At 34.3% G+C, this 109,234-nt stretch overlaps 3 protein-coding genes across 3 annotated transcripts; all 3 read right to left on the bottom strand.

The window, feature by feature from the left end:
• Positions 1 to 30,091: 30,091 nt before the first annotated feature.
• On the bottom strand, positions 30,092 to 32,383 carry LOC134718104 (uncharacterized). The gene has a single exon (XM_063580596.1). The coding sequence runs from the start codon at positions 32,381 to 32,383 to the stop codon at positions 30,092 to 30,094; it is 2,292 nt and encodes a 763-aa protein (XP_063436666.1).
• Positions 32,384 to 38,301: 5,918 nt separating this feature from the next.
• Positions 38,302 to 85,463, bottom strand: LOC134719735 (uncharacterized). Its single transcript, XM_063582695.1, has 2 exons — positions 85,359 to 85,463; positions 38,302 to 40,504 (listed from the first exon to the last, which is right to left on the bottom strand). Exon 2 carries the CDS (start codon positions 40,393 to 40,395, stop codon positions 38,686 to 38,688), a length of 1,710 nt encoding a protein of 569 aa, XP_063438765.1. The 5' UTR covers positions 40,396 to 40,504; positions 85,359 to 85,463; the 3' UTR covers positions 38,302 to 38,685.
• Positions 85,464 to 91,549: 6,086 nt separating this feature from the next.
• On the bottom strand, positions 91,550 to 102,961 carry LOC134719736 (uncharacterized). The gene is made up of 2 exons (XM_063582697.1): positions 102,865 to 102,961; positions 91,550 to 95,348 (listed from the first exon to the last, which is right to left on the bottom strand). The coding sequence occupies exon 2, from the start codon at positions 95,212 to 95,214 to the stop codon at positions 93,463 to 93,465; it is 1,752 nt and encodes a 583-aa protein (XP_063438767.1). The 5' UTR covers positions 95,215 to 95,348; positions 102,865 to 102,961; the 3' UTR covers positions 91,550 to 93,462.
• Between the last annotated feature and the right edge of the window lie 6,273 nt (positions 102,962 to 109,234).

A 109,234-nucleotide genomic window follows, 5' to 3' on the forward strand; every position in this document is an offset into this window, starting at 1 on the left:
AGTATTTGCTTATCCAGATTTAACCAAAGTGAAAATTTTGATCTTTTCATCTCTTGTACTCCCTTTCTGATATGCGGTTTGCAGTATACTGCTATACCACCTGATGCCCTTCCCTTTCTTTTGCGTTTAATAGGTTTTACAGTAAAAGGCATAGAAAAATCTGGGAGATTTCCAGGTGAGTCAGATACTAAAGTTTCAACAAAACCAACTATCTCAAAACTATTTACATAAGTAACAAAATCTACATCTTCAATTTTGTGACTATTTAAGCCATGAGTATTCCAAAAACCTATATTAAGCTTACTCATTTTTCAAAAAGATATATATATATGTATGTGAGAATAAAACGGTTATCATATAATCAAAATTTGGATTGAATCAATCCGATAGACATGGTTGAACATCTTTGTTTACATGTCGATGTTATGTATACATACATTGTACATGTATGTGTAGAACAAAATGTTTTGTTTTTTTGTGTTTTTTTTCTTTTCAGTTTTAAGAACTGAACTAATAATTTTAACTTAAATTGAAAATGAAATAACCCTTACATTAAAATTGAAAAAGAAATCAATCTAAATCCTGCAACTAGTCCAAACTGAGGGGGCTATATTTCTGTAAGAGAAAAGGGGGGGGGGGCAAATTGAATTACAGTAAAATAAATTTAATATCAATTTTTGGATTTTTTTTAAAAAAAATTTCATCAGGAAGAATTTTTTTGCTCACAAAATGAAAAGTGTGAAATCATTGAAAACAAATTAATATCATCGCTAGATCCATCACTGTTCTCAGATGATATTCACTTCAGTAATTCTGGAAAGAAAAGTCTAGTGCGAATAATCAAGGCCCATCTTAACCCACACATTGGTCTTAAGCCATATGAGGACTACTTCCGTCCACCGAAAAACAGATCTTTTCAACAATCAAAAGTGGCAAAATCAAACCCAGGAAAGGGAAAATTCACTGGTAATCATGGAAATAAGAACACAGAATTTGAAATCAACAAGCTAGTCCAACAGTTGTTACAACTTGCTAATTAAACTTATTTTCAAAATGTAAATGTACTGTAGCCTTATTATAAACATTCATTTTCATAAATTTATTTTATTATTTAGAATGATCATATTTTAAGTCTTTTTTGGAAAATAAAGACTTTTTATTACTGTTATGTAATTTAAACCCCCCCCCCTTTTTTTGTTGTTGAAAAAAAATAAAAGTTATGGACCACAAACTCAGTAAAAGATAACTAGCAACTTCAGCTTGTATTCATGTTTAAATGTTATTTTTGAAATACTAATGTACAAAATGTAGCTAACGGTTAACTACTGACCCCCTACGGATCCATAGAGGGTGAATAAAATTCATAGGGGACTCGGCCTCCGGCCTCACCCCCTATGGATTTTACTAACCCTCTATGGATCCGAAGGGGGTCAGTAGCCAACCATATAACTTATATTATCGGACCACAGATGAATTATCACGTTGTGATTGGTTAAACGCCGTCACGTGGTGACCCCCTTTGAGACCGTATGGGGTTAGTTAGTTTCATATGGAGTTCATGACGCGTTAATGGCGACGTCATCTATTAATGTTGTTGTGTTTCATTGTTTATTTTTCGACAAAACACCGCAGAAAAAGTCCAGCGTCCGATAAATTCGTTATACGGTTAACTATTGACCTCCTACGGATCCATAGAGGGTGAATAAAATGCATAGGGGATTCGGCCTCCAGCCTCACCCCCTATGGATTTTACTAACCCTCTTTGGATCCGTAGGGGGTCAGTAGCGAACCATATAACTTATATTATTAGTAAAAAAGGCGAGACATTTCAGTGTGTGCACTCTTGTTGTAATATTTAATAAGAAATATATAAATGAGATAGATGTGTAATTTAATGAAAATCAAGAGTTGTTTGGGAAAGTTTAATAAATTTAAAGTTAACTATCTGAATTTAGTTTGAGGTGCAAATTAGAGCTTTTTTGACGAAGATTATTTGCCCTTTTGAATTGACAGCAATACACTGAACTGGATAACAACTATAGTTAAATGAAAATCCAAGTTGGTTTGAAAAAGTTATAAATAAAATTAAAGTGTACTATATGAATTTAGTCCGAAATGCAAATTCAAGATTTTTTGACGAAAATTATTTTGATTTTTGAATTTGACAGCAATATTTTAAACTACCTTGTTACTTAGGATTCAGTTAGATAAATCTATAAATCTGTTAGCTGTATAATTTACTAAACATCAAAGATTATTTTAAAAAGTTGTGAAAAATGTCATAATGTACTTTCTAATTTGAGTCCGGACAGCAAATTCTATTATTTTTTATCAAGACTATTTTAATTTTTGAATTGAAAGCAATACACCAAAATGTATAACCACCTTGGGTTCAGTAAGGTCAATACATAAATTAGATAGATGTGTAATTTGATGAAAATCAAGCGTTGTTTGAAAAAATTATAAATAAATTTAAAGTTTACTATCTGAATTCAGTCCAAAACTGCAAATTCTACTTTTTTTATGGAGACTATTTTAATTTTGAATTAACAGCAATACACCAAAATGCATTTGTTTCATATAGTAATTGACATTTTTAAAATATTCAAATGGGTTAATTAAGGGAGTTCGCTTCTCAGTTTCAAAGTAATTAACTTTTCAAAACACTAGTTTATATTAATAAGGAATTAATAAAGAAATCCAAAAAGCAAAAAAAATATATAGGTCACCGTGCTTATTTTCGAGATATGAGCCATTGAGATTTTGGCGGGAAAATATTCTCTCTTGACTTTTCATAGCTTTATCATTGATAGGTTCAAGTTCTCAAAAACTGTTAAAAAGTAATTAAAATTTTATAAGACTTTTACAGATAGCTTATCTTTATACATGTTAAAGAATTTCAAAAAGAAAAATGGGGGTCACCGGGCAAATGTTTTCAAGGCATTTAAATGGATAAAACAAGAGGATTCCGAAAATCTGACAAAAAATCCAAAACATGACAAGCTAGCTTTCTTAATTTAACCGCATTAGGATGAGTGTGAATGTATTGACTCAAGAGGTCCCTTTATCTCTTAATTAGCAGTATACATTCACAAAAAGAATGAAAAATCAAGGTAGATAATTGTTTGGTTTTAAAACAAAACATACTTAATTAATGGGTAAAAAATTACAATCATTGCTAATGATTATTTTTTTTGATAGGTAATATGTGCATCTTTGTGATTGTAAATGGCTAATCAAGAGATACAAGGACAATTTGAGTTGAAGAAATCAGGAGTTACGAAATATTGTTAAAATAAACTAAGGAAATATCTATCAATACAAAATCAACCCTGAAAATTTCAATTTCTTGAAGTACCACCTATATCTTTAAATCTATCATATTTTTTAAAACAGTATACAAAAGATGTCAGTCTATTTAATTTGAAAACTCATTTTGGAAAAACATTGTACTTATTCAAAATGCTGATAATTTAAGTGTACAATGTTCCATTTATATACAGCTGTTGTATATTCTTATAAAAAAGTAGAATATTGCGATTTTTTTTTAAGAAAACATAATTTCTGCAATTTGAAACTAAAAATTCTTGATTGTAAGTGTTACCATCCAAACTGAAGAATACATAGTACTCAAATATCTAGTCAGTACAAAAAAATAAGGCTATCAACATTTCTATTAGTAACTTAAGACTATTAGAACTCTCCATTTTTGTAAAACCATTTATCCTTAGGGACACAAAGAACAAAATTTTAATGCCGTTTTATGATATTTAAAACAAAAAACATCAAAATATTTCTATTTTTTTTAATGAAACAACATGTTTTGATATTTGGAACTAAATATTTGTCATTTATCTGAGTAACTAATTGCATTTTAAAAATAAAAATTGCAATTTTAAAATTAAATTTATTTACCTTTTTGGAAGAAAAAATTAAATATGAAGCCAGTACAAGAATACTAATAAATGGTGAAGCAGTGACTCATTTTATTGATCAATATAAATATTACTCACCTGACTCTTTAAAAGCTATCAATTAAGTAAATTTATTTCTCCTTAGTAGCGAAAAGAACAGAATTCAAATGTTGTTGTATAATTTCCTAATTAAATAGAAAATATTAGCATCTGTATTTTAAGCGACATCATTTTTTAAATATCTTAACTTAAATTTAATCTCCTTATTGTCTAACAAAACAAACTAAAAAGTAATCAATTATCAGACCAGTTCACGAATATTTAGAAACAAAAGAAATTTTGTCACTTTTTAATGCTGTTAGCATAGATATAAGTAACTTTAGTCTTCTAGAACTTCCATTTTTTGTAAAAAAAAATCATCCTTAGTGCCAAAATTAACAGAATGATAACGCCATTGTTAATATTCTACTAAAATAGAAAATATAAGCATATATAAAAAAGAAGATATGGTATGATTGCCAATGAGACAACTTTTCTTTAATCTTTATTTTATGGGACATCAATTGTTTTAATTTCGGAACTTAAATTTCTTTTCATCAATATCTTACAAACCAATCTGAAGTTTAAAAAGTAATCAATTATCAGACCAGTTCAAGGGTATATAGAAACAAAAGAAATTGTATCACTATTTAATGATTTTAGCATAGATATAGGTAACTTAAGATTACTAGAACTTTCATTTTTTGTAAAACTGTTCATCCTTGATGCCAAAAATAACAGAATGATAATGCCTTTGTATAATATTCTAACCTAATTAAACATTACAATTTGAGACATAATTTTTGTATTAAGAAAATATATAAAATATGAAACCAGTACAAGAATATTAATAAAATAAAAGAAGCAGTGTCACTTTTTATTGAGATTGATATAAATATTACTCATCTGACTCGTCTAAAGCTATCAATTTAGTAACATTATTCTACTGTATTGGCAAAAATAACAGAATCTTAATGTCGTTGTACAATTTTCTAATAAAACAGAAAATAAAAGCATCTTCGTTTATGCAACATCATTTTGTTTTAATTTCTTAACTTAAATTTCTTCTAATTAATGTCTAATAAACCAATCTGAAGTTTAAAAGAGGGACGAAAGACACCAAAGGGACAGTCAAACTCGTAAATCTAAAACAAACTGACAACGCCATGGCTAAAAATGAAAAAGACAAACAGAAAAACAATAGTACAAATGACACAACATAGAAAACTAAAGAATAAACAACACGAACCCCACCAAAAACTAGGGGTGATCTCAGGTGCTCCGGAAGGGTAAGCAGATCCTGCTCCACATGCGGCACCCGTCGTGTTGCTTAAAAGTAATCAATTATCAGTCCAGTTCAAGAATATATAGAAACACATAATGTTATCACTCTTTAATGCTTTTAGCATTAATATATGTAACATAAGATTACTAGAACTTTCATTTTTTGTAACAAAATAAAAGAAATAGTTCACTTTTTATTTAGATTGATATAGATATTACTCACCTGACTCTTTTAAGGCTATCAATTTAGTACAACTACTCCTCCATATTGGCAAAAAGAACAGAATTTATTTGTTTTTATAGTGAAACAACATGTAAATATTCTTCACTTTTATGTGTAACTTTCCAACATGAAGTATAAAATGACTCAAATAACAGACAAGTACAAAAATATTAATGAAAAAAGGAAATATTGTCACTTTTAATCATTATCGACATGATGCTAATTCTAGACTTATACAGCTCTCTTTTTGGTGTTCATCCTTGAGAACAAAAAGAACATCATTTAAATGAAGATGTATAATTTACCAGCAAGATTAGAAAAAAATTTTGGCAAGTGACTTCAAATTATGCAATTGTAGACCTATTTTTTTTTTACCTATATTTTTAAAAATCATTTCTCTGAAAAAAAATAACCAAATATTCAGCAATTCCATGAATATTAAAAAAAAAAAAAAAAGTATTGTCACTTTTCATCGTGATTAATATAAATATTATATATACATAATTGTCCCCTAAAAATGTGATCATATATTTTAAATGCTTTGTTTTAATATTTCAGACTTATAATTGTGTTATTTGTGCAAAGGAATTTAAATCCAGATCAGGTCTTTCAAGACACAAGAGATTATTTCACACAGAAAACAAACGACGACATGAGAGAACAGTGCATCAGATAATTATATGGTACAAAATCTTTAAGCAGTATCAAACATGAGTCGATTTTATATAATTGAAATTTGTGGCATTCAAATGTAACAGTGAAATGGAATTACATCATATAATTTGTTTCATACAAATGCAGAATGAGATTTCTGGTTTTATTATCGACAATGTTAATGAGAGATATCGTTCTGATTGCATCTGGGATATCTTCACCTATCTTTATCAACTGTTTATTCAAGTTCAATAGTTATCAAAAGTACCAGGATTATAATTTATTCGCCAGATGCGCGTTTCCACCGCATAAGACTCATCAGTGACCAGTCAGGGATATAAGTCTATAGGGTTATTACAGGAAATAATATACATTAGTTATTGTGGACTAAAAAATCAAAGAACTCTGATAACATATGTATGTTACATGTTTCAAAGGGACAATATACATCATATGTTAAGTTAAATTGTATTCAAGTTCTGTTTTTACTATTGTCTTTATGTATACTTAACTATTGAAAGATGTAACAGTTCATAGAATAGTACACTTATATCTTATTAAGGATTTTACCTTATTGTACAGAAACGAAAATATGTGATATACTATAAGTCATAAGTTAATAAGTAGGGATCTGTAGACATCACCATTGGTTTTTTTTTATAGAAAGACAGTCAAAAGACATACCAAGGTGTATGCAAGTTTCCTTGTGCTACATGCAAATCAGTTTACCGCAGAAATGAAGACTTACAAATTCATCTTGCCAGGTACCATCAGGTAATAATATGTACACTCAATGACATACAGTTCAATATAGTAGCCAACAAAACTGGTTGCTTTAGGTAACACAGAATATGACACTACTTTTACAGAAAATGCCTGTACTAAGTCAGGAATATGACAGTTGTTATCCTTTCGTTTGATGTGTTTGAACTTTTGATTTTGCCATTTGATTTGGGACTTTCCTTTTTGAATTTTTCTCAGAGTTCAGTATTTTTGTGTTTTTACTTTTTAAACATTTCAAAATCGTATGTTCTGGCGTGTTGTTGAACATTTGTTTTTGTAAGATTCTAATAGATATGAGCCAGTCCATGCGAAAAGGTACATAGTTTTATCAATATTTTTAGTGAATTATTTCATAAATTGCAATCATTTTCAAAGTACAGTTGAAATTGCTTGATTTGCCAAATGATAATGTTAACCCCTGTAGCAGTGGGATAAGGCTCTCGCTTACGATGCGGATACCAATGCAATCAAACGGAGCAACAGTTTGAATCCCCGTGCAACTGAGGTTGATTTATATTTTATTAAATAACTTAACTTAACTTAAATTTCAAATTTCTAAAACACAAGATGTCATAGTTTTTGTAATTTCCCTCATGTTTTTATGTTGTCTTACTTTTTTTAAACCTGTAGAACTGACAGAAATTATTGACTTTTGTCTCTGTAGTGTCATAAATTTTTAAGTTTCTGGTCGGTATAGCATTAGTCCGGGGAACAAATGATTTTACACTTGCTCAAATACCAAAAATTCAGATATTTCTACGTCTTTTTCTGTTTTGGTTGACAAATTCGGGATAGAATTCACAATCTTATGAATGTTTACATTAATGTAAAATAATTTTCAAATAAAATCTTTTTTCAAAAAAACAATAACAAACTTTGATAACGTTTCCTGTAAAGTTTACCAAAAGGACTTTTTGAACCTTATATTTCATTTTCATATTTATACAGGCTGGACCACCTTCAACTCCAGCAGTGTCACCAGCAGTGTCACCAGCACTGTCCCACCAGCACTGCCACCAGTAGCACTGTCACCAGCACCAACTCCAGCTGTTTTTCAAGTTATAGACTTCAAGTTATAGACATGATGGTCATTGACAATAATCTCGATTTACTGCAAATGGAGCCATTTCGTTTTTTTGAATCTTAACCTTTATGTTTATACAGTTTTAACCGATAGTTGTGTATATAATTTGTTGCTAGCTTGTGCCAAAAATATTCCAATTTTAACTTGATTTGTAGTTCAAGTGGAAATCTTCAAAGTTCCCCATACACCTTAATATTTGGCGTAGACGATCACACCCCCAAAATGCCCTTACAAAACTGTAGATATATTTTTTTCAGTATTATTTTTATTTTCAAACCCCCATATTTCCGAGGAGTAGGTCAAAATAGTAACCACCAATGCATCAAATACAGTCTACCAACTTTTTTTCGAGCTTAAGAGAATTTTCCGTTATAATTACATAGCAAACAAAGATTAACATATGAACCTTTAATTTCTTTACATTTAAAAGTAACATTCTTATTAAACTTTCTCTTTGAAAATATTTCAATCTTTTGTTTTTGTTAGTGTATACTTGTTAGAATTTTTTATGTAAAAATGTAAATATACTTTAACTGCAGATATATATTTTTTTCAGTATTATTTTTATTTTCAAACCCCCATATTTCCAAAGAGTAGGTCAAAATAACCACCAATGCATCAAATACAGTCTACCATTTTTTTTTTCGAGCTTAAGAGAAGTTTCCGTTATAATTACATAGCAGACCAAGATAAACATATCAATTTTTAATTTTAATAATGTCATTACATTTAAAAGTAACTTCCTTATGAAACTTTCTCTTTGAAAAAATTACAATCTTTGTTTTTGTCAGTGTATAGTTGTTAGAATGTTTGATGTAAAAATGTAAATATTATTTTTTTAGTGCTTGTTTTTGGGGTCTACTTTTTGTGCTATGTGAGTGTGGAGTAGTTTGTATGTGTTATTTATAAGGCATGAGTGTTTGTTGTGAAATGAAATGCAAGGTCTTTAGTGCTAACTGTATGGGAGTGTACATTTTATTGTTTACTTTTGTTGTATTTGTTTACTGCATACATACATGTATATTTTGTTGTGAATATCACACCACAAATAAAAGATCCATTACTGTTTTGTTCTTATTTCTCCATGAACAATTCATCTGTTTCCAGAAAAATAGATCATGAAAAAAACACCTCAAAATCTAGTTCATGGTTTTCTTTGTCTCTCTGTGTTGTTTCTTGTGTATTAATAAGTTCTTTCCACTTTTCTATGGAAAGGTGTATTGTATTTCTTCTGATTATTATTATTATTATTAAGTCTTTCCACTTTTCTGTGGAAAGACTTGTTGTTTTTGTTCTGATTATTACTATTAAGTCTTTCCACTTCTGTGGAAAGACTTATTGTTTTTCTTCTGATTATTATTATTAATTTATTTTTTTCGCCATATTTTGTTCTTGCAATAAATGTTTGTTTCTCAATATGTCGCTTAGATATTTCTCATATTGTATCGTATAATTTATGCGCTTTTAATTTTCACCCTGCTTAGCCGAACCATTTTCTTTGTAAGAGTTATCTCCCTATTCACTGTTTATCATCTGTGTGCATCTCCTTCGTAACAAAAAAAGATAGCGAATTGTTCGTTACATCCTCATGAATTTTTGGCTAACTTAGAAAATGAGGTCAAGGTAAAAGGTCAAGGTCAAAATCTCAATAGTGACTTTTGCTTGTTTTTTGCATTTTGCGGAAAATAAAGGTAACAGTAGTATACCCCTGACATCAAAACCGGGTTACAAACTAAATCTGAGGGAAACATCAAATATAAGAGGAGGACTACGATACAACAGAAACACATCATTAAAATATAATACACATAGAAACGAACTATAATTTAACAATGGACATTGTCCTGACTTAGAAAAAAATGGGGGATTGAACCTGGCTTTGTTGCATGCCAAACCTCCTGCTTTTTTGGCAATACTAAATATAACATTAAAATGATAACACTACATGACAGGACTACAATACAAATAATTGGGAGATAATATACGACAGAGAAACAAACGATTAATAGCCAACAAAAGGAACCTAGGTAAAAAAAAATAATAGGCCAGACGTGCGCCACGCCACGTCCACACAAAACCAACCATCGACGACCAGATGATAAAGGTTTGAAATCTAAAACAAGTACAAAGCCAAACCAAGTAGTTAATGCACGAGTCAATAGAGATATTGTCAAACATATTTCTTTATTAATCATGATTTATTGTAATCAAATCATGAATTTGATTAAATCATCTTACAATTGGATAAATGTAGCTCTTGTATTGTAATAATTTATTTAAACTACACATGTATTTCCTTTGAAAAATCAACGAAAAATAAAAATGAGGCTATTGTATGAATAAACGATACACAAAATAACACTTTTTATCATCTATTCTACCGTCTTCAAGCATACATCTCAGTGTCTTCTTAATGATCTGCTGAAATAATGTCAACTTCATCGAAAACTTCTTGCCTAATTTCGGCTACGGATTCTGCTTTCTGGTCAGCGTAGTCGTAGAACATGTTGCGCATTCCTTCCACAACTGCTATACGTAGACGTAGAGAGTATTCGAAAGACTTGTTGTCAGTCATGGCTTTGTTGTATCTGTTTTCAATCAAGTGCGTTTAAAGAGTGGTTCAAATGGACAATCTGTGCGCATGCTCTCTTGAATCGACGTTCATTCTCAATCAGTTTAAACCTCTTGTTGAAGTTACTTATTTGTACGAAAGCTTTCATGATTGTAGTTGCTAGCACTAAAGAATTGAAACACGTTTTAATGATTCTTTGTAGAAATGATAGATCTTTTAGTGACAATCTGAAATTTAGAATTAATAGAGTTAAAAGATAAAACGCGTAAAGTCATCAATCTTTTTAACGGTGTATGAGAACATTTTTTACTGACTTACTGTTAACCCCAACATAAATAGGCGACATTTTGTTTACGAATAATCGTTCGAGACATCAATTGACTAATGCACAAACAAATTAGGAAGTACTTAATAAATAAGACGCAGAATGTAATCTTTCTTTCCCGCGTTGTATGAAAACATTTTACTGCCTTACTATAACACAGTTTTCTCTAACATAAAGGACGAATTAATATATTCAAGATGTCAATAAGAAACTATACAATAAAATAAGACGCGCAATGTTAACTCACTACAAACTGCTCAGAGTCTGAATTGACCAGTTTTTGTGCTCGACCAGTAAAATCGAGCACACATTTTACTCGACTAGTCTCGACATTGTCTCGACTGTACTTAACTGTACTCAAGTGTACTCGACTAGGTCTCGACTTTACTTAATTAGTCTGATTCAATACTTGATGATCTTTGTGTAGTCTGAAATTGCCTTGACCAAGGCTCGACCTGTCTTGATTAGTCTCGACCTGTCTCGACTAGTCTGGACTCAGTCTCAACCAGTCTCGACCAGTCTCGACCTGTCTCGACTAGTTTTGACCTTCACATTTAGTTTTGACTGGTGTAAATCAGCCCATCTAACTAAATTAAATATTGGTCTTACAAAATTCAAGCTATTTAGGTAGTTTGATTTATTGCTGTGAAATAAAAGAATTTAATTTTACAATAGGTAAAAATAAAAATTATTATATAAATTCAGATAGGCATCTTTAATTTATTTTAGAACTTTTTCAAATCAACTTGGATTTTCATCAAGCGTTGTAGCTATCTTAGATATATATTAAGCTTACTGAATCCCAGGTCATTTTATTTTTCATTGTATTGCTGTCAAATTCAAGAATTAATTTAATCTAGGTAAAAATAGCTAGAATTTGCTGTTCGGATGAAATCGAGACAGTACACTTTAATTTTTTTAAGAACTTTTTCAAATCAATTTGGATTTTCATCAAGCTATGTAGCTATCTTACATATTTATTAAGCTTACTGAATCCCAGTCAAGAGATTCTCTGCGACGACATGAGAGAACAGTGCATCAGGTAATTATATGGTACAAAATCTTTAAGCAGTATCAAACATGATTCGATTTTATATAATTATACGCCCGTCAAAATTTTGACGGGACGTATTATGGTATATAAATGTCCGGTGTCCGTCCGTCCGTCAGTCTGTCTATCCGGCGTTAACATGTCGCACCGTAACTTGAGAACGACTTATCCAAATTTCATGAAACTTAAGATAGTTGTTTCTTGTAATGGTCAAATGATCTGTATACTTTTTGGTGAAAATAAGATTAAAACTTTTTGAGTTACGGCACTTTGTAACTAAAACAGGGGGGTGTTTTTTTCACATGTCGCACCGTATCTCAAAAACGATTCTTGATTATGGCTTAAAACTTTAAACACTTCTTAGTTATACTAATCTTAATATCTGTATACTTTTTGGTGATGATTCAAATTTTTATATTTGAGTTATTGAGTATTTTGTAAAAAAGCGGGAGGGTTTTTTTACATGTCGCACCATATCTCAAAAACGATTTATGATTATTGCTTAAAACTTTACACATGTTTTGTTATATTAATCTAAAGATCAGTATACTTTTTGGTGATGATTCAAAATTTCATTTTTGAGTTATTGAGTATTTTGTAAAAAAGGGGGAGGGTTTTTTTTACGTGTTGTGCCGTATCTCAAAAACAATTTATGATTATTGCTTAAAACTTTACACACTTCTTTGTTATATTAATTTAAAGATCTGTATACTTTTTGGTGATGATTCAAAACTTTATTTTGGAGTTATTGAGTATTTTGTTAAACAGGGTTTTTTTTTTACATGTCGCACCGTATCTCAAAAACAATTTATGATTATTGCTTAAAACATTACACACTTTTTTGTTATATTAATCTAAAGATCTGTATACTTTTTGGTTTTGATTCAAAATTTTATTTTAGCGATATTTAGTTTTAAAAAAAAAACAGGGTTGGGGATTTCACATGTCCCGCCGTGTCTCAAAAACAGAATATGGTTATTGCTTAAAACTTTCTCAGAAACTATTTATGATTATTGCATAAAACTTCCACACAAGACGTCGGGCGTATCATGCGCTCATGGCGCAGCTGTTAATTGTAATTTGTGTCATACAAATGTAACAGTGAAATGGAATTACATCATATAATTGTTTCATACAAATGCAGAATGAGATTTCTGGTTTTATTATCGACAATGTTAATGAGAGATATCGTTCTGATTGCATCTGGGATATCTGCACCTATCTTTATCAACTGTTTATTCAAGTTCAATAGTTACCAAAAGTAACAGGATTATAATTTTATACGCCAGACGCGCATTTCAACTACATAAGACTCATCAGTGATGCTCAGAGCAAAATAGTTTAAAAGCCAAACAAATACAAAGTTGAAGAGCATTGAAGAAGGGTGTGAGCAATCATTTATGAAATTTCAATAATGGTTTAGATTTTATTCAGTTCCTCGACTATGGATTTACCTTATTGTACAGAAACGAAAATACGTGATATACTATAAGTCATAAGTTAAAAAAAGTAAAGATCTGTAGACAATTCCATTGTTTTTGTTATAGAAAGACAGTCAGATGACACCCCAGGGTGTAGGCAAGTTGACATGTGATCCCTGCAAAAAGTTTAACGCAGAAATGAAGACTTGCAAATTCATCTTTCCAGGTACCATCAGGTAATACTATGTACACTCGATGACATACAGTTCAATATAGTAGCCAACAAAAACCCTTTACTTTAGGTAACACAGAATATGGCACTACTTTTACAGAAAATGCCTGTACCAAGTCAGGAATATGACAGTTGTTATCCTTTCGTTTGATGTGTTTGAACTTTTGATTTTGCCATTAGATTTGGGACTTTCCTTTTTGAATTTTCATCAGAGATCAGTATTTTTGTGTTTTTACTTTTTTAACATTTCAAAATCGTATGTACTGGCGTGTTGTTGGACTTTTGTTTTTGTAAGATTCTATTAGATATATTAATTGAGTACCAATACAAATTTATTTTTTTGGTATTATTTTTATTTTCAAACCCCCATATTTCCGAGTAGTAGGTCAAAATAGTAACCACCAATGCATCAAATACAGTCTAACAACTTTTTTTCGAGCTTAAGAGAAGTTTCCGTTATAATTACATAGCAGACAAAGATAAACATCTGAATCTTTAATTTCAAAAATGTCATTACATTTAAAAGTAACATTCTTATTAAACTTTCTCTTTGAAAAAAATACAATTTTTGTTAGTGTATACTTGTTAGAATGTTTGATGTAAAAATGTAAATATACTTTAACTGTATATATTTTTATTTTCAGTATTGTTTTTATTTTCAAACCCCAATATTTTGGAGGAGTAGGTCAAAATAACCACCAATGCATCAAATACAGTCTTCCTTTTTTTTTCGAGCCTTAGAGAAGTTTCCCTTGTAATTTCAATAATTTCATTACATTTTAAAGTAACATCCTTATGAAACTTTCTCTTTGACAAAATTACAATCTTTGTTTTTGTCAGTGTATAGTTGTTAGAATGTTTGATGTAAAAATGTAAATATTATTTATTTAGTGCTTGTTTTTTGGGTCTACTTTTTGTGCTATGTGAGTGTGTAGTAGTTTGTTTGTGTTATTTATAAGGCATGAGTGTTTGTTGTGAAATGAAATGCAAGGTTTTTAGTGCAAACTGTATGAGAGTGTACGTTTTAGTGTTTACTTTTGTTTTATTTGTTAACAGCATACATACATGTATATTTTGTTGTAAATATCACACCACAAATAAAAGATCCATTACTGTTTTGTTCTTATTTCTTCATGAACAATTCATCTGTTTCCAGAAAAATACATCATGAAAAAACACCTCAAAATCTAGTTCATGGTATTCCTTGTCTCTCTGTGTTGTTTCTTGTGTAGTAATTTTATATATTTTTATAATGATTAAATGCCGTACATATCCCAGGGTATGTACAGGTTTTGCGATAACATTGACTTAAACTTATTGCTAACAGAAGAAATTAGTACATAATTATTTTCTTAATCAAAATACCTATCATTGGCATTAAAAGCATCCCTGATGAGTGAATTTATATATAATTATACATGAGGAAACTCCTGTACTAAGTCAGGTTCAGGGTAAGAGGAAGTGAACTTGAGCGAATATTTGTCAATTGAAGTGCCTTTGTCAATTCCACACATACGTGACATTTCCCCAAAAGTACAGTGTTTAAAAAGTAACTTCACTATTCAAACATGTGTTAAATTCATTTGCACAGATATTTTCTTAAAATTAACTGTTCTGATATCTATTTAGTCTTAATTCTGTAGGTCATATTCATGAAAGGGAAGGGGGATTGTAGTTACGACATAAGGAACATATCCGATATCATTTGTGAAACGGTTTTTCCATAACGGTCAACCAACTCTTGATGGCGTCCGTAAAATTTACGAAGGGATAATTTCAACTTCACCATTTGGAACTCTTAATTTAATAGCTTTCTTGTGAGCAGCAAACCTCTATCATGAAAATCATGATAGGAAATGCAAGCACGGGAATATCGTATCAATTGGGAGATATAAACCCCGTATGCAGGTGCTTTTGGAATGTTGCTACTTAGAAATGGAAAGTTCACAATTGGAAAGCTGAAATCATCTCTTTTTTCGTACAGTTTTTTTTCAACCGACCCTCATTGTCAATTTCTAGATGTAAGTCAAGATATCAAGGCGACTTAACTGTATATGTAGTATCCTTTATCTCTAGTTCGATGGGATAGATGCGTTCCACATAGTCACCAAATTTTGAATTGTTTAGTGAAAGAACAACATCTATATTGCGGAAAGTAGAGTACGTCAATCTTTAAAGATCCAAATGTTTCAAAATATCTATCCGACCTCCATGACAAATATGTTGTTGTCCCCGCAGATAAAACCCCAAATAACATCATTTTTATGTGTAAAAGTCATTACATTAACTACTTGATAAACGAATTAGGTATTGACAATTCACTTGGAAACTCAACATATAACCCCACGACACTTACCAAAGAGGAAATTCTGCATAATCATAGGTCTGTTCTATGCTCCTTTGGAATTTCAACCAAAGATGAAGAACTGGATCTTCCATCACTGTATTGGATACCAAAACTACATAAGTGTCCTTACAAATAACGGTATATTGCTGGGTCTTCCAAGTGCTCCACGAAACCTCTTTCTAAATTATTAACATCTATTTTATCAGCAATCCGAGACGGGCTTCAACGTTATTGTGAAACTGTCTATTCTAAAGGTGGCGCTAATCGGATAGGGATACTTAAAAATTCCAAAGATCTTTTAAAGTACATACAATCTAACTCTTTCTTGGGGAGACAAAATATAAGATGATTTCACCAAAGTAGTTGTAAAAACTAGTCCGTACTGATATTAGTGTGCTAGAAATTGATGGGTGCTAAACTGGAAACAAGGTTGAGAGACCATAAATAAATCTGGATCTTTAAGGGGTTCCTCAACTTTGTTTATATATCATCAACATGTTTAAGACTCACCAATTTCCTGCACACAGCACCCATCAGTCACTCTGACAACCACCTTGGTGTAGCTGTGGATATGATGTGCTCAATTGTTTTAGCCCTAGCTTTGAGGTGGTCTAGACGATAAGGTCTAATTCTTGGACTTCTCTTTCTGATTTTCAAGGTATTGAATTGCATCTGTACTTTTGCTTCTTGACTGGACAATTTTCTACTGGTTAGCAACCTTGAGATTAGGGTTAGGGTAAGGGTTTAAGCGTGTGTCAATTTTCTTCTCTTCTGTTGTCACTTTTTTTGTTTTGTTTTGTTTTTCTCATTTATCTTAATTCTGGTCAACGTCTTTTGAATTCTGTGTTACATTGTTTTGTTTTATTTTGGTCTTTCTTTGTGTATATTTGTCTAGTTTGTCCTCCGGATTTGGATTTTATTTCAGTGTTTTTCTCAATTTTCTACTCCTCAAAGTTGAAGTTGTTGTTGACTTTCATTATGTGTTTGTAAGCACTTAGCTTGTAAGATTTAATTCAAAATTTTAGTTTCACAACCATCTTGCCGTATTACATGAGACCATTATAAAGCTTTTTAATAAATATTACATGAGACCATTATAAAGCTTTTTAATTGAAACATGGTTTATCTCCTAATGAAATGTCAAAGTTTAAGACAATTAACTTCCATGATTTGAAAATAATTTGAATGAAAATTTAGCATTCAAATATGTTTGCTTGTGACAAACAATAATTCTAAGATCAAAGCCCTGCTTTGAAATTTATCTTTATGAATTCATTATAACTCATAAATGTAACCTAAAAAGTAAGAAAACATGTTTAGATGCAAATAAGTCACTATACCCTGAGATTATCTTAAAAAGTAGGTCCAAGAAAATGTCAATTTAAAACTGTTGCACTCCTGACATCAACGAAATGGTTCTAAAAGAAAAATTCCTTGTCTATCAAGTTTCCCTTTGGGTGTAATTTTGTATCTAGTATAGTATCTTTTAAAAATTAAAACCGAACCATATATTGGCTTTTGTTTCTTTTCAATGAGAGTCTTTAAACTTCAAGACACTTATATGGAGGCATTTTCACTGGACTCTCACACATTATTTTTTTTATCAATAATCATGTTTATGAACTATTTATTCTAGAAGGACATATTTGTGGTACATGATACCATTTTGTTTATTTTTAGGTGTGAGTTTCCATTCTCAATTTTATTTTAAACAAAACTCATTCTATTCCTCAGTAATACAAGATATATAGGTTGTAAAGTAAATAAGTATTCAAGGTATATTCCTCCATACAATTATTTGCTGTGTTTTGAAAAAAAAAGTATTTTTTCAAAATGTCACAAAAAATTGTTGCACTCCTGATAGTTTGGACATTTTTTTTAACAGCATTCTTTTTAATACTTGCGGTTTGCAAAGATAATTTGCGGAAATCTTCTACACATCAAGCCACATCATTCAAAATCAATTTATCAAATATATTGATCAGCAAGGTAGATAAACATTGATTTATATGCAAGGAACCATTTATTTTTACTTTGCCCACATGTACTATGATACGGCTTGAAAAGTGTTTTCACTGTGTTGACCAACTATCCTACACGTCTTGATTCTTCACATTATACATGTACATCACATAATGACTTTTAAAACTCATTCTATCGGTTCTAGTTCTCAAAATTTCCAGATAAAATGTGAATGTCGATGAATTTGGAGTCAAAACACTTGAGGTAGATAGTTTCAATTCTAAATCAACTATTACATCTTCATATTTTTTTGTAGATTCTTAGTTATCTTTCTAAACATAGTGTTGTCATGCATATTTCAGCAATTTATAGACTTTCTTATCCTGTTCAGACTCAATACCAACCATTAAGATTTTTCTTCAGTACTGGACAAGCAAGTACAGAAATGGATAAATTGTCTAAGAATGAAGTTGAAACTGGACTCATGAGCATCTCAACTGATGAAATTTTAGATAAGGTATTACCAAACAAACAAGAAAGGACAGAAACGGATGAAATTTCTGATAATATAAATAAATTTTACACTCTAATCTCCCTTGCCGAGGATACTGGTCACACATCACACATACAGATGAATTGTCAGTCTGGAGAAACTATTGATACTATTTGTACTCTCTGTGGTGTAGGGTGTAGTAGTAATAAAAATCTAACTTTTCGATGTGATGTACGCAACATAGAATTTAAAAAGGATAACGACTTACAAAACCTTAAAAGAACACATGAACTTCAACAATCCAAAGCATGCGGTGAAGAGTTTAATACCGAGAGACACAAAACTTATAGAGACGACAAAGTTGATGAGTAAAACTTACAGAATAAAAAGTGAGGAACACATACTATAGAAAAGCAGGTCACACATACTTTCGAAAAGCCAGAAACACCTAATTTGGAAAAGTTGGGAACACATACTTTGGAAAATCGGGAACACATACTTTCGAAAAGCCAGGAACATATAATTTATAATTAAATATTATCATTGATATAAATTTGGAAAATCCATTTGAATGTGTTGTATGTATGGATAGAAGCTTGTACAAGTTCAAATGGCACATTTTTTTACTTATGTATATCCTCATAAATGTGGTACATGTGATGCAAGATTTTCTAAGAGTTCTGACTTAGAAAGACACATGAACATACATGCTGATATCAAACCTTTTAAATGTGATGTATGTTTTAACAAATTTCGTTAGAATCAGCATAGGTACACATGAGAACACATACCGGTGAACAAACTTTTAAATTTGATAAATGTTCTAAAAGATTTCGTCTGACTCAGGCTCTTAAGGTACACATGAGTACACATGCTGATATCAAACCTTTTCAATGTGATGAATGTTCGACAAGGTTTAGTACAAGCATGTTCTTCAGAGTCACAAGAGAATACATACTGATGAAAAACCTTTTCGATGTGATCTATGATCTAAAAGGTATAATGTGAATCAGTCTCTTAAGCTACATATGAGAACACTAACTGGTGATAAACCTTTCCCATGTGATGTTTGTTCTAAAAGATTTTGTACGAGTCAGGATCTTCAGAGTCACAGAAGAATACATACTGGCGATAAACCTTTAACATGTGGTGTATTTTCTAAATGGATTCGACTGAAATACGATCTTAAATATACACATGAGAATACATATTGGTGATAAACCTTTTGGATGTGATGTATGTTCTAAAAGATTTCCTGTGCGTCAGGCTCTTAAGGTACACATGAGAATACATACTGGTGATAAACCTTTTAGGTGTGATTTATGTTCTAAAAGGTTTTGTCAGCAACAATCTCTTGATATACACATGAGAATACATCATGCACATAGTGGTGATAAACCTTTTTAGGTGTAATGTATGGTCTAAATGGTTCGAATGAACTGCAATCTGAAGTTGCACATGAGAACACAAACTGGCAATTAATCTTTGCGATGTTATGATTGTTCTGAAAGGATCTATGAGAATCAGGCTCTTATTGTACACATGATAATAAATACTGTTGATCAACGTTTTCAAAGTGATGTATGTTCTAAAAGGTTTGGTAATAAGCACGCACTTCAGAGACACGTGATGACACATACTAGTGATGAGACTGTCAACAAAGTGAAAGGTTTGGCGCTATAAAACCAGGTTTAATCCACCATCTTCTACATTTGAAAATTCCTGTACCAAGTCAGGAATATGCCAGTTCTTTACCATTTTTTTTTATGTTTTGTCATTTGATTGAGTATGTTTGTGATTTTACTTTTTTCATTATGATGTTATTTTTTAAAAGGTTTTGTCAGAAGCACGCTCTACAGAGTCACACAAGAATACATGCTGGTGATTAATCTTTTATGTGATGTTTGCAATAAAGATATTAAATTGAGTTCGTACCTACTTTACAGAGCCACAGAAGGAACCAAGCTTGTCATGATTGTGATATATATATACATATATGGTATATATCTGTCATATAGAAACACTTATACAATGTTTTTCTATGACAACTTTGACGAGTAGTTTAAAAAAAGAAAAAGAAATTTAGACTTGGAAGAAACTAATTAGATGGATGCAAAATTAGTTTACCGCTGTTCGAAATTCATTAATCGATAGAGAAAAAACAAACAAATCCGGGTTACAAACAAAATCCGAGGGAAACACATCAAATACAAGAAAACTCCGACACAACAGAAACACAACACCGAAATGTAACACACACAGAAACGAACTATAATGTAACAAAGGCGTTTCATGAAAAATGATGGTTTGAACTGGGTTTTGTGGCATACTAAACCTTCCACTTTAATGGCAATGTTAATTATAACATCAAAATGACAACATTACACGACAGGGCTACAATAAATAAATGGGAGAAAATATAGAACAGAGAAACACACGAATAATAGCCATAAAAAGGTAACCGGTTAAAAAAAGATAATATACGCCAGACGTGCGCCATGGCAACGTTCACTTAAAACTATGTTCAGAAGAAAAAAGTTTGAAAGCCATAACAACTACAAAGTTGAAGATCGCAGAGGACAAAAAGTTCAAAAAAGTTGTGAGGCCAGGCTTATCCGCCTGAGACAAAAACATCAATGTGCCTGGGACAAAAACATCATTATGAAAAATAATATATAGTTTTGAAAACAGTAAATTTTATAAAATGACTATATAATATATATACATGATTAAAATGAAGTGGTGTCAAGCTATAGAATAAAATGAATACATACATAATCACAGCAGTGTAAGCCAAAGTCATAGCAACACCCAAAGTGAAATTTAAATATTGTTTATGTATTAATAGAAGCTTCATGACACTGCTGGTGGAGATTTATTTCCCCGGGGTAAACGTATCACCAGCCAAGTACGTAGTCCGCACTTTTTGTGCTGACATGATTATCATTGATATGGTTATATTTATAAATTAAATGTTTACTAAATTTAGAATTTTTAAACTTAAACTTTTCTACCACAGGCATAGACTACCTTAGCTGTATTTGGCAAAAGTTTAAGCAACTTTGGTCCTTAATGCTTTTCAACTTCGTACTTTAGTTGACATTTCAACTGCTTTTGGATTAAAGCGTCACTGGTGAGTCTTTTGAAGACGAAACGCGCGTCTTGCGTAAATACAAAATTTAGTCCTGGTTTCTATGATGAGTTTATTCACTACAACAATGTATTTTATAAGCTTGAGTTTAGAATTAGTACATGTATCAAAGAAGTGTATGATAAAAAAACAGAATAAAAATGATTAAGCACCATCGATTGACAATGAAAAGCTTGACAACAGTTTTCAGGCTAAAGTTATCTTCCTTTGACCAAATATTGAAATTATTTTTTGTTTTCCTATAAACATTTGAAAAAGGCATACAAATTTGAGAGGAAACAATATAAAGACAATATATTAATAAACAAAATTAAAAGCATTTCTCTAAAAAAAAGTACAGAACTTTGGAATATTATTTCATTGTAACCACAATAAAGTTGTATGTGTAGTAAGGCAGATAACCTGTAAATTCCTTGTGATAACTTAGCAACATCCATTTTATCAGCAATCAAAGACGGACTTCAAAGTTATTGTGAAACTGCCTATTCTAGAGGTGGCGTGAATCAGATGTGGATACTTAAAAATTCCAAAGATCTTTAAGAGTAAAATTGAGAATGGAAATGGGGAATGTGTCAAAGAGACAAGAACCCGACCAAATAAAAAAACAACAGCAGAAGGTCACCAACAGGTCTTCAATGTAGAGAGAAATTCCCGCACCCAGAGGCGTCCTTCAGCTGGCCCCTAAACAAATATATACTAGTTCAGTGATAATGAGTACATACAATCTAACTCTCTTTCATCTTGTAACAGTATTAAAACATTTGACTTTTCTACTCTTTACACAAGTATTCCACATACCAAACTAAAAGACAAATTAAAAGAGTTGGTATTACTTTGCTTCATAAAAAAGAATGACCAACGTAGATACAAGTATCTTGTCTTAGGGAGGGATAAATCATACTTTATAAAGAATCATTCTGATTCAAACAAAACATTCTCTGAAACCGATATTATCAAGATGCTTGATTTCTTGATTGACAACATATTTGTTACGTTCGGAGGACGTGTTTTTCAACAGACTGTCGGCATCCCAATGGGAACAAACTGTGCCCCTCTACTTGCTGACTTGTTTCTTTATTATCATGAGGCTGACTTCATGCAGGAACTTCTTAGGAAGAAAGATAAGAAGTTAGCAATATCCTTTAACTCTACTTTCCGCTATATAGATGACGTTCTTTCACTAAACAATTCAAAATTTGGTGACTATGTGGATCGCATCTATCCCATCGAATTGGAGATAGAGGATACTACAGATACAGTTAAGTCGGCTTCATATCTTGACTTACATCTAGAAATTGACAATGAGGGTCGGTTGAAGACAAATCTTTACGACAAAAGAGATGATTTCAGCTTTCCAATTGTGAACTTTCCATTTCTAAGTATCAACATTCCAGCAGCACCTGCATACGGGGTATATATCTCCCAATTGATACGATATTCTCGTGCTTGCATTTCGTATCATGATTTTCTTGATAGAGGGTTACTGCTCACAAGGAAGCTATAAAACCAAGAGTTCCAAATGGTGAAGTTGAAATCATCCCTTCGTAAATTTTACGGACGCCATCACGAGTTGGTTGACCGTTATGGAATAACCGTTTCACAAATGATATCGGATATGTTCCTTTAATACGTCGTAACTACAATCTCCTTCCCTTTCATGAATTTGACCTACCGAATTAGACTATTTACCGGATTTGTAATCACATAAGCAACACGATGGGTGCCGCATGTGGAGCAGGATCTGCTTACCCTTCCGGAGCACCTGTGATCACCCCTAGTTTTTGGTGGGGTTCGCGTTGTTTATTCTTTAGTTTTCTATGTTTTGTCATGTGTACTATTGTTTTTCTGTTTATCTTTTTGATTTTAATCCATGGCGCTGTCAGTTTGTTTTAGATTTACGAGTTTGACTGTCCCTTTGGTATCTTTCGTCCCTCTTTTAGTCCGAGATTACTCTGTCTTCCAATTGCTGTTTTGCCACACAAGCTGGGGCCGTGGGACGTCAGAGCTCGTTACATATCAAAAAGTCGATATTTGCCCGTTCCAAATAGATGCGCTGCTTTGTCGCTTCTGGTGCTAACAGACGGTCTTAGAATTATATACATCGGGTATAAATGTGTTCATTTATCATTTATCTCTTCGTTTATGTAAGTTTCACCTACCTGCCACCATTTATTTTCTCATATGTAGACAGTTAGTGATAACTAAGATATATATTACATTTGCGGCTTAACTCAGCCATGGTATAAGTCATGATAATTGTTCACTGTATTGAATATGATAACATATGGGACTTAACTCAGTCAAGGTATAAGTACTGATAATTGTTCGCTGTATTGAATTGGAATAACTAAGATATATATAATTACATCTGCGGCTTAACTCAGCCATGGTATAAGTAATGATAATTGTTCACTATATAATATTGTTGTTTACAAAGTTTCGTTCTGTTTTGTAAATCCATAAATGTATAGGTTCATTTGTATTAGAGACACATTATAAATACTGGTTATAAACCTTTTCGATGTATGTATGTTTTAAACGATTTTGTCAGAATCGGGCTGTAAAGAGACACATGCGATTAAATACTGGTGATAAACCTTTTTAGTGCGATGTTTGTTCAAAAGGATTTGTCAGAATCAGGCTCTTTAAAGGCACATACGAGTCTACTGGTGATAAATCTTTTCGGTGTAATATGTATGTTTTAAAAGATTTTTTTTCAGCATAAGGATCTAAATAAAGGCATCCGTAGCATACCGCTGTTCGTTATTCATAAATCGATTGAGATTAAAAATCCGGGTTACAAACTAAAACTAAGGGAAACACTTCCAATATAAGAGGAGACAACAGAAATACAGCATTGAAATGTATCACACAGAGAAACGATGGGTTAGCAGATCCTGCTAAATAGACACATGAAAATACATCCTGGTGATAAACCTTTTTCATCTGATGTATGTTCTAAGGACTTTGTCAGAATCAGGACATTAAAAGACACGTAAGAGTACATAATTAAACAGACACAATAAATAAAATAGTCTAAATATGGATAAAGTTATGATTGACTTTTCTTCTTTTCCTTATATCGTCTAAATGCAACAGTTTATACCCTTCACAATGGAGATAAAGATATGGGAAAGTGTTGAGGTGTCACAAAACATGTTTAACCACGCCGCATTTTGCACCTGTCCAGGAGCCTCTGGTCCTTGTCATGATTGATTTTTTTTATATAAAGTTTAGTTCCATTATATGTTTAGGAGTTAAATGATTTTTACAGAACTAGTACACAATTGTATTAAAGGACCACCTTGCTTCGTTGGAGACCCATTAGTGGATTTCGGCTGTTATCTGCTCTTTGGTCGGGAACGTTGTTGAGTCTAAGACATATTCCCCATTTCCATTCTCAATTTTAAGGTGAAATGATAGTAACCCTTGGCTAGCAAAGATGAGAGGATACTGGGTCGTAATCCTTTGCTAGCAAAGATGAGAGAGTTAACACCCTTGGGGTATTCAAATTTATTGATATTAAATTAATAATAGTACGAATGTGATGAAATGAGCTTTTCAACATAAATAACTTTTTCTTTGTCTATAATATATTTTTGAGTATAGAAGACATCTAATTAACTATCCAGGTGATCTCCGAAGACTGCCGAGGATTATGTAACCCGATATAAAGATAAATGCAGATATGAATAGATAATGAAATTGTGCAGTATAATTTTTCTTGGTCTGTCTGATTTCATATAATAGGTTACAAATATACGTTAATCATCGTGTTTACCTGATGTCATCTCACCCGTGTCAAGGGGTTGCAGTTAAGTTCAGTCAAATACGAATTCAATAAGGTCGAATTATGCACCTGCATGTGAATAATTCATCAACATATTTTCTTAGCTTATTTTGACAAAATTGAACCAAACTGGCTGCTAAAAGCTAATTGATATTTCACTATTTCACTTTCATTAATGATGATTGAACAAAAAAAAACAACATATCTGTTTATATCTCGTACATAATGCAACACGATTATATCTGTTTATATCTCGTACATAATGCAACACGATTAGTAAATATTGACAATAAGAATCAGATCTAGGTTTTTACATGGGACAAAAGTCTTCTGAAATCATAAAGTTTAAACTCATATTATCAGAACAGACTGTTCATTTTGTTCTTCATCCTAAAGCTTCTGGGAGGTTTCAACAAATAAACCAAAAGATTATCATATAATGAGAAATACCAACTCTTAAATATTTGATATTAATTCAATAAATATAACAACAATACGTAGTAAATAAAAGATTCTGGTTTTAACTTCAATTTTTACAAACAAATTAAATTCAAGGTATTACGAACAGGAAATAAGCTAATATAATACCGAAACTTAAACCAAGAGATCATATAAGGAAAGAAAGAAGTCTATTGATATTGATGTCAATAGATATGTAAAATAAATAATTTCCATGTTTGTAAGTGAAGTTCTTTTGATTGTTTGATTGATATGAAACTTTTACAGATGGAAGATACAAAAGAGGAAAATTAAGCATATTTATTTTTGAATCAATAGGGCAAAAGCCACCGTATGTTTCAAGAAAATATCTGTTAACTTTGTTTTAAATGGTATCCCACTCTGAATAGTTACACGTGTATACATGCTAATATAGGTTGGGAAAATGACTAAAAACATATCTACGTTACATGCTTTCCGCAGAGCACCTTGATCACTACCACTTAGTGTTTTCCTATGTTGTGTTTATGTATTGTTATTTGTCTGTTTGTACTTTTTTGGACATGAAAATGAATTATTAAGTAATTTTTATAAATTTGACTGTTTACAAAACTTTCAATTTTTTTAAAACTAAGTATTTTCTTATCCCAGGAATATGTTAAGTTAGCCGTATTTCGTACAACTTTTTTGGATTTTTTTGGTCCTCTTTGCTCTTCAACTTTGTATTTGTTTGGCTTTGTTACTATTTTGATCTGAGCGTCACCGCGCGTCTGGCGTATCAAATTATTATTCTGGTACCTTTGATAACTATAAGCCATAGTGTTCTCAGTTTGTGCTCGTGTTTTAAAATTGAATGTTCCTTTGGCTTCTTTCGACTTTCTTCATTGAGATGAGGAACACTGCTGTATTTTAAGTCTGCGCCTTGTGCATGTAGGAATTTGTGTGATCAACAGATCATTTGCCAATTCTGTAATTAACACTATAGTTAGATGTTTTGTTTCCTTTTAGAGGTACATACATGTTCGTTGAAAATAAAGATAAAAAATAGCAAATGTTTGAAAAATAGTGACATATCCATTTGCTTTTAACATCCAGTTTGGTTCAATTTTGTAAAATAAACACTGAATCTGTAGTCATGTGACCGTCAGCTAGAGATAGTTTACGCATGCATTGGGCGTGTTCAGTTATTAAAAGAAAGAGAATGTCAAAACTGAAAGTGAAACAAGGGTGAACCATTTCGTTGACTGATTCGATCCACAAAAACTCATTATTATACATGCAGAAACTGTGACAGAAACTAACAGACATAGAAAAATTGCACAAGCTCGATATCAATGTATATCTATATTTGGAGATATGACCGTCGGCAGTCTTCTGAGGTCACATGGATGGTCATTAGATAGCGTTTAGACTAAAATACACATGCATTGCTGATATATATTATCGAGTTCATGCATTGTAAATTGTTTATTTAGTATAAAAAAAAGAAGATGTGGCATGATTGCCAATGAGACAACTCTCAACATAAGACGAAAATGACACAGAAACTAACAACTATAGGTCACCGTACTTTTTATTATTAAGATACAACTATATTATAAGTCAAGTATGAAAATTTGAGTCAAATCGGTGAACACTGAATCTTTTGTTAAAATAAAAACTATTGATAACAACAGGGGGATTCAAAATTTAAAACTGATAAAACAAAACTAAATTTGTTATTTTTTGCAGTTTTTTTGTCCTGTTGAGAACAAGTCTAAAAGTAACAAAAATAAAACTGTGTAATAAAAGAATTCAATCAGTGTAGCGATTTTAGGTTGACTGTATAATTTATTATTATTTTAGATGTCTTTCTTATTTATACGTTTGGGTTAAATTACATTTCTATAGGGCAATGCCCGGTATGCTTATTTATTTGAACGGTATCTTAAGAACCGCCCGGTACCCCATCTTTGGAACCGTCGGGGGACCGTCCGGAACCCATCTTTGAAACTGTCAGGGTACCGCCCGGTAGCCAATCTTTAGCTTTGAGGTACCACTCGGTATCTCTAGAATCGCCCGGTACCCCATCTCTGGAACCGTCAGGGTACCGCCTGTAATTATGTATATAAGGGGATGCGATCGAGATCATGTGTGATAGAGTGATAGTAAGCTAGAATCCTTGAGAGTGATATTGTGTTAGTGAATTAGGATTATTGTTCCACTGTTTTATTATCTCAAACTGATATACATTTAACAGATTACATAGTGATTTGATTGAAACTTTGTGTTGTAGTTTGTTTTCTTTGTGTTATTTGAATATGGATTTTACGTAATTTACTCTACTAAAATAACACATTTGCAAACACGAATCCATATAAAAACGACAACGCTACATCAGTGTATTATTAATAATCATATCATATCTGTCATTTGCATGAAAACTTTATAAGTAAGTAATTTTTAAGTAAGTAAGTAATTTTTATTGGTTTAAAATCCAAAATTACAGGATTGATACCAAGACAATACAAATTTGTTATACACAAACATACAAACATATATATATATCATACCAAATTTATAAACATTATATGAGGAGGTGGTATGACAAACGAATAATTTCAAATTGATTTTAACATGAATTATCAGCTCAGTTTCACTTGTAGTAGACAGATTATGACTATTTAAAGAAAAATAAGGAAAAAAACCAAAACAGAATGGACAATTATTATTTTTGATTTTATACTAGCTAAACTTTTATGGTCAACGATTAACCGCATCACGATGATGATTACACTAAATGTTATTACACAAAACTTCCCTGATACAATCAAACAAAAATGAAATATAATCTTCAAACTAGGTGTCAGATGTATTTCCTGTTTAATTAAATAGATCACATCAGAAAATGTACAAAATGAAACCACATTGTTATATTATAAAGTATAATTTTCATTAACATTTGACGAGGGTCTTTATGTATAAACATGATAAAGAAGAAAATAGAAAGTGCATCTGATATGCCATGACGTACGAAAAATAATAAAAATATCGAACTCCAAAGACACTCTAAATCATAAAGTCCGTTATCAAATGGCAAAATCAAAACTTAAAACGCAACAAACGAATTAAATGCAATTGTCATAATCTTGATTTGGTACCGGCATTTTCTTATTAAGATAATGATAACACCTGATTTTAAAGCTAGCTTAACCTCTCACTTGTATGACAGGCGCTTAAAATTTCATTAAATTGAAAACAAGGTGTAAGCAAAACAAGTGGACATAATAATATGTAAAAATGTCAAACATTGGAGTATCACGCTTGCATCAAACCATTGATGTGATATGCATTACAATAAAGCCGATGTTAAAATTTTCTTTGTATATCATAGCCTTGTCAGGATGGATCTGGCTTTTATTGTATGTCTCGTTTGGTTATATAGCTCTTTACCTTTTATTCAAAACGTTCACAAATTATTTCACGAGTCAAACCTGTGCTTCCTTTACTTGGCATGCCTGAATGTATTTCTATTTATTCATAGACACTAAACGTGAAATACAAAATAAATTAAGTATCAAAATAAATGCGAGAGACAAACATAGTTATTACTAAGCAAATTAAATTAAAAAATGATAAGTTTCTGTATATTTTTAAACACGAAAATGAAAAATCCGGATTTATTCTGAATGTATTATCTACTAGTCACTTCCCGTTTACATTTCATTTGAAAATCGAAAGCAAACGATATCAATCTCAATCAATTTAGAATTTATTAGAATCGTTCCAATAAGAATTGTAGAAATCCTTTGTTCTAACTTTATACCAATGAATTCCAAACATCGATTCAAAAAAGTAAAATCACAAAAATATTGAACTTAGAGGAAAATGAATTCGGAAAGTCCATAATCACATGGCGAAAGCAAACTTTTTTTGCAGTGTACTAGTCTTACAAAGTTCAAAAAGCTCATTTATGGATTCCTGGTTTTAAAAAAAGGTTGAACTTTTGTCGATCTGGAATATCCCCTTAAACTAATTGAAGTGACTCTTCAAACTAGATATTCAAACATTATAGCCTCATCTTCATATTCAAGTGCCACATCAGTTAAATCATACAATTACTGCCTGTTAAATTTATACCTTAGTCCTTCAAAGTCTGACAAAAATGTATAGCTAGTAAATACCCTTTGACTCTTGCTGTTAGCCTAAATTATGTTGATTTTCAGTTCCGCAAAGGTGACTAAAGCCCTCAAAACCAAAACTGTATCGGACATTGGACATACTTCAACTCTGCCTATATCGGACATTGTACATACTTCACCCCTGCCTATATCGGACATTGTACATACTTAACCCCTGCCTATATCGGACATTGTACATACTTTACCCCTGCCTATATCGGACATTGTACATACTTCACCCCTGCCTGTATCAGACATTGTACATACTTCACCTCTGCCTAGATCGGACATTGTACATACTTCTACCCTGCCTGTATCGGACATTGTACACACTTCACCCCTGCCTATATCGGACATTGTACATACTTCACCCCTGCCTGTATCGGATATTGTACATACTTCACCCCTGCCTATTTCGGACATTGTACATACTTCACCCCTGCCTATATCGGACATTGTACATACTTCACCCCTGCCTATATCGGACATTATACATACTTCACCCCTGCCTATATCGGACATTGTACATACTTCACCCCTGCCTATATCGGACATTGTACATACTTCATCCCTGCCTATATCAGACATTGTACATACTTCACCCCTGCCTTTATCGGACATTGTACATACTTCACCCCTGCCTATATCGGACATTGTACATACTTCACCCCTGCCTATATCGGACATTGTACATACTTCACCCCTGCCTATATCGGACATTATACATACTTCACCCCTGCCTATATCGGACATTGTACATATTTCACCCCTGCCTATATCGGACATTGTACATACTTCACCCCTGCCTATATCGGACATTGTACATACTTCACCCCTGCCTTTATCGGACATTGTACATACTTCACCCCTGCCTATTTCGGACATTGTACATACTTCACCCCTGCCTATATCGGACATTGTACATACTTCACCCCTGCCTATATCGGACATTGAACATACTTCACCCCTGCCTATATCGGACATTGTACATACTTCACCCCTGCCTATATCGGACATTGTACATACTTCACCCCTGCCTATATCGGACATTATACATACTTCACCCCTGCCTATATCGGACATTGTACATACTTCACCCCTGCCTATATCGGACATTGTACCCCTGCCTATATCGGACATTGTACATACTTCATCCCTGCCTTTATCGGACATTGTACATACTTCACCCCTGCCTTTATCGGACATTGTACATACTTCACCCCTGCCTTTATCGGACATTGTACATACTTCACCCCTGCCTATATCGGACATTGTACATACTTCACACCTGCCTATATCGGACATTGTACATACTTCACCCCTGCCTATATCGGACATTGTACATACTTCACCCCTGCCTATATCGGACATTGTACATACTTCACCCCTGCCTTTATCGGACATTGTACATACTTCACCCCTGCCTATATCGGACATTGTACATACTTCACCCCTGCCTATATCGGACATTGTACATACTTCACCCCTGCCTATATCGGACATTGTACATACTTCACCCCTACCTGTATCGGACATTGTACATACTTCACCCCTGCCTATATCGGACATTGTACATACTTCACCCCTGCCTGTATCGGACATTGTACATACTTCACCCCTACCTGTATCGGACATTGTACATACTTCACCCCTGCCTATATCGGACATTGTACATACTTCACCCCTGCCTGTATCGGACATTGTACATACTTCACCCCTACCTGTATCGGACATTGTACATACTTCACCCCTGCCTATATCGGACATTGTACATACTTCACCCCTGCCTATATCGGACATTGTACATACTTCACTCCTGCCCATATCGGACATTGTACATACTTCACTCCTGCCCATATCGGACATTGTACATACTTCACCCCTGCCTTTATCGGACATTGTACATACTTCACCCCTGCCTTTATCGGACATTGTACATACTTCACCCCTGCCTATATCGGACATTGTACATACTTCACCCCTGCCTATATCGGACATTGTACATACTTCACCCCTGCCTATATCGGACATTGTACATACTTCACCCCTGCCTATATCGGACATTGTACATACTTCACCCCTGCCTATATCGGACATTGTACATACTTCACCCCTGCCTATATCGGACATTGTACATACTTCACCCCTGCCTATATCGGACATTGTACATACTTCACCCCTGCCTATATCGGACATTGTACAAACTTCACCCCTGCCTATATCGGACATTGTACATACTTCACCCCTGCCTATATCGGACATTGTACATACTTCACCCCTGCCTATATCGGACATTGTACATACTTCACCCCTGCCTATATCGGACATTGTACATACTTCACCCCTGCCTATATCGGACATTGTACATACTTCACCCCTGCCTATATCGGACATTGTACATACTTCACCCCTGCCTATATCGGACATTGTACATACGTCACCCCTGCCTATATCGGACATTGTACTTCACTTTATAATATTAGAGTGTTCCTGGTGAAGGTAAATCCAGAAAAGAGATTCAAACGAATGCAGTTAACAAAGAGGTTTTTTTAATTGTGTTTTCCGATTCACAAAATAAAAAAAATCATAATAAACATATTTTTAATTTCTGAAAACAGTCTTTTTCTAGCCATAAAACCAGGTTCAACCAACCATTTTTTCGTAAAATGTCCTGTACCAAGTCAGAAATATGGCAGTTGTTTTCAAATATATTGTTTCTATGTGTAATGCATTGACGTTTGTTTTTGTTGCACTTCAGTCTTAACGTTGATTTTCTCTTTAATTTGATGTGTTTCCTCGGTTTTAGTTTGTAACCCGGATTTGTTTTCTCTCATTCGATTCATGACCTTTGAACAGCGGTATACATGGTATACTACTGTTGCCTTTATTTACAATAACTTGAAACATGTCAAACATGCACCTGTCTATTAACGACGATTACTTTGAAGAAATCATTGTTGAACATGTCGTTCGACTTTCATGGAGTTTCAAAATATGGATGACGATTGCCCAGCGGCAAATTGGGCAATTCAAAGAAACATCTTTGATATTTGCAAAATGAATAAAAAGCGCACAGCAATAATTCATCTGATGTATTTCTGACTGCAACATTTTGTGTTAAGCATATTTTTTTTCTTCCTTATAGCGTATTTTTATTAACGTGGTTTTTTAGCGGGAATAAATCTATGGATCATTAAAGCAAGGTTTAATCAAATAAGATAAAACAAATTATAATCATGATAATATTAAAAATAAGAATGGACATTGAAGAAATGGCAAAAGCTGACCCCTTTGACTTTTGCTGTTTACAATAGCGATAAACAGCGACTGGCATGGTGTATGACTGTGGTGCATAATACTGGTTGCAGAGCTAGTTTTAATATCGTTCGGATTATTTGATAAACATCGACTGGTATGGTGTATGACGGTGGTGCATAATACTGATCACAGAGCTAGTTCTAAGATTTTTATCATTATTCCTCAATAAGCAAACGATTCATTGTCTCAAGCTCATGTGTTCGTATTAAAATTTATAAGTACCAAGTGTTTATTTTTCATTAGCTTAACAATTTTAATTTACACCATCGTGCGAAATGACTGGAGTCATTTGAAAAATAAGCAAACATTTTCTCTCCTATTCGTTCCTTAGCTCGACAAACTACTTCATCCGGCTCATACGTTAGAAACTCACCACTCGTGTAATCAAATACTGATACTGATCCATTAAATGGAACTTTCAAAATATCACTTTGTATTATTTTCTTTGTGAACGGTCCCTTGAATGCATAGTGGGCAATCTCGCACTTAATATATTTTTCTTTACGTTTGATGACGTCAAGAACCACTGAACAGTGTTGAAGTTGCCAATATCTTCTTAGAATTATGTCTCCTTTTTGTATGTCGTCCTGGTTCAGAACTTTCTTTCTTGTAATCCCAAGCATTTTCTCATTTCTCTCAAAGCACATTTTACAAAGTATACCATGTTCATATTCGATCTGGTTTCTTAATAGTTCGTCACTTAGGCCACGGAATCCTTTGTGTAACTTAAAAAATATTTTACGAACAACTTTATATTTTCTTATTTGAATACTGAGTCTTCTTCCAGTTACGCACCAAGAAGCAAAGTGTTCGCAATTATTATCAAAAATGGCATACCGAAATTCCTCCTGGGCACCACGTAAAGCACCAATTGCCCGTTTAACTACTTCTCTTGGAGATCTCGGTGTGATACTTCCCCAATATTTACAAATCATTACTCTGTCCGTTTTTAAATTGACAGTTTCAGTTGTATCTTTTAATTTTGGTAATATGCCTCCTGTATGAAGTAAACTATCCCTTATTGAATGATGAATCAATTCTAAACTAATCTGCTGACTGTTATCATCCTTTGGTGGTATTACTTTAACTACTAGTGCATGATGGTCATAAAAACTCCTTGGAAGAATGATATGATCACCTTGGTTGATCTCCTGCCAGTTTTTAACTTGCACTTGTTTAATACAATCCATACAACTTCCAACATCCTCGCTCCCGTCATGTTTTAGCGATTGTAAAGCTGCCTGTAAATCGTTTGAATTGATATCAGTATCGGAATCATCATCGCCTAAATCAGCTACCAGTGTTGTCTGTGAGTTGTGTCTTGATATAACATCAACCTCTTCACTTATCGAGTCCAAATCCAATGGTATCACTTCTAATGATTTGGTTTTTGTCCATTTAGCAATAGTGATGTGTGACGGAGGTCTTTGCATTATCGGAGAATCTTCTAACATCGAACTTTCTGTTGTTGGATATCTGAAATTCAATTCATCTGGCGATTTGTCTGTTTTAATATTATGATCCATTTGATATCTTTTATATGTTTTGGTTCCTTGACAAACTTCGTTGTCATTTGACTGAGTTCCATTACTGGTGGCATTATATGATTCTTGTTTTCCTTCTGGATGATTTTCAATTTCCATAAATGTGTCAGGTTCAGACTCATCATCGATATTTAAAAAGATTTTGACACGTGACTGGTTTACGGAATCGTCGACTTTGACCCCTGACTGTTTTACAGAATCGTCGACTTTGACCCCTGACTGGTTTACAGAATCGTCGAGTTTTACACGTGACTGGTTTACAGAATCGTCGAGTTTGATCTCTGACTTGTTTACACCATCGTCGACTTTGACCCCTGACTGGTTTACAGATTCATCGACTTTGACCCCTGACTGGTTTACAAATTCGTCAACTTTGACCCCTGACTGGTTTACAGAATCGTCGACTTTGGCACGTGACTGGTTTACAGAATCGTCGACTTTTACACTTGACTGGTTTACAGAATCGTCGACTTTGACCACTGACTGGTTTACAGAATCGTCGACTTTGACATGTGACTGGTTTACAGAATCGTCGACATGTGTTTCTCCATTCCAACATTTAACCAAATAAATATGTTCATCTTCAGAGTCTATCGGGTTAATAAAAGTCTGTTGAGAGATATTTGTTGCCAAGTCGCTATTTTGATCTTCAATGACACATCCCGATTCTTTTTCTCTTTCCCATGTGTCTTCAATTGGATTAATTTCCAAAGAAGTGTCTTCCGATTTATTTCTATCCCCCATGGTATCTTCCCGTTGATTTCTTGGTCGTATTAATACCTTTCAGACGATCGACTTCTTTTATGACTATTCCTGCGTATTGGAATTTGTAAATTCATGTTAACAATTGATCTGAGATTAATTTCGAAGTGTCTATATACATGATATTTTTGTAATTATATACGTGTCACCTGTAAGTTTCCTAGTTGCTAAATTAAGTAATTCACAATAGTCCATCCTTATCTGAACATTTACTTCGTATCCTTCAGTGAAATATTTGGTATTTTCCCGTTCAAGTACGTATCTCTACTGAAAAAAACACGATTCATATATATGTTGCTTTAGTTATACATTTTTATGTAAATATTGTATATAATGTCAATGTCATCCACGAACAGCCTATTACAATATTTTGTAACAGTAATCTGTTACAATATGAATATAAATTTGGGTAAGTTGAAAATTGAACTGTCATGGTTTCGTATATACTTTACAGATTTCAAATGACATACTAAGCAAGGGTCCGGTCCCTTCTCAAAGGTCTCTCTATTAAAAAAGTCTTGTTTTAATAGGCTTTCTTACAGGAAATGTTTATTGCGTTTATATGCTATGTTAGGCATCTTTTAGAATTGTTACAATATTCATCTCTTTGCAAAATCTGTCACAATTCACGGATAAGTGTACGACAGACGTAGTTCATCTATATACCTAATAAGTAGATTTTTCGAGAGTTTGTCATGCAAAATGTCAACTGCATCTGAGTACACAAACTATATTCACTATAATTTTTGCAATTTTCACTTAAACACAACCAGTTGAAACATGGCATATTATATACAGACAGGTTTTCTTCTATATTTCACTAAAAGTTATTGATAGACCTGAATGAATTGTGTTGAAAATAGTTCTTACTACCTACCTAATTTTCAAGTTAAACTATGTGAATATACATCTGTATACATTTCCAATCTGAAGGTTCATACATCAAACAATCAGTAAGATCTACACACATATTTACTCCTTTAGTAGAAACATCCGGAAAAAGGCGACACTAACCTCATATACATATAGTATCCACTTGTCATAGCTGAATCTCACATGTATATAGTATGGGCTTGTAATACTTGTAATTCATACTCATTCCTGGTAAACGGGAGATGAAAAAATAGCTGATTTATAACCCACTTCTCTTTTTGTGGAAATACTCAATATCTTAATTAATTCAGTCCCAGATATGATCTCCGTGATTAATTCCATAGAGACCCAAATTTCTTAAGTATCTAACCGGAGAGCATGCTTTCTTTACAAAATAAATTATTATGTTACTGTTTTCACATCGGATGTGACCTTTGGATGTCATACTGGTGTTGTGTTGCCGCTGAAATTACAGATAGTATTTCCAATAATTACGCGGATATTATCCAGTGCAAAATAATATTCCTTTATATTGCTTGTTATATATTAATTTCATCAATAAGTATTCATGAAAATATTTTTTTTAAGAACCTTCACAAATGATATGAAAATGTTTCGTCGTGAGAAATTTATATATATCAACTAAAAACCACCGCAATAATAAGAATGAAATTTAAACACGATGTTGGAAAATGTCACTACTGGTTGATGTAATTTATATTAAAAAAAAAATTTCATAGGATTCGTCTGAAATAGGCTACTTCCGGTTACAATACGAGCATTTCCGGCTGACCAGATAAATGATGAAATATCTACATCCAAATGCAGAAGACTTAATTGTTTTATAAAGAACCAGTATGAATGTTTAGCAGAGGTCAAAATCTCGAACGGCTAATTGACCTTTGACCTTGACCACAATACAAGGTGGTCAGTGATCTCGAATCGAAACAAATCAGGTCAATAATTTGTATGGTTGTGATGTAATACTGATTTCAAATACATAAGGGGAGAAAACTCCCATACGGGTTGACCAAAACACTTCAACTTACACGTTGAAGATGCGCCCGATCATTATCAGTGATTTGGCAAACACATCAAACATGTAACGTTTTTTTTAATAAATATAACAAGCAAAATTCAAAATTTAGAACATGACCTTGACCTTTCACCTTGACTTTAATTTCCTTTTAATGGACAAAGAATTTATCACTATGTTAAATTTTCAAAGTGAAATAACACACATAAGATGTCATCTGATCACATCAGGTTGTTCTTAGGAGTAAATGAATAAATTTGGCAAATACATTTTTTCAAAATATTTTACGGTTTTAGGGAAATAAAGATAACAAGAAAAGGGGACTCGGGAAGATAACTCCTACAAGAATAAGTGTTCGGTTAAACAGGGTGAGTTTTGAAATCCCCGTCATTGTACGACATCATTGGTCGAAATCCTTTGTTGTAAAACAAAAAAAGCATCTCAGACGGCAGAAGAAAACAAATATTCAGAAGAAAGGCAAAAGGTCTTTCCACGATAAGTTGAAAGACCTAATAACAAATCATAAATACTGAAAATTTGTGTTAACGTATGCGGAAGAATGTCTCAAGAACGTTTTGCAACAAAAGCGGGAAAAAATGAAAGCCTATTAAAAAACGAATTATTACAGAAGAGTAACCACCATGCACTTGCACTGCAAAATTATTAGAATAGTAGAATAGAATGACATATAAATAGATGAAAAAATGCCTGTAGAGATATTAAGATGATCTGCTATAAATATATATATTTATAACTGCTTTACACATATTAATAATATATAAAATCAAAACAGAGTATACTGATAACAAATGAATATATCAATACAATATAAATTATTACGGTGCGGTTGAATTCCCGGTCATTTATTCATCATCAGAACTATTCAAACACAATAAAGGGGGTTCCATTGGGTGGAAAAGGGGTGTTCTGATCCCGGATCCCGCTGAACGTTTTGTCAGATTCCCGTATCACGCTTATACTATTTAGGTAAGCAATTCTCATTTTTTTGTAATTTCCCGAGTCCCGCTAGAATGGATTAATTGTACTATATGATAAGCATACATCAATCAATTACATATACAAGTGCTGTGACGTCATAGGAAAAACATTCTTTGTTTTCGATTTTACAATATCTCCACATTAATACAGGCATAGCTTAAAAGCATAATTTTAGTGAAAAGTTATTTCAAAAAGGCCATGTTTATAGGTGTATGTATTAACTTTAAAGATTATCCAAGTTTGTATTTGTCACTATTTGACAATTTCAATTTACACCAGCGCGCAAAATGGCTCGAGTCATTAGAAAAATAAGCAAACAATTGTTCTCCTATTCTTTTCTTTGCTCGACAAACTACTTCCTCCGGCTCATACGTTAGAAACTCACCACTCGTGTAATCAAATACTGATACTGATCCATTATACGGTACTTTCAAAATACCACTTTGTATAATGTTCTTTGTGAACGGTCCCTTAAATGCATAGTGGGCAATCTCGCACTTAATATATTTTTCTTTACGTTTGATGACATCAAGAACCACTGAACAGTGTAGAAGTTTGTAATATCTATACAAAATTATGTCCCCTTTTTGTATGCCGTCTTTTTCTCTAACTTTCTTTCTTGTTACACTTAGCAGTTTGTCATTTCTCTCAAAGCACGTCTTGCACAGCATACCATGTTCATATTCGACCTGATTTCTTAACCGTTCGTCACTTAGACCACGGAATCCTTTTCGGCAGAATATTTTGAGAACAATTCCAGCCTTCCTTATTTGAATACTGAGACTTCTTCCAGTCACGCACCAAGAAGCAAAATGTTCACAATTATTGTTAAAAACGTTATACCCAAATTCTTCTTGATCACCACCTAAAGCATCAGATGCCCTTTTAACTATTTCTTCTGGACTTTTCGGTTTTATTTCGCCCCAATATTTACAAATCATTATCGTTTTTAAATCGACTGTTTCAGTTTTACGCTCTAATTTGACAATGGGTCGTCTACGACGAACACTATTCCTGATGCCCCTCTGGTTAACTGTTTGATGAATCAATTCCAAACTTATCTGAAGACTGTTATCATTCTCTGGTGGAATTATTCTAATTACAATTGCATGATGGTCATAAAAACTCCTTGAAAGAATAATATGGTCCCCTTGTTTGACTTCCTTCCAGGTGTTAACTTGCACTGGTTTAATACAATCCATACAACTACCATCCTCACTCTCATCATGTAATGCTTTCGAATCCGTTTTATCATCAGGAACTCCTTTTATCCCGTCAATATTGTTTTTTTCGTTTTCCACGGGTTTTGATTCTGAAGTGGCTTCAATATTTATGTTAGATAGAGAGCTTTTTTCAGTAATATCAGCAATGGCTGAATCGTTCGTTTGTTTCTTTTTTGAATCGTTTAGTTTTGATATATCGATCGCCTTTTCAGTTATTGAGTCTAAAACAAAAGGTTTCGCTTTTTTCGTAGATGGTTTTTCCTTTGCCCAATTAGCAACAGTAATGTGTGATGGGGGTCTTTGCATCATTTTAGAATCTTCTAAAGTTGAAATTGTTGGATCTAAAACATTTGAATCGCCCGGAGATTTGTCCGCTTTAATATTCTTAGCATCACATATGTCTCCAGTTCTTTGTTGTTGATTTTTGTTTTCCTCAGATTCATCGTTTATACTATAGAAAAACACTTTGTTTTCTGACTGATTTACAGTGTCAGTCACGTTTTGACCCAAAGTCTCTAAATGTGTTTCGTCATTTACAGTTTCTAAATGTTCATCATTAAAGTCTTTCGGATGTAAAGCCGCTTGACGATTGCTGTAAGTGTCTTTTTCTTTGTTGACATCATCGATAGCGTCTTTCAAAAGACTTTCACTTTTACCAGTTCCTTTCTTTTGATTAATTTTTCCAGAGGCATCTTCAAGTAAAATGTCATCGTCCATGATGTCCTGAACTTAATTTCAGGTCGTATTTTATTTTGGTGCCTCCTCTGTAGCGTTAATTCCGTTCAGTTTCATTGGTTGTAAAACAGTTCAATAATTCATATTTCCACTGAAAAAGAAAAAAGAGCATGTTCTATTTTTTATGTAAGTATCTTATTAAGGATGTCTCATATTAAGCTTTTTAAAAAAATGTTGAAACAATTGTGTTTTGTTTTGTTTTTGAAATGTAAGCCATTGAAAAGTTGGATAGAAATGATTCGATCTAGATGTCCAGTCATGCTTTTAACATTGACAGCTTTTTTTTTTTCAAAAACTCTGAAAACATAAAAGCGATTAGTAACATTTTCAAAAATGACTCTTTACACTCTATGTCAGTTTAAATCGAAGGAAAGAAACGTAAGCGTTAGCGGGCATTCTCGTTTAAGCCACCTCATTGGTAAAACTAGAGAATTCCGAATATCTAACAAAAAGTCAAAACCTAGATAAAGCAAACATCCTTTAATAGTAATCTTGGTACACAACAGCGAGAAGCTTTATTTTGTCTAGCCAAAGGAAGAGGATAAAACTAGTTTAGAAGATGAATGTGCCACCGCTTATCAATTGTGTCGACGATGAAAATGTTCCACATAATGTTAAACTTATCAATTGTGGTAGCTGATAAAAAATGTGCCACAAGGTATAAAACTTATCAATAGTGGTCGCTAAGGAAAATGTGCCACAAGCTTTAACTTATCAATTGTGGTCTTGGAAAATGTGCTTCATGATCCAACGTATCAATAGTGGTCTTGGAAAATTTACCACATGGTATAACTTATCAATTGTGTCCCCTGCTCACTTATATAGTGTATACCCTCTCCTGCTCACTTATATAATGTATACCCCTTTCCTGCTTACTTATATAATGTATACCCCACTCCTACGCACTTATATAATGTATACCCTGCTCCTGCTTACCCAAAAATGCATACCCCTCTCCTGCTCACTTATATAATGTATACCCCGCTCCTGTTCACTTCTATAAGGTATACCCAGCTCCTGCTCACTTATATAATGTATCCCCCGCTCCCGCTTACTTATATGATGTATACACCACTCCTGCTTACTTTAATTATTTTAACCCCGCTCCTACTTTCTTATATAATATATACCCCACTCCGGCTAATCTACATAATGTATACCCCGCTCCTGCTTACTTATATAGTGTACATCCCTCTCCTGCTTACTTATATAATGTATACCCATCTCTTGCTCACTTATATAATGTATAACCCTCTGTTGCTCATTTATATAATGTATACCCTCTCCTGCTCACTTATATAATATATACCTCTCCCCTCTGATCACTTTTATAAAGTATATCCCGCTCCTGCTCACATATATAATATATACCCTACACCTGCTCACTTATATAATGTATACCCCTCTCCTGCGTGCTTATATAATGAATACCCCTCTCCTGCTCACTTCTATAATATATACCCCACTCCTGCTCACTTTTATAATGTATACCCCGCTCCTGTTCACTTCTATAATGTATACCCCGCTCCTGCTCACTTATATAATGTAAACCTCTTAGTGTTCACTTGTATAATGTATACCCCACTCCTGCTTTCTTATAAAATGTAAACCCCGATCCTGTCCACTTCTATAATATATACCCCACTCCTGCTCACTTATATAATGTATCCCCCACTCCTGCTTACTAATATAATGTATACCCCGCTCCTGCTTACTTATATAATGTATACCCCGCTCCTGCTCTTTTATATAACGTATACCACGGCTCCTGTTCACTTATATAATGTATACCCCTCTCCTGCTTACTTATATAATGTATACCCCGCTCCTGCTCCATTCTATAATATATACCCCGCTCCTGCTTACTTATATAATGTATATCCCTCTCCTGCTCACTTATATAATGTATACCCCTCTGCTGCTCATTTATATATGGTATACCCTCTCCTGCTCACTTATATAATATATACCCCTCCCCTGTTCACTTTTATAAAGTATATCCCGCTCCTGCTCACTTATATAATATATACCCCACTCCTGCTCACTTATATAATGTATACCCCTCTCCTGCGTACTTATATAATGTATACACCTCTCCTGCACACTTCTATAATATATACCCCACTCCTGCTCACTTATATAATGTATACCCCGCTCCTGTTCACTTCTATAATGTATACCCAGCTCCTGTTCACTTCTATAATGTATACCCTGCTCCTGCTCACTTATATAATGTAAACCTATTAGTGCTCACTTGTATAATGTATACCCCACTCCTGTCCACTTCTATAATAAATAAGCCAATCCTGCTCACTTATATAATGTATCCCCCACTCCTGCTTACTAATATAATGTATACCCGCTCCTGCTCACTTATATAATGTAAACCTCTTAGTGCTCACTTATATAATGTAAACCCAGCTCCTGTCCACTTCTTTAATATATAAACCACTCCTGCTCACTTATATAATGTATACCCCACTCCTGCTTACTAATATAATGTATACCCCGCTCCAGCTTACTTATATAATGTATACCACGGCTCCTGTTCAATTACATAATGTTTACCCTTCTCCTGCTTACTTGTATAATGTATACCCCGCTCCTGCTCACTTCGATAATATATACCCCGTTTCTGCTTACTTATATAATATATACCCCTCTCCTGCTTACTAATAAAATGTATACCCCGCTCCTGCTCACTTATATAACGTATACCCCGCTCCTGCTTACTTATATAATGTATACCCCTCTCCTGCTCATTTATATATTGTATATCTCTCTCCTGTTCTCTTATATAATATATACTGCGCTCCTGCTCACTTAAAAAATGTATACCCCGCTCCAGCTTACTTATATAATGTATACCCCTCTCCTGCTCTGTTATATAATGTAAACCCTGCTCCTGCTCACTTATATAATGCATACCCCGCTCCTGCTCACTTCTATAATATATACCCCGCTTCTGCTTACTTATATAATATATACCCCGCTCCTGCTTACTTATAAAATGTATATACCGCTCCTGCTCACTTATATAACGTATACCACGCTCCTGCTTACTTATATAATGTATACCCCTCTCCTGCTCATTTATATATTGCATACCTCTCTCCTGTTCTCTTATATAATATATACCCCGCTCCTGCTCACTTATAAAATGCATACCCCGCTCCTGCTTACTTATATAATGTATGCCCCTTTCCTGCTCACTTATATAATGTATACCCCTCTCCTGCTCTCTTTTATAATGTATCCCCCCTGCTGCTCATTTATATCATGTATACCCCTCTCCTTCCCACTTATATAATGTATACCCCTCTCCTGCTCTGTTATATAATGTAAACCCTGCTCCTGCTCACTTATATAATGCATACCCCGCTCCTGCTCTCTTATATAATGTATACCCCGCTCCTCCTCACTTATATAATGTATACCCCACTCCTGCTTACTAATATAATGTATACCCCTCTCCTGCTTACTAATATAATGTATACCCCGCTCTTGCTTACTAATATAATGTATAACCCTCTCCTGCTCACTAATATGATGTATACCCCGCTCCTGCTTACTTATATAATGTATACTCCCACTCCTGCTCACTTATATAATGTATACCCCACTCCTGCTTACTAATATAATGTATACCCCTCTCCTGCTTACTAATATAATGTATACCCCGCTTCTGCTTACTAACGTAATGTATACCATCTCCTGCTCCTTATATAATGTATATCCCTCTCCTGCTTACTTATATAATGTATACCCCTCTCCTGCTCACTTCTATAATGTATACCCCATTCCTGCTTACTAATATAATGTATGCCCCTCTCCTGCTCACTAACATAATGTATACCCCACTGCTGCTTACTGATATAATGTATACCACGCTCCTGCTCTCTTATATCATGTATACCCCTCTCCTGCTTATGAATATAATGTATACCCCGATCCTGCTCACTTATATAATGTATACCCCTCTCCTTCTCACTTATATAATGTATACCCTGCTCCTGCTTAATACTAATATAATGTATAACCCACTCCTGCTCATTAAAATGATGTATACCCCGCTCCTGCTCACTTATATAATGTATACACCTTTTCTGCTCACTTATATAATGTATATCCTGCTCCTGCTGACTTATATAATGTATACCCCACTCCTTCTTATCAATATAATGTATACCCCGCTCCTCCTCACTTATATAATGTATACCCCTCTCCTGCTCACTTATATAATGTATACCCCACTCCTGCTCTCTTATATAATGTATATCCCGCTCCTGCTCACTCAAATAATGCATACCACGTTCCTGCTTACTTAGATAATGTATACCCCATTCCTGCTTACTAATATAATGTATGCCCCTCTCCTGCTCACTAACATAATGTATACCCCACTGCTGCTTACTGATATAATGTATACCACGCTCCTGCTCTCTTATATCATGTATACCCCTCTCCTAGTTAGTTTAAACATATTTATTTATAGTGGATTGGGAAACAAGTTTTGCAACTTATATTAATCCCTCTCCACTTTGCGGGTGCGAGTGCTGCCTTGTAGCGGCATATTAGCCTACTCTTTTTCGAAATCTACAAGGGTGTCTTTAACGTGCAAGAGATGTGGCTCTCTCTTAACACGGGTCAGCCATTTATCGTCCCCGTCCGACGGACTATCATCGTTTCCTCAAGACCATAATCGCAAATGGTGTCAAGGGAGAGCCGAAAATTGAGTTCCTGAAATTTTCATCCCAAACGGGAATCGAACCAGGAACCTTTGTGTTAGTAGTCCGATGCACTAACCACTACACCACGGCTCTCGATCCCGCTCCTGCTCACTTATATAATGTATATCCCCTCTCCTGCTTATGAATATAATGTATACCCCGATCCTGCTCACTTATATAATGTATACCCCTCTCCTTCTCACTTATATAATGTATACCCTGCTCCTGCTTAATACTAATATAATGTATAACCCACTCCTGCTCATTAATATGATGTATACCCCGCTCCTGCTCACTTATATAATGTATACACCTTTTCTGCTCACTTATATAATGTATATCCTGCTCCTGCTGACTTATATAATGTATACCCCACTCCTGCTTATCAATATAATGTATACCCCGCTCCTCCTCACTTATATAATGTATACCCCTCTCCTGCTCACTTATATAATGTATACCCCACTCCTGCTCTCTTATATAATGTATATCCCGCTCCTGCTCACTCAAATAATGCATACCACGTTCCTGCTTACTTAGATAATGTATACCTCTCTCCTTCTCACTTATATAATATACACTCCTCTTTTGCTCAGTTATATAATGTATACCCCTCTTCTGCTCACTTATATCATGTATACCCCTTTCCTGTACACTTATATAATGTATATCCCTCTTCTGCTCACTTATATAATGTATATCCCACTCCTGCTCACTTAAATAATATATACCCCGCTCCTGCTTACTTATACAATATATACCCCGCTCCTGCTTACTTATATAATGTAAACGTCGCTCATGCTCACTAATATAATGTACAACGCTCTCCTGCTACCATTTATTATGTAAACCCCTCTCCTGCTCACTTATATAATGTAAACACCACTCCTGCTTACTAATATTATGTATACCCCGTTCTTGCTTACTAATATAATGTATACCACGCTCATGCTCACTTATACAATGTATACCCCTCTCCTGCTAACTTCTATAATGTATACCCCGCTCCTGCTTACTTATATAATGTATACCCCACTCCTGCTTACTTATATAATGTATACCCCTCTCCTGCTTACTAATATAATGTATACCCCGCTCCTGCTTACAAATATAATGTATAACCCTCTCCTGCTCACTAATATAATGTATACCCTGCTCCTGCTTACTTATATAATGTATACCCCCACTCCTGCTCACTTATATAATGTATACCCCACTCCTGCTTACTAATATAATGTATACCCCTCTCCTGCTTACTAATATAATGTATACCCCGCTTCTGCTTACTAATATAATGTATACCATCTCCTGCTCACTTATATAATGTATACCCCTCTTCTGCTTACTTATATAATGTATACCCCTATCCTGCTCATTTATATAATGTATACCCCACTCCTGCTTATTAATATAATGTATACCCGTCTCCTGCTCACTTACATAATGTATACCCCACTGCTGCTTACTGATATAATGTATACCACGCTCCTGCTCACTTATATCATGTATACCCCTCTCCTGCTTACTAATATAATGTATACCCCGCTCCTGCTCAAGTATATAATGTATACCCCACTCCTTCTCACTTATATAATGTAAACCCTGCTCCTGCTTACTTATATAATGTATAACCCACTCCTGCTCACTAATATGATGTATACCCCATTCCTGCTCAATTATATAATGTATATCCCTCTTCTGCTCACTTATATAATGTATATCCCGCTCCTGCTTACTTACATAAAATATACCCCACTCCTGCTTACCAATATAATGTATACCCCGCTCCTGCTCACTTATATAAGGTATACCCTACTCCTGCTTATTTATATAATGTATATCCAGCTCCTGCTCACTCAAATAATGTATACCTAGCTCCTGCTTACTTCCTTAATGTATACCTCTCTCCCTCTCACTTATATAATATACACTCCTCTTCTGCTCAGTTATATAATGTATACCCCTCTTCTGCTCACTTATATAATGTATATCCCGCTCCTGCTCACTTCTATAATATATACGCCGCTTCTGCTTACTTATATAATATATACCCCTTTCCTGCTTACTTATAAAATGTATACCCCGCCATTGCTCACTTATATAACGTATACCTCGCTCCTTTTCACTTATATAATGTATACCCCATTCCTGCTTACTAATATAATGTATGCCCCTCTCCTGCTCACTAACATAATGTATACCCCACTGCTGCTTACTGATATAATGTATACCACGCTCCTGCTCTCTTATATCATGTATACCCCTCTCCTGCTTATGAATATAATGTATACCCCGATCCTGATCACTTATATAATGTATACCCCTCTCCTTCTCACTTATATAATGTATACCCTGCTCCTGCTTAATACTAATATAATGTATAACCCACTCCTGCTCATTAATATGATGTATACCCCGCTCCTGCTCACTTATATAATGTATACACCTTTTCTGCTCACTTATATAATGTATATCCTGCTCCTGCTGACTTATATAATGTATACCCCACTCCTGCTTATCAATATAATGTATACCCCGCTCCTCCTCACTTATATAATGTATACCCCTCTCCTGCTCACTTATATAATGTATACCCCACTCCTGCTCTCTTATATAAAGTATATCCCGCTCCTGCTCACTCAAATAATGCATACCACGTTCCTGCTTACTTAGATAATGTATACCTCTCTCCTTCTCACTTATATAATATACACTCCTCTTTTGCTCAGTTATATAATGTATACCCCTCTTCTGCTCACTTATATCATGTATACCCCTTTCCTGTACACTTATATAATGTATATCCCGCTCCTGCTCACTTATATAATGTATATCCCACTCCTGCTCACTTAAATAATATATACCCCGCTCCTGCTTACTTATACAATATATACCCCGCTCCTGCTTACTTATATAATGTAAACGTCGCTCATGCTCACTAATATAATGTACAACGCTCTCCTGCTACCATTTATTATGTAAACCCCTCTCCTGCTCACTTATATAATGTAAACACCACTCCTGCTTACTAATATTATGTATACCCCGTTCTTGCTTACTAATATAATGTATACCCCGCTCATGCTCACTTATACAATGTATACCCCTCTCCTGCTAACTTCTATAATGTATACCCCGCTCCTGCTCACTTATATAATGTATACCCCACTCCTGCTTACTTATATAATGTATACCCCTCTCCTGCTTACTAATATAATGTATACCCCGCTCCTGCTTACAAATATAATGTATAACCCTCTCCTGCTCACTAATATAATGTATACCCCGCTCCTGCTTACTTTTATAATGTATATCCCCACTCCTGCTCACTTATATAATGTATACCCCACTCCTGCTTACTAATATAATGTATACCCCTCTCCTGCTTACTAATATAATGTATACCCCGCTTCTGCTTACTAATATTATGTATACCATCTCCTGCTCACTTATATAATGTATACCCCTCTTCTGCTTACTTATATAATGTATACCCCTATCCTGCTCATTTATATAATGTATACCCCACTCCTGCTTATTAATATAATGTATACCCGTCTCCTGCTCACTTACATAATGTATACCCCACTGCTGCTTACTGATATAATGTATACCACGCTCCTGCTCACTTATATCATGTATACCCCTCTCCTGCTTACTAATATAATGTATACCCCGCTCCTGCTCAAGTATATAATGTATACCCCACTCCTTCTCACTTATATAATGTAAACCCTGCTCCTGCTTACTTATATAATGTATAACCCACTCCTGCTCACTAATATGATGTATACCCCATTCCTGCTCAATTATATAATGTATATCCCTCTTCTGCTCACTTATATAATGTATATCCTACTCCTGCTTACTTACATAAAATATACCCCACTCCTGCTTACCAATATAATGTATACCCCGCTCCTGCTCACTTATATAATGTAGACCCCTCTCCTGCTCACTTATATAAGGTATACCCCACTCCTGCTTATTTATATAAGGTATACCCCACTCCTGCTTATTTATATAATGTATATCCAGCTCCTGCTCACTCAAATAATGTATACCTAGCTCCTGCTTACTTCCTTAATGTATACCTCTCTCCCTCTCACTTATATAATATACACTCCTCTTCTGCTCAGTTATATAATGTATACCCCTCTTCTGCTCACTTATATAATGTATATCCCGCTCCTGCTCACTTATAAAATGTATACCCCGCCATTGCTCACTTATATAACGTATACCTCGCTCCTTTTCACTTATATAATGTATACCCTCTCCTGCTCTGTTATATATTGTATACCCCGCTCCTGCTCACTTATATAATGTATACCCCGCTCCTGCTTACTTATATAATGTATACCCCTCTCTTGCTCACTTATATAAGGTATACCTCTCTCCTGCTCTCTTATATAATGTACACCCCGCTCCTGCTCACTTATATAATGTATACCCCACTCCTGCTTACTAATATAATGTATACCCCGTTCCTGCTTACTTATATAATGTATAACCTTACTCCTGCTCACTTATATAATGTATACCCCACTCCTGCTTACTAATTTAATATATGCCCCTCTCCTGCTTACTAATATAATGTATACCCCGCTTCTGCTTACTAATATAATGTATACAATCTCCTGCTCACTTATATAATGTATACCTCTCTCCTGCTTACTTATATTATGTATACCCCTCTCCTGCTCACTAATATAATGTATACCCCACTCCTGCTTACTAATATAATGTATACCCCTCTCCTGCTCACTTACATAATGTATACCCAACTGGTGCTTACTAATATAATGTATACCACGCTCCTGCTCACTTATATCATGTATACCCCTCTCCTGCTTACTAATATAATGTATACCCCGCTCCTGCTCACTTATATAATGTATAATCCTATCCTTCTCACTTATATAATGTATACCCCGCTCCTGCTTATTTATATAATGTATAACCCACTCCTGCTCACTAATATCATGTATACCCTGCTCCTGCTCACTTATATAATGTATACCCTTCTTCTGCTCACTTATATAATGTATATCCCGCTCCTGCTTACTTATATAATGCATACCCCACTCCTGCTTACCAATATAATGTATACCCCGCTCCTGCTCACTTATATAATGAATACCCCACTCCTGCTCTCTTATATAATGTATAACCCGCTCCTGCTCACTCAAATAATGCATACAACGCTCCTGCTTACTTAGATAATGTATACCCCTCTCCTTCTCACTTATATATTATACACTCCTCTCCTGCTCAGTTATATCATGTATACCCCTCTCCTGCTTACTAATATAATGTATACCCCGCTCCTGCTCACTTATATAATGTATAATCCTATCCTTCTCACTTATATAATGTATACCCCGCTCCTGCTTATTTATATAATGTATAACCCACTCCTGCTCACTAATATCATGTATACCCTGCTCCTGCTCACTTATATAATGTATACCCTTCTTCTGCTCACTTATATAATGTATATCCCGCTCCTGCTTACTTATATAATGCATACCCCACTCCTGCTTACCAATATAATGTATACCCCGCTCCTGCTCACTTATATAATGAATACCCCACTCCTGCTCTCTTATATAATGTATAACCCGCTCCTGCTCACTCAAATAATGCATACAACGCTCCTGCTTACTTAGATAATGTATACCCCTCTCCTTCTCACTTATATATTATACACTCCTCTCCTGCTCAGTTATATAATGTATACCCCTCTTCTGCTCATTTATAATGTAAACCCCTCTCCTGTACACTTATATAATGTATTTCCCGCTCTTGCTTACTAATATTATGTATACCCCGCTCCTGCTTACTTATATAATTTATACCCCTGTTCTGCTCACTTATATAATGTATATCCCGCTCCTGCTTACTTACATAATGTATACCCCACTCCTGCTTACCAATATAATGTATTCCCCGCTCCTGATCACTTATATAATGTATACCCCTCTCCTGCTCACTTATATCATGTATACCCCACTCCTGCTCTCTTATATAATGTATATCCAGCTCCTGCTCACTCAAATAATGTATACCACGCTCCTGCTAACTTAGATAATGTATACCTCTCTCCTTCTCACTTATATAATATACACTCCTCTTTTGCTCAGTTATATAATGTATATCCCTCTTCTGCTCACTTATATAATATACACTCCTCTTTTGCTCAGTTATATAATGTATATCCCTCTTCTGCTCACTTATATCATGTATACCCCTTTCCTGTACACTTATATAATGTATATCCCGCTCCTGCTTACTTATATAATGTATATCCCACTTCTGCTCACTTAAATAATATATACCCCGCTCCTGCTTACTTATATAATATATACCCCGCTCCTGCTTACTTATATTATGTATACCCCTCTCCTGCTTACTTATATAATATATACCCCGCTCCTGCTTACTTATATAATGTATACCCCGCTCCTGCTTACTTATATAATGTAAACGCCGTTCATGCTCACTTTTATAATGTACACCCCTCTCCTGCTACCATTTATAATGTAAACCCCTCTCCTGCTCACTTATATAATGTAAAGACCACTCCTGCTTACTAATATTATGTATACCCCGCTCTTGCTTACTAATATAATGTATACCCCGCTCATGCTCACTTATATAATGTATACCCCTCTACTGCTAACTTCTGTAATGTATACCCTTCTCCTGTTCACTTATATAATGTAAACCACACTCTTGCTTACTAATATACTGTATCCCCCACTCCTGCTTACTAATATAATGTATACTCCGCTCCTGCTCTTTTATATAATGTATACCACGGCTCCTGTTCAATTATATAATGTATACCCCTCTCCTGTTTACTAATATCATGTATACCCCGCTCCTGCTCACTTCTATAATATATACCCCGCTTCTGCTTACCTATATAATATATACCCCTCTCCTGCTTACTTATATAACGTATACCTCGCTCCTGCTTACTTATATAATGTATACCCCTCTCCTGCTCATTTATATATTATAAACCCCTTTCCTGTTCTCTTATATAATGTATACCCCGCTCCTGCTCACTTATAAAATGTATACCCTCTTCTGCTTACTTATATAATGTAAGCCCCTTTCCTGCTCACTTCTATAATGTATACCCCGCTCCTGCTCACTTATATAATGTATACCCCACTCCTGCTTACTTATATAATGTATACACCTCTCCTGCTTACTAATATAATGTATACCCCGCTCCTGTCTACTAATATAATGTATAACCCTCTCCTGCTCACTAATATAATGTATACCCCGCTCCTGCTTACTTATATAATGTATACCCCCACTCCTGCTCACTTATATAATGTATACCCCACTCCTGCTTACTAATATAATGTATACCCCGCTTCTGCTTACTAATATAATGTATACCATCTCCTACTCACTTATATAATGTATACCCCTCATCTGCTTACTTATATAATGTATACCCCTATCCTGCTCATTTATATAATGTATACCCCACTTCTGCTTACCAATATAATGTATACCCGTCTCCTGCTCACTTACATAATGTATAACCCACTGCTGCTTACTGATATAATGTATATCCCGCTCCTGCTTACTTACATAATGTATACCCCACTCCTGCTTACAAATATAATATATACCCCTCTCCTGCTTACTAATATAATGTATACCCCGCTTCTGCTTACTTATATAATGTATATCATCTCCTGCTCACTTATATAATGTATACCCCTCTCCTGCTTACTTATATAATGTATACCCCTCTCCTGCTCACTTATATAATGTATAACCCTATCTTTCTCACTTATATAATGTATACCCCGCTCCTGCTTACTTATATAATGTATAACCCACTCCTGCTCACTTATATCATGTATACCCTGCTCCTGCTCACTTATATAATGTATACCCCTCTTCTGCTCACTTATATAATGTATATCCCGCTCCTGCTTACTTATATAATGTAAACCCCAGTCCTGCTTACCAATATAATGTATACCCCGCTCCTGCTCACTTATATAATGAATATCCCACTCCTGCTCTCTTTTATAATTAATATCCCGCTCCTGCTGACTCAAATAATGTATACCACGCTCCTGCTTACTTAGATAATGTATACCTCTCTCCTTCTCACTTATATAATATACACTACTTTTCTGCTCACTTATATAATGTATATCCTGCTCCTGCTTACTTACATAATGTATACCCCACTCCTGCTTACCAATATAATGTATACCCCGCTCCTGCTCACTTAAATAATGTATACCCTCTTCTGCTCACTTATATAATGTATACCCCACTCCTGCTCTCTTATATAATGTATATCCAGCCCCTGCTCACTCAAATAATGTAAACCACGCTCCTGCTAACTTAGATAATGTATACCTCTCTCCTTCTCACTTATATAATATACACTCCTCTTCTGCTCACTTATATCATGTATACCCCTTTCCTGTACACTTATATAATGTACATCCCGCTCCTTCTCACTTATATAATGTATATCCCACTTCTGCTCACTTAAATAATATATACTCCGCTCCTGCTTACTTATATAATATATACCCAGCTCCTGCTTACTTATATAATGTATACCCCGCTCCTGCTTACTTATATAATGTAAACCCCGCTCATGCTCACTTATATAATGTACACCGCTCTCTTGCTACCATTTATAATGTAAACCCCTCTCCTGCTCACTTATATAATGTAAACACCACTCCTGCTTACTAATATTATGTATACCCCGCTCTTGCTTACTAATATAATGTATAACCCGCTCATGCTCACTTATATAATGTATATCCCTCTCCTGCTAACTTCTATAATGTATACCCCTCTCCTGCTCACTTATATAATGTAAACCACACTCTTGCTTACTAATATACTGTATCCCCCACTCCTGCTTACTAATATGATGCATACCCCGCTCCTGCTTACTTATATAATGTAAACTCCGCTCCTGCTCTTTTATATCATGTATACCACGGCTCCTGTTCAATTATATAATATATACCCCTCTCCTGTTTACTTATATAATGTATACCCCGCTCCTGCTCACTTCTATAATATATACCCCTTGTTTGCTTACTTATATAATATATACCCCTCTCCTGCTTACTTATATAACGTATACCTCGCTCCTGCTTACTTATATAATGTATACCCCTCTCCTGCTCATTTATATATTGTAAACCTCTCTCCTGTTCTCTTATATAATATATACCCCGCTCCTGCTCACTTAAATAATGTATACCCCTCTCCTGCTTACTTATATAATGTATGCCCCTTTCCTGCTCACTTATATAATGTATACCCCTCTCCTGCTCTCTTTTATAATGTATACCCCGCTGCTGCTCACTTATATCATGTATACCCCTCTCCTTCTCACTTATATAATGTATACCCCTCTCCTGCTCTGTTATATAATGTATACCCCGCTCCTGCTCACTTATATAATGTATACCCCGCTCCTGCTTACTTAAATAATGTATACCCCTCTGTTGCTCACTTATATAAGGATACCTCTCTCCTGCTCTCTTATATAATGTATACCCCGCTCCTGCTCACTTATATAATGTATACTCCACTCCTGCATACTAATATAATGTATACCCCGTTCCTGCTTACTTATATAATGTATACCCTTACTCCTGCTCACTTATATAATGTATAACCCACTCCTGCTTACTAATATAATCTTGCCCCTCTCCTGCTTACTAATATAATGTATACCCTGCTTCTGCTTACTAGTATAATGTATACCATCTCCTGCTCACTTATATAATGTATACCCCTCTCCTGCTTACTTATATAATGTATACCCCTCTCCTGCTCACTTATATAATGTATACCCCACTCCTGCTTACATATATAATGTATACCCCTCTCCTGCTCACTTACATAATGTATACCCAACTGCTGCATACTTATATAATGTATACCCCGGTCCTGCTTACTTATATAATGTATACCCCCACTCCTGCTCACTTATATAATGTATACCCCACTCCTGCTTACTAATATTATGTATACCCCTCTCCTGCTTACTTATATAATGTATACCCCGCTTCTGCTAACTAATATAATGTATACTATCTCCTGCTCACTTATATAATGTATACCCCTCTTCTGCTTACTTATATAATGTATACCCCTATCCTGCTCATTTATATAATGTATACCCCACTCCTGCTTACTAATATAATGTATACCCGTCTCCTGCTCACTTACATAATAAATACCCCACTGCTGTTTACTGATATAATGTATACCACGCTCCTGCGCACTTATATCATGTATACCCCTCATCTGCTTACTAATATAATGTATACCCCTCTCCTGCTCTCTTTTATAATGTATACCCCGCTGCTGCTCACTTATATCATGTATACCCCTCTCCTTCTCACTTATATAATGTATACCCCTCTCCTGCTCTGTTATATAATGTATACCCCGCTCCTGCTCACTTATATATTGTATACCCCGCTCCTGCTTACTTATATAATGTATACCCCTCTCTTGCTCACATATATAAGGTATACCTCTCTCCTGTTCTCTTATATAAAGTATACCACGCTCCGGCTCACTTATATAATGTATACCCCACTCCTGCTTACTAATATAATGTATACCCCGTTCCTGCTTACTTATATAATGTATACCCTTACTCCTGCTCACTTATACAATGTATACCCCACTCCTGCTTACTAATATAATCTATACCCCTTTCCTGCTTACTAATATAATGTATACCCCGCTTCTGCTTACTAATATAATGTATACCATCTCCTGCTCACTTATATAATGTATACTCCTCTCCTGCTTACTTATATAATGTATACCCCTCTCCTGCTCACTTATATAATGTATAACCCTATCCTTCTCACTTATATAATGTATACCCCGCTCCTGCTTACTTATATAATGTATAACCCACTCCTGCTCACTAATATCATGTATACCCTGCTCCTGCTCACTTATATAATGTATACCTCTCTTCTGCTCACTTATATAATGTATATCCCGCTCCTGCTTACTTATATAATGTATACCCCACTCCTGCTTACCAATATAATGTATACCCAGCTCCTGCTCACTTATATAATGAATACCCCACTCCTGCTCTCTTATATAATGTATATCACGCTCCTTCTCACTCAAATAATGTATACCACGCTCCTGCTTACTTAGATAATGTATACCTCTCTCCTTCTCACTTATATAATATACACTACTTTTCTGCTCACTTATATAATGTATATCCCGCTCCTGCTAACTTACATAATGTATACCCAACTCCTGCTTACCAATATAATGTATACCCCGCTCCTGCTCACTTCAATAATGTATACCCCTCTTCTGCTCACTTATATAATGTATACCCCACTCCTGCTCTCTTATATAATGTATATCCAGCTCCTGCTCACTCAAATAATGTAAACCACGCTCCTTCTAACTTAGATAATGTATACCTCTCTCCTTCTCACTTATATAATATACACTCCTCTTCTGCTCACTTATATAATGTATACCCCTCTCCTGCTCTCTTTTATAATGTATACCCTGCTGCTGCTCACTTATATCATGTATACCCCTCTCCTTCTCACTTATATAATGTATACTCCGCTCCTGCTCACTTATATAATGTATACCCCGCTCCTGCTCACTTATATAATGTATACCCCTCTCTTGCTCACTTATATAAGGTATACCTCTCTCCTGCTCTCTTATATAATGTATACCCCGCTCCTGCTCACTTATATAATGTATACCCAACTCCTGCATACTAATATAATGTATACCCCGTTCCTGCTTACTTATATAATGTATACCCTTACTCCTGCTTACTTATATAATGTATAACCCACTCCTGCTTACTAATATAATCTTGCCCCTCTCCTGCTTACTAATATAATGTATACCCCGCTTCTGCTTACTAGTATAATGTATACCATCTCCTGCTCACTTATATAATGTATACCCCTCTCCTGCTTACTTATATAATGTATACCCCTCTCCTGCTCACTTATATAATGTATACCCCACTCCTGCTTACATATATAATGTATACCCCGGTCCTCCTTACTTATATAATGTATACCCCCACTCCTGCTCACTTATATAATGTATACCCCACTCCTGCTTACTAATATTATGTATACCCCTCTCCTGCTTACTTATATAATGTATACCCCGCTTCTGCTTACTAATATAATGTATACCATCTCCTGCTCACTTATATAATGTATACCCCTCTTCTGTTTACTTATATAATGTATACCCCTATCCTGCTCATTTATATAATGTATACCCCACTCCTGCTTACTAATATAATGTATACCCGTCTCCTGCTCACTTACATAATGTATACCCCACTGCTGTTTACTGATATAATGTATACCACGCTCCTGCGCACTTATATCATGTATACCCCTCTCCTGCTTACTAATATAATGTATACCCCTCTCCTGCTTACTTATATAATGTATACCCCTCTCCTGCTCACTTATATAATGTATACCCCACTCCTGCTTACATATATAATGTATACCCCTCTCCTGCTCATTTACATAATGTATACCCAACTGCTGCATACTAATATAATGTATACCACGCTCCTGCTCACTTATATCATGTATACCCATCTCCTGCTTACTAATATAATGTATACCCCTCTCCTGCTCATTTATATAATGTATACCCCTCTCCTTCTCACTTATATATTGTATACCCCGCTCCTGCTTACTTATATAATGAATACCCCACTCCTGCTCACTAATATCATGTATACCCTGCTCCTGCTCACTTATATAATGTATACCCCTCTTCTGCTCACTTATATAATGTATATCCCGCTCCTGCTTACTTATATAATGTATACCCCACTCCTGCTTACCAATATTATGTATACCCCGCTCCTGCTCACTTATATAATGTATACCCCACTTCTGCTTTCTTATATAATGTATACCCCTCTCCTGCTTACTAATATAATGTATACCCCGCTCCTGCCTACTAATATAATGTATAACCCTCTCCTGCTCACTAATATAATGTATACACCGGTCCTGCTTACTAATATAATGTATACCCCCACTCCTGCTCACTTATATAATGTATACCCCACTCCTGCTTACTAATATTATGTATACCCCTCTCCTGCTTACTTATATAATGTATACCCCGCTTCTGCTTACTAATATAATGTATACCATCTCCTGCTCACTTATATAATGTATACCCCTCTTCTGCTTACTTATATAATGTATACCCCTAACCTGCTCATTTATATAATTTATACCCCATTCCTGCTTACTAATATAATGTATACCCGTCTCCTGCTCACTTACATAATGTATACCCCACTGCTGTTTACTGATATAATGTATACCACGCTCCTGCGCACTTATATCATGTATACCCCTCTCCTGCTTACTAATATAATGTATACCCCGCTCCAACTCACTTATATAATGTATACCCCTCTCCTTCTCACTTATATAATGTATATCCCGCTCCTGCTTACTTACATTATGTATACCCCACTCCTGCTTACCAATATAATGTAAACCCCGCTCCTGCTCACTTATATAATGTATACCCCTCTCCTGCTCACTTATATAATGTATACCCCACTCCTGCTCCCTTATATAATGTATATCCAGCTCCTGCTCACTCAAATAATGTATACCACGCTCCTGCTAACTTAGAAAATGTATACCTCTCTATTTCTCACTAATATAATATACACTCCTCTTCTGCTCAGTTATATAAGGTTTACCCCTCTTCTGCTCACTTATATCATGTATACCCCTTTCCTGTACACTTATATAATGTATATCCCGCTCCTGCTCACTTATATAATGTATGTCCCACTTCTGCTCACTTAAATAATATATAGCCCGCTCCTGCTTACTTATATAATATATACACCACTCCTGCTTACTAATATTATGTATACCCCGCTCTTGCTTACTAATATAATGTATACCCCGCTCATGCTCACTTAAATAATGTATACCTCTCTCCTGCTAACTTCTATAATGTATATCCCGCTCCTGCTCACTTATATAAAGTATATCCCACTTCTGCTCACTTAAATAATATATAGCCCGCTCCTGCTTACTTATATAATATATACACCACTCCTGCTTACTAATATTATGTATACCCCGGTCTTGCTTACTAATATAATGTATACCCCGCTCATGCTTATTAATATACTGTATCCCCCACTCCTGCTTACTAATATGATGTATACCCTGCTCCTGCTTACTTATATAATGTATACTCCGCTCCTGCTCTTTTATATAATGTATACCACGGCTTCTGTTCAATTATATAATGTATACCCCTCTCCTGTTTACTTATATAATGTATACACCGCTCCTGCTCACTTCTATAATATATACCCCGCTTCTGCTTACTTATATAATATATATCCCTCTCCTGCTTACTTATATAACGTATAACTCGCTCCTGCTTACTTATATAATGTATACCCCTCTCCTGCTCATTTATATATTGTAAACCTCTCTCCTGTTCTCTTATATAATGTATACCCCGCTCCTGCTCACTTATATAATGTATACCCCTCTCCTGCTCTCTTTTATAATGTATACCCCGCTGCTGCTCACTTATATCATGTATACCCCTCTCCTTCTCACTTATATAATGTATACCCCTCTCCTGCTCTGTTATATAATGTATACCCCGCTCCTGCTCACTTATATTATGTATACCCCGCTCCTGCTTACTTATATAATGTATACCCCTCTCTTACTCACTTATATAAGGTATACCTCTCTCCTGTTCTCTTATATAATGTATACCACGCTCCTGCTCACTTATATAATGTATACCCCTTTCCTGCTTACTAATATAATCTATACCCCTCTCCTGCTTACTAATATAATGTATACCCCGCTTCTGCTTACTAATATAATGTATACCATCTCCTGCTCACTTATATAATGTATACCCCTCTCCTGCTTACTTATATAATGTATACCCCTCTCCTGCTCACTTATATAATGTATAACCCTATCCTTCTCACTTATATAATGTATACCCCGCTCCTGCATACTAATATAATCTATACCCCTCTCCTGCTCACTAATATCATGTATACCCTGCTCCTACTCACTTATATAATGTATATCCCGCTCCTGCTTACTTATATAATGTATACCCCACTCCTGCTTACCAATATAATGTATACCCCGCTCCTGCTCACTTATATAATGAATACCCCACTCCTGCTCTCTTATATAATGTATATCCCGCTCCTGCTCACTCAAATAATGTATACCACGCTCCTGCTTACTTAGATAATCTATACCTCTCTCCTTCTCACTTATATAATATACACTACTTTTCTGCTCACTTATATAATGTATATCCCGCTCCTGCTAACTTACATAATGATTACCCCACTCCTGCTTACCAATATAATGTATACCCCGCTCCTGCTCACTTAAATAATGTATACCCCTCTTCTGCTCACTTATATAATGTATACCCCACTCCTGCTCTCTTATATAATGTATATCCAGCTCCTGCTCACTCAAATAATGTAAACCACGCTCCTGCTAACTTAGATAATGTATACCTCTCTCCTTCTCACTTATATAATATACACTCCTCTTCTGCTCACTTATATAATGTATACCCCTCTCCTGCTCTCTTTTATAATGTATACCCCGCTGCTGCTCACTTATATCATGTATACCCCTCTCCTTCTCACTTATATAATGTATACCCCTCTCCTGCTCTGTTATATAATGTATACCCCGCTCCTGCTCACTTATATAATGTATACTCCGCTCCTGCTTACTTATATAATGTATACCCCTCTCTTGCTCACTTATATAAGGTATACCTCTCTCCTGTTCTCTTATATAATGTATACCACGCTCCTGCTCACTTATATAATGTATACCCCACTCCTGCTTACTAATATAATGTATACCCCGTTCCTGCTTACTTATATAATGTATACCCTTACTCCTGCTCACTTATACAATGTATACCCCACTCCAGCTTACTAATATAATCTATACCCCTCTCCTGCTTACTAATATAATGTATATCCCGCTTCTGCTTACTAATATAATGTATACCATCTCCTGGTCACTTATATAATGTATACCCCTCTCCTGCTTAATTATATAATGTATACCCCTCTCCTGCTCACTTATATAATGTATAACCCTATCTTTCTCACTTATATAATGTATACCCCGCTCCTGCTTACTTATATAATGTTTAACCCACTCCTGCTCACTAATATCATGTATACCCTGCTCCTGCTCACTTATATAATGTATACCTCTCTTCTGCTCACTTATATAATGTATATCCCGCTCCTGCTTACTTATATAATGTATACCCCACTTATGCTTACCAATATAATGTATACCCCGCTCCTGCTCACTTATATAATGAATACCCCACTCCTGCTCTCTTATATAATGTATATCCCGCTCCTGCTCACTCAAATAATGTATACCACGCTCCTGCTTACTTAGATAATGTAAACCTCTCTCCCTCTCACTTATATAATATACACTACTTTTCTGCTCACTTATATAATGTATATCCCGCTCCTGCTAACTTACATAATGTATACCCCACTCCTGCTTACCAATATAATGTATACCCCGCTCCTGCTCACTTAAATAATGTATACCCCTCTTCTGCTCACTTATATAATGTATACCCCACTCCTGCTCTCTTATATAATGTATATCCAGCTCCTGCTCACTCAAATAATGTAAACCGCGCTCCTGCTAACTTAGATAATGTATACCTCTCTCCTTCTCACTTATATAATATACACTCCTCTTCTGCTCAGTTATATAATGTATACCCCTCTTCTGCTCACTTATATCATGTATACCCCTTTCCTGTACACTTATATAATGTATATCCCGCTCCTTCTCACTTATATAATGTATATCCCACTTCTGCTCACTTAAATAATATATACCCCACTCCTGCTTACTTATATAATATATACCCAGCTCCTGCTTACTTATATAATGTATACCCCGCTTCTGCTTACTATTATAATGTAAACGCCGCTCATGCTCACTTATATAATGTACACAGCTCTCTTGCTACTATTTATAATGTAAACCCCTCTCCTGCTCACTTATATAATGTAAACACCACTCCTGCTTACTAATATTATGTATACCCCGCTCTTGCTTACTAATATAATGTATACCCCGTTCATGCTCACTTATATAATGTATACCCCTCTCCTGCTAACTTCTATAATGTATACCCCTCTCCTGCTCACTTATATAATGTAAACCACACTCTTGCTTACTAATATACTGTATCCCCCACTCGTGCTTACTAATATGATGTATACCCCGCTCCTGCTTACTTATATAATTTAAACTCCGCTCCTGCTCTTTTATATAATGTATACCACGGCTCCTGTTCAATTATATAATGTATACCCCTCTCCTGTTTACTTATATAATGTATACCCCGCTCCTGCTCACTTCTATAATATATACCCCTTGTTTGCTTACTTATATAATATATACCCCTCTCCTGCTTACTTATATAACGCATACCTCGCTCCTGCTTACTTATATAATGTATACCCCTCTCCTGCTCATTTATATATTGTAAACCTCTCTCCTGTTCTCTTATATAATGTACACCCCGCTCCTGCTCACTTAAATAATGTATACCCCTCTCCTGCTTACTTATATAATGTATGCCCCTTTCCTGCTCACTTATATAATGTATACCCCTCTCCTGCTCTCTTTTATAATGTATACCCCGCTGCTGCTCACTTATATCATGTATACCCCTCTCCTTCTCACTTATATAATGTATACCCCTCTCCTCCTCTGTTATATAATGTATACCCCGCTCCTGCTCACTTATATAATGTATACCCCGCTTCTGCTTACTAGTATAATGTATACCATCTCCTGCTCACTTATATAATGTATACCCCTCACCTGCTTACTTATATAATGTATACCCCTCTCCTGCTCACTTATATAATGTAAACCCCACTCCTGCTTACATATATAATGTATACCCCTCTCCTGCTCACTTACATAATGTATACCCAACTGCTGCTTACTAATATAATGTATACCACGCTCCTGCTCACTTATATCACGTATACCCCTCTCCTGCTTACTAATATAATGTATACCCCTCTCCTGCTCATTTATATAATGTATACCCCTCTCCTTCTCACTTATATATTGTATACCCCGCTCCTGCTTACTTATATAATGTATACCCCACTCCTGCTCACTAATATCATGTATACCCTGCTCCTGCTCACTTATATAATGTATATCCCGCTCCTGCTTGATTATATAATGTATACCCCACTCCTGCTTACCAATATAATGTATACCCCGCTCCTTCTCACTTATATAATGAATACCCCACTCCTGCTCTCTTATATAATGTATATCCCGCTCCTGCTCACTCAAATAATGTATACCACGCTCCTGCTTACTTAGATAATGTATACCTCTCTCCTTCTCACTTATATAATATACACTACTTTTCTGCTCACTTATATAATGTATATCCCGCTCCTGCTAACTTACATAATGTATACCCCACTCCTGCTTACCAATATAATGTATACCCCGCTCCTGCTCACTTAAATAATGTATACCCCTCTTCTGCTCACTTATATAATGTATACCCCACTCCTGCTCTCTTATATTATGTATATCCAGCTCCTGCTCACTCACATAATGTAAACCACGCTCCTGCTAACTCAGATAATGTATACCTCTCTCCTTCTCACTTATATAATATACACTCCTCTTCTGCTCAGTTATATAATGTATACCCCTCTTCTGCTGACTTATATCATGTATACCCCTTTCCTGTACACTTATATAATGTATATCCCGCTCCTTCTCACTTATATAATGTATATCCCACTTCTGCTCACTTAAATAATATATACCCCGCTCCTGCTTACTTATATAATATATACCCAGCTCCTGCTTACTTATATAATGTATACCCCGCTCCTGCTTACTTATATAATGTAAACGCCGCTCATGCTCACTTATATAATGTACACCGCTCTCTTGCTACCATTTATAATGTAAACCCCTCTCCTGCTCACTTATATAATGTAAACACCACTCCTGCTTACTAATATTATGTATACCCCGCTCTTGCTAACTAATATAATGTATAACCCGCTCATGCTCACTTATATAATGTATACCCCTCTCCTGCTAACTTCTATAATGTATACCCCTCTCCTGCTCACTTATATAATGTAAACCACACTCTTGCTTACATATATACTGTATCCCCCACTCCTGCTTACTAATATGATGTATACCCTGCTCCTGCTTACTTATATAATGTAAACTCCGCTCCTGCTCTTTTATATAATGTATACCACGGCTCCTGCTTACTTATATAATGTATACCCCTCTCTTGCTCACTTATATAAGGTATACCTCTCTCCTGCTCTCTTATATAATGTATACCCCGCTCCTGCTCACTTATATAATGTATACCCCGCTGCTGCTCACTTATATCATGTATACCCCTCTCCTTCTCACTTATATAATGTATACCCCTCTCCTGCTCTGTTATATAATGTATACCCCGCTCCTGCTCACTTATATAATGTATACCCCGCTCCTGCTTACTTATATAATGTATACCCCTCTCTTGCTCACTTATATAAGGTATACCTCTCTCCTGCTCTCTTATATAATGTATACCCCGCTCCTGCTCACTTATATAATGTATACCCCACTCCTGCATACTAATATAATGTATACCCCGTTCCTGCTTACTTATATAATGTATACCCTTACTCCTGCTCACTTATATAATGTATACCCCACTCCTGCGTACTAATATAATCTTGCCCCTCTCCTGCTTACTAATATAATTTATACCCCGCTTCTGCTTACTAGTATAATGTATACCATCTCCTGCTCACTTATATAATGTATACCCCTCTCCTGCTTACTTATATGATGTATACCCCTCTCCTGCTCACTTATATAATGTATACCCCACTCCTGCTTACATATATAATGTATACCCCTCTCCTGCTCACTTACATAATGTATACCCAACTGCTGCTTACTAATTTAATGTATACTTCGCTCCTGCTCACTTATATCATGTATACACCTCTCCTGCTTACTAATATAATGTATACCCCTCTCCTGCTCATTTATATAATGTATACCCCTCTCCTTCTCACTTATATATTGTATACCCCGCTCCTGCTTACTTATATAATGTATACCCCACTCCTGCTCACTAATATCATGTATACCCTGCTCCTGCTCACTTATATAATGTATACCCCTCTTCTGCTCACTTATATTATGTATATCCCGCTCCTGCTTACTTATATAATGTAAACCCCACTCCTGCTTACCAATATAATGTATTCCCCGCTCCTGTTCACTTATATAATGTATACCCCTCTCCTGCTCACTTATATAATGTATACCCCTCTCCTGCTTACTAATATAATGTATACCCCGCTCCTGCTCACTTATATAATGTATAACCCTATCCTTCTCACTTATATAATGTATACCCCGCTCCTGCTTATTTATATAATGTATAACCCACTCCTGCTCACTAATATCATGTATACCCTGCTCCTGCTCACTTATATAATGTATACCCCTCTCCTTCTCACTTGTATAATGTATATCCCGCTCCTGCTTACTTATATAATGTATACCCCACTCCTGCTTACCAATATAATGTATACCCCACTCCTGCTCACTAATATCATGTATACCCCTCTCCTGCTCATTTATATAATGTATACCCCTCTCCTTCTCACTTATATATTGTATACCCCGCTCCTGCTTACTTATATAATGTATACCCCACTCCTGCTCACTAATATCATGTATACCCTGCTCCTGCTCACTTATATAATGTATACCCCTCTTCTGCTCACTTATATTATGTATATCCCGCTCCTGCTTACTTATATAATGTAAACCCCACTCCTGCTTACCAATATAATGTATTCCCCGCTCCTGTTCACTTATATAATGTATACCCCTCTCCTGCTCACTTATATAATGCATACCCCTCTCCTGCTTACTAATATAATGTATACCCCGCTCCTGCTCACTTATATAATGTATAACCCTATCCTTCTCACTTATATAATGTATACCCCGCTCCTGCTTATTTATATAATGTATAACCCTCTCCTGCTCACTAATATCATGTATACCCTGCTCCTGCTCACTTATATAATGTATACCCCTCTCCTTCTCACTTGTATAATGTATATCCCGCTCCTGCTTACTTATATAATGTATACCCCACTCCTGCTTACCAATATAATGTATACCCCACTCCTGCTCACTAATATCATGTATACCCTGCTCCTGCTCACTTATATAATGTATACCCCTCTTCTGCTCACTTATATAATGTATATCCCGCTCCTGCTTACTTATATAATGTAAACCCCACTCCTGCTTACCAATATAATGTATACCCCGCTCCTGTTCACTTATATAATGTATACCCCTCTCCTGCTCACTTATATAATGTATACCCCTCTCCTGTTCTCTGATATAATGTATATCCCGCTTCTGCTCACTTAAATAATGTATACCACGCTCCTGCTTACTTAGATAATGTATACCTCTCTCCTTCTCACTTATATAATATATACTCCTCTCTTGCTCACTTATATAATGTATACCCCTCTCCTGCTTACTTATATAATGTATACCCAACTTCTGCTTACTTATATAATGTACACCCCTCTCCTTCGCACTTGTATAATGTATATCCCGCTCCTGCTTACTTATATAATGTATACCCCACTCCTGCTTACCAATATAATGTATACCCCTCTCCTGCTCACTTATATAATGTATACCCCTCTCCAGCTCTCTTATATAATGTATATCCCGCTTCTGCTCACTTAAATAATGTATACCCCACTCCTGCTTACCAATATAATGTATACCCCGCTCCTGTTCACTTATATAATGTATACCCCTCTCCTGCTCACTTATATAATGTATACCCCTCTCCTGCTTACTAATATAATGTATACCCCGCTCCTGCTCACTTATATAATGTATAACCCTATCCTTCTCACTTATATAATGTATACCCCGCTCCTGCTTATTTATATAATGTATAACCCACTCCTGCTCACTAATATCATGTATACCCTGCTCCTGCTCACTTATATAATGTATACCCCTCTCCTTCTCACTTGTATAATGTATATCCCGCTCCTGCTTACTTATATAATGTATACCCCACTCCTGCTTACCAATATAATGTATACCCCACTCCTGCTCACTAATATCATGTATACCCTGCTCCTGCTCACTTATATAATGTATACCCCTCTTCTGCTCACTTATATTATGTATATCCCGCTCCTGCTTACTTATATAATGTAAACCCCACTCCTGCTTACCAATATAATGTATACCCCGCTCCTGTTCACTTATATAATGTATACCCCTCTCCTGCTCACTTATATAATGTATACCCCTCTCCTGTTCTCTGATATAATGTATATCCCGCTTCTGCTCACTTAAATAATGTATACCACGCTCGTGCTTACTTAGATAATGTATACCTCTCTCCTTCTCACTTATATAATATATACTCCTCTCTTGCTCACTTATATAATGTATACCCCTCTCCTGCTTACTTATATAATGTATACCCAACTTCTGCTTACTTATATAATGTACACCCCTCTCCTTCGCACTTGTATAATGTATATCCCGCTCCTGCTTACTTATATAATGTATACCCCACTCCTGCTTACCAATATAATGTATACCCCTCTCCTGCTCACTTATATAATGTATACCCCTCTCCAGCTCTCTTATATAATGTATATCCCGCTTCTGCTCACTTAAATAATGTATACCCCACTCCTGCTTACCAATATAATGTATACCCCGCTCCTGTTCACTTATATAATGTATACCCCTCTCCTGCTCACTTATATAATGTATACCCCTCTCCTGCTCTCTTATATAATGTATATCCCGCTTCTGCTTACTTATATAATGTATACCCAACTTCTGCTTACTTATATAATGTACACCCCTCTCCTGCTCACTCATATAATGTATACCCCTCTCCTGCTCACTTATATAATGTATACCCCGCTACTGCCCACTTATATAATGTATACCCCGCTACTGCCCACTTATATAATGTATACCCCTCTCCTGTTCTCTGATATAATGTATATCCCGCTTCTGCTCACTTAAATAATGTATACCACGCTCGTGCTTACTTAGATAATGTATACCTCTCTCCTTCTCACTTATATAATATATACTCCTCTCTTGCTCACTTATATAATGTATACCCCTCTCCTGCTTACTTATATAATGTATACCCAACTTCTGCTTACTTATATAATGTACACCCCTCTCCTTCGCACTTGTATAATGTATATCCCGCTCCTGCTTACTTATATAATGTATACCCCACTCCTGCTTACCAATATAATGTATACCCCTCTCCTGCTCACTTATATAATGTATACCCCTCTCCAGCTCTCTTATATAATGTATATCCCGCTTCTGCTCACTTAAATAATGTATACCCCGCTCCTGTTCACTTATATAATGTATACCCCTCTCCTGCTCACTTATATAATGTATACCCCTCTCCTGCTCTCTTATATAATGTATATCCCGCTTCTGCTTACTTATATAATGTATACCCAACTTCTGCTTACTTATATAATGTACACCCCTCTCCTGCTCACTCATATAATGTATACCCCTCTCCTGCTCACTTATATAATGTATACCCCTCTCCTGCTCACTCATATAATGTATACCCCTCTCCTGCTCACTTATATAATGTATACCCCGCTCTTGCTTACTTATATAATGTATACCCCGCTACTGCCCACTTATATAATGTATACCCCGCTACTGCCCACTTATATAATGTATACCCCGCTACTGCCCACTTATATCATGCATACCCCCTCCTGTTCACTTATATAATGTATACCCAGCTCCAGCTTTAAACTATAATGAACAAAAAGGAAATACATATACAACAGAAAGGACATGGTACATATTATGAAGAAGCTATGATGCATTGTTGCTGAGGAAAATTTAAGCGCATTATTACAAAGAAAATAATGTTTACTCTGCTTACAGAAGATTCGGTTCTGAAAAGAGGTCGGAACAAGATATAGTTCTTGAACTTATTTATCGAAGCTGTCCTAAGTCATTTTAGGACACAATTAAGATTATGTTATAGATCGACTAACAACATGTCTCAGCATGCATATCAAAGCTATCTGAGGACTTTCATAGCTAGTATGTCTTAACTGTTGTCCTACTAGTAAACGGAAGAAGGAAATTAAAAATGAAAATTTATAAAGAATCATAATAAACTTTTATACTGTTTTATAACATTGATCGATTAAAATATTCATATGATTTTGGGTGGGTTGAATTTGAAGTGTCACTGTTTCATACTACAAATTTCAACGGCAAATTTCATTTACATTTCATAAAAATACGAAGTACTTCAACTATTTTATTACGGGATGTGATTATCTATGCTTACGCATAGGGTGTGTTTGGATATACGCCTAATGCGTCCTATGGTTACCTATATGTAACTCTAGGTACCTATAGTTATTTATTTTGAGAAATAAATCTGACCATGGATGACCTTTTGCACCTAGGGTTCACCCACAGTTTTTGTTCATTTACTAACTATAGGTTGCCATTCCTACTCATATTTAAGAGCATGGTTAAATGAAAATACTACGTCACAAACATGGTAGAAACCTGCCGAATAGTCGTATTACCGGGTTTACACTAACATGAGCTACACGACGGGTGCCCGTGACATGTCAAACAGGATATGCTTTCCCTTTCTGAGCATCTGAGATTATCTCCAGCTTTCGGTGGGGGTTCGGGTTGCTTAATTAGTCTTCAATTTTCTATGTGTTGTTTGTATGATCGGATGAATAGCATGTTAATTATTTGGACTATGATATTTCTGACTCTAATTATTATATCTTTTAATTGTCAATATGATTTCAAATATTCCCACACAACTATCTTTTGGTTAAAAATGTATGTTTCTACTAATCCGATAATGGACTTCGTATCTACGTATTTTACACGATGGCAAGGGGGGGGGGGGGGGGGGGGGGGGGGGGCACGAAGGTTCATTAATGAAAGATCGTTATAGGGAATGAGAATGTTACTCCGAGAAACCAAAGGCAAACTTTTTTTCTTTGAACGTTCTGCAAACTTTTTATTTCTAAAATCAAACTCATTAGAAAATTTATCATTTTATCAAAGACGCTGGATTATGATATATAATATATAAAAAAAAAAATAGATTATTCACATAAATGATATACATAATCATTGATGAATTTATCAAACTTTTTTGGTTCTTGCAAAAGATATTCCAGGAGTTTGAAACACGCCAATACAGGTAACCAAAAAAATAAGTATTTGTTGATTATAAAGGGAATCATTCAAACACGACTGGAGCCTATGTCAGTCAGCGTCCCCCTCCCATTTATAAAAAGTTCTGGATCCGTCACTACAAGTAAAACAGTTTTTTTTTTATTTCAAATCATATGTCAGTATTGGCCACATTATGTATGTATATACCGGCCAGTCCCAAGTCATAAGCCTGTAATTCAGTGGTTGTCGTTTGTTTTATATGTGTTACATATTTGTTTTTCGTTCATTTTTTTTCCATATAAATAAGGCCGTTAGTTTTCTCGATTGAATCGTTTTACATTGTCATTTCGGGACCTTTTATAGCTGCCTATGCGGAATGGACTTTCCTCATTGTTGAAGGCCGTACGGTTACCTATAATTGTTAATTGCTGTGTTATTTTGGTCTCTCGTGGAGAGTTATCTCATTGGCAATCATACCACATCTTCTTTTTGATATTATCGAATTTCGAATCATATGTCAGTATGTTTGGTCGTAATAGCCTACTGCAAGGTATAGGTAGTTGTAAAGTCTTTACATGATGTACTTTGCTGTTTTGTATTAGACAAGTGCAGTCTGATGGACCCTTATACAGGCAGAATCAGAAGAAGAGTCACGTATATCAACATTTAACATGGAATAAACCATATTTGTTTCTATGGATACAAAACTATAATGAATTGAGCGAGACATCACGGAAAACTGTTTTAGCAACCTTTTATATCTTAAGGTGACATCTCTGAAATGAGATATGGGACAACAAAGCAACAGAGCAACACTCACAGTCCTCGACAATTAACAGTTATCTGTACTTGATTAAAAGCCCTAAATTTATTCTATGCTTGATCCTCCATAGAAACGTAAGATTTAGATGTATCTAAAATTCAGCGACGAGTATGGGTTCTTAAACATACGACGTTGTATGTATATAAAATCTTGCAAACCTAAATTCCATCACCAAGTACACAAGAGCACAGGAGATATGCTATATATTACATTGCATACATATACATTATTATATACAACCTTCACAATTAATTTCAACTTATTCAAGACCCTCTAGTTTACTTATTTAGATTTTTTCATGAATTTCATTTCTCTCGTATAAATAGTTTCCTCCCCTTTTGATCATTTGCATTTTTGTTGTTCACACAGCAACGTGAGCAATGACGATCGCTAATAAATTTCCCAAACTCTATTATTTTAGCTTGATTTTTGTAAAACTGAAACAGGAAATAGTAATTATATCTCCTGCATGTGCCTCGCCGGCTCTTTAATAGCTATTATACACTTGTTAAGGTCAATATGCAGAAACCATATCGGCAAAGGCGAATCAAGGGGGCGGGGGATTTGCGCCCCCTTTTCGATGCCGGAAAAATTATGTTGATTAAATAGGATATCACTGAATAATGACTGGAAGCTCCCTTTTATGTCAGTCAGTGCTACATCCACCCCCTTTATGAAAAGTTCTGGATCCGCCAATGACCTCACAAGATGTCTTGCTTAATCGAAAATGAATCTTAATTAAATTGGTATCGTTTCTGAAAAGTTATAGCTAACTTTTTTTTTTCTACTGTTTTTGTTGTCCAAGAAAAACAATATCTGCTGTATATTTTTCATATGAATGGTAGTGAGTAATGCCATGACATTGAGTTCCATCTGAGTCACATTCATCATTGAAATGAATTTGAATAGCCTTAATTTGTTGTCGTTGATTGTGTGCCATTTTAATAGCCACAGATGATAAAATATCGTTTGGAATTGCTTTGCAACCCATAGGTACCAACATGTTCTAAATCAAAACCTATAGGTAGCCCGTGGGTTGTCTACGTTTTAACCAAGGTTTACTTATTTTCTGTCTATATGTTACCTATAGGTAGATATCCAAACACACCCTAGATGTCAATATCATCCAGATAGTTCGGTATATTATTATAGTTGTTATGAATATGGTATACTCGGAACTAAATATAACTGGTCTTACTATTACCAATGTACATTCGGACAACTCCCACGTCATGTTAAGAAATTCCGGGATTCCCCATGGTATATTTGACAGTCATTACCCAAGTTGTTATCCAAATCGGACGCCCCCAGTTGACGAGCGGCCTAAAAGTCTAGCCTAGGATTGTGATATTATAGGTAATATATTGCATACACTATCCCTATAAAATCATTACAGTGGTGTCAGAAGTGGGCACGATTCCACTGATTTCCACTGCGGTTTATTGGTGACATTTATTCCCGCCGAATTTCATATTTTTTTCTTTATTTCGCGAGAGGAAAATCTTTGTTTCTTCTCTCCCGTGATTGTATAATTTTATAGCGCGCTCATTTATCAATACTATTGATATTTGCGCTAGTGATATATTCGTTTCATATTTATATTGTGATTATCAGACTTTCCGTGTGATAAAATTCCCATCCCCCTTTTTGTAACACATTTATAAAATACACAGATTTGCATACACCCTAATAAGAAGACAAAATAACCTTATAAACAAACTACTAGTGGATAGTTTTTGATTATATATTTGGTTTATTTCAGATTTTTTTAATTTATATTGATACAAATCAACACATTTTTTGATCATTCATTGATTTTCCGTTGAGCGTCAGATCTTCTGATGTCAGATATCATTTATATGTTTTAAATTTCTTTTGTTTTTCATAAATTATTGATACAACTGTGTGCGTCAGATCTTCTAATGTCATAGTTGTTATCAAATATTTTTTTTCTCATTTTGTTTAATTGTCTTGTCGGTTTTACCGTCTGAAAAGTGTTCACTCATTAAAGAATGTGTTGATAATAAATTTGTACTGTACTATTTGTTGTAAATTGTGTATACATACGTCATGTTTACAATTACATACCTACTTCTAAATAGGTTTTTTTTCTGAGTTTATGAATTTGTATATTTAAAATTAAAAAAGAAAGACCAATATAAACATATTTGATTGTGTCACTTATATGTTTATTTACATGTATGCATATGTGAAAGTTTTGAATATTTAGGTCCCTTGACTTATATGATGATATAATAAACAGGGTTATTAAAATTATTGGCATGGTGTTGTATAGTAGCAGCTTTGCTCGTCAGATAGGTGTTTTCAGATTGATTTTTTTTTGCTATACTTTTGTTTTCATTGGCAAATCAGAATAAAATCAGTTAACCATTTTTTTTTCTAAAATTAAGAGTGCATGTAAAGGTGTTAGTGATTTTATTTTTACATCTTATCTGTGGATGTAGTGTTTTTGTATTGTAGTTTGTATTGTATATATTTTGTGTGTAATTCCTTGTAATTTTCGTTTTTAAAGCTTTTATTGTTATCGTGTTAGTAAATCACAACTCAACTCAAAATATGAGTAACTCAATTAATTTTGACGGAACAGTGCCGCTCGGATGGTTCTTGCTGAAAGCCGATATAGAGTCTACAGCTTTTGTGAAAAGGTGGAATAGTGAACAAACATTACAAACCTTGGTATCAAGAATTACCGGAAAAGCACTGAAATTATATGAGAACAGGTCATATCCAGTACAAGCAGACTACGAAACCATATGCAAACTCTTTAACGATCGATTTGACTTGGTTGGCTACCCCTTACTCATTATGGAAATTCTAGAGAATGTCTGCCCATAAACAGATGAGTTATTGGACGAATTTACAGACAGGATCGAAGAATTGGTAGAAGGGGCATTTCAAAATGAATCAGAAAATGTCAAAGAACATCTGATTATAAAATACCTCACTAATCCTTGTTGTAATGACGAAGGGTAAGAACTAGTAAAAGCTGTAGCCGAAGGTTCAGTATACGAGGCAAAACGTTACCTCTGTACGTTAAGTAAAGTTACAAATGAGGGATATTTAAAGCTTAAAAGTTTATGGGAACCTTAAACGAGAAAAAGAATAGATATTAATTTCAAGATTGAAAAGACCGGAGACCGTGATCAAATTGTGAGAAGCAAAGAAACAGACGAAGATGTTGATACCGGTGAAACAACTAGAACAGATAACAACGATGATCCAGAATGGTATACCCCATCTAAACATTTGAGTGAAGTGGACTGGAATGAAGCAATGAAAAAGAAAGGAGCTGATACCAACTTTAAGATAATAGAGACGGAAGATCACAGGTCCGTTATATTAGAACAAAAACAAAACAAACGGCTCAAACAGGAGAGACAATCGAGAAAACATCAAACCCTGTAATAGAATACTATACAACACCATGCCATTCCATAGTTGTGAAGGAAGATGCAAGTTACACAATGGAAAGGCCCAGTCCCAAGTACGACCAGATTGGGTAGGTGAAGATGATAATATAAAACAGACAAAGGAAAGTATTAGTCCAAAGTACGAAACTGATTGTTTAGGTGAAGATGATGATATAAGACAAAGAGAGGAAAGTCCAAATCCCAACTACAAACCAGATACAATATGTGAAGACGACGAAAACGGGCAGAAAACACCTACCAATTCCTACTGTTTCAACGAACACAAACGTGATTGTGAAAAGAAAATAAATCCAAGTAAGGTCAATGCAGATAACCCAAAGGAAACATCAAGGTTAATAACTCGACACAAACTCCTTCTACTTGTTTAATCAATGGTATACCCAACTGCGGCCAAGCTTCGCGAAGGGTCGTGCGACATAATCAGACAAACAAACTTTATTAGATTAACTCTCTAAAGAACGATCGTTTTCATTGGTCAATTCAAACCTTCGACCTCACACCTGCAAAAATAGAACACACGTACTTTAACGTTGAATGGACTGATTAATATTCACGTAGCTGGTCAAGGTCGTCTAAAGCTTCTATCTTCGTATTCGCATACATGATTCTAATCACAATTCTAGCTTTATAAATGTGCAGTGCATGTGAAATTCATTTGTTTTATAATTTTCTGCAATTATTTGGAAGTAAAGTTTAAACTTTAAACTTTAAAATCTTAACAGTTAAAATATTAAATTTAAATATCTCCTCTTAATCAAGGGACGACATAAAAAGTTTGATGTAGGATAAAAAAAAAACTCACACCCAAGTTGCTTATACTGCCTTGTCTTTTACTCAATGGACTCGATGAATTAACGTTTTACTTGAAAAATGAAACTGTATACTTTACTACAAACACTTTTCATATTATTTGCCAAGTTTTAGGTATTCTTCATAGAATAGTGATTTTTTTTCTGATTCCATTAACTTAAAGAAAAAAAATTAAATCCCGAAATTGTAAGTAAATTCATAACATGTAACACGCTTTGTTAAGAAAAAATGGAGATGGCCAATCATGGCACAGCGGATAATTAAATGAAGTTTATACAAACGATATAATTCATGAGGTTTTACTATTCTCGGTTGAAAAACGAGAGTAAATTATATATTGTAGATATTAAACCGTTGGTTTTCCCGTTTGAATGGTTTTACACTAGTAATTTTGGGGCCCTTTATAGCTTGTTGTTCAGTGTGAGCCAAGACTCCGTATTGAAGGCCGTACATTGACCTATAATGGTTTACTTTTATAAATTGTTATTTGGATGGAAAGTTGTCTTATTGGCACTCACACCACATCTTCCTATATCTATGTAAATAGAAACAAACAATGTCTGTATTCATTAAATCATTTAAAGGTATTTATAAAAAGGTGAGTTTCATCTTGTACATACATTTAGTCATCCTTAATTTCTTGATATTTTTTTTATCAGTTTATCATACACGTTTCGTTTTGTATTTTATTTTAAATACGAATACATACTACATATACTTTACCGGATTGTTCAACAATGTTATGCAACTCTATTCTTACAGTATAAATTTAAAAAATAAATATTCACCGTTCATAATCGAAAAGAGTACATTTAATATATGTAAAAAAGAAGATGTGGTATGATTGCCAATGAGACAACTCTCCACAAGAGACCACAATGGGCGTATGACATTTGCGCCGATTTTGAAAATTTTCATTCTTTCATTTGCGCCGATTTCATTTTTTCATTTGCGCCGATTTTTTATTTGCTCCTAATTAGATTTACAGGTAAATTAATACTTGTACACGTACTATACCATTGGTGGAATTTGGTTCTAAATGTTTTTCATTTATGTTTAAGATAATTTTGATTCATATTTTTCTGCAACTTCATTGTAACATGATAGACATATTGCACACTGAAACGAGCCGAGGAGACAACTCTGTAATCATCAAGGGCCATACATATCGGAAGATAAGTGTCCTGAAATATAACAACATATCTTACTAATGTACTATAAAACTGTGTAAAGCCAGAGTCACCACGGATTTTATTGTCAAAACACAGATCGAGCATAAATATGTGGCAGATGTCCGAAAGACAGAGGCTAAAGAACTACGGTTACGGTCAGGGAAAATGTCTGGAGATGTATCTTGTAGGCCTTCTTTACGGGGCGCCGAATGGGACTCTTGTGGTTTTGTACAAAATTCAATTCTGTCATAACAAATTCATTTTTGTCTTACAAAACTATGTGCTACAGACTTGTTTTGTGAGAACTTCAATTTTGTGATGACAAAATTCATTTGTGTAGACAAAATTCATTTTTGTCATGACAAAATTCATTTTTGTAGACAAAATTCATATTTGTCATGACAAAAGTCAATTTTGTCTTAAAGGTATGCAAATATAAACATATTTGCATACAAAATTGACTTTTGTTACCTGATATGGAAATTAAATCACAAAAGTCAATTGTGTACGGTAAGATTCAATTTTGTGAGACAAAATTGACTTTTGTGAAACAAAATTGACTTTTGTGAGACAAAATTGACTTTTGTGAGACAAAATTGACTTTTGTGAGACAAAATTGACTTTTGTGAGACAAAATTCAATTTTGTCATTTTTGTTGAGACAAAATTCAATTTTGTCATTTTTGTTGAGACAAAAGTCAATTTTGTTAATTTTGTTGAGACAAAAGTCAATTTTGTTAATTTTGTTGAGACAAAAGTCAATTTTGTTAATTTTGTTGAGACAAAAGTCAATTTTGTCAATTTTGTTGAGACAAAAGTCAATTTTGTCAATTTTGTTGAGACAAAAGTCAATTTTGTGACGACAAAATTCATTTTTGTGATGACAAAATGATGACAAAATTCAATTTTGTAACAACAAAATTGACTTTTATGAGACAAAATTGACTTTCGTGAGACAAAATTGACTTTCGTGAGACAAAAATCAATTTTGTTGAGACAAAATTCAATTTTGTTGAGACAAAAGTCAATTTTGTTCAGACAAAATTCAATTTTGTTAATTTTGTTGAGACAAAATTCAATTTTGTCAATTTTGTTGAGACAAAATTCAATTTTGTCAATTTTGTTGAGACAAAATTCAATTTTGTTAATTTTGTTGAGACAAAATTCAATTTTGTCAATTTTGTTAAGACAAAATTCAATTTTGTCAATTTTGTTGAGACAAAAGTCAATTTTGTCAATTTTGTTGAGACAAAAGTCAATTTTGTGTAACAAAAGTCAATTTTGTGTAACAAAAGTAATTTTTGTGTAACAAAAGTCAATTTTGTGTAACAAAAGTCGATTTTGTATGCAAATTAGTTCACAGAAACCAAACTAAACTAATTAAAATACAAAATTGACTTTTGTCGCTCAATTTTCAAATTAGGTAACAAAAGTCAAGTCTGTGTAACAAAAATGAATTTTGTCATGACAAAAGTGAGTTTGTCCGCTGATAGATAATTTTGTATGACAAAATTTCAAATTTGTAGTATGATACAAATTTTGTTAAACTGAACTCATTTTTGTTGAACAAAAGTCACTTTTGTCCGTACAAAATTGAATTTTGAGTACAAAACCACAAGAGTCCCATTCGGCGCCCCGTATTCTTCCACCTCCCCACTGTGAGCAGGGGACAACAGTTATATACATGTTATGATTGACAATTCATAAAGTTGTACAAGTGGCTAATGGAAGAGGTCTATAATGTTAAATAAAAAATATCATGACTTGGATGGAGAGTTCTCTCATTGGCACTCATATCACATCTTCTTATATCTATTCACCTGTAATTTACCTGTAAAAAAATCGGCGCAAATGAAAGAAAATATCGGCGCAAATGAAAGAAAAAATCGGCGCAAATGCAAAACGCCGACCACAATGACACATAAATTAACAACTATAGGTCACCGTACGGCTTTCAATAATGAGCAAAGCCCATACCACATAGTCAGCTATAAAAGGCCCCGAAATAACAATGTAAAACAATTCAAACGGGAGTTGTTCCTTATAAACTACGACATTTTTCACAAGTATTAATATTTATTTAGTTCCAAACATGCGAAAGAAATAATCTTCACTGAATTCATTCAGGTGCACAAATGATACGATTAGAGTCATTTTGTTTTTATCTTTGGGGGACAACTTGCTCCTTTTATGGTAGCTACTGGGTGTGTTTTTAGCATGAAAATAATAAAAGAGGAATGTCAGTGCAACCCATCATTAATTATTGTAAAGCGGGATCAGTATTATGAAATACTTTATAAGTGACTACGACATTGTAAGGATAATAACCTATCGTAGGTATGAAAGAAATTAAAAGTGGTTCATTTATTCATCCGTATAAAAGTGGCACATGTATTTTATTTTATCCTTATATTTCTCATCATGCCGGGTACAAGACAATTGAGTTGCTGCATGCGTAAAGAACTTAGAATATCAGTATACTATTTCGACCCCACTATTTGAAGTTAACAAAACATTTATTTAAATCTTTTGGCCAAAAGGTTTGTAAACTATACAAATCATTGTTTTTACGTTCGTAGTAAAATATAGTAAATTCCATTGTCGGTCACCTGTGTCAATTCACGTGCAAACTGACTACATTGCTGTTGTATTTAAATCTTTCGGCCAATGAAATGAGACGTTACAAGTTGTTTGTTTATGATACGCCAGAATGTTATCAATGAACTATCAAATGCTAAACTTCACTGCATATCACTGTAAAAGAAAATAATAACTTAGATAAAAAGAGGTCAACAAGCAACAGGAATATATTTTAGAAGAAAACATAAACGTCAATGACGACTCACAGTGTATACTAACATACGATCAGGTCAGGAAAACTCAAACCAAACACGAGAAAGGAGAAAATAAAGACCTAAAACAGTTAATCAACAGAAATTCATACCAAAAACAATTTAGTCAGTCAGAACTAGAATTGCTTAGCAACATCATTGACCACCTTACTCCAAATTCTGATAACCTGCTGGCGCTTGAACTTAAGGCCAAGCAGTATCGTTACTGGATGACATCACATGGCAATACGGAGACCCATTATCATAATGACGGAGAAGATAAAGAACGAGATGATAATAAAGAAGGGAACAGTCTTCAATATATTTGGAATAACTGCGTCAAAAGACAAATTCTGAAAACAGAACAATGGACGCAAACTGATGAACTATCTTCAGGAAAAGAATCTAGTCTTTAAAAGAAAGAAGGTGAAAGATCAGAATTCACAAACAACAGATGTTATAGACAAACTCAAATACACTTGGATCAAGAACAGAAATTGAGCATGCATTTTAAACAGACAGGCATCAACCGTCGCAAAACAGTCAAAGCAGAAGATGAACATATTGATCCTGGTTTCCTTGAAGGAACTATTTTAACTGGAAAGACACGTTCAGAAAAAAATCAGGAAGCAAAGAGATGTACAAGAACAAACGGGAACAACATTCTAGTCAGAGATTGTTTGAAAGATACAGAATATAAAGCTTATGTAACGACTGAAACGTCGCAATACAAGAAACTAAAAATAGATCAGCAGAGAAAACTAATAAAGCACAACAAGCTGATCACCAAGAAAAAAGAAAGTGATACAAATAAAAGTAATATGATGAGAACAGTAAATAGAAAATAAGAACTCGTAGCAACGAGAGTATTACCAAAGACGAGGAGTTGGGGTAAAGACGGGAAACTTAGATGAAAGAGACCTAAGGCTAAAAGATTCCATAGTAAAACATTGCAGAGATCGGATTGAAACTTGAACCTTGACAGAAATGATGCCCAGACTGAAAGTTTGGTAACGGACAAACCATTTGATATTCCTGCAACCGAAGATGGCGATATTGTTGCCATGCAAAAACTAGTTTCTTGAGTTGTGTTTTTGATTGAAAACAAATGTATAAAGTTACTGTATTATTTATATCAGAATTACATTTATATTTAATGCTATAGTTACTGCCATGTATATAATTATGTACAAGTGTTGGTTCAGAATACTAGTGTATACGTTTTTTAGGAAATTCATGTCTTTAGATAATCGCCACTGGACATAAATGAGCAAAATACAATCCATCTTTTTATTCATTTTAAACTGATGTTTCTGCATAAAAACTACAATAATTTTAGCTTTACTTTGGTTTATGTCGGCATCATTTTATTTATATTTAACATTTATGTGGCTCTTTCTAATACCAGGAATGTCCTTTCTTCCAAGAGTTCTATTGGTAGGATCTTTACAGCAACGAAGTGAACTATTTTACCCCAAATAAATTGTAGTTGCATTCATATACAACTAATGCTTTTAGAATAAAATCATTACCAATTTAGAATAGAATCATTGTTTTTATGGAAGAGGAAAGGATATTCATTTCATATTTAGTATTGGCGTTTTAAGAGACATGCATATTGTATTCTTTAGATAATTCTACTTCTAAATATGCTATCCTCTAGAATAGACGAACTTGTTCAGCTTTAACAAGATGTTGTGTTGAAACACGAGTTATGTTATCAATATTAGTGTACAGAACGTTTTAAAGTAAGCCTTGACAATACAATATATCTCATTATCGTCTCAATCGTATAGAGAGATTGTTTTATATATTTGAGTACAGAAGGAAAAGGATAGCTGTTTTTCATATTATTAATGATTATAGCTTTATACTGTATAACAATGGAGAATCTATCTATATGTATCAACCATATGTGTATCAACTACAACTTTACGGACTATTGTATTTCAAGGATTTCAAATTAAGGATGTATTTTCTCGCATTGAAACATCAAACAGTTTATACAATTTAGTGTTGAGATATGAAAGAAGGTGCCTTGTCTTTATTCTAGAAGAGGTCTATTTCTATGAAAGAGGGGGGAATGTTATGAATATGGTATACTCGGAACTAAATATAACTGGTCTTACTATTACCAATGTACATTCGGACAACTACAACGTCATATTAAGGAATTCCGGGATTCCCCATGGTATATTTGGCAGTCATTACCCAAGTTGTTATCCAGATCAGACGTCCCCAGTTGACGAGCGGCCTAAAAGATAGCCATTGACCCAAGCCAAGGATTATGATTTTATAGGTAATATATTTCATACACTATCCCTATAAAATCATTACATAGTCACTAGCAGTCTAATTGTACAAAAATTATATAGCCTGTTCCTTATATAAACGATTGTTATCAGATTTACCATCATGAACTAACTGAAGTTAAGACATTCCAAATGCCATCTTAAAACAATAAATTGTGGTGCTAACATTTTAAGGCAATTTCAATGACATTTTCTATGAAATTTGACATGTTTGATAAACCCACATAGAACAAAGTTATATCTAAAGCCGATCTAGGACATGTCCTAGCAGTGGGCGAACTGGTGACAAAATATTACCTCCCCTGTAAACAGTGCGCTCTTCTGACTAGAGGTAATCGGTAAAGAAAAACGGATGATGCTGTAATTGTTTAGCTTGTTTAAAATGAGCTAGCACAAACGAACTAAGACGTGTCAACATAATGTGAATATGATAACGAATCAGGTAAAATATGTATTGTTAAGTTTATCAACTCATCGTATTATCATATGATAGGTAAATGCGTGAATTTTTTATTTTCAGTGTTGTCAGGGTTCAAACTTGTAATCATGCAATCCTTTCATTACTTTTTTTAAATACTTTCCAATGGTCCTTGATTTTTCTCCCAATTTTTAAAGTTGATTATGTTGCGTGATATTCATTTTTATCGGGGGGAAAAATGATATGCAGCAAAGACTGGCAGTTTTTAATTTGTGTTGCTATGTGAAATAAAGGGAAGTAAATTAAAGTAAAAGAAGGCGCGCTTTTTCAAATAGTTAACAATATAATTCAGATGCATAGGATTTTTTCAAATGCTAAAGAGTATCGTAGAAACTTACTAGAATTTCATCTAATTTATAAAAGATATACAACATGACATACTGAAATCTGAAAAGGGGTAAAACCACCATACCTTGAACAAATCCAGTTAAAGGGAGGGGTGCTACGACATTAAAATTATATGTATCTGGGGTCGACAAAAAAATAACTACTTTGTCAATTTCATTGTAAAGTAAAATGGCTGTTTTTGGTAGGTTTTTTTTTGCATCTCTGTTCAAACGTTGGTCTAATATTTTCAGGTTCTCTATGGATTGCCAAATAATATTATGATCACCTAATTGAATGTTCAAATTATTTTGCAGCGATGTTCTGTATGGAATGAAGACTGTCATAAAATATAACAGCTCTGGATGGCCCTTTAACTAATTGCTTAACATCAATAACGATGTAAGATTCAAGTGTCTGATCAAGCACACTTTAGCCAGGTTTTCCTTGTTATTGTGGCAGGAAAAAAACACTTAACAGTGTCTGGCATTGAAAGGATACCAAACGGATGATTTATGGAAGGAATCTCTCGAACATATGACAATCATATGCATAGGAATGTGGAGCTAGTCTCTTTCATGCAGCAATTTTTAATTTCCAATATGAACTCCGAAATGAGAAACATTCTTTGTTTATAAAAGCATTTCAAAACTTAAATGTGTCATTCATGTGGCATTATTTATCAGTAGAACTAATTAATTCCAGTTAGATTGACCAACTGTAGTTTTTTTTATATTTTGTTGGTAATGTTTCGTCAATCTTGGCTATTTTGCAAGACAAGCTGGGCCAAGTTGCCCGGCCTCCTCTTTCAGTGTGAGACATTATTTTGTTTATGATATACGCAATCACTGACGCAAGATTGGATCGGGCCCCATTTTAGGCAGTTAGTGCGAATCCTCTTAGGTTTCAACCATTACATGCAAACGAGTGGAGGGGAAGGTGTTTTTTTTTTACCGAGTCAATCATTTTTCATCATGATAATACATTGAGATTTAACATATATGTAGTGTTTGTATTAAAGTATTTACCCTCTGTTCATCATAAAAGTGCAAAGTCTTCTTTAACACACGTGCATGTTTAATTTGGGCCACATATTAAGTATCGCTTGTATAAACAGACACCTGGTACGCAAATGTCTTGTACACGAAAAGGCATGCATGAGTAATTCATTGCTTTCTGGTGCCATATCCTATCCCCAGCCCAGTAGACGGTACTTCGGAACTGACATGAAAATACGGATGTTATGTTATAATTAAAATGTTCTGTTTCAAAATTTAGAAAAATATTTAAACGGAGAAATATATCTCCTTCATGCAAAGCTCTGAATTGTCGTCTTTGGCTATACGTTTTATCCTTTTTCGTTTATCAGCTCTTCATTGTTTCAATACAAATATTTTGACCTCGATCAACAATGAAGAGACATCAATTGTCGAAATAAGCATCTAGTACACAAAAATTGGTGCTGTTAATGTTATTCCTCAAAGAGAGTCCAAATTCTATACAAATGTAATACAATATTTACTTTTATGGGGATTTGTACTTATTGGTATCTATGTCTATGTGTATAATGTATATTGTAAATTTTGGTAACGATCCTGTAATATTTGATTAATAACATCTGTGTTCGTAATGCATAAAGCAAACAGGAGCAGATAAGAAATAAATCTGACAATGTAGAACATTATGAATTATGGACAGAAGGAAGCACGAGCAAACAAACGGACGGTCACATATAAACCATTATATCCCCTCCTTTGAAGATGTGGTGTTATTATCATATTAGTATATGCCTCATTGCTCGATATCCATAATAACATTAATAATGCATAAATGCAGTAAGCATTACTAATGATAAAAAGTATATTGACAGATAGAGCATGGCAAGAGACCTACAACGATCTTTATTTGTAGTTAAACATGTTTCATTTACACAATTTGAATTTAAAAGCATTTTGGTAAATCTTTCCACAAATGCATAGATTTCAATCACCAACAGACATGCTAAAACCTCAAGACTTGAAACCGTTCGAAGTGAGTCGTAAAGATAAATTGCCTATTAACTAAATGTTTTAATTTTTTTTAATAAACAGTGTTTCGGGATTATTTAGCTAAGTTCTATGACATATTTAGCGAATCCGTTCTCAAAAATGTCCTAGTTAAAAGTTTAGTTTTGCTAAGTGCTCTTTCAAATTGTTACTGCGTTTATACGCTATGCTAGACATCTTTAAAAATGTTTAACAATATTTTTCTCTTTACAAAATCTGCCAAAATGCATGGATAAGCGTATGACAGACGAAGTTCATCTCCTATATCTAATAGATAGATCGTTATAGAGTTTGACATGAAAATGTCAACAGAGTACACAAAATATATTCATCAATTAAACGATATAAACCAGGAAGCATGTATCAGTTGAACGCGACCAGTTGAAACATGACAAAGATGCTAGTTTTCTTCGACATCTCATTAAATGATGTTGATAGCCTTGATTTACTTTTGATAACTATTTACTACCTACCTGATATTCAAGTGGAAATACATATTTCCCATGTAAAGGAAATACATCAAACAATCCGTCAGATATACACCACACTTAAAATTAAGTTCTTTAATTGATTCATCCGGTAATGGACGACACTCAAGTATCTCATTTATCACACACAAATATATACTTATATAATTTAATTTAGTAACTGCATCAGTTTATATACAAACTGATCCACACCTAGATAGATTGAATGTTGATTGTTGCTATTTTTAGACACTACATAGTATGAACTTGGTATATATGTTACAGTAAATAGGTGAAATTAGGAATTACACGTAATTACTAAACATTTCAGTTAATACCTGTAATTACTAGACAATTTAGTAATTACCTGTATTTACTAGTTGTTTCAGTGATTACTGGTAATTACTGATTTTTTTTGTCATTTTTACAGCTATTTACTAACTTGATTTTTTGTTTTAAAATTAAAAACATAACTCAAGATTCAAAATAAGAAAGTAAAGGGGTAGGGATTTTAAGGGAGCTTGCTTGAGGATGTAGGAATATAAGGCACATCAAAAGTGCATACTCTTTACTGTTTGTGAATTGAAACTGGAAAATGGTTGTTTTATATGTCTTGAAATTCTGTAAATGTATGCATGCAAGACAATGATATCAATCCAAAATTGATTTTCATAATTTTGTTAAACTAAAATCTCAATCATGCACTGTGGTTTAAAACTTTAAAATAACTTTCTCCAAATATCTTGGATTTCTATCAAACTTGGACAGAAGCTAAATGTTTATGATCATAAGATAATATCCGAAAGTAAAGCTTGTAAAAAAAATCCTTTTTTTTCCTATATCACTTATAATCAGGATAAATGGACTAGTTTTTTCCCAGTTAACATTGCAAACACTCTGAAGTTTAAGTTTTTAAAACATTAGATTTTATAAACCATCCTGGATTTTTACCCAATTTTGACAGAAGTTTCTTATAGTACTAGTTAAATATAGTATCTAGAGGAAAATTTTAATATTTTTTCCTCATTTTTGTTGAGCCTGCGATTAATAGCAAAAGTAGTCGAGACTGTTTGTTCTGCAAAACCCTTACAATTTTAATAGCTTAATACATCGATAACCCATCTTCAGCTAGGGGTTGAATTGAAGGTCACATGAATACGTATTCAATGAGGTCCAAATATTCACTCGCAAGTGCACAACTCATCAACCTTGTTTCTCAGCTAATTATAGAACTGGATTGGCTACTAACAGTGAATTATAATTTCACTATATCATTTTTATTGATGATTTAACAACAACAAATATATATATATAACTTTTTTTTATATCTCGAAGCTAATGCACATAACAGTTCATTCCTTTTCTTTACCTTCACAATGTTATCTGATCTTTATTTATGGAATGACTGTAATATTTTTTCTGTCTATGAAGAAATAACATAAAAAATTTGGTGCATACTGAATAACGAGCGTAGCGTAACATTGTGCACCACATTTTTTTTTTATGTTATTTCGAATAGACAGAAAAAATATTACAGTCATTTCTTATAATTTAATTGTAAATTCCATATTTAACCGTAGAAAACCATGACAAAACGTTGATGACGTCACGGTAACATGACTAAATTATGTCTATGGGCTCATAACAAAATAACGTCAGCCAATCAGAAGACCCGTTAAAATTAAATTATAAGGTAATAAGTCTAAATATTCTTCAAACTCAAAGTTGTTTTGAAAAAAGTTAAAACATAATGCTTAGGGAGAATTTTCCATTTCTGATTTCCATGTCTGCTGAAATTGGTCAAAAATTATCTGTTTAATGCTCAACTTTAACCATTTTGTTACTCAGATTTAACCAAATATTTGAAAGTCCATAATTATTCAAGATATTTTGAATACAAATCAACCATTCAATATTATAAGAGTACTTACTGATCATCTAGTTAGTATTACCATAACTTTTGATCATCTGACCATAATACAACATTGTTTTAGCAGTCAGTAAATAGGTGTAAAAACTCATTTTAAAATTAGTAATTACTGGTAATAACTGGGCCGTTTCAGGAATTACTTGTATTAACTAAGTGCATCGGGAATTACCTGTAATTCCTAAATTTTAGTAATTACATGTAATTCCTAATTTCACCTATTTACTGTAACATATATATTCATTCCTTGTATATATATATTCATTCCTGGTAATCCCTAGAGGTTACAAGGAAGTAATTATTTACATAGGCGACAATGGTAGCCTTATTTGGTCCTGTCATTTTCAAAGATTCATTGAAAAAAAATCGAATTCTGAATTATCAACACCTTTGGGTGTAATTGCAATGGTCAAACACATATGGTGCCGCAGCTTTTTTGATAGAAAAATGGAATTTTTTAAGGGTACTCAACGGTTCCAGAATTTTCGAAATAGTATGAATGAAGAACCCCCCCCCCCCCCCCTCCTGCTTAATTTGGCAAAGAAAATGTTGCTTGTCTAAGAGAGTTTTCTCTAAATTTCTCGCTAGTTCTACACCAATGGCCAACATCCATTTCTCACTATTTCAAATTAAATGTCTAATTACCAAGGCAGCAGAAAATAAATTTAAATTCTACCTATTATCTTGGATGTAAAATCTAGGTAGCCCCAGTCATCTGTATTCACTTCCTTTTAACCTAGATATCTTATTTACAAACTACTCCTCTTTAAAGGGAAAATACTCAATATTCATTGTTATTTTGTTTAGTTTATCTGTTTATCTGTTGATTGCAGATATGATCTTCATGTTTAATCTCATAGAGACACAATGTGGAAAACTCAAAATTATAATGTAACCGGAAAATATGATTTGCAATATGAAAATAAAAAAAATGTTGTATGACAGGTCACCGTACTAAAAATAAGCAAACCCATACCACATAGCCATCCATAAAAGGCTCGAAAATGACAAATGTAAAACAATACAAACGAAAAAACTACGGCACCAGTACTGTATAGGAACGAAAAACAAATATGGTACACAGTGAAACGACAACCAGTGGATTGAAAGCTCCTGACTTGGAATAACATTAACGGTACCAATTTTCCTGCACCAGATGCGCATTTCGACAATACATGGAACATGCACATACAGATTGTGGTGGTGTTAAACATGTTTGAAGCCTCCAACCCTCCCCTGACATGTGACAGTGGTTTAACCTATATATAAAACGTCTATTCTAAATTTAGTCCTGGTATCTATGATGAGTTTATTTATTAACGATAATATATTCTCTCCTATAAAAAATAGGCTTAATAATCCGATTTCACTGAAATATCAAAATCATTTAATAAATTGAGGGCCCATGTGCCAAAACGTAGAAAAGAATCCCTAACCCCTGGACGTATATATGTAATTTAACATGTCATGGGTCTGATAGAGTTATTAATTTTTAAAAATGTTCTTCTATGAAAACAAAATAATCTTGCTTTGAAATTATGCAAAGATACAGATTAATACAGTAAATTCTATAAAACTTATAATGAACTTGTATATCAAAGTAGCAACTTTCTAAATACATTCAAAAGTGTGAATTTAGAACGGCAGTAAACCCTTGCTATTGTAGGGCGTCCGTTTGACATTGCGGGATGTATAAATACACAGCCCTATTCGTTCGAAATGGAAACGTTAAATCCGATGTCTTGCGTATAAAGAGTACCACGCTCTCTTGCACGTTAAATATTTATTTTGTATTTATTCTAGTCCTGAGCATGCACACATATATCTGGAAAATATAAACTTTTTATGAGGCAGAGAAACTGGAGAAGGGAGAGGTTTATATTTTTATGACATTGACCTAATGTTGTTTTTATACTTTAATAAAATCAACGGTACCAATTTTGTTGCACCAGATGCGCATTTCGACAATACATGTCTCTTCAGTGATGCTCGTGGCCAAAACATTTGAAATCCAAAGCATATATAAATGACGAAGAGCTATAATCCAAAAGGTCCAAAAAGTATAGCCAAATTCGTGAAAGGAATTTAACTTAGTTCAATAAAATGATAGCTTTTTTAAATGTCAAACTTATTTTCACCACTTAATGGACCTCTGATTGAGGTGCAAGTGTTCCATGATGAAATTGACATTAAACAAAATATAGCTATCTTACTATATTACAACAAGTTGCAGCAATAAAATTAACAAAATCTTGGCACTAGACATTAAACAAACATCAATCAATAAACAACAATAAATTAAACAGAACAATTACCATCACTGATACCAGGGGTGAGTGAAGTCCTTTGTGTTATAGACTTCACACAAAAATCAATACTAAATGGGACGATTTCAACTTCCCAATTATATATCAATTTCCCATTTCGCAGCAGCAACCCTCTGCCCCTTCGTATGGTGTTAATATATCTCAGTATCTAATTACTACCACAATTTTATATCAATTAGTATTAATTTTCATTGTTATTGATAAATGTTATATCAGCATTACAAACTTCATCTTGAATTCTATCATATTTTTTGGGAAATGTATGTGATGTTACTTCGTGCGTTGAGCTCTTTGGCTAACTCGGCTGTGAAATTTAATGTGCTGGTTTAGGTTGTTTTATGCATCTTTTTTTGTTCTGTAGTTAGTCACCAGGTCGGTTTTGTCATGTATATCTATTTTATAGTCATTTTAAGAAATTTAGATTTACAAAAATATGTATTATTCTAAGTAATAGGGGTATTCTTATCCCAGACAGACAACCGTAGTCGTAATAGGAATAACTCTTTGGAACTTTTGGTCCCCGATGCTCTACAACATTGCACTTGTTTTGGCTTTCGAACTTTTTTCATCTGAGCGTCTCTGGTTAGTCTTGTGTGGACGAAACGCGCATCTGGCGTATTAAGTTTCAAACTTGGTACCTTTTGTTAGTTATTATTCGTTTGTTTCTCTGTCCTTTATGTTCTCCCATGTATGTGTATTGTCATCTTGTCATGTAATGTTGTCATTTTAATGTTATATTTAACATTTCCATAAAAGCGGGTGGTTTGGCTATCCCCAAAACAGGTCCAATCCATATTTGTTTCTTAAAATGTCCTGTACCAACTCCGGAAAATGGTCATTGTTATATTATAGTTAGTTTTTGTTTGTGTTACATTTAAATGTAACATTTGTGTTTCTGTTGTGTCGTAGTTCTCCTCTTATATTTCATGCGTTTCCCTCAGTTTTAGTATGTTACACGAATTTGTTTTTATCTCAATCGATTAATGAGTTCCGAAAAGTGGTATACTATTGTTGCCTTTATTCATGTTATTCCTCATATAGAGACCAGATTGTCATTTAAGATTTCCTCTTATCTTAAACTTATTGAGAATATGTTCTAGCTTAGATCTTCATGTTTCTGTGCAAGTTGTATATTTTGTAAGTTTTGAAACAATATGAATGAGGGACAGACGTAAGCACATACGAACTAACGAAAAACATTATATTCCTTCCTTTGAAGATGTGATGTAAGCATATTGTTGTTTTGCTCTATATTTCTCAATAATGGTTTTAAAATGTTTAATTTTCCATAAAATAAAATTTACAACAATTTGGGTTAAACAAGAGTGCACACACTGAAATGTCTCGCCTTCTTTACTAATCATTGATATTATGTTGATAGTCCTAATAATAAAACTTTTTTACAACCGTCACATAAACTTAACATAAACCAAGAAAACTAAACATTGACCTTTGAACACTAAAAATGAGGTCAAGGTCAGACGAACCATGCCAGGTAGGCATGTACAGATAACAATTCTTCCATACAACAAATAAAATTGACTTATTGCTTATAGTTTAAGAAAAACAGACCAAAACACAAAAGCTTAACACTGAGCAATGAACCGTAAAAAATGAGGTCAAGGTAAAAAAAAAAACGGCGCGACTGACATGTAGATCATGAAATATTCCCATACACCATAAATAGTTGACCTATTGCATATAGTATTAGAAAAAAAGGCCAAAACTCAAAATCTTAACTTTGACCACTGAACTATGAAAATGAGGTCAAGGTCATATGGCACCTGCCAGGTAGACCCGTACACCTTACAACCATTCCATACACAAAATATAGAAGACCTATTGCATACAGTATTCGAAAAACAGAAAAAAACACAAAAACTTAACTATAACCACTGAACCATGAAAATGAGGTCACGGTCAGATGACACTTGCCAGTTGGACATGTACACCTTGCAGTGCTTCCATACACCGAATATACTAGACCTATTGTTTATAGTATCTCAGATATGGACTTGACCACCAAAACTTAACCTTGTTCACTGATCCATAAAATTAGGTCGAGGTCAAGTGAAACTGTCTGACGGGCAAGAGGACCTTGAAAGGTACGCACATACCAAATATAGTTAACCTATTACTTATAATAAGAGAGAACTTAACATTACAAAAAATTTTAACTTTTTTTTCAAGTAGTCACTGAACCATGAAAATGAGGTCAAGGACATTGGACCTGTGACTGACGGAAACTTCGTAACATGAGGCATCCATATACAAAGTATGAAACATCCAGGTCTCCCACCTTCTAAAATAATAAGCTTTTAAGAAGTGAGCTAACACCGCCGCCGCCGCCGGATCACTATCCCTATGTAGAGCTTTCTGCGACAAAAGTCAATAATGCACCCAATATGTTCAATATACAAACTAAAACCTCAACACTTGACGCCATAATAAGTGTCGTAAAGACTGATCGCCTATTCACTAGATTTATTTTAGTTAACGGTGTTTACAGATTTTATTAAGAAAATGTCTATGACATACTTAGCAATAGACCCTTCACAAAAGTCTTGCTATCTAAATTCCTTGTTTTTATAGGTGTTTTTTCAAACTTTTAGTGAGTGTATACGCTATAATAAGAAAGTGTTACATTATTCATCTCTTTGCAAAATCTGACAAAATTTACACGAATAATTGAACGACAGACGTAATTCATCTATGTATCTAATAGATAGATCGTTCGAGAGTCTGCCATGCAAAATTTCAACAGAGTGCACAAAATGAATTCATTAATTAAACAGTATAAACTATTATTGCTGCAATTTCCCGGAAGCATGTATCAGTTGAACTCGACCAGTTGGAGCATGGCATACCGACTGGTTTTCTTATACTAGTATATCTCTCATTTCAAGATGTTGAAAGTTCGGATTGTGTTGAAAATAGTTCGTACTACCTACTTGATATTTAAGTCAAGCTATGTGGATATATTTCTGTACATGTTCCCAATGGCAATGTTTATAACAGTTTGTACAACCTACTTGATGTTAAAGTCGAGCTAATTGGATATATTTCTGTACATGTTCCCAATGGCAATGTTTATAACAGTTTGTACAACCTACTTGATGTTAAAGTCGAGCTATGTGGATATATTACTGTACATGTTTTCCATATCAAGGTTTATAACAGTTCCTACTACCTTCCTGATGTTTAAGTCGAGTTATGTGGATATATTTCTGTACATGTTTCCAATGGCAAGGTATATAACAGTTCGTACTACCTTCCTGGTGTTTAAGTCGAGCTATGAGGATATATTTCTGTACATGTTTTCCATATCAAGGTTTATAACAGTTCGTACTACCTTCCTGATGTTTAAGTCGAGTTATGTGGATATATTTCTGTACATGTTTCCAATGGCAAGGTATATAACAGTTCGTACTACCTTCCTGGTGTTTAAGTCGAGCTATGTGAATATACTTCTGTACATGTTTCCCATATCAAAGTTTATAACAGTTCGTACTACCTTCCTGATGTTTAAGTCGAGCTAGTTTCCAATGGCAAGGTATATAACACATGTAACAGTTCGTACTACCTTCCTGGTGTTTAAGTCGAGCTATGTGAATATACGTCTGTACATGTTTCCCATATCAATGTTTATAAAATTTCGTACTACCTTCCTGATGTTTAAGTCGAGCTATGTATATATACATCTGAACAAGTTTCCCAATGTAAAAGGTTTATACATGAATTAATCGGTAAGATCTACACACATTGTAATATAACTCCTTTTTTAGCTACTTCCGGTAATAGGCACTTACCTCAGATACATTAAGTATTGACATGTTTTAATCTCAAAAGGTAAGTTTTATTTTTCTTTTGTTAACAATTTCAGTTTGCACCAGCGTGCGAAATGGCTTGAGTCATTAGAAAAATAAGAAAACATTTCCTCTCCTATCCGTTGCTCGGCTCGAGAAACTACTTCATCCGGATTGTAAGTTTTAAACTCACTATTTGAGTAATCAAATACTGATACTGATCCTTTGAAATAGACTTTTAAAATATCACTTTGTATTTTTTTTTCTGTGAATGGTCCCCTAAATGCGTAATGAGCTATCTTGCACACAATATATTTTTGTTTAATGCTGACGACGTCCATAATCACTGCACAGTGTTGAAGTTTGTAATATTTATACAAAATTATGTCCCCCTTTTGTATGTGGTCTGCATGTTGAACTTTCCTTCTTGTTACACCAAGCATTTTCTTGTTTCTCTCAAAGCACGTTTCGCAAAGCAAACCATGATCCTTTTGGACTTTGTTTCTCAATTGTTCGTCACCTAAACCACGCAATCCTTTTCGTACAAATATATGGAGAACAATTCGCACCTTTCTTATTTGAATACTGAGCTTTCTTCCAGTTACGCACCAAGAAGCAAAATGTTCGCAATTATTATCAATAACGTCGTACCGAAATTCGTGCTGGTCTCCATTTAAAGCTCCAGATGCTCTCTCAACTACTTTTTCCGGCTTTCCAGGCTGTATACTTCCCCAATATTTACAAATCATTACCTTTTTTAAATCTACAGTCTCAGTTTTACATTTTAATTTTGCAAGCGTTCCCCGACGACGAAGTTTATCCCTAACAGCACCCGTAGCACTGTTTGTCTGATGAATTAATTTCAAACAAATCTTATCACTGTTTTCTTTATCTGGTTTAAATACTTCTACGACAATTGCGTGATGATAATACAATGTCCTTGATAAAATTATATGATCGCCTTTGTGGATTTTCGTCCTAGTTGTAACTTTAACTGGTGTAATACAACCCATACAACTACTACCAGCCCCATTGTCAACAGGTGTTATCGATTGAAAAGATGTATGAAAATCGTTCGATTCCGTATCTTTGTCGAAAACAGCGAATCCATTTGAATCTCTCTCAGTGTTGTTTGTTTCAGTTAGATGATTGATTTCGACTACAGTAACTTTTGATTCTGAAGAAGGTTCAAAATGTATGTTCAATGGATATTGTCCTATCCCAAGGTCATTTTCTGTTATATCAGCAATACTGGAATCATATATCAGTTTCGTCTTTGAATTTTGTCTAGCTGACGTATCTACCTCATCACTTATTGAATCTTTTTTTGGTGGATTGTCATGTGTCCAATCAGCAACAGTCATGTGTGATGGGTTTCTTTGCATAAATGGAGTTAAATCCCGCGTTTTGCGTGTTCCCATTTGGGATTTTTTGTATGTGACGTTTTCCTGATCATCGTCGTGCGATTCAATAAATGTAGCATCACAAATTTCTGAAGAACATTGTTCTTGGTTTGGATTTTCATTAGAAATTAGAGTTTCAAATTCATCATTTATACCATAATAAAATACATTGTCATCTGACTGGTTTACCATCTTAGTATCGTGTCCATTCGATGGCTCAAACAGTGTTTTATGCTTAAAAAGTACCTCATTAAAGTATTCCCGATTAGTAACTGCTTGCTGGTTGCTGTAAGTGTCTTTGTTTTCATCTTCAGTAGCATCTTTCAAAATACTTTCACTTCTACCAGTATCTTCCCGTCGATAACTTTCCACATCTTCCAGTAAATTTATATCGGCCATGCTGTCTTCTCAGGTGAAAAATTTAATGCAATACTTATTTCTTTGGGAATACTTATTTTTAGTTATCATTTCCATGGTTGTTTTAGTTGTTAGTTGCATAGGTTGTGAGTATAGTTCAAGACATTATTCTTCCACTGAAAAAGAAAACAACAGGATATTTGATTAAGGATTTCGTTACTATGAATAGAATAACAAGATTTTTAGAGACTTCGATACAATTTGAGTAATTATAAAACGGAACTACATGTATACAAGAAGCTGCAATCTAGCTTTTCCTGCAGAGGTCGAACCCTGATTAGTTTAGCAAGTATAATCTCTGAATTTGGTTGTGATTGAATGGTTTAAATCATGTATTATCTAGTTAATAATGAAATTGATATTTGCTAATCTGAACCCCCAAACCAGTCAGAGCTCAGACATAAACAAGTCGATTTTTGTTTTTGACTTAAATAAGTCCAAACATGTATTTATTATAAAAATGTAGTTTCAATTTTAGACTTATCTAAGTCAGAAAATGACAGACTTGTTTAGGTCTATTCATGTTGGTGAAAAAACTTAATGTTACTTTGTGGCCAAACTACACCACCTATGACAGCAAAAACCTGTATGAGAGAGTTCAAAAGGACTTGAGCTATCTACATGTATATTTAATTATCTAATTGAACATCCCTACTAAACACAGATGTTTTACCTCATTAAGTGTGATTCCAGGTGGTTGCATTGTAAGGTTAATTAACATTATCTCCGATTTTTTAGACTCTCATTCATATTTTTCTTTAGAAGACAAAGCATTGACTTTCAATGATGTCATTATTTGATTTAGATGCATGACCTCCTTATAAATATGCGTGGGTCTTGAAGTTAACCAATTTTTATCACTTATTGACTTGCAGGAGTCGATATTTGCAACTTTTTGATTCTGGTCAATTATTTATTGTTTAACAATATTGGACTTATTCAAGTCATATTTTGTGTTACATTAAAGGGAGACAAATCCTAAAACTTACATATTTAGACCTCTATGAGTCAAAAGCAGATTCAGACTTATTTATGTCTGAGCTCTGACTGCAAACAGGAGCATGTACACCTTAAATGGTGGTCGCCGTTGAAAATGTCCAATAATGTGTAATTAGTCAATTTTATCCTGCAATTGAGTGTTCTGCTATACAGATACAGCCCTACAGATACAATGAGATATCGTTATGCTGTATCTGTATACTATACAGATATCGCTTAAAAGCGTCGCCCGCTGCTGGACTGAGTATTGTTTGAACCTGCGTGACCTCAGAATGTGTATTGCAGTCGCATTCAAATGACGTATCAATTGCGAATTAACGATTACTTTTATACGTTCTGTTTGTTTTAAAACATTTCTTTAGAGCAATAAGAATCACATCAATTTTCTGATTACATACACACATGAACAGCAGATTTTTCTACGTTGACTCAGAACTATCGATTTCAAAACTTGAATGTGTATGATTGTGTAACAAAAACGATCATGTCAATTTCAGCATGCATGTTTAGTGAATTTGGAGTCTGAAGCGTCACTGGTGGTAAGTAGATGTAACTTAAAGTTACGACCATCCGAAAATGAGAGACAACTCTGGGGAAAAATTTTTCTTTCCGATTTTTGTGCAGTAAAAAGTAAAAACACAAAAATACTGAACTCCGAGGAAAATTCAAAAAGGAGTCTAAAAAACAAATGGCAAAATCACAAATTCAAACCTCCTTTTACAGATCCCCTAAAGCAAGAGAGAAATTTGATAGTAAATGGGAATTAATTAAAAACTTAGTTCACATATGTGAGGAGAGGTCTTTCTATTTTGTACTCACTTAAGGCTTTATAATAGTTCATGTAGAATTAATAATATGCAAGGCCGTAGCACATGTCTATTTAAAGTGAGGCAAATCGCCGAGCGGAGAGAGGCGAAAAATTTTTGAGCCTTTTTTTACGGGGGTTCGAGTGTCTGAAACGGGAGAAGATAGCTTATTTCAGCATTTCTATTTATAATAAAAAAAAATAAAAAAAATATAACAGAAATGCGTTATTTTTATTAGCTAGCCTATAAGTAAATATTAAAATTAATCTCTGTTAGTCAACCAAAACTTTCCGATTCTCCTGTGACCTGCACTATCGAAAAGCTTCAACACACGTTCTTATGTATATACATGTATATATATTTATGTCCAGTAGCAAGTTATAAGCATCTAGAAGACTAGAACATGTTATAAGCATTCTAGTGCCACAAGTGATCACAAGTTATATGTAAACATTCCGCTGAAAGACATGTCAACCTACCTGGGTTGAGTTCAATATCGTAGCAGCTTCGTGGCGGTTATGTAGCTGCTATCAATATCTATGTAACAACTAGTCTATAGCTACATGTTCAATAGTCAAAATCTACGTAGCACTACGTAGCCGCTACGATATTGAACGCAACCCAGGACACATTATTCTACCAGTTTATAAGTCATTGGTTTGACCTACCGGGTTAGAACCCACGACCTACCGCACTAGAATGAACGGAACACGCTAGCATACAACCAGACAATGCTCAGAAAAAAAACCACGAAAACAATATTTTCAAACAATACCAAAAATATATTTCATACTTTTATTAAAGATACATAAAAATCATGAATTGCCTTATACATCAAAGACTTTCATAGAAAAGGCGCTTCATGATTTTGTTTAAATTAATTATGTATAATTATTTTTGGTCAATTATTTTATCGATTAGCATTTGTTGTTCAGTGAGTTGATAGATGTGTAAACATTGGTAGCTATAGCGTTATCTATTCAAAAATGAACCAAGGAAAGTAATAAGCCAGCATACTTATAGGGGGTGTTTATACTTATGAGTTATCTTTTTCAACCGTCTTCAACCAGTTTTGTAACGACTTTAAGATTTGTTTCAATTTTTTTACTAGTTTTGATTTGTATTCGGAACACTTATTTTTTTTACCGTCACCGCTATGGTAAAAGCTGCACAATCGCTGCTGCAGATTGGACACACTGTATGTAGTGTGCCGGTAGATATTTTAAAACTCGCATATTGATAATGTAAAATACATAAGTAAAAAAAATGACAATTTGAAAGTTTGGTCGTCGTTTCAAAAGTGAGGCATTTGCCTCATTTGCCTCCATTACGCTACGGCCCTGATATGTTGATGACATCACAACTGGACAGTGATTTGTGTGCATCATCTATGTTTATTGATATTATACAAATATAGCCTTTGTATGAGGTCGATACAAGGATATATTGACCTGAAAGAAGTATATTGACTGAGGACGAAGTTCGAGGTCGATATACTTCTTTGGGTCGATATATCCTGTATTGACCTCATACAAAGGCTATATTTGTTATATTATTAATTTCCGACCATATTTGTATCAAAATCGTCATTTAGGTTTGTTGGAATTTTATAGATATTACATTGTCTCCTTGAAAATAACAACATATTAGTTGTTGTTTTTTATATCTTGTGTATTCGAAGATTTTTTTCGTCAAATAATCGATCACAAAATATCATGTGTTTCAAAACGTTAAACAATATCCTGAAATTCATTACATGACGTTACAAATTATATCGGTTTTTAGATATTCTAAAAATAACCGTGCGATATGCTTTTTGCAGGTCAATATGCTTTTTGCTATCCGCCGTTTTCTCTCTACCTTCGAAAATATAGTTTAACATGTGACTATCCCTAAACGAATCAAATTTGTTAAAATATACGAATTAATAATATTATCATATATATATTGATATACTAGGTTTTGTTTGATTGTATTTGAATTATCTCCCCTTGACTAAGGTTGACATTTATTATGTGATTCTGTCCAACATGTTATCTGTTAATGATATCTGGTGGCCTCTCCTGGTAACTCTCATGTTCAACATCATTGTATAGGCAGTGATGCATGTGGCTAGAGGAGATGGCTGATGCAATCATTCACCTTAGCAGCATATTCAGGTATTCTAATCCAGAGTGATAAAAGATGTGTATGATCGAGTAGAAAATTAAGAACAATTAGCATAACTAACTTCAGTGTTCTCCCCAGGCCCTTAAAGGACCACGGGCCCGCGATGTATAATTTTCTACCGCGGTGGTATCGTTCTTGCCGCGATGTATAATTTTTCTCCGTGGTGCTAAAGTTTTCGGTAAAAAAATCGTATTAAAATCGGTAAAGTTTCAAATGACTTCAACTTTCAATGAGGGTTAAAATTTTACATGAAAATTGACCAGTTCTAACCAGTTTAATCCAGTATTGACAGGTTGATTGTTTACACCACGTGATCGATTTACCTGTTGAGGTTAACCTTGTTGATGATTGGATTTAATCGATGTACATGATTCTCTTGTGTTTTAATTAATTAAGAGATCATAATTTTAGTAGCAGACTTGTAATAGGGGACAAGCAGACATTTGTTTATGAACTCTATTACGCCAGTCTTTAGTCAAAATAATTTGCCTGTTAGAAATTAATTGTAGAGTTACTTCCCCTGATTTTGCTTATTACAAATAAATGCTCCTCACATATAATTTCTCGTTGAAAATTAAAATAAAGTATAAATTGAATGCAAAATTATATTAGAATGTTACATTAAGGATAAAAACTTTCTTAGAACATACCAACAAAAATGTTTTGCAAATTATTTTAGAGAATCATACCTTTATTGATACACAGACATTTTATATTAACATGGTAGTTTTTTCAAAATATAATTGGAAGACAAGCTTAATGCCTAAATAAATTAGAATTACCTTTACATGTGAACAAATTACTTAAACAATAAAATAAATTTAAGAAATAAATAATATGCATGAGAAAATAAATTAATTTGTTTGATGCTAAAAAAGAAAGGAAATTAGTTTATAATTTACTGAAGGTTCTGTATAAAAAATTAATCTTGTTCAAAGTTCATTGTTATGGTCAAATCTAACATGGGGAATGTGTAGTGTAACTACAAGTATTGGGACAAAATGGCTTGAGCAAATAATAAGAAGTGACTTTAGTTTAAAGACTAATTGTGCTTTCTTTTCTTTTTCAAAGATATTAAAGTATACAAACTGTTTTATTGATTTACTTTTTCTACCAATAATGTTCTGACCCAAAGTACCACCGTTAACAAAGCAAAGGCAAAAAGGTCATGAAAAAAACTAACCAAAAAAAAATAAGCGACGCAACGCGACACAAAATATTGTAAAATTCATTTCGTCACACGTTACCCTGGTGCTATCCAAAAATCCTGGGGAGAACACTGTAACTTTTTGAATTTTAGACTGTTATTGAAAAATTTAATATCATGAATTAAAACTATATAATTATGTATCACAATACTTGGTGTATTTTCAGATGAAATCAAAATAAATTACAAAAAAAAAATCAAAAGTTCAAACACATCAAACGAATGGATAACAACTGTCATATTCCTGACTTGCTACAGGCATTTTCTTGTAGTAAAAGATTTGTTTGAGCCAAACCTCTTGTCTCGTAGATACTTATCGTCAATGTGTTAATATTGAAACAAATTTGATACGTAAAAACAATACAATTATCGTAAAATAGTCATTCAATAATTCGAGCATGATGGTCGTTACTAAAACAATAAAAATGTTCAGGATGGTCGTAACTTAATTTTGTGATGGTTGTAACTCTTTATGAAATAGAACAGAATAAGCTTAAGACAAGTCAAGAGTTTTAGACGTATACTTTAGAATATGAATACCGGGTATTTTATATGATATATTTGTGATGTTGATTTCACCAAATGATAAAAACTAAAAAGGGGGAAGAGAGGGGTACTACATGTAATTTTGTAATTTGCAAAACGGAGGAAAATTGGAACGAATCGAGAAAAAACACATAACTAAATGAAAAGACCAGTCACTGTTGCCTAAAATATAATGTCTACAATTAACCAAGAGGCACATGGTTATAAGCGGTAAAACTCATTATCAATGTAAATTTCTCAAAAAATGAGAATTCATTTTAAAACAAGAAACACAGCTCTGGTTATGATCATTTTTAGTTACGAATAAAGAAAATGCGTTTTAAACAAATTCGACATTACATAAAATAACAGTTTCCCGATTTGTTTTCTTTAGATTTTGCATCTATTGAAAAGAAAAACTTTTTATATACTATTATACCTACTAAGTGGAATTTAAAAGAAAAATCTTCAATTTAATTTGATACTTTAAGTTGGAAGAGCTGAAGTAAGGAATCAAAATAATGTTATGGGGGTCGTTATCGAGACAGGACCATACCCGCGAATTTGCAGGTCCGTACTCGAATTAAAGAATAAACGCCTTATTCTTAGCCTGGATTTTGAAAAGTCGTATTGTCATTTTAGTCCAGCAGCTAAGTCCAATATTTTGGGACAATTGATCACTTTGTGGTAAAAGCATGAAACTTTGCACAGTGTTAGTTATGATGCTTATAAACATTTTTGGATATGGAGCCATAAAAAAAAAATCCACGATGGCCGCCAATTTCAAAATGGCCGCCAACAGTTATGAAGCAGAGTCCAAAAATATAGTATAATTTATCATTTGAAAATAAAAGCACACAACTTTGCATATTGCTAGTTCTGATGATTATTGATCTTTTCTGAATATGGAACAATAAAAAAAAATCCATAATGGCCTCCAATTTTAAAAATGGCCGCCAGCAGTCATGAAGCAGAGTCCCAAAATATGGTATAATTTATCATTTGAAAATAAAAGCATAACACTTTGCATATTGCTAGTTACGGTGCTTATTAATCTTTAATGAATATGGAACAATCAAAAATAATTCCATGATGGCCGACAAATTCAAAATGGCCGCCAACAGTCATGAGGCAGAGTAAAAAAAAAAAAAAAAAAAAAAAAATGGTACAATTGATCATTTGAAAATAAAAACATAAAACTTTGCATATTGCTAGTTATGATGCTAATTAATCTTTTCTTATATTGAACAATCAAAAATAATTCCTTAATGGCCTATTATCAGAAACTATGTCGGGTATATCTAGAAAGCTATTAGCGTCACTGATATGTCATTTGTAGACGAAACGTCGCATCTGGCATACAGAAATTATCCACAAGGAATATATAAATCAATTTATGATCATAGTTTTTACAACATGGCTACTGAAAAGACATTCAAGGTATCAAGTGTAGAATATGACAAACCGACTAAATCAAATAATATTGATTGGGCAAATTGTATCCTATGCCAAGACAGTATAGAGGAAAAACTTATATGCCCATTTGATTCTAAACGTCTAAATGTTGGGGCTGGTTATCAATCTTTAGCTGACAATATTAAGAAGTTTCATAAATTACGATTGATGCCTGAAGGCCTTAATGTGTGCATTGAAAATTTAGATGAGGGATCTGGAATAGCAGTCTTTCATTGACCAAAAGGCATTTTGTGCTATTTAACTGAACTTACTTTCGTGATAGAATTTATTACGTTGTTTAATGCAAATAGTTTGTGTAGTTCATTTTTATATTTCATAATTCCCGCGATATTTTGGTAATGATTTTAGCACATTTTAGGTTGTCATTCGCGACTCAGATGTTATGCGGAGTAATTTTCATAGGAACTGCATAACACATCATTGATATATGTTAAAGTTGTATGGAATTACCTTTTACACATTCATTAATAACGATAATCTTTCATAATTGTAGCCTTTTGCTACACAGCGTTCATGTTCACATTGTAACTGTTAACCGGAAGTAGGGAATATCTATTTTTGTGTATTCACTTTGGGTGTGTTTGGATATACGCCTGAGGCTTCCAATGGTTAACCATAGGTACCTATGGTTTGATATTTTATACACAAAATACCAAACCATAGGTACCTATTGGTAACCATAGGAAGCCTCAGGCGTATATGCAAACACACCCTTTGTAAACGAGATCAACTATAGTAAGTTTCAAATTTGGATTGCGAACGATCAGCTGTTAAGAAACGAACTTCACAAATTAGTTATTTTATAGGTAATTGAATGCAGAGCTGCCTTATGAGACCAGAAGTTCATTTAGACTCCTGTCCAGAGAAATGGAATGTCGTTTTGGTGACAATAATTTGCCGGAAACATACAGAAAGGAATTGCAGACAGTCAGAAAAGGTTACAAAGAATCAACCAATGAGTATGCAGCACGTACACAGAAAATGGTGAAAAAAGCATATCCAGGAATGAACCAACAATTGTTCAATAGCATAGCAATAGAACATATGTTAAATGGGTTGACAGATCAAAGCATAGCATATGATGTTCTGACGAAAAGACCAAAAACAACGGAGGAGACTATCAACCTTGTCACATGGCATACAACCTGTAAAAATTGAAGAGTTAGATGTACGACGAATTGGCGGGAAATGTTTTGTGACTGAAGAGAGGCTAAATCATTTTGGGAGGGACATTAAAGATAGAATAACTACTGAAGTTACCAAGTCCATTGAGAGTACATGTATTATGGATGCCAAGTTGAACACCCAACAAGCACCAAAGAATTTTAATTATCAAAAACAAAATCAGAGAAACTTTGATTCAAGATCAAAATGGCAGAATAAAGAACGTTTCCAGACACAGAAACAGAATAACAACAGATGTTATAAATGCCAAGAAGAAGGACATTTTGCGGGAAACTGTCCAAGACCGAGGCAGAACGAAAGACAAAATCAAGACCTAGAGGAAGATTTAAACTACACAGGGCTGAAACTGACGGTCAAGTGTCAGCCCACAATAGTAAAAGTAAGACAGAAGAAGTAAAGATAAACCAGACAAGTGATGATCCAATAGAAAGGATACAGCAATGTGTGTTGCTTAGAGAGAAGGAGGAAATTTTGAATTTTGCTAGTGGTAATCAAGAGCAAGATTTTGTTGCTGAGTCTGTGCAAAAGGACCAAGGTCTTTCTTCACATGATGAAAATGGTCAGAATACAGGTGCTGATGACGATGTGATATTGAACACTAAAGAGGAAATTGTGATTGATCGCATAACAGCAGCCAGTATGAAGGTACCAATGGAGGTCAGCAATCAGAAAATCAAGGCTGTAATTGATACTGGAGCAGAAGTTACTGTGTTAAATGAAGAGATATTTTTCCGCCTTCCGAAAACAAACAGATCAAAGTTAAAACCAGCACTCAAAAACCTAGTTGTCATGATAATTTGAAAACAGCCCTTTGTACCAGTCCAGTATTGGCATACCCACATCCAGATGGAAAATGTGTCCTTGACACAGATGCCTCCAACATTGGTATTGGCGCAGTGCTTCACCAAGTACAAGATGGGAAGGAAAAAGTGATCCAGACACAGAAACAGAATAACAACAGATGTTATAAATGCCAAGAAGAAGGACATTTTGCTGGAAACTTTCCAAGACCGAGGCAGAACGAAGGACAAAATTAAGACCAAGAGGAAGATTTAAACTAAAGAGGACTGAAACTGCACTGAAAAACCTAGTTGTTGCCGAAGCAGGGAAGCAAATGGGAACCAAAGGGGTAGCAGCAGTGACGTTAACACTTGGAGACTCACAGTTTGTCTGGGATGTATATGTAGCACCCATAGGTGATGATTTATTGTTAGGTGCTTAGATTTCAGGAAACTGAATGATTTGACCATTAAGGATGCCTATCCGTTGCCTAGGATAGATATGTGTCTGGATTGTCTGGCCTCTGCATCTCTTTTTAGTTGCCTTGATTTTCAGAGTGGTTATTGGCAGTTACAGTTGGAAGAAAAAGATCAGCCAAAAACAGCGTTCATCACAAAATATGGATCGTACGAATACTGTAAAATGCCATTTGGTTTGTGTAACGCACCAAGCACGTTCCAGAGATGTATTGAGGTTATCCTGATGAAGAGCAAGACACTGTATCTTGGACATATTGTAGGAAAAGATGGCATAAAACCAAATCCTAAGCTTATCGAGAATGTAAAGAACTGGAAGGTACCAACATCAATGAAAGAAGTACAGAAGTTTCTGGGCCTTTGCAACTATTACAGGCAATTTATTACAGGTTTTAGTGAGATAGCTGCTCCATTAAGTCATTTGACCAGAAAAGATGTCACTTTTGAATGGACAGAAACTGCTCAGAAAAGTTTTGATAATTTGAAAACAGCCCTTTGTACCAGTCCAGTATTAGCATACCCACATCCAGATGGAAAATGTGTCTTTGACACAGATACCTCCAACATTTGTACAGAAGAGTAGTTGAATCAATTTAAATCAATGTTTTATACAATATACAATGTATTTTCACTTTTACTACCAACTGATAAATTAAAACAATCTTTACCATTCAGTGATAACAAGCACTTTTTTTACATTTTAATATTTTATGATGTATTTAAATGAGCAATTATTGTTGCAAACTCCATTAGAAATTTGAATTGAGATCAGTTTTGGAATAAGGGAAAGGAGGATGTGAAAAACAATTGGGGGGGGGGGGGGGGTCAATTTTTCTCATTTCAGATTTCATAAATAAAAAGAAAATTACTTCAAACATTTTTTTGAGGGGATTAATATTCAACAGCATAGTGAATTGCTCAAAGGCAAAAAAAAAATAAGTTCATTAGACAACATTCATTCTGTGTCAGAAACCTATGCTGTGTCAACTATTTAATCACAATCCAAATTAAGAGCTGAATCCAGTTTGAATGTTGTGTCCATACTTGCCCCAACCGTTCAGGGTTCAACCTCTGCGGTCGTATAAAACTGCGCCCTGTGGAGCATCTGGTTGCAGATTGTTCCAATGGTTTATTATAATTTTAGAATAAAGTATTTCATCATTTGGTTATATTTTGTAATAAGAGTAAGTGGGTATTTTTCTCGTTCCTTGTATTTCTATTTTTTTATATAAATAATTTGGAACCAAATAAAAAAACTAACGAGTTCTGAAGGTATAATTTGTCAATTGTGATCGCTGAGTAAATTGTGTCACAAGAACACAAGCAATGTTTCTGAAAGAGTAAACCAGTATGAACCTGGAAACAAATATCAAGAAACTCTGGTGTGTAGTTGCAATTAATAGATGACACAAATGCGTTACAGGCGAACGGACGAACCGACGGATGGACCCAGAAAAATAGAACAAAAAATAAAACAAAACTCAAAAACTCAACTTTGACCACTGAACCATGAAAATGAGATCAAGGTCAGATGCCAGCTAGATATGTTTACCTTACAATCATTCCATACACCAAATATAGTAGACCTAATTATAACAGTTAAAAAAACCAAAACAAAACAAAACAACTTAAAACTATAACCACTGAACCATGAGTCAATGTCAGATGACATTTGCCAGTTGGACATGAAAATATCAAACAATAGGTACCTATGGGTAACCATAGGCTGCCTCAGGCGTATACCCAAACACACCCTTAGATATGGGGTGTGTTTGGATATACGCCTGAGGCTTCCTATGGTTACCCATAGGTACCTATGGTTTTATATTTTGTGTATAACCATAGGAAGCCTCAGGCGTATATCCAAACACACCCATTGACTTGACCACCAAACATAACCTTGTTCACTGATCCATGAAATGAGGTCGAGGTCAAGTGAAAACTGTCTGACGGGCGTGAGGACCTTGCAAGGTACGCACATACCATTTAGTTATCGTATTACTTGTCTTATAATAAAAGAGAATTTAACATTAAAATAAATCTTTTTTGTTCAAGTACTGCACGGAACCATGAAAATAAGGTAAAGGACATTGGACACGTGACTGACGAAAATTTCGTAACATGAGGCTATGGGTTTGTTTGGATATACGCCTGAGGCGGCCTATGGTTACCCATAGGTACCTATGGTTTGATATTTTGTACAGGTTGGGGGTGTTTGGATATACGCCTATGGCAGACTAGCTATGGTTACCCATAGGTACCTATGGTTTGATATTTTATATGTAAAATATCAAACAATAGGTACCTATGGGTAACCATAGGCTGCCTCAGGCATATATCCAAACACACCCCATATTACTTGTACACAAACTTTGCATGAGTAATTTTTACATACAAAATATATGATTATTATATTTGTACAGGTAACAACTCGTATGATGGCATCATACAATTATTTACTCATACAAATTTTTTGTGCAAATAATCTGTACAAAATAATAAGAGGGTTTCTTATCGTCGAGTTGCAAGTTGCGAGTTAAGAAAGTCGAGTTGCGAGTTATAAAAGTCGAGTTGGGAGTTAAGAAAGTCGAGTTGCGAGTTAAGAAAGTCGAGTTGCGAGTTAAAAAAGTCGAGTTGCGAGTTACAAAAGTCGAGTTGCGAGTTAGGAAAGTCGAGTTGCGAGTTACGAAAGTCGAGTTGCGAGTTACAAAAGTCGAGTTGCGAGTTACGAAAGTCGAGTTGCGAGTTACAGAAGTCGAGTTGCGAGTTACAAAAGTCGAGTTGCGAGTTACGAAAGTCGAGTTGCGAGTTACAGAAGTCGAGTTGCGAGTTACAAAAGTCAAGTTGCGAGTTATAAAAGTCGAGTTGGGAGTTAAGAAAGTCGAGTTGCGAGTTAAGAAAGTCGAGTTGCGAGTTAAAAAAGTCGAGTTGCGAGTTACAAAAGTCGAGTTGCGAGTTACAAAAGTCGAGTTGCGAGTTACAAAAGTCGAGTTGCGAGTTACGAAAGTCGAGTTGCGAGTTACAGAAGTCGAGTTGCGAGTTACAAAAGTCGAGTTGCGAGTTACGAAAGTCGAGTTGCGAGTTACAGAAGTCGAGTTGCGAGTTACAAAAGTCGAGTTGCGAGTTACAAAAGTCGAGTTGCGAGTTACAAGAGTCGAGTTGCGAGTTACGAAAGTCGAGTTGCGAGTTACGAAAGTTGAGGTGCGAGTTACAAAAGTCGAGTTGCGAGTTACAAAAGTCGAGTTGCGAGTTAGGAAAGTCGAGTTGCGAGTTACAAAAGTCGAGTTGCGAGTTACAAAAGTCGAGTTGCGAGTTACAAAAGTCGAGTTGCGAGTTACAAAAATATTGTTTACACCGAATTTTCAGGTTTGATTCACATTTGATAAACAAAACATGCATGTACCCGAACTTAGTTATTCCCGTGATTGTGGGATTTGAAACAGTTATATGTGATACTTATTTATAAGAGTCTCATATATGTTAAGTTCAGGAAGCATTTAAAAAAATGTATCCTTAATGGACGAGATCGATCTTATTTAATCCAATGCGTTAACACTACAACATAAAAAGAACCGATCTGACCATAAATTACCTTTGTAAAAAAATAATCCTAAAAATAGAATAGTAAAGGAAATTCTGCATCTCGCGCGAACTATAACACATTGCAAAATCATTGAGAAAATAGTTTGCTCATTGGAATTTCGTATGGACTTATTAATCATTATTTTGGATCATACATCACAAGTCATTAAACAAAGATATGCGTGTAGACTATCGCTAAATAACGACTGGCCAATGCGTTTGAAGATGAGGATTTGCAGCAAACAAATAGAACTTATTGATTTAGAAGATAATAAAAAAAAAGCCGAATCTATGTTTACTTTTCGTATTCCATCCATCATTTTTAAACACGCCGAACATGCGCAGATTTATTTTCATATCTGAATAAAGCATTTACACTTGAAAAAAGATCGATTCAAATAAGATTGATCTTTTTAAAACTACATCGATATCTGGAAGTAGACTTTTTAAGACCGATTGAAGATCGATCTTTTCCGTTTTCATTATTCCATCCATCGTTTTGAAAAACGTGTGTTTTTGCAGCCAAACATAGGTAGTAATTTCCATGCAATCGTGAGAGATATGTACTATAAAAGTGAATTATGTGCTAAAATAGACAATGTGCTTACTTCTAATTTTTATTCCAAAATTGGAGTAAACTAAGGGGATATTTTGAATCCCAGCCTTTTCAAGATTTGTATTAATGAATTTTACCGGAAGCATTTAATGAAACCCCAGATGCTGTTGATATAAATAACCGCAGAATTGACTGCCTCATGTATGCAGAGGATCTTGTTATTTTTTGTCTAGTTCCAAGG

This window comes from Mytilus trossulus, chromosome 5 (genome assembly GCF_036588685.1).
Source record: "Mytilus trossulus isolate FHL-02 chromosome 5, PNRI_Mtr1.1.1.hap1, whole genome shotgun sequence".
In the NCBI taxonomy this organism is placed as follows: Eukaryota; Metazoa; Mollusca; class Bivalvia; order Mytilida; family Mytilidae; genus Mytilus; species Mytilus trossulus.

Coding starts and splice junctions, on each gene's coding strand:
- LOC134718104 (XM_063580596.1), bottom strand. CDS start 32,383: ATGTCCGATATAGGCAGGGGTGACGTATGTACAATGTCCGATATAGGC.
- LOC134719735 (XM_063582695.1), bottom strand. CDS start 40,395: ATGGACGATGACATTTTACTTGAAGATGCCTCTGGAAAAATTAATCAA.
- LOC134719736 (XM_063582697.1), bottom strand. CDS start 95,214: ATGGCCGATATAAATTTACTGGAAGATGTGGAAAGTTATCGACGGGAA.